The sequence below is a fragment of the Momordica charantia genome (genome assembly GCF_013281855.1).
Source record: "Momordica charantia cultivar OHB3-1 chromosome 5 unlocalized genomic scaffold, Mcharantia_2.0 BLBB01000005.1, whole genome shotgun sequence".
In the NCBI taxonomy this organism is placed as follows: domain Eukaryota; kingdom Viridiplantae; phylum Streptophyta; class Magnoliopsida; order Cucurbitales; family Cucurbitaceae; genus Momordica; species Momordica charantia.
The window spans coordinates 6,666,865-6,809,390 of NW_028275163.1; the positions used below are offsets into that span (position 1 = coordinate 6,666,865).

The 142,526-nt window shown below is 36.5% G+C and overlaps 15 protein-coding genes and 2 pseudogenes across 20 annotated transcripts; 8 read left to right on the forward strand and 9 right to left on the reverse strand.

Annotated features, from left to right (window-relative positions):
- Window positions 1-3,590: 3,590 nt before the first annotated feature.
- LOC148211203 (uncharacterized) lies at window positions 3,591-6,495 on the reverse strand (annotated as a pseudogene).
- A 5,235-nt stretch (window positions 6,496-11,730) lies between these two features.
- Window positions 11,731-15,226, forward strand: LOC111014619 (disease resistance protein RGA2-like). Its single transcript, XM_022289412.2, has one exon. It carries the CDS (start codon window positions 11,845-11,847, stop codon window positions 15,034-15,036), a length of 3,192 nt encoding a protein of 1,063 aa, XP_022145104.1. The 5' UTR covers window positions 11,731-11,844; the 3' UTR covers window positions 15,037-15,226.
- Window positions 15,227-23,073: 7,847 nt separating this feature from the next.
- Window positions 23,074-24,114, forward strand: LOC111014669 (putative disease resistance protein RGA3). The gene is made up of 2 exons (XM_022289463.2): window positions 23,074-23,252; window positions 23,545-24,114. The coding sequence occupies exons 1-2, from the start codon at window positions 23,244-23,246 to the stop codon at window positions 24,112-24,114; spliced, it is 579 nt and encodes a 192-aa protein (XP_022145155.2). The 5' UTR covers window positions 23,074-23,243.
- Window positions 24,115-28,704: 4,590 nt separating this feature from the next.
- On the forward strand, window positions 28,705-32,189 carry LOC111014685 (disease resistance protein RGA2-like). The gene has a single exon (XM_022289485.2). The coding sequence runs from the start codon at window positions 28,804-28,806 to the stop codon at window positions 31,840-31,842; it is 3,039 nt and encodes a 1,012-aa protein (XP_022145177.1). The 5' UTR covers window positions 28,705-28,803; the 3' UTR covers window positions 31,843-32,189.
- A 1,760-nt stretch (window positions 32,190-33,949) lies between these two features.
- Window positions 33,950-37,038, forward strand: LOC111014686 (uncharacterized). Of its 2 annotated transcripts, XM_088123764.1 has the most exons (5): window positions 34,063-34,201; window positions 34,285-34,361; window positions 34,902-34,965; window positions 35,594-35,738; window positions 35,848-37,038. In XM_088123764.1, exons 2-5 carry the CDS (start codon window positions 34,319-34,321, stop codon window positions 36,562-36,564), a joined length of 969 nt encoding a protein of 322 aa, XP_087979890.1. In that variant the 5' UTR covers window positions 34,063-34,201; window positions 34,285-34,318; the 3' UTR covers window positions 36,565-37,038. The 2 variants fall into 2 exon arrangements, with proteins under 2 accessions (XP_087979889.1, XP_087979890.1); XM_088123763.1 differs by lacking the exon at window positions 34,902-34,965 and having other exon boundaries at window positions 33,950-34,201.
- Window positions 37,039-38,511: 1,473 nt separating this feature from the next.
- LOC111014708 (vesicle transport protein GOT1) lies at window positions 38,512-42,510 on the reverse strand. Of its 2 annotated transcripts, none has more exons than XM_022289511.2 (7): window positions 42,414-42,510; window positions 41,939-42,005; window positions 41,327-41,418; window positions 41,137-41,217; window positions 40,948-41,045; window positions 40,773-40,854; window positions 38,512-38,867 (listed from the first exon to the last, which is right to left on the reverse strand). In XM_022289511.2, the coding sequence occupies exons 2-7, from the start codon at window positions 41,967-41,969 to the stop codon at window positions 38,829-38,831; spliced, it is 423 nt and encodes a 140-aa protein (XP_022145203.1). In that variant the 5' UTR covers window positions 41,970-42,005; window positions 42,414-42,510; the 3' UTR covers window positions 38,512-38,828. The 2 variants fall into 2 exon arrangements, with proteins under 2 accessions (XP_022145203.1, XP_022145204.1); XM_022289512.2 differs by lacking the exon at window positions 42,414-42,510 and adding an exon at window positions 42,251-42,407.
- Window positions 42,511-43,783: 1,273 nt separating this feature from the next.
- LOC111014731 (phosphoribosylformylglycinamidine synthase) lies at window positions 43,784-49,050 on the forward strand. The gene is made up of 7 exons (XM_088123762.1): window positions 43,784-44,706; window positions 44,882-44,937; window positions 46,454-46,563; window positions 46,714-46,873; window positions 47,429-47,521; window positions 47,619-47,750; window positions 48,843-49,050. The coding sequence occupies exons 1-7, from the start codon at window positions 43,899-43,901 to the stop codon at window positions 48,867-48,869; spliced, it is 1,386 nt and encodes a 461-aa protein (XP_087979888.1). The 5' UTR covers window positions 43,784-43,898; the 3' UTR covers window positions 48,870-49,050.
- Window positions 49,051-49,572: 522 nt separating this feature from the next.
- Window positions 49,573-53,701, reverse strand: LOC111014734 (putative disease resistance protein RGA3). The gene is made up of 2 exons (XM_022289537.2): window positions 50,453-53,701; window positions 49,573-49,882 (listed from the first exon to the last, which is right to left on the reverse strand). Exon 1 carries the CDS (start codon window positions 53,535-53,537, stop codon window positions 50,454-50,456), a length of 3,084 nt encoding a protein of 1,027 aa, XP_022145229.1. The 5' UTR covers window positions 53,538-53,701; the 3' UTR covers window positions 49,573-49,882; window position 50,453.
- Window positions 53,702-76,244: 22,543 nt separating this feature from the next.
- On the reverse strand, window positions 76,245-79,588 carry LOC111014668 (disease resistance protein RGA2-like; annotated as a pseudogene).
- Window positions 79,589-87,413: 7,825 nt separating this feature from the next.
- Window positions 87,414-92,962, reverse strand: LOC111014682 (putative disease resistance protein RGA3). Its single transcript, XM_022289480.2, is given in 4 exon segments — window positions 87,414-88,382; window positions 88,487-89,768; window positions 89,770-91,647; window positions 92,686-92,962. Coding segments are annotated over 2 exon segments (2,751 nt in total). The 5' UTR covers window positions 91,477-91,647; window positions 92,686-92,962; the 3' UTR covers window positions 87,414-88,382; window positions 88,487-88,724.
- Window positions 92,963-101,800: 8,838 nt separating this feature from the next.
- LOC111014730 (putative disease resistance protein RGA3) lies at window positions 101,801-103,608 on the reverse strand. The gene has a single exon (XM_022289534.2). It carries the CDS (start codon window positions 103,294-103,296, stop codon window positions 101,971-101,973), a length of 1,326 nt encoding a protein of 441 aa, XP_022145226.1. The 5' UTR covers window positions 103,297-103,608; the 3' UTR covers window positions 101,801-101,970.
- Window positions 103,609-104,309: 701 nt separating this feature from the next.
- On the reverse strand, window positions 104,310-114,527 carry LOC111014729 (putative disease resistance protein RGA3). The gene is made up of 2 exons (XM_022289533.2): window positions 114,298-114,527; window positions 104,310-109,491 (listed from the first exon to the last, which is right to left on the reverse strand). Exon 2 carries the CDS (start codon window positions 108,236-108,238, stop codon window positions 104,858-104,860), a length of 3,381 nt encoding a protein of 1,126 aa, XP_022145225.1. The 5' UTR covers window positions 108,239-109,491; window positions 114,298-114,527; the 3' UTR covers window positions 104,310-104,857.
- Window positions 109,986-119,344, forward strand: LOC111014667 (uncharacterized). Its single transcript, XM_022289462.2, is given in 5 exon segments — window positions 109,986-110,545; window positions 110,548-111,159; window positions 111,162-111,958; window positions 111,960-113,492; window positions 116,642-119,344. Coding segments are annotated over 5 exon segments (6,003 nt in total). The 5' UTR covers window positions 109,986-110,187.
- A 2,592-nt stretch (window positions 119,345-121,936) lies between these two features.
- On the reverse strand, window positions 121,937-124,247 carry LOC148211204 (protein FAR1-RELATED SEQUENCE 4-like). The gene is made up of 3 exons (XM_088123917.1): window positions 124,157-124,247; window positions 123,322-123,650; window positions 121,937-123,166 (listed from the first exon to the last, which is right to left on the reverse strand). The coding sequence occupies exons 1-3, from the start codon at window positions 124,245-124,247 to the stop codon at window positions 121,937-121,939; spliced, it is 1,650 nt and encodes a 549-aa protein (XP_087980043.1).
- An 818-nt stretch (window positions 124,248-125,065) lies between these two features.
- On the forward strand, window positions 125,066-128,594 carry LOC111014632 (putative disease resistance protein RGA3). The gene is made up of 2 exons (XM_088123765.1): window positions 125,066-126,065; window positions 126,097-128,594. Exons 1-2 carry the CDS (start codon window positions 125,141-125,143, stop codon window positions 128,397-128,399), a joined length of 3,228 nt encoding a protein of 1,075 aa, XP_087979891.1. The 5' UTR covers window positions 125,066-125,140; the 3' UTR covers window positions 128,400-128,594.
- Window positions 128,595-129,420: 826 nt separating this feature from the next.
- On the reverse strand, window positions 129,421-132,900 carry LOC111014727 (disease resistance protein RGA2). Its single transcript, XM_022289532.2, has one exon. It carries the CDS (start codon window positions 132,782-132,784, stop codon window positions 129,524-129,526), a length of 3,261 nt encoding a protein of 1,086 aa, XP_022145224.1. The 5' UTR covers window positions 132,785-132,900; the 3' UTR covers window positions 129,421-129,523.
- A 2,081-nt stretch (window positions 132,901-134,981) lies between these two features.
- On the forward strand, window positions 134,982-140,840 carry EMB1692 (Ubiquitin carboxyl-terminal hydrolase family protein). Of its 4 annotated transcripts, XR_002601932.2 has the most exons (4): window positions 134,982-135,157; window positions 136,766-136,818; window positions 140,306-140,450; window positions 140,521-140,840. XR_002601932.2 is itself a non-coding variant. In XM_022289496.2 (2 exons), the coding sequence occupies exon 2, from the start codon at window positions 136,907-136,909 to the stop codon at window positions 138,359-138,361; it is 1,455 nt and encodes a 484-aa protein (XP_022145188.1). In that variant the 5' UTR covers window positions 134,993-135,157; window positions 136,772-136,906; the 3' UTR covers window positions 138,362-140,840. The 4 variants fall into 4 exon arrangements, 1 of the variants encoding a protein (XP_022145188.1); XR_015791013.1 differs by lacking the exon at window positions 136,766-136,818 and having other exon boundaries at window positions 134,986-135,157; XR_015791012.1 differs by having other exon boundaries at window positions 134,993-135,157; window positions 136,766-140,450.
- The last annotated feature ends 1,686 nt before the right edge of the window (window positions 140,841-142,526 follow it).

Sequence of the window (142,526 nt, forward strand, 5' to 3'; positions counted from 1 at the left end):
AAACGCTTTTGCAGGAAGTTCAAAGAAGATTTTGAAAAGGGGAACAATACTGTAAATTTTGTAACAGAAGAAGATCGGGTTGAAGAGTTTCTGGCTTGTGTTCAGAGGAACATATCTGTAGACCAGTGGGTAATAGACACTGCAGCATCAGCGCACGTTGCTTTAGACAGACGTTAGTTCTCATTTCTTACTGTAGGTGATTATGGCTCAATGAAGATGGGGAATGAGAGTATCTCTAAGGTGAGAGGAATTGAAGATGTTTGTTTGAAGACAGGTGAAGGGGTTGAGTTGGTGCTATGAGGTGTCAGGTATATTCCTAGCTTCAGATTTAATTTGTTATCCGCAGGAAAGCTAGATGACGATGGCTACAACAGTGAGTTTAGTGGGGGTTGCTAAAAGCTCAAAAGGGAATCTAGGGTGGTGGCAACAGGCCACAAGAGATCTTCTGTTTATGTGTCTGAGTTTAAGGTTGTCAGGGGATCTGAGAGACAAAAAATGCACAGTGTAGCTGCAAATGGTTTAGGGCGAGACTTGAAAGAATCAGCAGCATTAACAGTCAGGACAGATCAGAAGAATCTGCCATCAGTTCAAGTACATCAGCTGGGAAGTAGAAGAAAGGGAAAGGAGAACAGCTCAGTGAGGTGTTCAGTAGACTGTTGGAACAATACCCAGTTGTCAGACGGATGAACGAGCTGATGAAGTCGCATAGGCGAGATAATGCATTGAGGGATAAGACTACAGTTGGTGCTAAAGTCAAGGGTAATGTCTCCAAAAAGGCAACAGACTTGGGTGGGAGCGCCAAGTCATCAGGGGAATCTTCCTTCAGAGGTCATTGGGTTCGATTGAGAAAGGAAGCGACGGGGACCACTTAGATCAAGTGGGAGGAAGTGGTGTCTCTAACGTTTGGGAGACAAGACCACGTAAGATTGCTCAGTCTCGGGGCAATCACAGATAGAGCTTGGGTAGGGCCGAGCAGTGTGGATCAGTTCGTTGATATAGTAGTCAGAACTGTGCCTTGATAAAGGGTGTCAAGAAGTTGATGGGACCTATTGATAGAGTGGGAGGCAAAGAATTGTTGCTTTGTCTCCAAGTGGGAGATTGTTGGGATTATGGAGCCAAAACAGGAAACCTATGTCCTATGAAGAAAATGATTTTTCAACACTATTACTAATTTCTACCATAGGATATTGTTGTCTTATAAGGATTACAATATTGTTTTCCTATAAGAATTAGCATATTTGGCCTCTTATAAGTAGATCTCTTATGTTAAGGTTTCATTTGTACAGAATCCAAATAAAAGGGATTTGAGTGGTTGTGGACAGTGTTGAAAAAGATTCTGTATCCCGTGTGTTTAGTGAGTGTTTTTCATTTATGTTTCTAAGTATTATTGTATTCAAATACTTAGAAGCTAGAGGGCTTTTGTTGGACCTCTAGGGGATATTTTTGGGGAGAGTTTTGTATTCCAATCCTGAACAATTATTCGTGAATTACCCACATATGAGTGGAAGACTGGACGTAGTCCTTAGTGGTGAACCAGTATAATTTTGCTGTGTTGTTTTCTTGTTCTATATTGCTTTTTTTTTTTCCTATTTCCATATTCTTGGTTGTGTTGGATATTTTCTGTGGAAGGGGAAATTATACAAGATCGTTAATTTCACAACAAAAGGGTCATCGAATTTGCACCGCTGGAATTCAGATTGTCGCACAGAGGGAAAGGTCGTCTCCATCTCTTGAGCCATCACCCTCATCGTCCCAGCCTCAGTTACCTGTCATGGACACTTCTTCACGACTTGACGAGGGGATTGGTGAGGAACATGTCGATGAAGGGGTTGGTGAGGAGCAACTACGTCGTGGACGTTGAAAGAAAGTACCACTTGTTAAGTTACAAGATTACGTGATACATACAGGTACTATGAAAAGTCCATCTCTTCCCCCATCTGGTCAACGCCATCATCCTTCCTCAGGGACTCCTTTTCCTATAGCACATTATGTTAGTTGTGATAAATTTACTGCACCACACCGAAATTTTCTTGTAACTATAACTAGAGGTGTTGGGCCACAATCTCTTAAAGAAGCTATCACAAATGCTGGATGTCATGTTGCTATGCAAAGATAAATTAGCGCTTTGGAAGACAATGGCACTTGGTCTATGGAAAAATTGCCTATCTGGAAGAAAGCTATTGGTAGTAAATGGGTGTACAAAATTAAATACAATTCTGATGGCAATATTGAGCGCTTAAAAGCCCGACTCGTTCTCCTTGGCAATCATCAAGTTGAAGGAATTGACTACAATGAGACTTTTGCTCAAATAGCAAAAATGATGATAGTTCGAATCTTTCTTGCGGTTGCAGGTTCGAAAAATTGGGAGTTGCATCAGATGGATGTACATAATGCCTTTCTTTATGGTGATTTGGATAAAGAGGTCTACATGAAACTTCCTCCAGGCTTTACATCTAGTGACTCCACCTTGGTTTGTCGACTACGAAAGTCACTGTATGGTTTACGTCAGGCTCCTAGATGTTGGTTTCCCAAGCTTGCGACAACTTTAAAGGGGTATGGTTTTCTTCAGTTTTATTCTGATTATTCTTTATTCACTTACACTAAAGGGTTAGTTCAACTCAATATTTTAGTGTATGTCGATGATTTGATCATCTCTAGCAATGATTATGTTGTGGTGAAGCGGTTTAAGGCATATTTGAGCCAATGTTTTCATATGAAGGATATTCTTGGTGTACTTAAATATTTCCTCGGTATTGAGGTGGCCAGAGATAATTCAGGTCTATATTTGTGCCAACGAACGTATGCTCTTGATATTATCTAGGAGGTTGGCTTATTGGGCTCCAAACCGATTTCATTTCCTCTCGAACAGAATCATCAGTTGGCACGTGCCACGAGTCATTCTCTCTCAGATCAGGAGTCATATCGACGCTTAGTTGGCTGCTATCTATTTGGCTGTCACTCGTCCTGACTTAGTTTACAGCCTCCACAACATAATCACTAGCATCACACATTAACTCAAAAGGACGATCCCAATCTGGAGTTACAACTATAGGAGCTGACACAAGCTTTTCTTTCAATAAATTAAAAGCTTTCAAGCATACATCATCAAATTGGAACTGTGTACCTTGCACCAACAGATTCGAAAGAGGTTTAGTAATTTTGGAAAAGTCTTTTATGAACTTCCTGTAAAACTCGGCATGGCCTAAAAAGCTCCTCACTCTCTTGACTGAAACAGGCGGTGGCAATTTCTCGATTATCTCTATCTTTGCTCTATCCACCTCGATTCCTCTGGAAGAAATTTTATGTCCTAGCACAATACCTTCTCGAACCATGAAATGACATTTCTCCTAATTCAAGACAAGGTTAGATTGCTCACATCTTTTCAACACCATTTCTAAATTAATGAGGCAATTATCAAATGAAACACCAAATACAGAAAAATCATCCATAAATACCTCATTACATTTCTCAACCATGTCTAAAAAGATGGCAATCATGCACTTTTGAAAAGTGGCGGGTGCATTGCATAAACCAAAGGGCATCCTCCTAAATGTGAAGGTACCATACGGGCACGTGAAGGTTGTCTTCTCTTAATCCTCTGGTGCAATTGCTATCTTATGATACTCGAAATACCTACCAAGGAAACAATAGTAATCATGCCCTGCTAACCGGTCCAACATCTGGTCAATAAAAGGCAAAGGAAAATGATCTTTCCTTTTTGCGTTATTTAACTTTCTGTAATCTATGCAAATTCTCCAACCAGTCACCAGTCTTGTAGGGATCAACTCATTATTCTCATTCTCAATTACTGTCATTCCTCCTTTCTTTTGGAACTAGATGCATTGGACTCACCCAGACACTGAAATAGGGTAAATTATTCCTGCATCGAGCCATTTTAGAATTTCACTTCTTACCACTTCTTTCATTTTCGGATTAAGTCTCCCCTGCACTTCAATTGATGGTAGAGTTGATGGTAGAGTACCATCTTCTAACAAAATCCTATGCATGCACAATGAAGGGTTGATATCCTTGATATATGCCAACGACCATCCTATTGCTAGTTTGTGTTTTCTTAGCACGCGTAGCAATTTGTCTTCCTCTTCACTAGACAACCCAGCTGAAACAATTACAGGGAGAGTAGACTCTTCACCCAAATATGTATATCTAAAGTGCGATGGTAGCAACTTCAACTCTAAAGTGGGGGCCTTTTCTATTAAAGGTGGATGCCTAGATGGAGATTGTCCTAGAGATTCATATCGCTCTCTCTCAAATGGGCTTAACGAATCCAACCACTTTATACATTTCATCACTTTTACATTTTCTAGTCCCTCAGGGACAGAGTGGATAAGTCTTACCTCAAGCGGTGTTGTCCATGTATCTGGCTGTTTTGAAACCAAAGAATCCAATAGATCAATGCGGAAACAACTATCACTCACTCTCGGATACTTGATGGCATTAAACATATTGAATGTGACTTCTTCACCTTGCACCCTCAAACACAGTTCACCCTTATAAACATCAATCAGGGCTTGTCCTGTTGCTAAAAATGGTCTTCCCAATATGATTGGGACTTCTCTATCTTCATCCATGTCAAGAACAACGAAATCAGCAGGAAAAATGAACTTGTCTACCATTACCAAGATGTCGTTAATGCTTCCTTTTGGGTGTTTAATGGATCGATCTGCCAATTGCAGAGTCACCGTCGTTGGGCTTGCTTCTCCCAATCCAAGCCTCTTGAAAATAGACAAAGGCATCAAATTTAAACTTGCCCCAAAATCACATAATGCTTTCTCAAAAGTGAAATTGCCAATAGAACATGGAATTGTAAAACTACCTAGATCTTTTAGCTTTTGAGGCAATTTTTATTGCAGGATGACACTGCAGTTTTCGGTGAGTGCCACTGTCTCATATTCTTCAAGTTTCCTCTTGTTCGACAAAATTTCTTTCATAAACTTGACATAGCTCGGCATCTGTTCAAGGGCATATGCAAAAGGAATATTAATATGAAGTTTCTTGAAAACATCTACAAATTTAGAGAACTGCTTATCTAGTTTACCCTTTCTAAGACGTTCAGGATAAAGCACGCTATGTTTTTCCTCTTCTTGTGGATGGATCACTTTATTAGGTTGTTCCTCAGGTGCCACTGGAACTTCAGATGGTGAGGCTTTGGCAAATGTGCTCTTTTCCTTTCCAATTTGTGCCTCAACTGTTTTGCCACTTCGCAAAGGTAATGGCCTTGCACTGCTCTTTAGGATTCAGTTTCGTTGTGCTTGGTAAGTTTCCTTGTTGACGATTGGTGTTCATATTTACCAATTGACCAACTTGTATCTCCAAATTTCGAATGGATGCTGCTTGATTTTGAAAGTTGGTCTTTTCGTTTCCACCATGAACTGATTTGTGTTATTTGCCATTTGCAACATCACTTCTTCAAGGTTATTCTTCTTTTCTGGCTGTTGGAACCCCGGTGGAGGAAGAGTAGTGTTTTGGTTCTGATTCTGATTCTGTCGCCATGAGAAATTTGGGTGGTTGTGCCAACGTGGATTATATGTGTTAGAATATGGATTGTTTGGCCGGCGATTAAAATTCCCAACAAAGTGAGCTTGCTCATGTTGGCCTTGCATAAATGGATTTCCCACTTGACAATCTTCGCTCTATGGTTACCATGGTAGTACTGACACAATGTAGATGGTGTTTGAATAGCATTTACTCCTAAATGGCTTGCTTGGAAAGTGAAGCAACCTACGCGGTTAATGCAGTGATAGCATCTACCTCATTTACTCCCATCGACCTTTTCTGAGTTGATCTCTCACTATGTCACTGGTAATTGTTCAATGTCATTTCCTCTAACAAGTCATATGCTCCGCTTTCAGTTTTACCCATGAAAGCTCCTTCTGATGCTGCGTCAATCGTAGTTCTTGTTCTATTATCTAATCCATTATAAACATTTTGCACTTGCATCCATTTAGGTAATCCATGGTGTGGGCACTTTTTTAGGAGCTCCTTGTATTTTTCCTATGCTTCATACAGTGTCTCTCCCTCAAAATGAGCAAAGTTATTAATCTCAACTCGAATCTTAGTAGACTTTGCAGGTGGAAAGAACTTGGCAAGGAATTTCTGAGCCAAATAATTCCATGTCTGAATTGAATCTACCGGCAAAGACTTCAACCATTGCTTAGCTCGGTCCTTTAGAGAGAACGGAAAAAGCCTTAGTTTGATAGCCTCATCTGTCACTCCATTATATTTGAATGTGTTGCAGATCTCTAAAAAATTTGCTATATGAGCATTTGAATCTTCACTTGGTAATCCACAAAATTGTACTGAAGTCTGGTCATCTGAAGCGTAGCCGGCTTGATCTCAAAATTTTTTGCTTAAATTGCACTAAAATCCCCAATTTTTTCCCACCAATCTCAATTTTTCTATCTTAAAGCTTGTTTCCCTTACTGATTTTTGTTGATTTCAGGCCCCTCTCCCCCACCAATGTGGATTCTTGCACATTTTCTCATGGGTTTTGTTCTCAATGCTTCATGGGTCTCTCTTCCAAGTTTGCTTTCGATCTAGACGTGGTTTCAACGGAAATCTTCTGGATTTTTCAAGTATCTTATAGGTATCTACTCCAAGTAAATGTATTTTAAGCATTTGAGTTTTGAATGTTGGTTTGCCATAGTTTCTTGTTGGTGGAAGGTTTCTCTCTTGTTGTTAAGAAACTCATTGTGTTGTGAGGTGGTTTCAAGGAGTCTTAGGAGTTGGTTGGGATAAATTTTGTAGCCAAAAATTTGAGGGAGTTTCTGTCATAGGTCCTAAATGATTAAAACTTGGAAGTTCCTCTGAATCATTTTTCAAAAACCGTTTTGTTGACATTGAGGCAGCCCGCTCTTATTTAGATTTAGTGGTTAAGCAAAGTATAGTGTCAGAAACGGGTTTACAACCTTGTTGTGTTGATCAGTCAAATATTTTTAGAAACATTGAGCAGCGAAGGTGGGGAGAGTTTGTAAAATCGCCCCAGTCTGCTGTGGTTCCCCATTGTGAGAGAATTTTATACAAATTTGAAAGAGGGGAGCACTAAGAGCTTTGTTCAAAAGAAGATGGTTGCTTTTGATTTTTCCGCCATCAATAAAATTTACAACTTACCAGACATTGATCGGGATGGGTACAACGCTTATGCAGCAGATGATTTAGATTATGATGAGGTTATTGCGACGTTGTGTAAGCCCGATACCCAGTGGAAAACCCGCCGAGAGGAGAAGTTGAGTTTCAAAACGTCTGAGTTAAGTGTGATTAATAAAGTGTGGCTAATTTCATTTGCGCCCGATTCCTTCCCACGACCCATGTGAGCGATGTCAAAAAGGATAGAGCAATCATTCTTTATGCCATTGTAACAGGAAAGTCCATTGATGTGGGGAGAATCATTCAGCAATCCATAAAGCATGGCAAGCGGGCATTGACCACGGGTGGCTTGGGTCACCCTTCGTTGATCACAACTTTATGGAAGGCGGCTAGAGTGGTGTGGGGACCAGATGATGAACTACAGCACCCTGGGCAATTATGGACAGGAACTATATATTTGGCCTAAAAGGATGGGATTCTGATGACAATGCTCCCACTGAGCAAGATAATATAGAGGCTACTTATTTAAGGGATGTCAGGGTGTCGTTGTCTTTGCAGGAGAGATTTGAACGAATGGATAGGCGTTAGCAAAGATAGTATGTCTATCGAAATCAATTTAATGCCCGCCTTATTCAGATGATGATGCAACAAGGATTTAATCAAGGGCCCGAGCCGGTTCAGTTTCCTGATCCGCCGCAGGCCTCTGACGACGATGTTGACGCATGAGGCGACGCGCCACTCAGGGAAGTCTCAATATCCCCTACCCTATTTTTTTTTTCTTTGCTTGTCTTTATGCATTTTCATACATTGGGGACAGTGCATGTTTTAGGTTTGGGGGTGGTGTGATTCCTTGTTGACCTCTAGTAGACAATGATAGCTGGTGATAACAATTGTAGTTTTTGTTCTTGCAAAATAAATTTAAATTATTTTCAAGCATGTTGAAGTTGTGGACTACGGAGTTGGTTTGGCTTTATTTTTTGCCCTTTTACAATCTTATTGAGCACACAATTCTGAGTACTTGTTGTTTAAAAGTTGCGCTTAGCTGGTTTTATCCTTCATGAAAAGCATGCTAAATTTTTGTTAATTCACCATTCGGGTGTGTCTTGTTAGTACCTCATGTCTATGATGATAATTAAGAATTGAGGAAATTTAGCATTTGTTGTTTGCATAAGCCGTGAGCCATTTGTCAATGTATTTGTTTAATAAGGTTTTTCTGCTGGTCTTTCCTAAACTTAAACTTTTAAAACACTACATGAGAAGTCCTTGTCCTAAATGTTTAACAGTTTTTTTGCGCTTCAAATATCTTTTCCCAGTGAGGACCTGCCTCTCATTGTATTTTGCTACTTTATTTTTCAGAAAGACATGTTTATTTTTCTTTTCAGAAGGAAAATGTTATTATAAAAAAATCATAAAAAAAATCACATTCGTATTAAGTTGTTGAAACAGAAAGGAAGTGTTCAGATTCTTTAGTGTTTGTAAAATTTTTGAGTTAGGAAAATATTGGATTTAGAAAACACTTTATCATTTAAACATTCTTGGGCTCATGGTAGCTTGGCTTATAAGAATGAGAGATGCTAAATTTCTGATTTCTTTCCTGAGACGACATATGAGTGAATTCTTGCCTATCCTAGAATTGTGATGCTATTCAATATTTTGCATCTAGTTGTGGATGTGAAATGATTAAGTTTGCTTGTGCGTAAAATTTGTTTTTGGAATGAGAGATGACATTTTATGAAGAATTGTGCACACACATGTATAGGGTTTAAATTAGAAACAAATTAGCTTGTCGGTTAAACATTCTTTGCATTGCTTGACCTTAGTTTAATTTTCTTTTGTAAGTAAGAAAACTTTGTTTTGAAGCTTTGAGTCTATCTATATCCAATGATAGGTTGGCGGTGGGTTTAAATCTCTATTGTATGTCTTTGTTCGAGGACGAGCAAATTGATAAGTTTTGGGGCATTTTGATGAGTAATTTTTTGATTAGTAAATTGGGATTTTTTTTGGTTGTTTGATAGCTTTTGTTGGTTTTTTGTTGGCTAGTTTATTTGTTTTTATGTTGTTATTTGTTTTGTAGGAGTTGAATTAAAGAGGCGGATAAAAAGAAACAAAAGAGATAAAGTTTAGAAGAAGGAAAAAAAGCCGAACATTCTGTCTTTCTTTTCTGCCAACTTTGGCGCCTAGGTGCCCAACGCTTGCAAAATTGGTTGAAAAGGAAATTTTACATCATTTGACTAGAGTTCAGATTTTGAAGGAAAGGACAATAAATACAATGAGTTGGAAGTATTGGAAGGACTTCAACCACACAAAGATAACTTCTCAGAAAATTGCACACAACTTCCTCAACATTTTGAACACCTCACTGCCTTGAAAGATTTGACCATTATAAATTTTGGGGGCATTGAAGTTGTACCAGAATGGTTGAGGAAGCTACGTCTTTGGAAATGTTGAATTTTGAAGATTGCAAAAATTTGAGAGGTCTGCCTTCAAGAGAATGTTGGGTTTGTAAGGTGATTGATTGCAAACAAAGTCTCACATTGACTAGGGAAAGGAATGATCATGGGTATATAAGAGAGGACAATTATCTCTATTGGTATGAGGCCTTTTGGGTGAAACCAAAAGCAAAGCCGTGAGAGCTATGTCCAAAGCGGACAATATCATACCATTGTGGAGATACGTGGGGTACTCTGGGGCTCAGAAGCCATACGAGGCCTCACCAAATTGGAGCATCTGAAAGCTATTACATTGGCTACTTGGCGGACACCACTTGGTACTGGGTGTTCAACTTTTGTCCTTTGCCGTACTCAACCCTCTGCAAGGAAGCTAGCTCAACTCCCAAAAGAAGGCGAAAACCGATGGATCACTAGTCGATTTGTGATACAATTACAAAACTAAATTGACCAGCACAAGAGTAATCTGTGTAGAATTTCTTCTATTACATGAATAAATTTTGTACGTTTCTCGAAAAATATCAATTTTAATCTTCAGTTGGTGTACTATATATGTATCACAATTTCAAATAAATTTGGATAAGTATGGTAATATTCACCTCAAACTTTAAGAACTGTCTTTCAATTGTTTTTATTTGAAGAATTATTGAAAAGAATATTCTCGTGTGTATAAAGTAAACTATAAAACATATATTTCGTATGAAATTGATAGAATTACAGCTAGAAGAATGTTAGAACAAGTTTATATACGAGATTGATACAATTTGCAAAGTTTATATATAGGTGTAAAATTTGATTTTCCCCCCAAATTTTTATCTCTTTTGTTCCTTCATTCCATTTCTAATTTCATTGCCTCAGAATTCTCACCTTTGATTCGATAATTTATTTAGTAAATCTGATTCTTCATTAGATCGTCAATTTAAAACTTTACCCAAAAGTGTGTTCAACCTGTAGGGAGCTTTTGGAGTTATTTATTTTGTTATTACTACAACATAATAATATTCTAATACTGTAGAAGTAATAATAAAAATTTTAGCCACATAACTTACTTGATTAAGGTTATCTAAAGACCTTGTCGTAAATTTGAATCTTTATTTCTGAATATGAAACTTTTTGGAGCCCGATTGACAATATAATTTAAATCTTATCTATTTTCTTTGTGAAAAAATCAAAGTTTGTTAATTGTTCTATTATATTTTTTGTGGATTATATCATCAATTTATATTTGATGATTAAGAGGAAAGCTTAGCTGGTCAATTAAGGGACTTTTTGGGTTGAAATTTTACTGTTTGGCTCATTAATTTTTAAAATCCTATGATTGTTCAAAAAATGTGTTTAAATGGTTTTTTTTTATTAAAAAAATGTTTTTAGTTTTCTTTTAATGTGTAATAAGTAACTAAAATATTTGTCATACTTGTAAATATAAATAATTTTTTGATGGGACAAATGTGACCAAATATTTGAAAATTTATTTTTTGACTTGTTTAATCATTTTAATTTTATCATTCCATATTTTTAGATATATATCGATGGTAGATCAAATTAGGTATATCAAGTATATATATATTAGGTATATCAAATTAAGCGTATATATATATCATATCATATCAGTGTTATTAATTTCTTCAGTAATCCAACAAATTAGATAGGTAAATGCTATATCAACATTCATATTATATATATAGGCATTTAATAAAAATCTATAAATAACATACCACAATTTTCTAATAGAAAAAAATTGAACACAATAAAAATAAGTAATACATCAAACTAGTTCATATAAAGTATATAAAGTTGGTATATCGAATCAAATATATCGATGACATATCAAATCATGTGTATATATCAAATATATTGTTGTTTGAATTTTGTGTTCATTAAATGTATATTGGATCTTTACTTTGCACTGGTTGGACCTCCCAATTTTGCTATTTTATGCAACTTTTTGCTACTTTTTGCAAATTCGTATTATTTTTTTACTAGTACCTTTTTTGTCTCTCTTTTTCTAAGAGTAATGGCAATCTAATGAGATTTTTTGATTTAATAAATCATATTATATTTTGGTGAAAGTAAAGAACAAAAGCTTTGTAGGCCCTACCATGTGGAGTTTGAAAGTGGTCAATTGCGTCTGCCGATGTCAAATAAAAAAAGAGGAAGCAATTTGGCTTCTTCTATGCACTTCTCTCTCACTCTACAATTTATGTAACAAATCCTCTTCACTTTTTTATCCCTCTTTCTGATAATTTCGAATTCGATTGCAATTCTTCGGGAAAGTTAGAGCAAAGAAATAGAGATGGCTGAATTCCTATGGACTTTCGCTGTGCAGGAAGTGTTGAGGAAGATTGTGAAAGTTGCAGCTCAGCAAATTGGTTTGGCACGGGGCTTGGAGAAGGAGCTTTCCAACTTGACCAAGTGGCTACAAAAGGCCGAAACCATTTTACGCGATATTAATAGAAAAAAATCACACTCTGATTCGGTGAGGCTGTGGGTGGAAGATCTCCAAGATGTTGTTCATGAAGCTGACGATTTGCTGGACGAGCTTGTTTATGAACATCTTCGACGAAAAGTGGAAATCGGAAAAATTAACAAGGTACGTGATTCTTTTTCAACATCTCATAATGTCTTTCTGTTTCGTCTCAAGATGGCTAAGAAAATAAAAGACATTACTCAAATTTTGCATAAACATTACTGTGAGGCAAGTCCTTTGGGACTAGTTGGTCAAGAATCGACAGAAGCAAATCAGATCGTTCTAAGCCAAATTCGAGACACAACCTCGAATCTAAATTTTGAAGTTGTTGGGAGGGAAGATGAAGTTTCAAACATAGTGAAACTTGTTATTGACTCTAGCAATGAACATCATATGTCCATTCTACCCATTGTGGGTATGGGTGGACTCGGAAAAACAACTTTTGCGCAAAAGATCTTCAATCATGACACAATCAAAGGACATTTTGATAACATTATTTGGGTATGCGTATCTGAACCATTTATAATCATAAATATTTTGGAAGGGATCTTTCAAAGTCTCACCAAGACTTCTAGTGGCTTGAACCATAAAGGAGTTTTACTCGAGAAGATCCAAAAAGAGATGCATGGTAAAATGTATTTTCTTGTGCTTGATGATGTTTGGAATGAAGAAAGTGGTTTGTGGGATGACTTAGGTGATTGTTTAAAACAGATTGCTGGAAAATCTGGAAATTGTATTATTGTCACCACAAGGAGTTTAGAGGTTGCAAACATCGTAGGGACAGTTCCCAGTCATCGTTTAAAAAAATTATCAGATGATCAATGTTGGTTTTTGTTTAAGGAAAGTGCAAATGCGAATCGGCTATCAATGAATCCAAAGTTAGAGATTATTCGAGACATGTTAGTTAAAAAAATTGGTGGCGTACCTCTAGTTGCAAAAGTTTTAGGAGGGGCGACAAAGTTTGAAGGAGACTATGAGAGATGGGTGACAAAAGTTGAAAGTGTTGTAAGAAATATTTCAAATGATGACAAAGATTTTGTTTCATCTATTCTGAAATTAAGTGTGGATTGTCTACCGCTACTCTCATTAAAGCAATGTTTTGCTTACTGTTCAAATTTTGCTAAAGATTGTTTGTATGACAAAGAAAACTTAATTCGAATTTGGATAGCACAAGGGTTTATTCAACCACAGGATCAAGAGGGAGATAATGAAATGACGGAGGAGGATATAGGAGAATGGCACTTTAACTTCTTGTTATCTCGCTCCTTATTTCAAGATGTTACAATGGATAAGAGTGAGAGAGGTATTTACTTTATAATGCATGATTTGATACATGATATCGCGTGCGCTATTTCAAATCATCAAAAGTTGTTGCACGAATTAAGTTCTAGTAACCGGAGTAGAAAAAGTGCAAGAAAGTTGCGCACGTTGATTTGCAATAATCAAGTCATTTATAATGAGTTGGTGGATTGTGTTTCTTTGCGTGTTTTAGTACTTCATTGTGAGAAGACTGGTAACTTACTAGAATCAATAGGTAAGTTGAAACATTTGAGATATCTCAGTATTGCAAATGGTAATTACGTGGATGTATTGCCAGAATCTATTGTTATGCTTTACAATCTGCAGACACTAAAGCTTAGACATATGAAAAGTCTTCCAAAGAACTCGAGAAAAATGGTTAGTCTAAGGCATTTAGAATTTGAACTCAAAAGCGATTTCAGGCAAATGCCCTCACACATGAGCGAGTTGATTCATCTTCAAACACTATCACGTTTTGTAGCAGGGTTTGAAAATGGTTGTAAAATCGAAGAACTTGGACCACTGAAAAATCTCAAAGGTAAATTACAACTTTCATGTCTCGAACGAGTGGAAAGTAAAGAGGAATCAATAGTTGCAAAATTGGTTGAAAAGAAGAATTTACAGGAGCTGATCTTTGAGTGGAGTTCACGTTTTGAAGGAAAGAACAGTAGATACAGTGAGTTGGAAGTATTGGAAGGGCTTCAACCACACAAAAATCTTCAATCATTGACTGTTATAGGTTTTGGAGGCCAAGTTTTGGGTGATGCTATCTTTGTTGAAAATTTGACTGTTATACGTCTTTCTAATTGTAAAAATTGTGAGAGGCTTCCAATGCTTGGACGATTACCAAATTTGGTGGAACTTAACATTAATTCTATGGACAGTTTGAGATGCATAGGAAGTGAGTTTTATGGAAATGGCTCCAACAACCAAGGACATTCATTTTCCAAGTTGAGGAAACTTACTTTCATTTGGTGTCGCAATTTAGAACAGTGGAAAGACGCAGCCGTGGTATCAAATAGCTTTGGATCTCTTCAAACTCTCAGTATTTATGGATGTGGAAATTTGGAAAAACTGCCCAATGGGCTAGAAGGTTGCAGTTCCCTTCGTGATTTGACAGTAGCATACTGTCCCAAATTGAGCTTAAATGTACAAAATTGTCAGAACTTGTCAAATTTGAGGATAGATGGATTGAAGAAGTTGCCATTGGGGTTAGGCCACCTCACTAACTTGAAAGAAATGAAATTTGTTGGATGCATGCAAGATTACGACTTTACTCCTTTCGTAAGCCTACAGTCTCTGATCATAAAGCTTGAGTTGAGAGATGAGTGCTCAGGAAATTGCACACAACTTCCTCCACATTTGCAACACCTCACTGCCTTGAAACAATTATCCATTGGAAATTTTGGGGGCATTGAAGTTCCACCAGAATGGCTGAACAACCTTACGTCTTTGGAAATGTTGAGTTTTGAAGGTTGCGAGAATTTGAGACGTCTGCCTTCAACAGAAGCCATACGACGCCTCACAAAATTGGAGCTTCTGAGTGCTATTAAATGTCCACTTCTATATGGCGGATGCAATCTGATACTGGGTGTTCAACTTTTATCTCTTTGCCGTACTCAACCCTCTCCAACGGTGGTCGCTCAACTCCCTTGGGCGGATCAGGACGACGGATTGACCAGAGAAGGCGAAAAGGATGGATCAACTACCCATCTGTGATCAAACAAGAGATACAAATTTGTGTCCATGAATATTTGGCACTTTTCTGAAAAATAATATATCAATTTTAATCTTCAACTTGGATAGTGTAGGTATAAAATTTGGATATCGATTGTAATATTCATTTTAAACTTTGAATTTGTATGGTAATTTTTACCTTCTAATAAGTTTTCATTTGATAATTCTCATATACCTATAATAAATATAAAACATATATATACTTGATATGAAATTGATAATATTCGGACAAGAAAAATGATATTAGAACTAGTTACTGCATGTTTCTTTTTAATTTGAATGTTTTAGTGGACTTATTCGATTTTGCTAGCTTTTCATTATATTAATGAGATTTTTACATTATTTTATTGTAAAATTAATGGAGTAATTAGTAAAAATTGAATAGAGGATAAAAATTGAAACACAACCTATTTAAATTTCTGACCAGTTTAATGAAATTGAAACCTTGAGTATACTTTGATGAAATGGAAAGTTTTTTGGCGAGATTGATACAATTTGCAAAGTTTAAGCTTGAAATTTGATTTTCCCCCTAATTTTTATCTTCTGTACCTTTATTCAATTTCTAATTTTGTTGCCTCAGAATTCCAAAGTTTGATCTGATTTGATTGTATGTATAGTATATCTTATTCTTGAGTAGATCGTCAATTTAAACTTACCAAAAAGTGGGTTCAAACAGTAGGGAGCTTTTTGAGTATTTATTTGTTTTTATTAATGTTCAACTTCGATAGCTCGCAAACTCCCCCACATAGAGATCATTTTGATTAAGCTTCATTTCTATTAATCAGGAAGTATGCAAGGAAATGATTCAATTCCAAAGCTAACGATCGTAGTTCTCGAACGAACAATCAAAAAGATTTTGGAAGTATTCTCACGTTTAGGTATTGCTCCTCCAATGATCGTAGTATCAAGTATTTTTTGTCGAGCTTTAATATGATCAGATTTATAAAGTAAGGCAAAATATGAGCAACATCAAATTCTTCTAGAGCCCAAACCTCTATTTCTCTCACCCGTTGTCCACCTTGCTTGACCCTTCCTCTAAGGGGTGTTGTGTGTAACAAAGTGCATAATTCCACCACGGGAATGTCCGTGTATTTTGTCATCAACTTGATGAATTAGTTTAAAGATATAAGACTTTCTATCCTAGCAGGTTGTTGAAAAGGATTTCTCATTCTTCCATCAAATATTATGTTTTTTCTTGAATACTCCGGGTTCAAATACCCATGCACTTGTTGTTTGGTTACTGGTTTCATATAATTTAGAAAAGACTAGTTTTCTAGGGGCTCCTATTCATATCTCTCATCAAAAGATACTATTCGATAATGTCCTATCTAGCAAACTCCCGTTAACTCGGGTGAGCACTCAAATATCTGTCGTGCATTCATTTGTGAGGGGACTCTAATGGACTGAAAACCATATCAGCATGTCTTCCATTTTGCAAATAAGGCATATATTCTATAGACAAAATTCTGGAAACAATTCTTGAATTTCCATGTCTTCCAGCTACATTGCATACTTTGATTTCACGTTTCTGTAAACTATATATACGAATCATATTTTTGGATTATAACTCGATTTTTCTTTTTGTTGAATTTTGTTCATTAATTTTTATGTTGTGTGATTGTTAAAAATTGTGTTTAAATGGTTTTTCTTTTAATTTGTAATGGATTGCTAAAGTATTTTACATATATTGGTAAATATAGCAACAATTTTTGGGTTTGACTGTCTGGAATTGTTAGAACATAAGTGTACATCCGTTACACATAATAAAATGGAATCAGTATTTCGAGTATCGATTCACGAGACTAATGAAACATTTTTTTTTAATAAAAATAATGTTGATCGGTGATTTGCAATTGATTTTGAGGTAACAAATATCAAGAATGAGGTTGGTTATGGTATTTAAAAACCCAACGAAATAAAGCATCGTAGTTACTTTCGAATTAGCTAAAAATTGAATACTGGAAAATTTTTTTATTTTTCTTGAAAATTATAAAATTTTATAAAATATGGAAATTTTCGTAGACGATCACCATTTTTTCCCGTCAAAATCGCGCCTCCACCATTTCGTGACAGTTTTTCACTGTCATTGAAAATTCGGTTTTCGTGACAGTTTTTCATAAAACTAACAAAATCCGAAAAGTTTAGTTTTTTCCTGTAAAAAAGGCGCCCTTTGATTTGTGACAATTTTTTTCCCTCCAGACTGTTTTACTGTTCACAATTGTCATGAAAGACCATTTTTCTAGTAGTGGACGTATTTAAGTTTTAGAGTCTAGTTTCACGAAATTGAAAGTTTATTGAGAAGATTGATATTGTCGCAACGTCATTGCGACGCGAAGCGACCAACGTCGTCTCCTGAAGGCTCTCTTTCAAGATAAGGGTTTAGAGTCGCCACCAATCATCTACGATGTGTGATTGCTCACCTAGCTAATTAAAAAAAAAACTTGATCTGCGAAAAATAGATTTTTTGTTCGAGAGTCGATTGAGCGTAGGGGAGGTGCACCCTACGACACCCGTTTTAAAAATAGGACATATTTTTGTCTAAAATTATCCTGTAATTTTATTTGGTTCAAAATAAAAATATTTCTGAGTTTTTATTTAAATGTGTCCCACAATCTATTAATTCACACTTCGTAATAAGATATGAATTGATAGGCGTGGGTGACACAAAAACCATTAGAAAAATTTATCACCTCGACAGTATTGGAAAGACTCCAATCTCTATCATTGGAGTTTTCTAAATAATTATTTAAAACTAAATAATAAATAATGATAAGTAAAATAAAGGGCTTTGTTTATACGCACAAGAAGTTAACCAAAATCATAAATTTCAACACTCAAGCCTCTTGTCATTGTAACATCAATAGCATAAAAAAAATATTAATAAAAATAATTAGTTCGAAAATCCAAGACTTGAATACTCCACAATATTTAAAGATTACAACTAGTAATAGACCATTCAAAGATCAAAACTTCAAACATCCATGATCACAACTTAGATCTAAACATTATAATCTTAAGTATCAGACAACCACATGATTTCTAAACAACGATCATAAAACTCAAATCGAATTCCCAACATAAATATCCAGATACCAACATAATTTCAAGGTATAAACCAAATACCTAAATTATTAGAAAGCTTAAACTAGTTTTTTTTAGAGGAGGAAAAAAAAAGAAAAAAAAATCTACAAAATCTAATCCTTGAAATGATGCATTAACTCTGAAATATTTAAAAAAAATGCAGAATTCGACAAAATATTTTATCACAGAGGAGTACGATTTTAATAAATAATTGTGTCACCAACCTAACTATTTGGTACCAGGAGCGGATGCACATTGGGACAGGGGCACGTGCCCCCAGATTTAAAATATATATCTTTTGAAGTACACTATGTACTAATGAATTGACGATAAAGGAGGATCTCATCTTGTTTAGATGGAATATTGTCACTCTTCACAAATCACAAGGGGGTCTTGCATTACAAGCATTGGCATCACAAACGAGGCTCTAGTTATAAAGTGGTTGTGGCACTTTTTCAATAAAAATAACAGTCCATGGGTTTCTTTGATGTACAACATCTTCGAGAGATTCTTCCCACCACATGCAAATTCAGTAGCTCAAAAGCTCCTTGGTTTCATATTATTAAAATGACGAACATCTTTCACAGAACGACAACGTGGGAAATTGGCAATGGCAGAGATATGTATTTCTGGTATCATAATTAGACCGGTAACGGACCCCTGTACCTAGCTAAACCCAGATTTTATGCTCTCACAGACAAAAAAAAAAAAAAAAAACAAAAAACAAAAAAAAACAACTCTGTTTTTGAAGCTTGGCAATTTGGCTGTTCGAATTTCCTCCCTTGCCGTCCTATGCTTGACAGGGAGCTAAACAATTGGGCCATTTTTACATCCTCTTTCAAACAGCCCTCTGATTCTAAAGGCCTTGATAAAATCATTTAGGGAGCTATTTCTAATGGAGCATTTTCGGTACAGGATATGAAATCCCTCCTATCAGGACCGTCACAAACTGATCAATCATTTTTCTTTGACAATTTTTGGAGCCTTCTCATTTCGAAAAAATACAAATTCTTTCTTTGGTGCCTTCTCCACAGAAGTCTCAATACAACAGATAAGATACAAGCTCAGTTTCCATCAATGGTAAGCTTTCCAAATTGGTGTGTTTCATGCTATCAAAATGGCGAATCCTTAGATCACTTATTTCTTCATTGTTCATTCACAACTGCTCTTTGGCCGCACATCCTAAATATTTTTCAGATACAAATTACTTTCCCAGAACTATTGAGACAATTTTATTATCGAGCTTTTGTCAAAGCCTCTCAAAAGCCAGCGCAAGATCCTTTGGAGTAACGCCATTGGATCTCTTATGTGAAACATATGGTTGGAACGAAACAACCGCATTTTATCGGAGATTATTAAATCTAAGGCTTCGCTTTGGGAGGACATCAATATAAATGCCTCATCTTGGTCCTCCGAATCAAAAACTATGTACTAATGAATCATGTATGTTGGGTGGTTTTCTACCACACCAGGAGTAATATAAACAATTTACTATTAAATAACTATGTGAAAACTTACGAATAAGTTAAAAAAAAAAACCTTCGTTGCTATTTTTGTCTGAATCTATCAATTTTTCATTAATTTTTTTTAATTTATTTGACAAATGAAAATATTATTTTCAATAATTTTTCAAGTGAAAATCTATCGAATGATAAATGTTGCTGTAAGGTGAAAATTGATACATATTGCTAAGTTAAAGTTGAATAATTTTTCATTATATTTATTTGCATTTGTGAACCTAACCTGAAATTCTGGATACGCAACTGTTTGGCACCATAATCAAAATATTTATCACAATAATAACTAATTGCAGTTAAAATAATTTAAAAAAAAAAAAGATCTACAAAGTCTAAATGTATATCAACTTCACGGAATATTAATTCTACAACTTAAAATAATAAGACTATAAACGTATAATCCTACAAATTCGTTAATATTTTATAATTGGAAAAATCCTAAAATATCCCATCATGACATTTTGTTAAATACTTGTTAAATCTTCCCAAAATCTTCCCATGCAGAATTATAAAATATTAATTCAAATCTGTGTATCATAAAAACTTAAAATGGAGAACTTTTAAATACCTACAAAATTAAGATAAAAAAACTAACCAACACTATTGAAAATCATGAATTGTATGCACATTCACGAAATAACAACATACCAAATAAATATAAATAAATATTAAAGATCACGTTTTCTTCACATTTGCTCACCTGAGCGTTTACTGGTCAGAGTGTTGTTTAGCTGTAAAGTTTGAAATTGGATTGAAGCTGGTTTGTCAAAGGATCTGCACCGCCGGAATTCAGATCGTCGCGTAGAAGGAAAGGTCGTCGCAGGTTATCTCGAGTTGAATCCTATCATCGTTGGTATGGTGAGTCGTCGTCGTCAGAGTGGGTATCGTCGGAGTTTGAGAGAATGCTGTTAGATTATTCTACTCTTCTCTTCTCCTCTCTTATGTCTCTCTCTGTGTTGTTTATCTCCCCTATGTGTCTCCTCTCTTAAATAGTCAGATTTGCAACGATAACAAAACTTAAAAAGTGGGGAAAGATGAAGGATAAAAGGCCACGTAACAAGGAGAAAACTAAAAAAAATCAAATATTAGTTTTAGTAAAAAAAAAATATTCTTTTTAAATTAAAACAAATACTTTTATTTAACAAAATTGATCCTTATTTTAAGACCAAATCCTTTTTAATTTTTAAATCAAATTCTTTTAAAACAGAAATCTGTTTTTAAAATTTAATTTAATTAAAATCTTACTTTCTTTAACAAAAACAATTACATTAAAACTTTATGTTATTTTAACCAAACAATTAAATAACACCTACTAAAATAAATAATAATAATTTTTTTTAATAAAAGAAACCCAACCAAATATGATGTCTACACATACAATTTGCAAAATTTATAGGTGTAAAGTTTGACTTCCCCCCAAATTTTTATCTTTTGTTCCTTCATTCCATTTCTAATTTCATTGCCTCAGAATTCTCAACTTTGATTCGATATGATTTGTTTAGTAAATCTGACCCTTTCTTCAATTTAAAACTTTACCAAAGAGTGGGTTCAACCTTAGAAGTTTTGGAGTTATTTATTTTGCTATTAATATACAACTCAGTAATGCTCTAATATTATAGAAGTAATAATTAAAATTTTAGCAACCCAACTTACTTGATTAAAGTACCTATCTAAAGACCTTGCGGTAAGTTTGAATCTTAACTTCTACATGATGTTCAGTTCTGAATATGAAACTTTTTGGAGGCTGATTGACAATATAATTGAAATCTTATCTATTTTGTTTTGTGAAAAATTAAAGTCGGTAAAATTATTTTGTTATATTTTTTTGTGGATTATATTGATGATTAAGAGGAAAGCTTAGCTGGTCAATTAAGGGACTTTTTGGGTTGAAATTTTACTGTTTGGCTCATTAATTTTTAAAATCCTATGATTGTTCAAAAAATGTGTTTAAATGGTTTTTAGTGTATTAAAAACAAATGTTTTTACCTTCCAAAAAAAAAAGAAACAAATGTTTTTAGTTTTTTTTTTATTTTGTAATAAGTAACAAAAATATGTGCCAAATATAAAATAATTTTTTTTTATTGGAAAAATGTGACCAAATATATTAAAATTTTGAACAATTAATACAAAAATATAAAAATAAGGAGAGAGTAACAAATACAGTAAACAATATCAACTAAATAAATACAAATAGTGTGAACAAATAAGGTATATATTTTGTGAACAATTAAGACAACAATATAAATCACTCTACCTGAAATAAAAAAAGTACATAAACTATAGAAATTCAATATATAAGCCTCCCTCTCATTTCCAGTTGCAACCCACTGCGTTGCTCACTGTTGTTCCCTCGATCCTCTCCCGTCAACTCGACTCTGATAGATTCCCTCTCTGATCGTCTCCCTCAATGTGATGTCTCCTTATAATTGGCGAATTCTATATCCATATATATCTAAATTTATAATAATAGTGGTTAGGAAAAAAAAAGCTAAAATCAAGGGGAGGTAAAATATAGGCGACATAATGAAAGTTAGGATATTTTGATTTTTAAACTAATAACTAAAAATAGAAGAGTAAAAGTGTCAAATATGAAACTTGAACAGGTAGAATAATACAAATGGACATTTTTTATTATTGTACCATTTTTTAATATGCTTTCATAGATAGGACACCTACCTAAATCCTCAAAACAAAAGGTTTGTTAGGCCCCACCATGTGGAGTTTGAAAGTGGTCAATTGCGTCTGCCGATGTCAAATAAAAAAATAATTAAAAAAAAAAAGAAGAGAAAGCAATTTGGCTTCTTCTATGCACCTTCCCTCACTCCACAATTTAGCTTACAAATCCTCTTCACTTTTTGATCCCTCTCTCTGATAATTTCGATGGCAATTCTTTAGGAAAGTTAGAGCAAAGAAATAGAGATGGCTTATTTCCTATGGACTTTTGGCTTAATTCCTATAGACTTTTGGTGTGCATGAAGTGTTTGAGGAAGATTGTGAAAGTTGCAGTTCATGTTAGAAAATTAAACATGTATTATTCTAGATACATAATGCATATACATTTCTCAGTACATGATATATTTACATGAACTAGTATATTCATGTATTTATATAAGTTAATTGTGTGTTCATGTATGTATAGATTCAAATGATGGAGTTTATGGATCTAAATCTTTTCGTGGAGTCCTATAAATAGGATGGTCATTTGTTGTATTTCAAACAAGTGTGTGGAGAAGAAAAACAAGAGAGTTTGAGAGAGTTTGTGAACCAAGTGTGTATTTTGTGAGAAATTTTCAATACAAGTAAAATTGTTTATTCTCAAACGAGTCTTGTTGATTCTAAATTAGCAAGTGTCCATCACACGCTTCCAACAGTTCAGCAAATTGGTTTGGCATGGAGCTTGGAGAAAGAGCTTTCCAAGTTGACCAAGTGGCTACAAAAGGCCGAAACCATTTTACGCGATATTAGTAGAAAAAAATCGCACTCTGATTCCAGCTGTGGGTGGAAGATCCCCAAGATGTTGTTCATGAAGCTGATGATTTGCTGGACGAGCTTGTTTATGAAAATCTTCGATGCAAGGTGGAAATCGGAAAAATGAACAAGGTACGCGATTCTATTTCAAGATCCTATAATCTCATTTCGTTTCGCCTCAAGATGCCTAAGAAAATGAAAGACATTACTCAAACTTTGCATAAACATTACTGTGAGGCAAGTCCTTTGGGACTAGTTGGTCAAGAATCGACAGAAGCAAATCAGATCGTTCTAAGCCAAATTTGAGAGACAACCTCGAATCTTAATTTTGAAGTTGTGGGGAGGGAAATTGAAGTTTCAAACATAGTGAAACTTGTTATTAACTCTAGCAATGAACATCATATGTCCATTCTACCCATTGTAGGTATTGGGTGGACTTGGAAAAACAACTTTGACGCAGATGATCTTCAATCATGAGGCAATTAAAGGACATTTTGATAACACTATTTGGGTATGCGTATCTAAACCATTTATAATCATAAATATTTTGGAAGGGATCTTTCAAAGTCTCACCAAGACTTCTAGTGGCTTGAACCATAAAGGAGTTTTACTCGAGAAGATCCAAAAAGAGATGCATGGTAAAATGTATTTTCTTGTGCTTGATGATGTTTGGAATGAAGAAAGTGGTTTGTGGGATGACTTAGGTGATTGTTTAAAACAGATTGCTGGAAAATCTGGAAATTGTATTATTGTCACCACAAGGAGTTTAGAGGTTGCAAACATCGTAGGGACAGTTCCCAGTCATCGTTTAAAAAAATTATCAGATGATCAATGTTGGTTTTTGTTTAAGGAAAGTGCAAATGCGAATCGGCTATCAATGAATCCAAAGTTAGAGATTATTCGAGACATGTTAGTTAAAAAAATTGGTGGCGTACCTCTAGTTGCAAAAGTTTTAGGAGGGGCGACAAAGTTAAAAAAATTAGTGGTTAAATAGGGTTTTTACCCCTAGTTTTTTTTAGCACAATAATTTAGGGATATGAGGATCGAACTTCCAACCTCGAGAGAAAAAGTACATGCCAATTGCACTTGATAGCATTCGATTCGAACTATATTTTATAATAAATATAATGAAATTAATTTTTATTTTCCATTTCTTTATCATAAATTTACACGCATAAATGTTATTTTGTAGAAATAAGGTACCAAGAAGAATCAGGACATCAAATTGATCAAATAGAATGAAAAGTTGTAGCATGAGCAAGTTGAGAAAGCCCCACAACATAAGTTACGGCTAGAAAACCCGAGGGGGTAGCATAGCGTCTCAAAGCTCAAATGATGAAGCCCAGCAGATGGCCGGCAACGTTAGCATTGAGACGCTACATCAGAGCGTCTCAACGCTACGATGAAAGGCGAAACAATTGATGCTTCACGTCGTAGTATCTCAACGCTCCCTATAGTGTCTCGATGCTACGACCCAGATTCGGTTTCTGCCAGTATTTAGGGCACAGTGTTGAGACACGGTCGTGCAAATTTCTATAAATTTGAACCCTCGTGATCAATTGAAGGGAGGATCCAACAAAGGAAAATTGGAGCATATTTTGAGGAAGAAGTTGGGTTTTGAAGATCAATCGTGGAGATTGAGTCGCGGCCGATCAATCAACACGACAGATTCACTTTCTATCTCTTTTCTTTTATTTTTCTAGTTTAATCACGAACACGAGTAGCTAAATTTGCTTGTCTTAGGGATTGATATAGCCATTGACGTTTATGGATTTATTGTTTGATTTTCTTAATTAAATCCATTTGATTATTCTATTTATGTTTCTCTTTGCTTCATGTCTTTAATCTACTGTTTATAGATTAATTGATCTTAGACTTGCAATCTTACGCTCGGGAGAGTTGGTTGAGAGTTAATAACTAAGATTCATAATTAGTTTTAAGATCGGGAGATTTAAAATTCTTTTAGAGGTGGTTAAGAGACTTGTTTGTTAAAGTCTTTACTTGTTACAAAACTAAATAGGGATATTGGTTTAGTAATTTAGTAAAGGAGACTTGACTTGCGCTTGGGAGAGACAGTTGAGGTTTGAGAGTTTTTGGCCTATAGAATTGATAATTGGTTCAATCTTGTAATTAGTTCATAGATTCAATTGGTGAAATTTATTCCCTAATATCGTTTTCCTATTCACCTTACATTCTTTAATTATAATAGTTTGTGTTATTTGCTTTAATTATCATATCACAATATTCTAGTTTTTAAATAAAATTGGAAAAAAGTATTTGCGGTAATTGAAGTGATCTAGAAACCCAATCCTGATAATAATATCGGTATTTACTTACCAACTATATTAAAACTTGACTCATACACTTGTGGTTAACAATTTTTGGTACAACATCACTAGTTTTTTCTTTGTAACGGAGATGTAATGAGATTAAATTAATTAATTAATTATGTTATAATTAACTACTAAGTACTAACTTGGTACGATAATGTATATAAATATTCAAAATTCTGTCATCTATTTATTAATTAAATTAATGATTTTATAAAAGAAATGAAAAAATATACCATTACATGTCTATTTGGTTCATGAAGTTTCAAAATGGATGCTTTTAGTCTTAAGAAATAGTTCTAAATAGTCTATAAATTATTATGACCATTAGTTGACTAATACTAAAATGATGATGCAGTTAAATTGATGACTGTATTTTTCTAATTCGGTAAAATATATTAATTTAATAATTTATTTAGATGACTGGACTTTTTTTTTTCAAATTATTTCCATCCTTCCATCTTCTTCCTCTCTTTTCAGGTGAATTTTACCACCGGCCACCGGGCGCCGTCTTTCTCGTCGCAAGGCTTCGAAAAGATCTCTGATTTTATTTTGTGGTTTTTGTTCAGAAATAATTGTTTTGTCGTCCATCGCAAGAATAGATCAACGAAAAAGGGGAAATGAAACTGTATTGATGGGATGACAGTTGTTTAACCCTGAACCTTGAAGACACGTAATTCCATCAATTTAGTCAAAGGCGGAGTTATCTGAGCACGAAGTCCAGTCATGATCGCACTGGACACTCGATCGGGCTGGTTAGATAAACGGTTTACTCCACTACACCGTAACCATTGCTCCCCACTCAACACGCAGGTTTTCTATTTTCATGAGAGGGGACCATTTAATTTAAAATAGGAGCCAAACTACTCAAAGGTCATTTTTCCTTTTTCATCTATAAATACCACCTGGGAAAATGAAGACGGTATGTGAAAAAGACTAACTAATACACTTTCATATTTTTTACTTGGCACACTCGATAAGAACAACAGGATTTGTTTTGGTTTCAGTGTTCATCGTATAATTGAAATTCCCAAACCCAAACCATTTGTAAATCTGGATTGAAATTTTAATTTCAGTTTCTAAGGTTAGATTCAAATTTGTGTGTGGTTCTTCCAAAATCTCTGTATTCACTCTCTCTTCCTTTCACACCTAAAAATTACAAAAAGACAAAAACGAAAAAGGCAAACTTCGTGGATTGAGGAAGAGATAGGGAGCTCTTCCTCTCTCCTTTGTTCCACATCTGGAACGTGGAGAGAGCTCCCCTCTCTCCTTCAGAAAGGGGAAATTCAGAAAGCTCCCCTCTTTCCTGCATTCCCCCTTCGTTGAAGAGGTCGGCTAAGTTCGTCGGAGGTTGGTGGTGGTGGTAGCAGCGGTTCCAACTGACGATGAGGGAGACAGCGGGCGGCGGCCGGTGGTGAGATTCACCGGAGGAGAAGAGGAATTAGAAGATGAAAGAATAGAAATAATTTAGGAAAAAAAAAAGTCTTAGTCATCAAAATAAATGGTTATATTTTGTTAAAGTCATCCATTTAACTACGACATCATTTTAATATTAGTCGATCAAAGTAGGTAAATGATCCTTTATAACTATTACTCAAACTCAAAGACACCGTTTTGAAACTTGAGCAACCAACTAGAGGTTACTCGAGCAACCAACTAGAGGTTACTCTAAATCTCATGGACCAAATATCTATTTTTGGATTTTTTTTTTAAATTAATTTAAATTATGGTTTACCTCACTCAATCAATATCTACATTGATTATGCAGATCAACACAAATCTACCACGATAACTTTGATTCATCTTAATCAGTTATGTGTGTGTATATATATATATATATATATATATATATATATATATTTTAAAGAAAATAAGTGAAAAACACATTTTTGGAAAATGTGGAGGCTCCCTGGTTCGATCTCTTGTATCAGAGTCATGTCCCTAACTTAGTTATGTTAGTATAATACTCAAGTGCCAAACAAAAAAGTGATAATTCTCGAAAGATATAGTCATGGTATATATAATCTATGGTTGAGCCCTATTAGATACGCCGTCTCTTATTTGACTTAGATAAGAGTTGGAAAGATGAATGACTATTTGAGAGATGCTTGCTGGTGAGTTTTGAAAGATGTACTGATCATGACGTGATATGTGGTTAATTTCTATCAGGTGATGTCTTTAGCGGGATAAGAATTGAACAATTGAATAACTATTTGAAGGGAGATTCGAAAGTACTTTGTCATAAGGGAGTATTGTTGGGAATACGACAAGTCCCAAATCGGTTAAATAAAGAGAAGTTCGTAGGTATATATTATCTGAAACAACATCTTAAATAAAGGTTAGTGGTCAGGTGAAAGGGAGGTCGAGAGAAAAATCGAAAGGAGACACACTCGCATGCTCACGTACACAAACCGACGGGCCACCATGGGCAGAATAATGTGTGAAATTTGTGTAAATAGAAATTAAAATAGCCAATATAGGTCAACATAATTCACCTCTGCTCTTATGGTTGTTGTCAAGTATATGTCATGGTTTATTAAATTAAAAAAGTTGGGTTGGCCGTTAGTTCTTGTTTAAACCCAATTATGTGCCTATTTTATTACATTGTGTGCAATCCTAATTTGGAACCATTCTCCGGGAGATTGAGAAATGAGGCAGAATTTTGTTACACTCTTTTTTTCTACGGCAATCGAGGGTGGAAAAATCTACATAAGAGTTTGTTTCTTTCTTCTTGTATTTTGTCCATTGTTTTCATCTTCTTTGTGGGTTGTTCAACTTAGGGCTTGAGTTTGTTATTCTCCCTCATTCCATTTGTATTGTTCTTAGATATTGAAGCTAATATAAGTTTGCTTTCTCACCTTGCACACTAATTTCTCATCTTGCACATTGGACCACATTGGTCGAACCACTACGTCGTCTTCTCTTTCTTTACTTGATTTAGTTTTAATATTTTTTGGTGGATTATTTGGATGTTGAATAATATTTTGATAAATTTTAATATTGTTTAGTGGATTATTTGGATGTTGGATAATATTGTTTGACGAAAGGAGCAGTAAATATTGACGTGTTTTACACCACAGTTCTCATAACGTCCGAGTTTTGTATTAAAAAAAGACTTTGGATCTTTGAAAGTCGTCCAATTGCGCGTGCCGTGTTAAAGTCAAACAAAAAGAAAGGGCGACGCGTGAAGGCCTGCTGCTGCTGTGTCCATCTTGTCAAAGCAATATGGATTTTTCTACGCGCCATAATTCCCTCTAAATTTACAATTGTACAAATTCTCTTTGACTTTTTGATCCTTCTTTCTGACTATTTCGATTGCAATTCTTCGGGAAAGTTAGAGCAAAGAAACAGAGATGGCTGAATTCCTATGGACTTTTGCAGTGCAGGAAGTGTTGAGGAAGATTGTGAAAGTTGCAGCTCAGCAAATTGGTCTTGCATGGGGCTTGGAGAAGGAGCTTTCCAAGTTGACCAAGTGGCTACTCAAGGCCGAAACCATTTTAGGGGATATTAATAGGAGAAAACTACACCATGATTCCGTGAGGCTGTGGATGGAAGATCTCCAAGATGTTGTTCATGAAGCTCACGATCTATTGGATGAGCTTGTTTATGAAGATCTTCGACGAAAGGTGGAAATCGGAAAAATGAACAAGGTACGCGGTTCTATTTCAAGATCCTATAATCTCTTTTCGTTTCGTCGCAAGATGGCCAAGAAAATGAAAGACGTTACTGAAACTTTGTATAAACATTACTGTGAGGCAAGTCCTTTAGGACTAGTTGGTGATGAATCGATAGAAACAAATCAGATTGTCCTAAAGCAAATTCGAGAGACAACCTCAAATCTTAATTTTGAAGTTGTGGGGAGGGAAATTGAAGTTTCAAACATAGTGAAACTTGTTATTGACTCTAGCAATGAACATCATACGTCGATCATACCTATTGTGGGTATGGGTGGGCTCGGAAAAACAACTTTGGCACAAATGATCTTCAATCACGAGGTGATCAAAGGACATTTTGATAAAACTATATGGATATGTGTGTCTGAACCATTTATTATCATAAATATTTTAGAAGGGATCTTTCAAGGTCTCACTAAGACTTCCAGTGGCCTGAACTCTAAAGAGACTTTAGTTCAAAAGCTCCAAGAAGAGATGCATGGCAAAAAGTATTTTCTCGTGCTTGATGATGTTTGGAATGAAGAAAGTGGTTTGTGGGATGACTTAGGTGATTGTTTAAAACAGATTACTGAAAAATCTGGAAATTGTATTATTGTGACCACACGAAGTTTAGAAGTTGCAACCACCATAGAGACTGTTTCGAGTCATCATTTGAAAAAATTATCAGATGATCAAAGTTGGTTCTTGTTTAAGGGAAGTGCAAATGCGAATGGACTATCAATGAATCCAAAGTTAGATATTATTCGAGAAATTTTGGTTAAAAAAATTGGTGGCGTACCACTAGTTGCAAAAGTTTTAGGAGGGGCAATAAAGTTTGAAGGAGACTACGAGACATGGGTGAAAAAAGTCAAAAGTGTAGTAAGAAATATTTCAAAGGATGACAAAGATTTTGTTTTATCTATTTTAAAATTAAGTGTGGATTGTCTCCCACTACTCTCATTAAAGCAATGTTTTGCTTACTGCTCAAATTTTTCCAAAGATTGTGTATTCGACAAAGAAAACTTAATTCAAATGTGGATAGCACAAGGGTTCATTCAGCTACACGAAGGACATAATGAAACGACGGAGGAGGATATAGGAGAGTGGCACCTCAACTTCTTGTTGTCTCGCTCCTTATTTCAAGATGTTGTTAAGGATATGAATGAGAGAGTTACTCACTTTAAAATGCACGATCTAATACATGATATAGCTTGTGCTATTTCAAATCATCCCAAGTTATTGGAATTAGGTTCCAGTAATTGGAGTAGAAAAAGTGCAAGAAAGTTGCGCACGCTGATTTGCAATAATCAAGTCATTTATAATGAGCTGATGGATTGTGTTTCCTTACGTGTTTTAGTCCTGAACTCTGCGAAGACCGATAACTTACTAGATTCAATTGGTAAGTTGAAACATTTGAGATACCTCGATATTTCACACTATTCAATAAGAGTACTTCCAGAATCTATTGCAAAGCTTTACAACCTGCAAACACTAAAGATTGGACGTATGGAAAGCCTTCCAAAGAACTTGAGAAAAATGGTAAGTCTAAGACACTTAAAATTTTACCACGGTTACCATACCATGCAAATGCCTTCACACATGAGCCACTTGATTCATCTCCAAACACTATACGAGTTTGCAGCAGGGTTTGAGAATGGTTGTAAAATCGAAGAACTTGGGCCATTGAAAAATCTCAAAGGTAGATTGCGACTTTCAAATCTCGAGCGAGTGAAAAGTAAAGAGGAAGCCATAGCTGCAAAATTGGTCGAAAAGAAGAATTTACACGAGCTAACCTTCGACTGGAGTTTAGATTTCGAAAGAAACGACGACGACTCTGAAGTATTGGAAGGACTTCAACCACACAAAAATCTTCAATCATTGAATATTATGAACTTTGGAGGCCAAGTTCTGCCTGAAGCTATCTTTGTTGAAAATTTAGCTGTGATACGTTTGTGTGGTGGTAAAAAATGTGAGATGCTCCCAATGCTTGGACAATTACCCAACTTGGTGGAACTTGAAATTTCTTTTATGGACAGTGTGAGATGCATAGGAAGTGAGTTCTATGGAAATGGTTCATTTTCCAAGCTGCGGAAGTTTGATTTCATTGGGCTGCACAATTTAGAGCAATGGACAGAAGCAGCATCCATATCAAACAGCTTTGGATCTCTTCAAACTCTAAATGTTATTGGATGTGGAAATTTGAAAAAACTGCCAAATGGGTTAGAATTTTGCAGTTCCCTTCATGATTTGACAGTACGAGACTGCCCCAAATTGGCCTTAAATGTACAGAATATGCATAACCTGTCCAATTTGTTCATTCATGGATTCAAAGAGTTGCCTTTGGGGTTATCCCATCTCACAAACTTGAAAGAAATGGAAGTTGTTGGATGCATGCAAGATTACGACTTTAGTCCTTTTTTAAGCCTACAGTCTCTCATAAAGCTTCACTTGAATGATGTCTCAAGAATCTGCACAGAACTTCCTCAGCATTTTGAGAACCTCACTGCATTGGAAACTTTAACGATTGTGAATTTTGACGCCATTGAAGCTCTACCAGAATGGTTGGAGAACCTTGCATCTTTGGAAACGTTGAATCTTGAAGATTGCAAAAATTTGAAACGTTTGCCTTCGAGAGAAGCCATGCTACGCCTCACCAAATTAGAGCATCTGAAAGTTTTTAGATGTCCACAGCTACCGGGAAGAGGCGACCTGCTGCAGAGAGCTAAACTTTCTCGGTAGACCTTCTTTCGTCTTAGCCATGGAATCAAAGAGCTTGTGATTGTGAGTTACCTTCGTTGGGTTCTTTTACTTCTTCAACGAAGTTAGTTCAAGATTCTCGGCAAATCGATTAAAGACAGACTGACTGATCAAAGGGAAGCAAAGGATGAATCACCGGTTGATCTATGATCAAACAAAACTATACGTGAAGAATGTGATGTTGATTGACCGGTACGAAAGCAATCTCTAATTTGATCTATGCTTAGTGTGTATATATTTTTATTCTAAACTCTCCGTATCAAATTTCATTGTAAATTTGGATAAATGTTGTAATTTTCACCTTAAAGCTTTATTAAGTATGGCTTTTACTTTTTAATAAGTTTTCATTTCAACAATCATTAAAAGTAATATTCTCATGAGCATCCGCAACGAACTATCAAACATATATTTGAGATTAATAGGATTTAGAGACAAAAATGTTATTAGAGCTTTTTTCCTTTAATTTGTAAGTTTTAGTGAACTTATTTAATAGTCGATTTTTGTGCATTAAAAAAAATTAATTTTGTGCAAAGTTCTTTTTTCGGGTTCAAATTCACAATCTCTTAGTTAGAGATATATGTCAATTACTACTAAGCTAGGCTCGCTTTAGCTATAAAGCTTTATTTTCATTATATTAATGAGCGTTTTCTTACATTATTTTTTGTTGTTGAAATTAATGGGTTAATTAGAATAAATTAAATAGTGGATAAAAATTGTACCACTGGTCTAAGTTTAGGGTGTAGGATGATAAATTAAAAGTTTATCATGAAAATTTATACACTTTTATAAATTTAGAGAGAAAAATTGATTTGTTCCCTAATTTTGTTTTATCTTCTTTATCTTTATTCTTTCTATTTCCATTGCCTCACAAGTTTGATCTAATAGTTAGTTTGTATAGTTAATCTTATCCTCAGTAGATTTAGGATGTGTTTGGGAGTCACGCTAAAATTAGTGCTTAAAAAAAAAGAGATTTAAGTATAATTTATTATTTTCCAAAATCGGTGATACCTTAAAAATCAATTTTAAGTGATTTTAAGTTTTCTTAAAATAAATTTTTTAATTTGTCATGATCAATAGAAAGAGAAGTGATTTTGACAATAAGAAAAATGATTTGGCCAAAATCACTCCCAAACACACCCTTAAACTTACGTCTATAATACCTGATTTGATATACTATTGATATAATTGATTATAAGTGTTAATATACCATCAATATCTCTAATATGAATATTGATATACTATTGATATTGATATATAGTTGATGTACTTGATTTAGTATACCATTAATTTACCTAATCACAAGTTAAAATAGTCTCCATTAGGAGGATGATGATCTTCACTTTTGAATATTAATCTCCTTTAGCAGACTGGTTGACCACACAATTTGTAAATTATTTACTTCTTTGTGAAGAATCAAAGTGTGTAATTGATCTTTTTCTTTCTTTTTTCTTTTGAATTATGTCATCGATTTAAGTTTGATAATTAAGTTTATGTGTTGAAATGAATTTTACCAGTATGTTTTTCATAATGAATTAATTATGTTGTATATGTATATGTTTGTATGTATATATATAGCTTGATTGAAGACGTCCAACCTACCTTTTTTTTTCATGAGGCGGGCATTAAAAAGCTATATATATATAGTTTAACTGAAGATATTCGATTGACCTGACTTTTTCAGATGTCCCATCAAGTTCAGACAAGAACATATAAATATTTAAAGGAAAATTTGATGTGTAACATACTCAAAATTTGGTAAAACTCTAGACTTAACTTTCCTTTCTTGGAGCTAAATTTTTTATTTAAATTTCTAATAATTCACTAAATATTATAATTTTAATATTTATGGAAAAAAAATATATAGATGAAAAATGTCAAAATACAAAAGAATAAATTAAATTTTTTTAAACACAAAACAATTCGGTTAGTGTATTTAGTATTTGTAATGGACATAATAGCGATTTATTCTAGAGATAATTTTGGTAAGCAATTCCGTTTTTTATTTTCATTCCATAAGTTTTCTAAAGGAGAAAAATACCAAAATATTAGGATTAAAAGATTTATTTAGCATTTTATTTAATAATCCAAACCTGTTACTTCACGAAGACCGAAGAGTTGATTTGAAGACGAAAATAAAACGAGGCGAAAAAATGGGAGTTTTTCGTCTTCCCGCCCGTCGGTCACCATGGTCAGAACTCGAAGCAAGTCCGCCTCCGTGACTCCCGATCGGAAACCGCTCAAAACCGAACGGCAGTCGGCCGCCACCGCCACCTCCACCGCCACGACGCCGAAAACACCGCTTACCAGTTCCACATCCATCATTCCTTCCTCACTCAAATCTGTATGTTTTCATCGATTTCCCCCGGAGTAGAACGCTTTCTCATGTTTGAGTGATTTATTCTCTTTGTATTCTCACTCGATTAGGTTTTTCTGTACGATTGGTGGCTCGTAAAGGCTGATGATGGTGAGGGATTGGCTGTCGGAGGGTTTGCTTCCAGAGAGTAAGGCATTGCTTCCCCTAACTCTTTCGATTTTTCTGCTTAATTCGTTTTCATTGGTTGTTTTGTGTTCTATGGAGAAACATATAAAATAAAAGATAGAGACGAGACTATGCCATGATTGTGTGACTCAATGTTGCTGCTAAAGATAAATTATTCACAGTATCTATATTCACCGGTTTATCTGTATTCTAATATTTGATAGTGATGTTAATTTGAAAGGAACTTCTCTGTGAATTGGTGAGACTTTGAAATTTATTGAAAAACTGATCGATAGCTAATAAATTGAAGACACTAATTCAACTAAGATGAATAGTCTGATGTAATGCAGTTGTCTTAATTTTAACACAGAAAGTGATCCATGAATTGAAAAGTCTGGCATTGTGAAAATGGATGGTGAAATCTAACTTTTGAAGATTGCTCAGGACAGTCTGGTGCTATAATGATTCCTTCCTCTCCTGTATCCAAAAGGATCGCATAATCTTGAAGTATTAGCCTCCTGGAATTTGTCGTTTGTAAATTTTTGTTCAATATTCTTGTCAGCACAATGGAGGCTATTTCTAAGGTGGTTTCCACGAGAATCTAGATATTCAAACTTCCTAAGAAGGTTAAAATTTTCATTTGGTTGCTTATACATTTTGAAGTTAAAATGTTTGACGTCATCCTGAAAAAAAATTGATATATCATGTTGATCATAAGCTATGAGTTATCCACAAAATAGTGGTGGAATGTCTTTGGTGTTTTCAATTTCAAAGTAGCATAAAAACGGGGATGAGTAATCATCAATGGGTGCTGACAAAAAAAAAGAAATTCAACTGGTGTCAGCTCTCAAATACCAGAGAACTCATTGATCAACTGCTTTCAGGTTACCTGTGAAGGTAGACCCAGATTTTGTTCTTGAAAAGGGAAAGGTTGAAAGAAATTAATAGAACCGCAGAGTATGAAGGCGATAAATGATGAAATCTTCCGAAGGAGAAAAAGTGAAGCCGTTCATTCTTTATGCATGCATTTTTTTTCAAGACTGAGGAATTAAGTTCTTGATTATTGACCTTCCTTCTATTGGTCTGATTGTGTAAAAAGGCAAACTGTTTCCGTTGGCTCATAGATTCAGATCTTATCTGTGCTATTTCTTCTTCATTGTGCTGTGGACCTAGTTGGTTGCACTTATTTCCCTTCTTTTGGGCATGGGGATTAATGCTTTGTGTTCAAAGATTTTTTCTCATTCATTATTGCAGAAGAGCTGGGTTTAGAGTATTTTATTCTGCAGCGATTTCTAAGAGACATGAATCCACCACTCTTGAGGCAACAGATGGCATTATCATTACAGTCAGTGGCTTCATAAATAGATCAAGAACACGTGAAAATGGCTTTCCACCGAAGGTATGTTTGGAAACCATTGTTCTTATTTCTCCTTTCTGTTACTACCCTCCTTAATATTATTGGAAATATCTTGAAACTGAGGAAAATTAATGACATACAACTTGAGCAGGTGTACAATCATTTCCTTCTTGGTTTTCCCTTCAATTGGAAAGACTATATGTGTTCTAGTTCGGATAAAAAATCTCCTTTCCAGTGTATTCAAGCAAGTACCTCTCATTCTGGCCGTCAAGGTACAAGCCATAGTTTAGAACCTGACTTGGATGATCTTGCGGTAACTAGGTTGCAAGATATCTTCTTGTCCACTTATGGGGAATCTAGTCATTACCTCTTTGCGAAGAGCCCAAATTCAGTTAGTACTCCAATGGAAATTTTTAAGTCCGGACTAAATAAGACCCCCAAAGTTTCTCAAAGAGTAAATTCCTATCAAGATCTGAAGGAACAAGGTTTCCAGGATGAGGGGAAAAATGATGTCGTAAAGGATCCATTGCACGCCAGTCAAGAACCTAAATCTAAAACCGACATGGAATTCCCGATTTCAGGAAGCAGAGGTGTTTGCACAAGAAGCATGTCAAAGTTGAAAAATTCTAGGAACAGAAGTAAAGAGAGTCTCATGTCAGACTCTCGGAAGAGGCAAAAGCATCGGGAGAATAACTCTTCATGTGAAAACTTAGGCAAGGGAACTGGACAGAAAGTTAAAAGTAGTTCAAATGTTACATCAAGACACGACTTTTCTATTAGATCTGATAAGGATGTTGACGCAAGCACAGATAAATCTAAGAGTAGAAGATCAAGTCTTAGGCTGATGAACAGAAAGCAGAATCAATAAGTGATATGCTCTGAGTTTTATGAAATGGTGAAGGTATGAGATTAGTATAATTCACTCCGAGTTCATCCCATAAAGATGGATATGTAAATCAAGCATCTGCTGACTTTTGAGTTCAGCCTAAGGATCACTGTCAGACATTTGAGTTCAGCCCCCGGATGCGATCCATCTTGGCTGACTTTTGCAGTATGACCTCAGTGGTTTTTCGGTTATTAAATATTGTCTTTGAAGAGATTCTTTTGCCTCAATTCTACTGGCAGGGTCTAGGAAAGGTAGAAATTATCCCACAATTGTAGATGTCTACTTTTTTTTCTTATTACTGTGTATGCATATGAATTGCTTCTGAGAGGATGTGTATTTCTAAGGATTTAGAAAAATGGTAATCTCCTTTTGGGATCCAATTGATTCTTTTGGCTTATGAACAGACTTCTATATTCCTATGAGATTCGGTGGAAGAGTTTCTTTCTTTGCTTTGAATTTCTCTGCCCTTTTACTTTTACTTTTCCTTTATTTGATCTGTGTGGATGTGAATGGTATAATCTTGATGATTGATAGTTGTGAGTTGTGACCACATTGGACCTTGTAGCCGTATTAAATATTTCGAGTTTGTCCATCTTTATTCTTTGCAATAGTCTTGTTACTTTTTTACATTACAGGGGATATGTGTTACATATTTACATACTAATATAATAGATATATCATATATACTAACAGTACATATGAGTTACATACAATGGATTGAAAACTGAAATCATGCACCACCCCACCCTAGAATCTTTTTTTCTTCTTTTTTTTTTGTTGTTTTTTGTTTTTCTTTTTACAGTTTGAACCCTGAAATGTAGAGAGAAACAAAGATGAGCACTTTACCACTTTTACACGTTGCTCACATCCACAACAGAGAATAGTTGTGTGCAAACATCCACCTTAACATGAATATAGTTCGGTGGTAATTGACACGTACTCTTTTCATTGAAGTCGGAAGTTCGAACCCATACCTCCAATTTGATTTTGTTGTACTATAAAAAGTTATTATTATTTATATATTTTTTTAAAGATTAGTTACGGGATGAACTTGTCTCTTGAGAAAAAATAAATAAAAAAAAATCTATTAAAAACTAGAAGATTTCAAGACCTCTTTTTTTAATATTTAGTATATGTGGAGATGAATATTTGAATTCACAACTTCTTTTGGTCGTAGATAGGTGTCAATTACTGTTGAACTATACTCATGTAAGGTTAAAAAAGAATGTCGTCTACCTCCACAATGTCGTCTACCTCCAACTGTGTAATTAAAGCTACAATACTTTTAAAAATAATTTGTAAGTATTTATATTTGAATAATTAATTATTACTTTTTAAAATATCAGAAAAAACTCGGTAAGCATGAAGCCATTGGACAAAAATGAAAAATTTTTACCCATTATTATAATATAGATTTATCAAGAGGCTCATTTGTGTTGTTATACCTTGTAAATATGTCCTTAAATGAGTTCATCCTAAAATAAACTTTAATCTAAACAATTGACAGACCTCAAAACCATCAATGCAGTACCTATATCTAAAGGTAGATGCGAAGGAAAATTACTACTGAGATTCAGCTATTCATCGCTCCAATACGTCCCTTTTCACTAATATATATATATATATATATATATATGTAGTAGCAACATAAGAACAAATAGTAACATTAAAACAAGAATTGGACGTCACAAATATTCACTTTATCAGATGAAGTCAAAAGTCAAGGCAATACTTTATTCGGATCCCAAATCTTGAAAAGGAAATCGGAAGCAAATTGATCTCCACTCCCCGTCCAAGACAGGGCATAGGGTCTGGGGATCCTTTTTTCTTCTCTTTTTCCATCTCACCAAACAAAAAGTTGGGGGAAAAAATGTAAATCAGTCACCCAAAAAAATCTGACACATTGTTTTCCATCCTTGTTACAAAGAATGACAGCAAGAATTTTGAAAATTTGCAACTATAGAATGTTCAAATACACGTGACAATTACTTTTTACACAAATGAAATATCAAAAACCAAAAGGGGGAAGAAAAAAAAAAGAGAAACTAAAGTTTGTGTCTGTTTCTTTGTTTTTTTTTCCTATCTTTTTTTTCTTCTTTTTTCTGGATAACAGATAAGCTCATTATCATCATTATCAACTGCCAAAGTATTTTCTACTCTCGCGATCTGAACAAAAACTGGGCCTCCAAGCAAGAGTGGTTTACAACTTACAAGTTCACCTACCAACAGATTTATAACTTCTGTGCTCAAACAGGTACACGTCTACCCCGATATTTGTCAACGAACTGCAACAGCAGAAAACACAGTCCAGAAAAATTAACAACGCATACTCGGAATTCAAACAAAAACTCAATGCTGACTGATTTGGACTACTGCAGATTAACTAGTCCATGAAAGTAAATGCAGAAGGAAACCAAGAATTTAGTACAGCATGATGTAAACTAATACGTTAACCAGGATGATATTAGAGCATTTGGTATAGTTTCAGACACCAGGGAAAATATTGGCCATATTGAAACTCGTAGAACTTCGATAGAACTCCATTAGAAAGGAAAAGGATAAACCTTAACCTTAACCCTACATCATGACCTATAACCTACCCCCACAGGGAAAATTAAATATAATAAAACTCTCTTCTAACTACTTTTATTCATCACTCTTCTCTTCTCATCCTCTTCCCATTAGTTAATACCACTCTACATTGTTCACAGTTAGGTTGGCTATCTCAGAGAAGTTTGCACCTCCTGCATCTCTGTAAGGACTAAGGTGGCTACGCTCAGTAACATTGGGTATTTGTTATATGCATTCACTACCTTACTCTCCCACCTAGGTTTTTACCGTATATATAAGTCATAATCTACGAGCTTGGCAATTCACGAAGATAATGACACCCTACCAACCTATGCTCTGAATGAAATATGGGACTTTGTTGGTCCATTGGAAAAGCAAATCTTCATCCATATGGTCTCCATTTCCTTATAGTCATCCCTATGGCTAATAATGCACTCTCCTCGTGAATTGCCTTATGCATATATGTCAGAGAAGAACAAATCAGAGACTGAAGAAAGCCACTGGCCTTGGATCCAATGTCGACATCTAGGGCATCTGTTTCAATGATAATAGGTTTTGAAAAGTTTGGAAGTGCCAAAATAGGAATAATAATCATGGCTGTCTTCAGCTTCTCAAAAGCATCTTGGCTAGCCTTATTCCATGAGAAGCTGTTCTTAAGTTGTTGTGTCAAGGACATGGCAATTATGCCATGATTGTCTACGAATTTACAATAGTAGCTACAGATGTTCAATAATAGCCCGTTTCCTAGTTATCAATAAGTCTCATATTTTATTTTCCACCATTGATGTTGTACCAAATTGTTTCTCACTCTTCTTTGTGTAATCTATTGACAATGAACTATTTAATATTGTACTACTTGATGCAACAATCTGGATCCTCACATTCAATTTCCAAATATCAACATCCCCAGCATCCAAACTTTTGTGTCAAAGGTGACTCCATTACAACCTCCACTACTACCTTCCATCTTGTCAGCCGCACTTTGGAATAGCACTTGCATTTCTAAAGAAGACATCTGGCATCCTTACATTTATTTCCAGGAATTGAAGCTTCTAATTATCACCACATTATCTTTAGTTGCTTCACTCAAGTTTCCATTACCTTATCCATTGATTTATTTAACTCCTTCCCAACATTAGAAAGTTTATGCTTAACGTTGGTCTGTATGACCACAATCTTCTCTTGACTTGTACTACTTCTAGTCTTGTCTCCATCTTTTTTGGTCAGACCATTCCTAGTACTTCACTGCTCTGATGCCATGTGATATAAACCAAGCAAGAATTCCATAATGAAAGGCCAAAGATACAAGATTGAGGTATTTTGGGAGACCCCAATGCTATCCTTATACTAGATTCCACGAACCTAATACCCGCACCTTACATCATCACCTATATAATCCCCGCCTCCAAGATTTTTATCTTTTAACCACCTTTACTCCCTTTCTCTTCCTCACTCATCCTCCACCAATTAGCTAAAACCGCTTGTGGCCTATATATCTATATTGAAAATAATGTAACTCAATATGTAACTATTAATTCAAAGAGAAAACTCCATGGAATAAAATAATTATAACTAGATCAAAATTGATCCAAACAACTGATAAAAAAGTATGAACTAACCGATCTGACATATGGTTGCTGGAATAACCATCCAAGAATAGGAATTTTCTGAAGAAAGACTGCCAATGTTGGCCAGAAGCCACTGCACATCAAAATTTATTAGCATACAGCACAACCAAATATTAAAAAAGTATATAATGCAAATTGAACTTGTGGCCGCATATATCCAACAAACCTGAAAAGGACAACAAAACCATATGCTTCCAACATCATGCCAAACATCGGCCATCCTATGATAACAAAGAAGAACCCTACACCAAAAGAAATTGTTCCCTGCACAATTGAAGAAAAGTACATCGTCAAAAAAAATGCATGCATGATAAAAGGCAGGCAAGAGGGGAAGAGTCTCTCAAGCACGTCTAACCTTATAATTTTGACGTTTCATAAAGAATTGCATGGTTGACTTGAATCCAATGGTGAGAGTTACTCCTGAGATAAACAGGATCTGATTCAGTGAATCAGAAAAGAGAGGTGGTGTTAAGAGCTGAATTTGGAATTGAATGAATTATAAACCTTTTTACTTTGGTTGAAAAAAATATAAAGTTAACACTTACATTTCCCATGGCAAGTAATCCCTTGTCAAAGAAGAAGACAATTCCCAGGAATGAGAAAAATATCCCAAATCCAGTAAGTCCTAGTCCAATCTCTGCTCATTTGCAATCCTCGTTAATTTCATTACAAATTAACAATTCCATATAAGAATCAAAATAACTAATAAAAATCACATAGCCTGCACTCCTTTATAAATGAATTGTTCCAAACTAGACACAAAAATCAATAAAATATGCAGAGCATTGAATATGTGTCAAAGAAACCTAGGACTGAATAAGATACAAATTTATATCAATAGTAACTGGGCACTAAACTTAGTGAATGACCGTAATTTTATTCCAGCACATTTCGATTCCTAGAACGCAAGCACAGACGAGAAACAAAACAAAAGTACTAGATTAACGTCATTATATTACCATTACCTAAGTCTGATTAACAATACTCAACCCTAAGACCAACAGAACACTCATTTCAAACTTTAAAATTACCAAATAACAAACGCAATAAAATGATAACATAACAGTGAAGAAGCCTAATCCTAAACCAACAACTAATAACCTCATATGAGAAACAGATCCAACAAAGATAAAACGTCGAAAAAAAATTGAACTCACTCTTGCGGTCATTCATTTCGAAGGAAACCATATCTGCTGAAACTAGAAATTCACCTCCCTGCCTTCACTGCAGAAATTGCAAAACGAAAAAAAGAAAAAAGAAAAGAAGAATAAAACTAGTTAATCAAATAAGCAACACAACTTCAATCGGCAAAATCCTAGGGTTAGCACGGCAAATAGAGAAAAGTCGTACAAGAACTAGATGAAGTTCAATCTCAATCAATCAGGAGAACAAAGAACTAGGATTCGTCAACGAATCTAAGAAAACTTACAACACACACATATATAGCAGATAGGGAGAGAGATTTTTACATGAATCGAATCAGTACGAGCAGAAGAGAGAGCGCCAAATCACAGTACGATTATTCAACAAAAACGAAACGGAAAATTCAAGGAATATGAATCTTCCGCGCAGAATTTTTTGACGATGATCTTGAGAGTGAAAAAGAGAAGAGGGAAAGAGAGCGAGAGGAACCTGAAGTGCAGACAGAAATGGATGAACTCTACACGAAGAGGAGAGCTGTGCAGGCACGTGCGAGTGGGCAGATGGCAGATGCGATGCGATATCCCACAAATATATATATATTTTTACAAAATATATAAAAAAATAAAGTAAAATTGGAAACTTGGAGTGGAAGGGAACTGATGACTCTTAACCAATCAGAAAGCGAGGAATGGTAATTTAATTTTGATTTTTCCATGCTCTTGTCTTAAATAAATCTCATTCAATTTCTTACATAGTTTTTTTTTTTAATTTAAATACTACAACGTAGATGAGATATCGGTGTCCAATACTTCAAGTTATGTTTCCATCGTGATTTGTAAATCTTTATATTAAGCTCATTTTATTATGAGATAATTAGATAAATGATAAGATAAAAATACGTATTTATCGAACATGAATTTAGTTCAACGATAATTGACACGACTAAAAACTTATGAGTTCGAATATCCTAATTTACTTGTTGTACTAAAAATAAATAATAAAATACATATTTTTACCTAAATAATATGCTTTTTTTTTTAATTGAAAGAAAAAAGAAGGAGAAACTATTACATGAGAAGAAAAACAACGGTAATATTTTGGAAATTAAAGTACTGACATTCCTTAGAATAAATATAAAATATTTGTCTGCCCTATATAGTTTTCTATTTTTATTAGTTTAAATGAAAATTTTAATTTTGTTAAATTTAAGTCTAAATTTAAATGGGCGATGAAAATTGAAACCAAATATTTCTCGGTAACTAAATTATAAATTATTAAAGAATCTGGATGAATAAGTAAAAGTCAAGTAATCAAATGGTGAAAATTAAGTCATAGAAATGTCCAAAATCAATCGTAAAAATATGCTAAATCCTAACTATAAAGATGAAACTCGACAATAAAATGTCCAAAATCCAAGCAAAAGGTATCAAATATAATCGAAATAATTTTTAGTTTGTCTGACTACAATAGTGTTTCACATTTAGCTACCATTAAAAAAAGGAAATATAATCTTTTTTTTGGGATAATTGACATATATTTCCAACCAGAGCGAGCTCAATCGTAATTGACATATATCTCTCAAAATTTGTGAGTTGAAATTCTCTGATATTGTACTAATAAAAGAAAAATATATATCTCTTAACAAATATACTATTTTTCATTTTCTTAAGCAAAATGAAGGTACCTTAATCTAAACCATCCACCCAGTGAAAGAGTCAAATTCCATTAAACTATGGACACGTTTTCTAACCTATCTACTGCTAAAAATTTGGAAATTATAATTTTTTTAATTATGCCATTTTGTTTGCTCTAGTAAAAGAACATATATATATTATATGTTCTTTCCACCATTTTTGGTGTGGCCAAGCTTGGGAATCAACCGCGGAGCCTCTTTTTGTCTTTGCCTGAGTTGAGTTGAGACCACCGTTCTCTCTCTCTCTCTCAACCTTCAATTCCTTAGCTCTTCATGGACTAATGGAAACCACCACAACTACACTCTGCCATTTTCCATTTACTCCCCATCTCCATAACCACCACATCCTCCGCGGCCTCTACTCTCCGGAGCCCAGGTTCTTCACCACTCTCTCCTGCTTCAAGCCACGCCGTCGAACTCGCCGGAAAAACAAGCTCAACAAGCTCCACACCACTCACTTCCCCACCCACTCCACCGTCGACTCCTCCTCCTCCGACTCCAACCTCCAAACTGTCATTGAACTCGACCACTTCGCCGCTGAAGCCTCCTCTCTCTTCTACTCCGTCTACTACTCCTCCCGCTCCCAATTTCGGCAGTTTCTGTCATCTGGATTCGACGCTTTCGACGATTTGCGGACATTGATTGCCTTCGATGACCAGAATCGCACGCTGACCGTCTCGTGTCGGCGTTCCACTGTGGAATTCGTGGGCCAGTTGGTGCTATTGAGCTTCGTCGTTGTCTTTGTTGTTAGGGTTGTACTTGGAATCGGATCTCGTTTGCGTAACAGATTTAATTCCGGGTATGCTGCTCCCGTGGTTCGGAGGGACCGGAGCCTTGGGGGACGAGAGGTTGTTGTTGCGAGGAATGTTGTTCCGCGAGATAAAGCTACGGCGGCAAAGAAGAACAATCTTCTTGGGTTATTGGATACTCCGCTGGCTTCAATGGCTATGGCTGATGTTTCGGATGAAGTTTCGAATGGGGTTTGGGTAGGAGAAACGCTGCCAAAATGGTGGCCTCCGGCAGTTCCCAGACGGATTTCCACCGTGAATAGGCAGGAGTACCAAATAGAAGCTAACAGATTAGTCCGAGGTTAGTGCAATTTGTTGCTTGAATTTTAAATAATCATGTAATTTTAGGACTTCATTAAGCATATTTCTCGCAGTGTTTCTGTGTCTGCTGATAAAATTTGTATGACTTTCATATTGTCATTATATTATGCTCTTGGTTGCAATTTAAAGCCCGAACTTAAGTACTTGATTTCCAGCCCTCGTGGACAATAGAATGACCGGACGGGATTTCATGGAGGATGATATTGTTCAAGTAAGTGCTGTTCTTTATTGTACAGTAATTTTCTTGTATACTGAATATACGCAATTTTCACCTATAGTTTATTATCATGTCTCCTACGATAAATTCATGGATTTTTTTTTTGTCAAAACACAAAGATAAGTAATAAAATATGGGATAAAAACGGAATCACTGGAATGGGAACATTGAGGAGTTTCAAGGACAATACTTGCAGATTAAAATTTCACTTTTTCAATCTGTTTCTCACTTGGTCTATCGTTTTCCACTTATGTGTAGATGTATTTTCAATTTTGTAAATGACGTGTATGGATGAATAGAAGAGTAATCTTATCCATATCATGATGTTATAGGCAACATACTAGTGTTCAGCATATGTGCAATCTGTATGTGTCTGGATATACAGATAGATATGGCAAGGGTAATTACTTTTATCTTGTATTCTTGTGTGCAATTATTTGAGAGATTATGTCTGGAATTATTATGTGTGGCATTTTTCCTTGCCTGGTGATATATATTATGCATTCAATGATTTTAGTACTTAGTATCTCTTGACAATTCAAAATAAGATTTGAGGTGTGGTGTAATTTTCTTAATAAAACATGAACGGAAACCTTGCCAATTCAAGTTTGCACGGTGTGAAAGTTAAATTTAGATTTGTTACAACCAGTTATATCCATTAAAAGTTAATCAGATTTTTGGCTGAATTTTTAATCCCACATGTTCTTATTTTGCTTGGCATACGGATGAGCTTTTCAGATTTCATGGTTTCATTCCTGAAATTCATTGCAACTCTGCTGAGTTGATTTTACTAATATCAACTAATACTGACGTAGTAAATTGTTAAGGAAAGGAAAACCTGAAGCTATTCACTCAGCCCAACGCAAATGCATAACCTAAAATAACAGAATGTCATACAATACTGAAGTACTACGACCTCAAGGGTAAGGACCAAATAACATAAAGGAGCCATAAACTGGTCCCACGTGTACTATAACATTTCTAACACTAAATTAGAAAAAAGATGCATACTTAAATAACAAACTGTAGGGGTGAACTAAACAATCAACTTATCCGTCATGACAAGCCTGGAATTTGTAAAGGATATAGATCAACCATGTCATTACAACTTAAATAAATTGGGCTAGATTATAGTGTTGATCAACAAATGACTTTTCTATTATGTGATGGCTATGGTTAAGATCTTACGTCTTACAGTTATCCCACGATACATCTTGTCAACTTTAACCAAAAGGATATGTGTTGTGCCAAGATTTCCAAATTGGCATATCTATTGCATATAGAAAATTTCTTTCTATTCGTGAAAAGCAATGTTTATAACCAATATTCCATTTAAGAAACCGTCTCTTTACTTTTTCCTCCGTTAATTTTGATGGGAACTTTTCATTTATGCATGACCTTGTCGAGTTTGGCTGAAATTTCCATCATTAATAGCACTTGACTTTCCTTATTGCCATAGCTGATCTCTTTATTATTGCCTGCACTTCTCTTTGCCTGAATGGATGAGCAGTTGCGTCAAATATGCAGGATATCTGGAGTAAAAGTATCGTTCAACACAGAAAATATGCGTGATTCGTTCTATAGAAGATCTGTGGACTTTGTTTTGAATATCTATAGCAGGTAAACTTTATACTACTGCTCCTATAAGTACATGCTGTATAAGAGAATGAATCATGGTAAATCTCATATTCTAGTTCTGGATTTTATTAAGGTGATTTTACTGAGATCTGTAATGTTCATGTGAACTGTAACTTATTTAGGAATTTACAGGATTCCATTTTACTCTGACTCAATTCTCATTAATGGTGAGGATGGTCGAAATTTTGTTGCTGGGCTTGCTGAGGACATTGGCATTGAGAATGTTCGTGCTGCCAGGATTGTTTCTGCTGCTGTTGCTGCTAGAATGCGTTCATGCTTTTTGCAGGCCTGGGTAAATATTTTTATAATATCCAATGATCTCATGCTGTCATATGCTCGTATCTTGTAATGAGTATTGGTAACCCTCAAATTATAAATACGGGAATCTTCTTATGAGAAACTTAGTAACAACAATGGAATTGTGAGCAAGAATCTAACATTACTGGATAAGAACTTCAGGGTATATATATATATTGACCAAATAACTTGGGTAAAGTTCCCATATACACATCACCCGCCCTTCCCCATTTGAAGAAAAAGAACTACTCTGTATAAAGAAACTGAAACAGAGGAAAGCTTCTTTTTACTTTTATTTCTCCAAGTGTGGAGGAACTTCAGTTATGTCTATATACGAAATCTAAAGTTTTACAATTTGTTACCGTAGTGTGTGAAACACACATTGTATTTGGAAGTTGGAGCTGGACAGAAACTTTTTAGAAAGCATCTCACTTAGCCTTGGACATGGAGGAACTTATCTTTCCATCTTTTTGTGTATTTTCCCCCTGTGATTTATATGATTTACTATACACCGAAGAACATCTAATGAGTCAATTGTATCACACCGTAGGCTCTGGTTATGCAAGATAGGCATTCTGAAGCAAATGCAGAGTTGTTGAAGATCTGTCACATTGTCCAGATATTTCCTCCTGAGGAATCCTCTGTATGTGTTCAGTGTTCTGAACCTTCTTTAAACTGCTAGCTATCACGTGCAGTAAACTATAATTATTTTTCTGATGTTATCTTTGCTGTTTATTCAGCCTGAGATGGAGATGTTGACGCTCGGCTTGAAGAAACACTTGAAGGTAGAACAGAGGGAATCTTTAATGAAAATGTTTACTGGTGTCTGTGGTAAAGATAGTCATAGGACCGCTGCAGAAGCTCTCGGTTTGGTATGCCCTTAATACTCCCTCTCTCTCTCTAGCTCTCTTTAATTTAAAGGTCTATTATTGCTTGTTGTATATCTTAGGCATCTTTCTTATCCACTTCAAAAGAATTTGTCAGAGGAAAATCATCTACCCAGGACATTTGATTTGATACATGAATGAGTATACATTATACAAATGGGTTCATTAGTTTCTTTGGGTATGAATAATTCATTCATTTCCCATTTATTTGTATTTTCAAGTACAGACATGATGTTTGATTCTTGGGATTTGATATTTCGTTAAAATTTGGTAGCTTATGGAAAAATGAATACGAATGACTGGTAACTGGTAACTGGTTGCAAAATACAAATTAGGCCTTAAGAATTACAAATAGTTGATGAAGTTGGCTTGACTTGTGCTCAGGCAATGTAAGGCACTAGTAATCTACCCCATAGAGTTGTGGGTTAGGAAAACTTCTTCTTTTTCTTCCCTCCTTTCCCTTTGACGTTTGTACTTTAGTTGAGTGACTCAAGGTTTAGACTTTTTAGTGAGTGTAGCTTTCTATGGCTGTGGGGCTGTTTTAAAAAATAGTTTTGGAAATTTCGATGGCGGCTTTGAGCCCCATTTTGTTACTTAATTTTGTGGTAAAATTTTAAGTGTTTTATGGTTTGAAATTTGGGCGATTCATTAAATAGTTTTTGCCATTTGTAGAACTTCATTACTTTATTCTAATTTTAAGACTCATTTTAGGGTGATAATTTTTTTTTAAAATATTAAAATCGACTTGCCCAACTTAGCAGAAGTATAGAAAATAAATTTCTCCTCATTCTCTTGGCTAAAGAGAGGGAGAATGATGGTGAAGGTCGCGAATAGAAGCATAACTCCTATGGTTAAAGTAAAAGGTCAATGATCGAATCTTTACCACTACATTGTTGAACTAAAAAAAGCGGGAATGTTGCGTTTTCGTGTTCTTTTGTTTAAAAGAATGGAAGATCAGTCTGTATCTTAAAAGTCTTACTGATCCTAGTTACCGTCTGCATTTATTGTTTGATTATAGTAGGTATGAGTTTTTTTTTTTTTTTTTTTTTTTTTTTTTTTTTTTTTTTTTGCATACAGGTGCTTCCTCCAAGTACTGGAAATTGATATCTGAACAAAGCATTTGCACCTGAAGATATTCTTAAAGTAGGCTTCTAGCTCACGTTTTCTTCGAAGAGCCATGTCTTACCATTAAATTATTACTCTGTAGAAATTATTGTGATCAAATTTGGCATTATTCATTAATCGAGGCACCCTTCCAATAATTAATTAATGTATGTTACTTGAATCCTGAATCATAAAATTATGGATGCATAGCGAACTGAAGATAGGTACTCATTTCCTTAATCCCCATCCCCACGTATGTGTACTAAAAAAGTATGAATATATGTGCTAAAAAATTTATTGTAAATGTTTAATAACATGAGAAAGAAACACGATGTCTAAGTGCTAAAGTAATTTCGATGAACAATATGCCAATGTGACTTATATGAGCATAGTTTAGCAATAAATGACATCTATCTCTTACCTAAAATATGAGTATAGTTTAACAGTAAAATATGAGCATTAGCAGTAAATGATATTTATAGTGGTTTATTAATCGAGGTGGGTTTAGTTAATAAATAGAGAGTGGTAGTTTTTTAGTTCAAAGTTAAATTTATAAAATATGATCTTTTTCTTTTTGGAGAAAAATGAAAGAATTACATAATTTATTGGATATTAGTAATCAACTTGTACATTAAAAAACCAAACATGTTAAATATCTACTTATTAGCCTTTAGATTAGTTGGAAGGAATAAACACTTATCCATCAATATCAAAGTTGAGTGAACGTCAATTAAAAAAAAATCAACGTAGTCAAAGCGAGCATAGCTTAACAGAAATTGACTTATATCTCCAACCATGAGATTATGAACAGATAACAGGAATTCTTTTCCAACAACTGTAATCTACGGTTGCAATAAAATAGACTCAGAGAAAATAGATTCTTCAATGTCTGAATTTTGCAATAGAAAATTCAGCATTTCATTTTGTTGGAAAGGAATCCTTTTCTGTTGCAGATCTGTCATCTTTGGCACACCACTTTAGCATTTCCTGGCGCATCTGCATCTTCTTGAATTCTACAAACAAAAACCTCAATAACAAACAATGAGCTAAACAAATGAATAAATAACTCTTTTCAAGGTTTTCAGTTTAGATAACTATTTTATTGTTCTTTTTCTATTTTTGAAAATAAAGTTTGTAAACACTATTTTTATTCACGTGTTTCTTTGATTTGTATCCACCTTTCGAAAACGTTTTCAAAATCTAAACCAAATTAAAAAAAAAAATAGTTTTCAAGAACTTGTCATTATTTTAAAACTTTGGTTAAGAGTCCAAATATGTTTTCTAACCAATGAATTTTACGTTTTCAAAATCTAAACCAAATTAAAAAAAAAATAGTTTTCAAGAACTTGTCATTATTTTAAAACTTTGGTTAAGAGTCCAAATATGTTTTCTAACCAATGAATTTTGAGCAAACCAGCCAAATTTTCTAAAACAAAAAAATAGAATGGTTACCAATTAACAGGGATGCCAACCAACCTAACAAACTCTCGTTTCCACTTCAGAGGGCCTAAAATTTTAACTAATTAGTCTAATTTACTTATCCAAAAAGAAAAACATAATGACAATCAAGCCTAAAAACGAACCTCAATTGTCAACTGTGATGGGAAGATGGGAAAGTTTGGCCCGCTCTAGATCGCCTTGGCCGAGTGGTAGCAGTGGACATCCACGAACACGCAGATGCTTCAATTTGGTGAGACGTAGCATGGCTTGTTGCGAAGGCAATCGTTTCAAATTCTTGCACTCAAAAACGCCCATTGTTTCTAAATTTGCAAGCTTTTCCAACCATTCCGGTAGAGCTTCAACACCATTAAAGTATTCTATAGCTAAAGATTTCAAGGTTGTGAGATGCTGAAGTTGTTGAGGAAGTTGGGTTGCATTTCTCAAGCTATCAGTCAGGAAAATATTTGTAACTGAAGATTGGTGCATGAGGAAACTGAAGTCGTACTCTTCCATTGGTCCATTAATCTCTAATTCATTCAAATTGCACATATTATGCATATTCAGCCTCAATTTGGGACAACCAGAAATCTTCATGAAGTTGCAACATTCTAGTTTACTTGGCAATTTCGACAGTTCTTCACATCCCACAATTCTTAGAGTTCGAAGTGATACAAATTCATGATCTGGAACACTCGTTAATTTGGAGCAATAGAACATAGATAAGGTTTCAAGATGAGGAAAATTAATACCATTTGATAACTCTTCCCACTGCTCTAGCTTTTCCATGTGACTGAAGGAAAGTTGCCTCAACTTGGGAAAGAATATTTGTTCCCTTGAGTTGGAGTTATTTCCATAGAACTCACTCCCTATAATTCTCACACTCCCCATAAAAGAAACTCTGAGTTCTTCCAGGTTTGGTAATTGGCCAAGCATTGGAAGCATTTCACATTTGTTACATTCTTGTAGAACTATTGCAACCAAATTTTCAACAAAAACAACATTAGGCAAAGCGTGTCCGCCAAAGTGAAAAATAGATAATGATTGAAGATTTCTGTGTGGTTGAAGTCCTTCCAATACTTCCGAGTCATTGCGGTTGTTATAACCTTCTTCTCCACAAGAGGAAGAATTCCAATGAAGGGTTAGTTCACATAAGTTATTTTTCTCGATCAACTTTGCAGCTATGGCTTCCTCTTTACTTTTCACTCGCTCGAGATTTAAGAGTCGCAATGATCCTTTAAGGTGGTTTAGAGGTCCAAGTTCTTCAATTTTACGACCCTTCTCAAAACCTACTATGTATAGAGGTAATGTTTGAAGATGAATCAATTGACTCACATGTAAAGGCATTTTCTCCATGTGAATGTAGAAGAATGGCAAATGTCTCAGGCTGACCAATTTTCTCAAATTCTTTGGAAGATCTATCCTTGTTCTAAGTTTTAGTATCTGCAAATTATAAAGCATAGTAATAGATTCTGGAAGCCTCCGTATGCGGGAACCTATAATGTCAAGATACCTCAAATGCTTTAACATACCAATTGAATCTGGTAAGTTTTTAATAAAGTCTGAATTTAATACTAAAACTCGCAAATAAACAGAATCCTCCAACTTATTATGAATTATCGCCCCGTTATTGATAACTAATGTGCGTAATGCTCTTACACCTTTTTCACTCCAATTACGAGGATCTAATTCCAACTTTTGATTTGAAACAATACAAGCAACATCATGTATTAGATCATGCATCTTAAAGTGAGTAATTGTCCCATCGATATCCTTAGATACATCTTGGAATAAGGAGCGAGACAACAAGAAGTTGAAGTAACCTTCTCCTATATTCTCCTCCAATACTACATTGTCTCCTTCTTCTAGTTGAATAAATCCTTGTGCTATCCACATTTGAATTAAGTTTTCTTTAACAAATTCACAGTCTTTTGGAAAATTTGAACAAAATGCAAAACATTGCTTCAATGAGAGCAATGGTAGAGAATCCACACTTAATTTTAATGTGGATAAAACAAAGTCTTTCTCATCATTTAAAATATTTCTTACTATACTTTCAACTGTAGTCACCCATCTCTCATAATTACCTTCAAATTTCGCTGTCCCTCCTAAAACTTTTGCAACTAGTGGTATTCCACCAATTCTTTTGACAACCACTTCTCGAATGTTCTCCAACTCTGGATTCATTAATAGTCCATTTGCATTTGCACTCTCTTTGAACAAGGACCAACATTCATCATCTGATAATTTTCTTAGACGATGACTGGGAACTGTCTGCATGATAGTTGCAACTACTGTACTTCTAGTAGTTACAATTATACTATTTCCAGATTTTTCAGCAATCTCATTTAGACAATCCCTTAACTCATCCCATAGAGCAACTTCTTCATTCCAAACATCATCCAGAACAAGAAAGTATTTTTTACCTTGCATCTCCTTTTGAAGCCTGTGAAATAAGGTCTCCTTGTAGTTCAAGCCACTAGAAGTATTTGTGAGACTCTGAAAGATCCCTTCCAAAATATTTACAATAATAAAAGGTTTAGAAACACATACCCATATAGTTTTATCAAAATGTTCTTTAATCAACTCATGATTGAAGACCATCTTTGCCAAAGTTGTTTTTCCAAGCCCACCCATACCCACGATGGGTATGATCGACATACGATGTTCATGGCTTGAGTCAATCACAAGTTTCATTATCTTCAGAACTTCAATTTCCCTTCCTATAACTTTAAAATTAAGAATTGAAGTTGTCTCTCGAATCTGCCTGAGAATATTCTTATATGTTGTTTCTGTGGATTCCTCACCAACGAATCCTAAAACACTAGCCTCGCAGTAATGTTCATACAAAGTTTCACTAATGGCCTTCATTCTTTTGGCCATCTTGAAACGGAACAGAAAAGGATTATTGGAAGGTGACAAGAAATTGCGCACCTTATTTATCTTTTCCATCTCAACTTTTTGTCTAAGATCTTCATAAACAAGATCGTCCAACAGATCGTCGGCTTGATAAACAAGATGTTGAAGATCCTCCACCCACAGCCTGACAGATTCATGGCATAATTTTCTTCTGTTAATATCACCTAAAATGGTTTCAGCCTTGAGTAACCGCTTCCTCAATTTGGAAAGCTCCTTATCCAAGGCCCATGCCACACCAATTTGCTCAGCTGCAAGCTTCAGTACCTTCTTCAGCACTTCTTGCACAGCAAAAGTCCACAGGAATTCAGCCATCTCTGCTCCTCAATCACTTTCCCAAAAGAACGCCAATATTGAAGAAGAATCAAACTCCCACAGGATATTTTTCAAGAAGAGATCAATAATTGAACGTGTCTTATTTGTCACAGCAGCCACAGCGAAAAAGGTTCTTAGAAAAAAGAAAAACAAGCATGTGGCTGCCTTTTTCCACAGACTGTCATTTTTATAATGCTCAGACACGCAAGTGGGTGGTTTCGCTTGGTTATATTCAAACTTCAAAGTATGTAATTTCCATTTAAAACTATATAAATATTAAACGAGGAGTTGAATTATTGTAAGTTTGATATTTAGACCGGCTAAAATAAAATTGATAAAAATAATGTCGAACCAATAATAAAATTCTGAATTGATCAACCATGAGGTAATATGAAATATGAAATATGAGACGTGAGATGTGATAGAGTATAATTCAAAGATAAAAAAATCTACATAAAATTAAAGTGATACAAAATTAGATTTAATTTAAGTCATTAAATCTTTAATGATAATAATTAAAGATCAAAGTAGAGATTGAATCGCAACCATTAGATGCGATTTGGGAGAAATCACATTTATTGAATCGCTTTAAACGAGACTGCTATTTCACTGTTCTATTCTTTAGTCTAAGCTACATTATTTTTGTCATTATTTTTTTAAAAATCATTATTTTTTTTTAGAAATCTCACAGGTTGTACTTAAAAAAAGAAGAGATTGAATTTGAAAAACAAATAATACACTCTAATATATATATATACACACATATACATATATATAAAACTCCAACAGACTACACCTTCAAACTCTGCTTCTTTTTTATTTTAATAATCTATTAATGCGCTAGCTTTTTATTTTTTATTTTTTATCTTTTATATTTCTTTTCTTTTAAGCTAAATCTGTTTAGCTACGATCCATGCTACTATATGATACTGAACTAATGTCCCGTTTACTTACCCGCAATCGTAATTGATGAATCCTAATGAAAACTTTAATTCCCTTTGATGGTGTTTACCAAATTGTAGGAATGTAATCAAATGGTGAGATCCACCTCAAACTTTAATGAAAAAGTGTAATCCCATTACACTCCTACAACCCCTCAATCTCATTCTCATTCCTTATTCTGTCGACCTCACATATATATTATAATTAATGTACCACTTTTATCTTTTCTCTCTCATCTATGGATTAAATCCATATAATTTTTAATTAGTTTTTTTATACTTTTATAATTTCTTCTCCATTAATACTCCAATTTTTATTAGTTGATGTGATTTTATTATATAATATTAATTATTAATTAATATCAATAAATTTTTTAAATAGATATTATTACTTTTAAATATTAGAATAATAAAACTTAATAATATGTTTTATTAAAGTTTTGTTGTTCTAATAAAAATATTTTATTTGATGTAATTCTATTTTATTATTCATTACGTATTAATATTAGATAAATTTTTATAATAAGAAATATTTACTATCAATAATATAGTAATAAATTAAATTAAAATTTATTATTATTGTAATTTAAAAAAGATCAGCACAATAATATAAAAATGAGAAAGAGTATATTAGTAATTGTCATATATCTGATTCCGATTCTAATTCCAGACAGTTTTAGTAAACAACATCAAAAGAATTCTGATTACGATTCCAGAAAATTATTTCTAAATTTAAGCTTGGAGTTATGGAAGTCTAGCTTAGGGGATGTAAGAATTTAAGCTGGTAAATTAATTCTTCATACACATACATGAATTCCTACTTCCTAGATACATGAATTGTTAGATACATGTAAGCTAATGTATTGAGATACATGAACGGTGTGTATACATGTATCCATTTTTATTTTGTGTCTTTTAGAGGTGTCTCTTGAATGTTATATAAAGAGATCACTTCCTTCATTTGCAACCAAAAAAAGAATAAGCAAATTGTAGCATTTCAATCAAGAAAGAAAAGAGAACAATATTGATCTTCTCTTGTGTGTTCTTGAGTTTCATAAGAGAACAAATTTCTTCTCTTCAAAGTTGGTGAGATTTAGATTGAATTTTAGTGAGGGCTTACCAACGTTTCCAACAATGTTGCAGGCCTAGGAAGGCCAAGGAGGCAGCACCACAATGCTATGGACGGCGTCGCGGCGCTGCCTTAATGTGCATGTGCGGACGGTCCCCATGCTATGGACCCATGACGCTGTATCGATTTATAAATATGCGGGTTTTAGGGTTAGCCAGTCGAAATTAGAGCCATTTGGAGTCGATTTCAAAGCAGTTTTGTGGCAGTTTCGATGCAGAGGATTGAGGTATTGGCAAAGGCATTAGGGTCGATTAAGAACGACATATTTAATTAGATCTTGATCATTCTTGTGAGTCTTTCATTTCTGTACCTAAATATAGTGTGTTATAACACTTAAAAGCTAGAAGACTTTTGTTGGGACCTCTAGATGGTGAATATCAGGGTGAGATATTTGAGTGCTTTTATTCAATCTCTAATTATAGTGGAACCCGCATCTGAGCAGAAGTAGTCCATAAACTGTTGGGGTGAACCAATATAAATCATTGTGTTGTTATTGTTATTCCCTTAATCTCTTATTGTGTGGTGTGATTGTGATTTTTCTAGATATAACTATGGAAGGGGAAATTGTTTGGAGCGCGTTAATTTCTCACAATGACATACAAAACAAGAAGGATGTTAATGGAAGTACTCAAGTAATCTCTAGACAATATGCCAACATGGTTAATTATATGAGCATAACTTTCATAAAATTTAATTAGCAGTAAATGACATCTATGTATCATTTGAGCTTGGAGATTCATTAATTGATGGTTTAGTTAATGAATAAAAAGAGTATGCTAGTTTTTTAGTTCATAAATAAAAAAAAATTGAAAAAACAAAATTTATGAAATATAATCTTATTTTTGTTTGAAAATAGTATACTTAGTATGCTAAGTTTTAGAGAATTAGGGATAAAATTATTAATTAATTAGACAGTGTGAGAGGGAGAGAAAACTTTAAGAATATAATTGATTAGATATTAGTAATAATTAACCCTCTCCCTATCGGCTTTTAGACTAATCAGTGGTTTATTTGATGAGCCAGAAGAAATCATTTATAAATCGAACAAATTGAGTGAACATCAAATATGATTAATTAAAGAGCATACTCAACAAAGTTACAACATAATGGAAAGGTTTACCGTTTAGTTAAACCATTGTGAGGCTTAGCTACAATCCATGCTACTTGTAAGATACAAAAATTACTGAACTGAAATAGAACATTATGAAAACAAATGAAGATAACAGGAGTTCTTCCCACAACAATTTTAATTCAAGACTGCTTCTCAGCAACTTACAGTTGCAATAAAAAAACTCTCTAAAATAGATTCTTCAATGTCTGAATTTTGCGATGATAGATATATTTGTGAGCTGTGAGATGAACAACTTCTCCGTCGTTCGAAGTTTCTCAGTCGCCTTCATTGTTTCGTTAGTTTTTTACCGCTCTCTTTTCTAAGTTCTGCTCTCCTCTACGTTTTTTGTTATTTCCTTTCTATCCTAATTACATGATCATCGTGTTCTATTCACAAAAGGAAAAAATCTTTTCCATTTTTTTTGAAGTACAACATGTGGGTGTGGGAGATCGAACCTACAGCCTCTAGGTTGGAAATATATATTAATTATTGCTGAGCTATGCTCGACATCTTTTCCTTTGTTTGTTGCAAAGCTGTTTCCAGATCGGTAAGATTTGCTAGATTCTGTATCTTGGATGCTGCAGCATCGTTGATGTGTATTGATCTTTGGCACACTGCTTTCCCACAGCATGATGGATTTATCTACTGCCTCTATGCATCTATATCTTCCTGAATTCTACAAACAAAAACCTCAAAATACCTTATATTTCAACAAATTGTTCATGAAGGCATGATTATGACTCCAAACCTTGTTTTTCCTCGACAAACAATGAGCTAAACAAATGAATGAATAACTATTTTCAACAGTTTTCAAAGAGAACCCATTTGATAACATTTTTTTCTTTTTACAAGAAACGAACTTTTCATTGATAGATGAAAAGGAACATAAAATGTTCAAAAATACAAACTCCCAAGAAAGTGAAAAAACATAAAGTAAAAAGATATAATCTAAAATAGCAAAAATAAAAAGACAGAATATGAGTTAATTAAATAGGGAAAATGAAAGCCCCCAATTAACATATATCATGTTTGGAGAATAATGAGCAAAAAGATTGAATAGAGCACATCATTGAGACGCTTTAAACATAGCCAAGTTGAAGCACTCTACCGAAGGCCTTCTTTTTTCCTAACAAATCCTTTGGTTTCTCTCAAACCAAATCTCCGAGATGATAGCTTTGACACCATTTATCCAAAGAAGGCTCGCTTTAGGAGGTAAAAAAGGACCGAACATGAACTGGGTAACAATCTTTGAAACATCCGCATCCATTACCTAAGAAATATTGAACATATGCAGCAAGTAGAGCCAACAATCTGCTACATATGGACAAGAAAAGAAGGTGTGCACTTGAAACTCATAATCTGCCATACACAGCACACAAATGGATGGTTGCAAAGGCATATGTGGTGATTTTTTTTGAACTTTTGTTGTGTTGACTTTTTTGTTAATAAGAATCCAATAAAGGATATTAACCTTTTGGGCATCCTGTCCGCCATAGCCTATAGCATTCATCATTGGTCATTAAGAAAGAAACCTTTCTAGGCTTGCATAAAGAAGCAACCGAAAAAGACCCCGAAGGTTCCAAACTCCACGTCAACTGATCTTCCTCCTCTTGCAAGGTAATTGAATTTAAACTTGATAAGAGTATTAAATAATCATCAAATTCTTCATCTTTAAGATTTCTTCTTGTTTCAATTCTCCAAGAAGAAGAGTATGAATCCCAAACCTCACGAACTGAGATAAAAGGGGCAGAAGAAATTCGAAATAAAGCAGGAAACCATTCTTTTCGTATTGAGTCCCCCAACCATCGATGGTGCCAAAGAAGAATACGTTCACCATTTCTAACTTTGAAGATAGAATGTTTCTCCACTAGGCGCCACTATTTTTGAATTGTAAATCAAGGGCTACGATTGCTTCCAATCTTGTTCCCAAAAGCGAACCAACCAAAATTGTCGGTTCCATATATACTAGCCACTACTCGTCTCCATAAAGTAGAGGGCTCCACATTGAATCTCCAACCTCATTTAGCTGACAAAGCATGATTCCTTGCAGTAAGGTTGTCAATACCCAATCCACCATCTTTTTAATTTAAAGATGCAATATTCAATCTCACAAGATGATTCACCAAACCTTTTTCATTACCCCAGAAGAAATTCCTCATGCATTTCTCCAATTTCTTACATTCATTTTCAACATTTGGAACAATGAAAAGTAATACAAAGGGATACTTCCAAGGACTGATGTACAAAGAGTTAGTTTACTTGATAATCATTTTATTTTTAATTTTTCTATATTTTTGAAAATTCAGTTTGTAAACATTATTTTTATCAATATATTTCTTAGGGGTGAAAGAAGTTGGACCGACCCTAAAAACCGAACCGATCCGAACTGGTTCGGATCGGTTCGATTAGATATTTACATAAATTGACCAAAACCGAACCGAACACTTTCTATTAGGTTCGATTCGGTTTGTCTTTAACCGACTAGGGTTCCTCATATTCAACATGCGCCGCTCACAACCTCACCATGCTCTCGCGACCAACGACCCACGACACCCCCCTCCCTTTCCAGTCTCCAGTGGCCATCTCCAGCGGCGGCGACAACTAGTAGCGGTGGCGGCCATCTCCAGCGGCGGCGACAACTAGTAGCGGTGGCGACCATCTCCAGCGGCGACATTTAGCGGCAGTGGCGGCCATCTCCAACGGCGACATCTGGCGACAGTGACCATCTCCATGACCCATCCCCCCTCTCTCCGTCCCGCTCTCTCCGTGAAATTTGAACAACCCACCTCCATATTTTCAGCGATGACCCATATGCCAAATCAAATGAGAAGTAAGAAGCCAGCAAAAAGGTCAGATGATTTCGAATCCAAAGTGAAGAGGATGAAAATGGAAGATTTTGAAAAATGGGGCAAAATTTCCACACATTTGGGTTTTGAAACTTGAAACCCATATGCCGAAATCTGGGTTTTAAAAATTGGGGCAAAGATTTCCTCATATTGTCCATATGAAGGAAACAGTGGTCTGTGTGTAAGGTGTAGAAGAAGTTGCAGAAAGAAAGAAGACAGAAATCAAAGGATTGAAAGCGTGAGGTTTTCTCTCTCTAAAAGAAAGTGCAGAAAGAAAGAAGAGAGAAGAATGGTTGGAAGTTGTAAGAATCGAATATTTTATTTTTTTATTTTTTTATGAGATAGGAAGAATCGAAGATTTGAAAGGGGATATAGTGAAGATTTTTTAGTTTCTTAGTTTTTTTCTCATTTATTTTTTGGAGCAATCTTATAAACCAAAATCTTTTATTTTTTTATTTTTTATCAAATCAGGAGATTTGAAAGGGGAGGACGAATTTAAAAATAAGTTTTAAAAAACCGAACCGAACCGAACCGAACCGGTTCGGTTTTAAATCGAATTAGTTCGGTTCGATTTTCGGTTAGAGAATAAGAACCGAAAAATCGATTTCGATTTTTCTTCCCTACCCGAAAACCGAACCGAACTGTAAATTTTCCTGTTTTGGTCGTCCCAAAACCTACGGCCCATCTCAGCTCTGCCATAACCAAGAAAATAACACTTCTTGGATTTAGCATCCAGTTTACTCCTGTCTGCAGCATCAATGTGAAGGTAAGATACACAGCCAAAAACATTTAAATGAGAAAGGTTTACCTGTTCAGCGCTCCAGACTTCTTCAGGCAATTTGAAGTCTAGTAATGTGGTCGGACTCCTATTGATCAGATAGGTCGCAGTGTTGATTGTCTCTGCCCAGAACATCTTAGGCAATCCCGCATGTAATCTCATGCTCCTGGCACGCTCATTCAGCGTCCTGTTCATTCTCTCTGTCACACCATTCTGTTGTTGTGTCCCTGAAATAGTCTTTACTATCACAATTCCACTGTCTGCACAATACTTTTTAAATTCCCCATCAACATACTCACCACCATTATTTGGCCTCAAGCTTTTAATTTTCGGACCGGTCTCATTCTCAACCATAGCCTTCCAAGTTTTGAAAACAGAAAATACATCAAACTTATGTTTGAGAAAATAAATCCGTACCTTCTTGCTTGAGTCATCTATAAAAGTCACATAGTATCTGGAACCTCCAAGAGAAGAGACTTCAGAAGATGCTTCGTTCTATCTATAAAAGTTCATACCTTTGCTCTGTCTCGAAAATGCTTCGCTCACTATTCTCTGGGCTTAGCACTTCTCTACATGTTTAATCTTCTACTTCCAACCATGTGCAATTAAGCCAGAAATTAGAACATTTAGCACAATATTTAGCGAAAGCATTCAAGACCTGAGATAGCTTTTAGCTTGGATTCTATTTTCTAGTCCTATCTAGGCTAGTTAAGAGCTAAAACCGATACACTTTGACAATTATTTGCATAAAAACACCCAAATATACACTAGAATAACTCTCTTTTGGAGAGTTATCATGACTTAATCTACTGCTGAAGCTGAATATATTTTAGCCACATCAGCTGCAAATCAAGCAATATGGCTTTGTAAATTTCTTGATGATTTGAGATTTAAACCAGAGGAACCTACCACATTATTTTGTGATAAGAAGTCTGCTTTTGCTATTGCCTCAAATCCTGTACAACATGGTAGAACGAAACACATAAAAGTCAAATTTCATTTATTGAGAGCAGCAGAGAAAGAAGGCGACATCAAGCTCATTTTTTTATAGTTCAGAAGAACAACTTGCCGACATTCTCACAAAAGCATTACCTCATAGACAATTTGTGTTTCTATGCCAAAAGTTGGGTGTGACAGAAAAATCTCAAGAGGATTGTTGAGTTATGACTTATGAATTTTTTTCTTTTAACATAAGTTTAATTTTCAGTTTTTATTTTTTTAAGTTTCTTTCCTGAATTGTTAGAATTAATTTTTCAGTTTTTTATCTTTTAAGTTTCATTTTTATGAATCGTAAGGTTGATCTCCATTTTAATGTTGGTTTAAGTTATGTGTTTTGTACACCAATTAAGGGTGAACTTTCATGAGAGGTTTGTATCACCAACATTTGTTTATTTACAATTTTGTATAATTTCAATTAAAAGTTGAGTTTTCCTTCTATTGAATTCTACTCTCTCACGTTTCATATTTACTTATTGTTCATCAAACATTGAGAATTTTACCATTGCTTCCACATTATTTTTATCACTTTCATTTTCTCAATACTATCGAATGTGCTTAAGAATATTCTTATTATCTGTTTCTGTCGATTCCTCACCAACCAGTCCTAAAACACTCGACTCTCGCAGTAATGTTGATACAAAGTTTCACCAAGGGCCTTCATTCTTTTGGCCATCTTTAAACGAAACAGAAAAGGATTATGGGAGGGTGACAAGAAATTGCGCACCTTGTAATTTCTTTTTTCCATTTCAACTTTTTGTCTAAGATCTTCATAAACAAGATCGTCCAACAAATCGGCTTGATAAACAAGATGTTGAAGATCCTGCACCCACAACCTCACAAATTCATGGCATAATCTTTTACTGTTAATGTCACCTAAAATGGCTTCAGCCTTGAGTAACCGCTTCCTCAATTTGGAAAGTTCCTTGTCCAAGCCCCATGCCACACCAATTTGCTCAGCTGCAAGTTTCAGTAACTTCTTCAACAGTTCGTGCACAGCAAAAGTCCGCAGGAATTCAGCCGTCTCTGCTCCTCAATCACTTTCCCAAAAGAAGTGCAATAATAGTTTGAAGAAGATCCATACTCCACAGGATTTATATAATTGAACGTGTATCTGTCACAGCTGGGAAGGTTCATGAATAAAAAAAGACCAGATGAGTTTGAGAGTTTACTTGGAAGCTGGTGCGAGAGAAAAAATAAAAACAAGCATGCAAGTGGCTGTCTTTCCACATAATAATCTATTTTATAAGACTTCAAACATGCAGGTCGGTGGACTTTGCTTACCAAATTTGTTCTTAAAACTTGTTAAAATTCTCAATATGTTCTTTTTTTTTTTAATAATATCAATTATACATCTTTCAACTTTTTTGCTTCAAACAAAAATTTCAACTTCAATAGATACTTATTCATCATTTCTACCATTTTTTGGATATTCGGAGAACCCGAATCTTTTCACGACTTAGAGTCAATCGGTACAATCTTCTTTTTTCGAGAGCAAGAACGAACTTAATCTTTTTCATAGTTTAGGATCAAACCGTTACCAAAAGCATTTTTGCGGGCTCAAGAGCAACCCTTTTTTCAAAGAGTGGTTATACAAAGTTTTGTTCCCAATTTTTTAAGAAAAATTCTTACAAATAAAAACCTTCAATTGGACTAAGAAAATAAAAACGAGAAGCTCAACAATCTCTTAAAATAAAATTTTCCATCACGAGAAATTCGAATAACACTGAAGTTTTGGAGAAAAGAAATATTGAGGAATTGGAGAGAAAATTTGGAGAGAAAATTATGTAATTTTAGAAGAAATGTTATTAAAAAATAAGGGAGAATGAATTTGAAATAGGTTGAAATGAGACTTAATTTGGACCATTTGATCCTCAATGATTAAACATCAAAAGTGGAGATTGAATTTGAAAAACAACTAGACAATATAATATAGTATAATATAGGTTAAATTACTATTTTGGTCCCAGTACTTTGAGTTTTGATTCATTTTGGTCCCTGTACTTTTAAAATGTACATTTTAGTTCCTAAACTTTCAACCTTGATTCATTTTAGTCCCCGTAATTTCAAAATGTTAGCTTTTGGTCCTTGTACTTTTAAAAAATGATTTTTTTGGTCCATATTTGCAAAACTCTAAAACAAATTTTACACAATGCGAGAACTCTTTAATAAAATCATGGTTACATTTCAATAAATAAATCAAGTGGGGTGTCCTATTGAAATTGTGTGGTAGAAAAAAAAAAGAGATTAAAAATAAAATTAAGAGACCAAAATGACCGTTTTTTAAAGTACATGGATCAAAACAAACATTTCAAAAGTTTAGAGATTAAGATGAACCACGGTTAAAAATACAGGGATCAAAATGAACATTTTGAAATTACATGGACTAAAATAAACCAAAGCTCATAGTATAGGGACCAAAAGCATGTCAGCATTTAGACTAATGGAAGTTTAACTCCAATGATCTTTTAGAACCATTTTCTAAAGATTAATGACCAAACTGTCACTATTTAAAATTTAGAGAACAAATAGAAACATATCTTCAAACGTAGGAACTAAAAGTATATTTTGTCCAAAAATAAATAAAGATATAAGAGCTCCTCGTTTATAAAGCAATTTAACACTCAATAACTGTTGGATATCTATAAATGAATTATATTTACCCTAATCTATCAACTTAAGTTTTTGGGTTCACTAGTGATTTATTCAGTTTTTTTTTATTTTTTTTGAGTACTTGTTTTAGTGAGGAGTGTTGGATATAAATAAATTGATTAAATTTACTCTAACTTATCCGTAAGCTTTTGTGTTCATTGATGATTTATTTATGTTTAATAATAAGGGACAAAAATACATTTAGCACATGATTTATGGAAAAAGGTCGGTAGCTTTTGCAATTTTATACTTTAATGGAAGGCTGCTTCTCAGCAACTTACAGTCGCAATAAAGTAGGGACTCTCAAAAATATATTCTTCAATGTCTTTATTTTGCAGTGGAAAATTCAGGAACCCGTTTGATAACCATTTTAGTTTTTGCTTTTTGGTTTTTATTGTTTTTTAGTTTTCTGTTTTTAAAAAATAAAAACCATATATGTTTGATAACCATTTCTAGTTTTTTGTTTTTCAGAACATGTTTGGTAACCATTTTTAGTTTTTAGTTTTTAAAAAGTAAGAAAATTGAAAATACATATTAGAGAAAAGAATTTTTATGGAGAGTAGAAATGACAATGGTATATGGGTGCGAGTGAGGATGCTCTCCCTCATTCTCGTGCTCGAGAAAATTTTTAGTTTCCGTCTCCACCTCGTTCTTGGGTCCGAGATATGTTGTCGAGAAAAATTATCGATTTTATAATTGTTTGTAATTATTTTTAGAATTTAAGTATAAAAAGTGTAATAAATATATATTAATTATTTAAAAAATGCAATCGGGGTCGGGATATGCATTTCCTATTTTTGGGACCCGACCCTGTGGAAATTTTTGTCTTTCCCCTAATGTAGAGACACGAAATAGAGAGATGTAAATAAACAGTTGGAAGGTAAATTTTAGACAGATAAATAAAAGGATTTTAAAAAAATAGTGAAAGAAAAGTAAAAGATAAAAAGAGAAAAATTGTAGAGAAAAAAAATAAATTCGACATGGAAAGATACGTTAAAGGAAAAAAATTATAAAAAAAGATAAAAATTATAGTGGAAAGAAATTTAGAAATAAGAACAAGATTCAAAATATAATTTTTAGAGAAAATAAGAAAATACGAAGATAAATAAAATTTACAATGGAATAAAATTGAACGAGAGAATAAAATATAATTTTCAAAGGAAAAATAGATTACGAACACAATGAAAAGTTATAAAACATGAAATTTTAGAGACAAAAAAGTTAGGAAAATATTAAATTTTTAGAGAGAGAAATGAAACTGATCTGTCAAAAAAAGAATAAAAATACAGAAAAATTTGAAGAGAGACGAATAATAATAAATATTCAAAATATGAAAATTTTAGAGAGAGAAAAATAAAGTTTGTAGAGAAATTTAGAAATAAAAAAGTTTTAGAATGAGAAATAAATTTTTTAAAGATAAATATAAGGAAAAAAAAAAGTTGAATATTAAAAGAAAAAATCACATTTTGAGAAATAAAAACCTATTTTTGAAAACTTTTTTTTTTTTGAAATTTACCTAGAATTTTAAAATGATTTTTGAAAAACAAAAACACAAAATTTAATTGGTTATAAACAACCCAGATTTTTAAAAACTGAAAACTAAAAATAAAGCCTTCAAAAACTTCTCTTTGTTCTTAAAAATTTTAAAAAGAGTCCATATCTGTTTTTTAAGAAATTTTTAAATGTACTAAAAAAACTTGAGCAAACAAGCAAATTTTTTTATCACTGTAATTTTTTCTCTCTTTCTAATTTCCTTTTTTTTCCTTTAACATATATTTTCATCTAAACTTTACTCTTTTTTCTCTAAAATATTTCTCTTTCTATTTTGAACTTTCCTTTCACTAATATTTTTCCTTTCTCTCTCTAAAAAGTTCTCTTTTAGAAGTTTATTTTCATTTCGTTGAACTTGTATTTTCATGTCTCTACATCAGAGATGATAAAAATTTCCGCAAGGTCGGATCTCTGCTCTAAGAAGGAAATGCATGTTCCGATCCCGTCTCTAATTCAATTTTTTAAATAATTAATATTTTATCAAAATATTTACTAGATTGTGAATAAAATATTAAATATTTTTTAAAACTAATTATTTATACTAGTAAATAATAATTCTAAAAATAATTAATATATATTTATTACATTTTTTATTTTTTAATTTATATAAAAATTAAAATTAATTATAAAATCGATAATTTTTCCCACGAATACCCCCCTTCGCAAATAAGGGTTCTTTAACTTGGATCTCAAATTCTCGAACTGAAAATAAGGTGGAGACGATGGACTAAAAATTTTCACGAGCACGAGAATGGAAGGTCATCCTGACCCACGCCCCACACCATTGTCATCACTACCTACATTGAATTTTCTCTCTCTAATATATATTTTGAATTTTTGAATTTTTTAAAAACAAAAAACTAAAAATGGTTTCCGGTTTTCTATTCTCTAAAACAAAAAACAAAAAAGGTTACCAAAAGAGAGGGGGTAAAGATTCAACCCAATATTCTCAAGTACATGGCATTCCAGAAAGGAGGTAGCTGAAATTTATACAACCAAATATCAACCAACCAAACAAACTCTTGTTTAGATTTTTGTGTTATGAGAATTACCTTGTATAACCGAATGTAAAACCTTCTCGAAAAGGGTAATCCTCTTGACTGTCTCTCTTGTACCAATTCTTCAATGATTTTTCTTCTTGCTTCACTCTTGTCTTCTGTCATTTCTTCATTTAATTTGCCAGCGGATTGCCCCACTTCACAACAGGCCATAAAAATTTAACTAATAAGTTGAATTTACTTATCAAAAAGAAAAATATAAGGACAATGAAGCCTAAAAACGTACCTGGTCAATTGTGATGGGAAGATGGGAAAGTTTGGCCCCCTCTGCATCGCCTTGGCCGAGTAGTAGCAGTGGACATCTACAAACACTTAAATGCTTCAATTTGGTGAGACGTAGTGTTTATGCAAGAATATGCACAACAGTGTTCTTCTGATCCTAGCTCGAACCCGGTCTTCGGACCGACCTGAACACTTGGGCGGACCTGCACAAAAAGGTGAACACTCCGACGCTCAAGTCAGTATAGGTTGGATTCCCAGTTTAGTTCGAGGTTGAAAATCTCACCTGAGTGTGGAGTGAGGTCCTCTACTTATGGGTGGTAGTCCCGTTGATCTCGCGATGGTTATACCCGGTAATCTCGGGACCGACGGTTACACCCGATAATCACGCCGCTAACAGCTGCTCACCTCGGACCCGCCGAGCTTCTTGGTAGATCGGACATTGACCAGGTCGCACCTCAGCCCTTATACTTGGCACCTGTCAACGCTGGTGGTGGCAATCTTGGCGGTTCGAGTTGGGCATGACTCATGAGTCATCCTAAGCACTAATAGCTGTCCTCCACGTGTCTAGGGTATTTAATCCCCCAAACATTGGCCCCCTCTCTGTCTGGTTCGATCTCGACCTGGCAGAGAAGTTCATTCGATTCGCTTTGGACACGTGGCGACTTCCTATTCGTGGAAAAATACGACTGTTGCGGTAGATTTATCGTCGAAATATTCAAATATTCCGACGCTTCGGATTTTGGGACGATCCTAGCCGCTCGTTGATTACACGTGCACGGTGGGGAAATTTTTCCGATGAGCTATAAATACCCCCAATCCTTCAGGTCATACCTTACGCTTCCTGAATTCTTGGAGTTCGATCTGAAGGCAGCTCGAACCTTTGGTAGGTCGATCTCTTCCCTCTCACTTTCTCTTTCGAGCATAGTTTCCATGTAGTCCTCCTTTAGTAGCGACTTAAGATCCGATGAGGATTTAGCTCGTAGGTTAGAGTCCGAGCTCGAGGAGATAGAAAACTTTAGGTTCTCCGACGATGGGGAGGATAGTGATGCTTCCACCTCGAGTTAGGGTTTGGAATACCCTTCTAGGATACCCGAGCACTACCTCGGACCTCTTCGTAGGGGGTTCGTTATTCCGGAGGAGAGGGAGAGAGCTGACAATCCTCCAGAAGGATGGGTCACTCTCTACTTCAAAATGTTTGAGTACGGTCTCAGACTTCCCCTTCACCCTTTCGTCCAAGAGTTTCTTTTCTGAACTAAGCTGGCTCCGGCTCAAGTGGCCCCAATGAGTGGGGTGTCATTTTTGCTTTGGCCATTCTTTTTTGGTTACGAGCTCGGGACAATGAAGAGGCAGAGCTATTGGATGTTGACCAGCTCCTCGCGTGCTTCGAAGCGAAAAGGATAGCCAAGAAGCCTGGTCGGTACTATATGTGCGCAAGGAAGGGCGCAGGAGGCATAGTTAAGGGGCCGACCTCCATCAAAGGATGGGTGAGGAAATGGTTCTATGCTTCTGGGGAGTGGCTGGCAAAGGACGAGTCAGGTCGTTCCTTCTTTGACGTTTCCACTAGGTTTGGGAACCTAGGTACGGAGTAGCTCTTGCTCTTTATGATAAACTTTCTTTCTTGTTATTTAGGTCTAACTCAGATTTTGCCTTGTGCAGTATCAATCAGGCCGGTTCCTGAGCTCACTCAAGCCTCCTTAGACACGCTGAAATATTACAAGGAGCACTTTTCGAGGGGCAGGAAGGTCGGAACCTTGGTGACCGACAAGCTGCTGCTCCAGTCCGGGCTGTTAGATTACAACCCTGCAGTTTGTCCCATTGAAACTTTAAGGCCGAACTCCGAACTAGGTATGTCGAGCTTGCTACCCCCCCCCCTTTCCTCTAACTTTGTGCTGACTCTCTGTTCTTTGTTTCGCAGCCATGGTTTGCGGATTTGCGAGTAACGTAAAGCGCAAGTCCAAGGGCCGAGCCCATGTTCTCGAGGCTGCCCAGAGTTCGGAACCTGCAACTCCCGCTGTGGCAGGGCCAACCTTAGAAGATCCAACCCCAGTGATCGAGCTGGAGTCTTCTGGAGGTCCTTCGCGGGAGAAGCGCCCAAGGGGTCAGACCGAGGCGGTGGACGTCTCGCCTTTGGGCGAGGAGGTGGGGGAGGGGGCCCCTCTGAAGCGGAGGAAGAAGAAGAAGAAAACCACCTCCCCCTTGGAGGTCGGAGCCTGTGGGGTCCTGCCCGCGAGCTTCGCAGACCGGGTGGACGATCCTGAAGCCAGGATGGGCGGGACGTCCGACGTGACAGCACGGTTCAGAATTGAACCGTCAAGTTCTGGGGTGAGGGACCAGGTGTCCCGCATCTCAGCTGCAAGTTTGGACCGCTACCTTAGAAGAGCGTCCAAATTTGTAAGTGACCTGGGGTTCGTTCTGCAGAGGACCATTGACTACGCCGCTGAGGTGAGATTGGTTTCTTCATTTTGCTCAATTTACCTAATAGGTAGCTCGATCTAATTTTCTTCTTGGTGTTTTTCTCAGGCGTTTGTTGCTTCCATTCAATCGGTCCTAGCTGTAAAGGTCGAGCTGGATGGGAGGGAAGTTCTGGCAGCGAGGGAGAAAGAGGAATTCTCTGCTGCCTTGGAGGCTGCTTCCTCCACCATGAAGGATGAGCTGCTAAGGGCTCAGTCTAAGGTGGACACTCTGAAGGCCGAGGTGGAGGCCAAGGCCGAGCTGTTGAAGAAGGAAGAGGACAGACGCAAGGTCCAGCTCCGAGCTGCCCATGCTATCACCAAGGGCCTGGAGAAGAAGAAGTTCCAACTCCTCAAGGAGAAGGACGACATGCTTCAGGCGCTTGAAGCGAAGGACGAGGAGTTGAAGCGTGCGACTACCGAGCTAGAGACGGCGAAAGAACGTCTCAGCAACGGAGCCCTGTTGGAGGAGTCTTTCAGGCAGCATCCTGACTTCGACGGATTTGCCAAAGACTTTTCTGACGCGGGCTTCAAGTTCCTCATGAAGGGCATTACCTCCGACATGTCTGACCTTCAGACCGATCTCAGTGGTCTGAAGAAGAGGTATGCCGAGCAGTGGGCTTCTGGGCCTAACGGCACCCCTGGCCCCCAAGCGTTGGTGAGTAAGTATGTCAGAGATCTGGACTCTGACTACTCCAATCTCGAAGAGGACCAGGTCGGCACTACTCAGGAGGGAGCTCCTCAAACAGGCTCTTAGGAGATCACCCTCTTGGGGTCGCAAGGCGAGCAGTCTCCTCACCTCGGGAGCAGCTGAGGCCTTTCTCTGTCCTTCTCTTCTCTTTTTGTTTGTAAGCTTTAGGGCAGAGCTGCAAGGTCTATAAGCCTTGGCTCTGCTCTCCATTCAATGAAGAAGCTCTTATTCGTTTTTACTTTGGTGTTGGCAACATCGCTCCTTTCTTTGCTTTTTCTTTAAACTTTGTAGCCAACGTCACCTCGCACCTCTTACCTTTGAGATCGCGCCTTCCATTAAAATTTTGAATTTGAATCTCTGTCTAGTATTCAATGCATTGCACCAACTCTGGACTTTTAACATCGCACCCTCAGCTTAAAAACGTTCAAAGTCCGTAGCTGTCCTTCACATCGCACCTCGTACCCTTAGGTTCAGAGGCTTGAACATTCTGAACTTTTCACATCGCCCCTTTACTCTGAGGGTTTGAATTTTAAGTTCATCAATGGTTTTGGCATCGCACCTCGTACCCTTAGGTTTTGGAGGATTGAATTTTAACCGATTGCTGGAATTTGATCGTGTGGGAGTCCGTGGCCCCCATTTAATTTCTGGTCGAACTCGGAGTCATGAAATTAAATCATCTTATCTATTCCGACCATAATCCCATTGAAAAAGTTTTTACAGGTCCATTGAGAACCATTTTGGCATTTCAAGGGTAATAACGCTTCAGGTGCTCCGCGTTCCATGGGTGCGCGAAGACGTCTCCTTTCAGATCGGCCAATATGTATGTCCCAGGTCGGACTATTCTCTTAACTTCAAACGGCTCCTCCCAGTTCGGGTCAAGGGTACCCACATGGGTTTGGACCTTCCTTAAGACCAGATGTCCGACTTGGAAGGTTCGAAGTCGAACGCGGGCGTTGTAATGTCTGACCATTCTGCCTTGATATTCCGCCAGGCGTAGCTGGGCCATTTCTCTTCTTTCCTCCAATAAGTCGAGGTTGAGGAGCAACTCTTCCCCATTTGCTGTGGGCTCGTAATGCTCTACTCTGTCAAATGGCATGCCGATCTCAACTGGGACTACAGCTTCGGAGCCGAAGGCCAGGGAGAACGGGGTCTCACCCGTCGACTCTCTTTGGGTAGTCCGGTATGACCATAGAACCTCTGGTAGCTCTTCGGCCCACCTGCCTTTCTTTGAGTCCAATCTAAGTTTGATGCCTCGCTTGATGATCTTATTGACTGCCTCCACCTGCCCATTTACTTGCAGATGTGCAGGGGACGAGCTAAGGTGACTTATGCCAAGCTTGCTGCAAAAATCTTTGAACTTTGCGTTGTCAAACTGCTTCCCATTGTCTGGCACAATGGCCTTCGGTATACCAAAGCGACATATGATATTTGTCCATACGAAGGACGTGACTCTGGATTCCGTTATGTGGGAGAGCGCCTCGGCCTCGACCCACTTTGTGAAGTAGTCCACAGTAACCACAGCGAACTTGGTCTGGCCTTTGCCCAAAGGGAAATAACCAATAATGTCTACCCCCCATGACGCGAATGGCCACGGGGCCGAGATGGGGGTGAGCAGCTTGGGAGGTTGGTGGATTACGTTTCCGTAGCGTTGGCAATTGTCGCAAGTTCTAACGAACTTCTTGGCGTCCTGGCTGAGAGTCGGCCAATAGTATCCTTGTCGGACCACCTTGGCCGACAGCAACCGGGCACCTGAGTGATTGTCGCATACTCCCTCGTGGATTTCTCTGAGGACGTATAGGCCCTCTTCAGGGGTTAGGCATTTCAGTAGAGGCAGGGAAAAACCGTGTCGGTACAACGCTCCACCTCGAACTACGAACCGAGCTGCCTTCCTCGCTAACTTTCTGTGCTCCTTGGGGTCTTGTGGTGAATTGCCCCGAATGAAGTCCATAATCGGGTCCATCCATGAGGGCTCTGGAACGCCAATCTCCATCAGATCTGGCTCCAAGATCGAGGGATTATCCAAGATCTCAACAGGGACCGACCTGGCCAGGTCGGTCTCGTACGCTGATGCTAACTTGGCCAAGGCGTCAGCATTAGAATTTTCTGCTCGGGGAACCCGGCTTACTTCATAAGTTCGAAACTGGGCGAGGTACGATCTGACCTTGCCCAAATACTTCTCCATTCGGGAGTCTTTGGCTTGGTACTCTTCCTTGATCTGGCTCACAACCAGCTGGGAGTCGCTGAAGACCTTAACACAAGAGGCCCCCAATGCTCTAGCGATTCGCAGACCGGCAATAAGTGCTTCGTACTCAGCCGCGTTATTAGAAGTCCGGAAGCCGAACCGCAAGGCATATTCAAATCGCTCGCCTCCTGGTCCGAGCAAGAGGACCCCGGCCCTGCACCCCCTCTCATTGGAGGATCCGTCGACATAGATTGTCCACGGTAGGTCGGACTCGCTCAGCTCGGAAGGTGGTGTGAGCTCGGCTATGAAATCTGCCACTGCTTGTCCTTTCAACGTAGTTCTAGGTTCGAACTGGATGTCATACTCACTCAGCTCCATTGCCCATTTCATCAGGCGTCCAGAAGCTTCTGGCTTATGGAAGATGTTTTTTAGGGGCAAGTTAGTGAGCACCATCACAGTATGGGCTTGGAAGTATGGTCTAAGCCGTCGGGCCGAGGTGACTAAAGCGAGAGCCAACTTTTCCATTTGAGGGTATCTGGTCTCGGCCTCGGTCATAGCCTTGCTTGTGTAGTAGACTGGGCTTTGCTGCGTTTCTTCTTGCCTGATTAGAGCCGAGCTGATGGCGCTGTCAGACACTGCTAAGTACAACTGGAGCTTGTCCCCTGGTAGGGGCTTGGCGAGCAAAGGTGCCGAGCAGAGGTAACTCTTCAACTGTTGAAATGCTTGTTCGCACTCCGCTGTCCATTCAAACGGCCCTTTCTTTCGTAGGATTTTGAAGAAAGGAAGGCACTTATCTGTCGACCTTGAAACAAACCGGTTCAGGGCTGCAATCCTGCCATTGAGGCATTGAAGCTGCTTCAGCGTCTTGGGTGCTCCCATCTCGAGCACGGCTTTAATCTTTTCTGGGTTGGGCTCGATCCCCCGGTTGTTCACCATGAAGCCAAGGAATTTTCCCGAAGAGACTCTAAAGGCACACTTAGCTGGGTTGAGCTTCATTTGATATGTCCTCAGAACCTCGAAGGCTTTGGTTAGATCGGAAAGATGCGACTTAGACTGCTTGCTCTTGACAAGCATGTCGTCCACATACACTTCCATATTCCGGCCGATCTGCTTGGCGAACATTTTGTTCACCATTCTCTGGTAGGTCGCTCCTGCGTTCTTTAAACCGAAGGGCATGACCTTGTAACAATACAGACCTTGGTCTGTTATGAATGCAGTATGATCTTGATCTGGGACATGCATCTTTATTTGGTTGTACCTAGAGTAGGCATCCATGAAGGTGAGCAGTTCGTGCCCGGCTGTGGCGTCCACGAGCTGATCGATCCTCGGCAGTGGGAAACAGTCTTTCAGGCATGCCTTGTTTAAGTTCGTAAAGTCTATGCACATTCTCCACTTCCCGTTAGATTTTTTAAGTAATACAACATTAGAGAGCCACTCGGGATACAAAATTTCTCTTATGTATTCAGCTTTCAATAGTTTGTTTACTTCCTCAACAATTACATCACTCCTCTCCTTGTTTATAGGTCTTCTTTTTTGTTTTACAAGTCGGAATGACGGGTCTATGCTGAGGCGATGCGTCATAATCTTCGGGTCAATGCCAAGCATGTCCTCATGAGACCATGCAAAGACGTCCGAGTTGGACCTAAGGAAGTGGATTAGCTCTTCTCTGTCGGTGGCCCCCAGCTTAGTTCCTATGCTTACCTGTTTCTCGGGACTAAGCAGAGGAACAAGCTCGAGCTCCTCAGTGGGCGCGGAAAACTCCCTTCTCGGCAGGTCGGCCTCGAAATCGAGCGGCCCATCCCCACTGGCTTGATCTTCGAGGGCGCATACCGATGACCCTTTGAGTACGGAGGCATAGCATTCCCTCGAAGCGGTCTGCTCTCCTCGGACTGTGCCCACGCCATTGGGGGTGGAATACTTCAAAACTTGATGAAGTGTTGAGGGAACGGCCCGAAATGAGTGGATGATGGGTCTCCCAAAGATGGCGTTATAGGCCGATCTACCGTCAATCACCACGAACTCGGCCATTTGGGTGACCTGTGTTTTGTCTTGCCCAAATGTGATCGGCAAGTCGATACAACCCTCTGGGGTGACCGACTTTCCAGAGAACCCAACTAGCGGTGTCGGGCTTTTCTTCAATTGCGACCTTGTCTATCCCAGGGCGAGGTATGTTGGTAGGGACAGGATGTTAGCAGACGCGCCCCCGTCTACTAGTACCCTTCTGACCACCACATGATCAATCAAGGGAGCGATCACAAGTGCATCATTGTGGGGCAGGTGGACCTCCTCCAAGTCTGCACTGTCGAAGGTGATTGGGCATCGATGACTTTCTCTCTGGTCGGCCGGTTTTGGTTCGGAGGAGCTCCTGCCCATCGATGACTTTCTTCACCTTCTGTAGCACTTTGGCGAAGGTGGCCGGGGCCTCCTCTCCAAGCTTCACCGTGAGGGCTTCGTCGGCTAGACCGGTGAGAAAGTAGCACATGGCCGAGTCATCGGAGCAGTGTGCGACCTTCAATTGCTCCTCCTAGAACCTGGTGACATACTCCCGTAGCGTCTCACCTTCCTTCTGTCTGATGGTGGCGAGATGGGTCGCTGTCTTTTTGTCATAGTGCCGAGAAGAGAACTGGGCGATAAACTCCCTTCTCAGCTGAGGGTAGGTCGAGATCGACCTAGCTGGCAGCCTCCGATACCACAAACGCGCGCTGCCAGTAAGCACGATCTGAAAGGCGCGGCATTTGATTGCGTCTGATGCCGCTTGAAAATCCATGAGGCCCTCAAAGACCTCAACATAATCCTTAGGGTCCTTCGACCCATCATAAGGTTTCACTGTAGGAGCTTTGAACTTCGGAGGGATCGGTGCTTCCAAAACGGCCGAGGTAAATGGCGATTCTCCCAGGTCACCATCGTTCAGTGGACTTTCTTTCTGCTCACATTTGGCCTTTAAGGCCTCAACCTGAGCATCGAGCTTGCTCCTCAACTGGTCGAACTCCTCCTGCATGACCATCCCATTGGGAGTTGCTGGGTTGTGAGAGGATTCAGCTTGCTGGTTGGAGCTCCTGTGCGAGCGGGATGGTGACTGTTCTTTTCGAAGGGATGAGCCTCTCTTTCTGTTAAGATGCTCACGGAGGTCTCCCCTCTGGTGAGTGTATCCCTCATCCTCATTTTCTTCGGGATGCTCCTCCTCGACTGGGCCAAGGTGGGAGCCCCTTTGTTCACGTACGTCAACGCGCGTCACCCGGTTTTCAGATCGGGATCCTGCGCCTGCAGCTCGTACCATTTCGTTATACATTTCTTCCATGGATCTCATTTGCGTGCGCATTGTCTCCATTTCTCTCTGGAGTGCGTCAAAATTCTCACTCGTTGGAGCCGGGGCCGGGCCCCGGGCGCCCTTCTTAGAAGTCCCACCTCGGCCACGGTTGGCCCTGGATGTCCTTGGGTGCGCCGGTGGCAGAACAGACGTGGTGATTCGTGCCGACCTGCGGAGGGGTTCCGTTATTAGGCCGTCGTGACCTTGCCCCTCTACCACCGCTGCTCCGACCTCCCTCTGGTGGGCATCGCTGGCAGCTAGAGTTCTTCGATCTGCCGTATTGGTCGAGTTTGCTGGTTAAACCATTTTCGCTCGCGTTTTTTTTTAAAAGAATTGGGATGACTTAGACTGTCACGTATCCCCACAGACGGCGCCAAATGTTTATGCAAGAATATGCACAACAGTGTTCTTCTGATCCTAGCTCGAACCCGGTCTCCGGACCGACCTGAACACTTAGGCGGACCTACACAAAAAGGTGAACACTCCGACGCTCAAGTCAGTATAGGTTGGATTCCCAGTTTAGTTCGAGGTCGAAAATCTCACCTGAGTGTGGATTGAGGTCCTCTACTTATAGGTGGTAGTCCCGTTGATCTCGCGACGGTTACACCCGATAATCTCGGGACCGACGGTTACACCCGGTAATCACGTCGCTAACAGCTGCTCACCTCGGACCCGCCGAGCTTCTTGGTAGATCGGACATTGACCAGGTCGCACCTCGGCCCTTATACTTAGCACCTGTCAACGCTGGTGGTGGCAATCTTGGCGGTTCGAGTTGGGCATGACTCATGAGTCATCCTAAGCACTAATAGCTGTCCTCCACGTGTCTAGGGTATTTCATCCCCCAAACACGTAGCATGGCTTGTCGCGAAGGCAATCGTTTCAAATTCTCGCAACAAGAAACCTCCAATGTTTCTAAATTTGTAAGCTTTTCCAACCATTCAGGCAGAGCTTCAACACCATTAAAGTGTTTTATAGTTAAAGCTTTCAAAGTTGTCAGATGCTGAAGCTGTCGAGGAACTTGGATTGCTTTTCTTGAGGTATCAGTTAAGCAAAGATTTGTAACTGAAGATTGGTGCATGAGAGAACTGAAGTCGTACTCTTCCATACATCCACCAATTTCTATTTCTTTCAAATTCCACATATTATGCACATTCAGCCTCAAATTGGGACAGTCAAAAATCTTCACAGACGCAATGGAAATGCAACATTCTAATTTACTTGGAAATTTCTTCAATCCTTCGCATCCATCAATTGTTAGAGTCCGAAGAGATACAAAGTGATCAGGAACACTCCTTAATTTGGAACAAGTGTCCATAGATAAGCTTTCAAGATGAGGAAAAGCAATACCATTTGATACCTCTACCCACTGCACTAGTTTTTCCATGAAACTGAAGGAAAGTTTCCTCAACTTGGGAAAACAAACACTTTGTTTTGAGCCATAATTTCCATAGAACTCTCTGTCTATACTTCTCACACTACTCATATGAGAAATTTTGAGATCTTCCAGGTTAGGTAATTGCCCTAGCATTGGAAGCATTTCACATTTGCTACACTTTTGTAGAACTATTGCAACCAAATTTTCAACAAACACACCATTAGGCAAAACTTGTCCGGCAAAGTGAAGAATAGATAATGATTGAAGATTGTTGTGTGGTTGAAGTCCTTCCAGCACTTCCATGTCATTGTGGTTGCTATCTTTTTCAAAGAAATTAGTACTCCAATTAAGGGTTAGTTTACGTAAGTTCTTTTTTCCCATCAACTTTGCAGCTATGGCTTCCTCTTTACTTCTCACTCGCTTGAGGCTGAATAGTCGCAATGACCCTTTGAGATCGTTTAAAGGTCCAAGCTCTTCAATTTTGCGACCCTTCCCATAACCTACTATGTATTCAGGTAATGTTTGAAGATGAATCAACCGGCTCATATGTAAAGGCATTTGGCTTGGGAAGTTGGGTAGGAAGGAGAAGTTCAAATGTCTTAGCCTAACCAATTTTCTCAGATTCTTTGGAAGATGAAATCTTCTTCCAAGCTTTAGTGTTTGCAAATTATAAAGCATAGTAATAGATTTTTGGAAGCTGCAACCATATTCTATTCTCTCCAATGTCAAGATACCTCAAATGCTTTAACATACCGATTGAATATGATAATTTTTCAATCAAAATTGAGTTTATTTGCATGTTAAAATTTGAATTTATTGCTAAAACACGCAAATAAACACAGTCCTCCAACTTCTTTTGGATTTATGTCTCATTATAGATAACTAACGTGCGTAACTTTCTTACACCTTTTTCACTCCAATTATGAGGATCTAATTCCAACTTTTGACTTGAAATAACACAAGCAACATCATGTATTAGATCATGTATCTTAAAGTGAGTAATTCTCCCATACTTATCTTTAATGACGTCTTGAAATAGAGATCGAGACAACAAGAAGTTGAAGTAATCTTCTCCCATATTCTCCTCCAACATTACGTTATCTCCTTCATGTAGTTGAATAAACCCTTGTGCTATCCACATTTGAATTAAGGCTTCTTTAACAAATAGATAATCTTTCAGAAAATTTGAACAAAATGCAAAACATTGCTTTAACGAGAGAAGTGGTAAACAATCTACACTTAGTTTTAATGTGGATAAAACAAAGTCTTTCTCATCATTCGAAATTTTTCGTACTATACTTTCAACTGTAGTCACCCATCTCTCACAGTTTCCTTCAAACTTCGCTGCCCCTCCTAAAACTTTTGCAACTAGTGGTATTCCACCAATTTTTTTGACAACCATATCTTGAACGTTCTCCAACTCTGGATTCATTAATAATCCATTTGCATTTGCGCTCTCTTTGAATAAGGACCAACATTCATCATCTAATAATTTTCTTAGATGATGACTGGGAACTGTCTTCATGATAGTTGCAACTTCTGTACTTCTCGTGGTTGCAATTATACTATTTCCAGATTTTTCAGCAATCTCATTTAAACAATCCCTTAACTCGCCCCATAAACCAGCTTCTTCATTCCAAACATCATCGAGAACGAGAAAATATTTTTTATCTTGCATTTCCTTTTGAAGCCTCTGAAGTAAGGTCTCTTTATAGTTCAAGCCACTTGATGGATTTGTTAGACTCTGAAAAATCCCTTCTAAAATATCAATAATAATAAATTGTTCAGACACGCATGCTCAAATAGTTTTATCAAAATGTTCCTTAATCAACTCATGATTGAAGACCATCTTTGCCAAAGTTGTTTTCCCAATTCCACCCATACCCACAATGGGTATGATCGACATACCATGTTCATTGCTCGAGTCAATCACTAGTTTCACTACGTTCGAAACTTCAATTTCTCTCCCTGTAACTTTAAAGTTAAGAATCGAAGTTGTCTCTGGAATCTGCTTAAGAATATTCTTATTGTCTGGTTCTGTGGATTCCTTAAAAACGAGTCCAAACGCACTACGTTCATATAAAGTTTCACTAATGGCCATCATTTTTTTGGCCATCTTCCTACGGAACAGAAAAGGATTATTGGAGGGTGAAAAGAAATTTCGCACCTTGTTTATTTTTTCCATTTCCACTTTGTGTTGAAGATCTTCATAAACAAGTTCGTCCAATAGATCATCGGCTTGATAAACAAGTTGTTGAAGATCCTCCACCCACAGCCTGACAGATTCATGGCATAGTTTTTTACTGTTAATATCCCCTAAAATGGCTTCAGCCTTGAGTAACCGCTTCCTCAATTTGGAAAGCTCCTTTTCCAAGCCCCATGCCACACCAATTTGCTCAGCTGCAAGCTTCACTACCTTCTTCAGCACTTCTTGCACAGCAAAAGTCCACAGGAATTCAGCCATCTCTGCTCCTCAGTCACTTTCGCAAAAGAACTGCAATGTTTAAGAAGATCAAAACTCTGATCCACCGGTTATTTTTCAAGAAGAGATCCAACTTGTATTTGTCACAGGGAAGGCTCGAGGCAAAAAAACCTGAGTTTGAGAGTTGACTTGGAAAGCTGGTGTGAGAGACAACAATAAAAACAAAAAGTACTGAGTGCCTTTCCACATCACAAACAATTTTATAAGGCCTCAGACGCGCAAGTGTGTGGACTCTTCTTGGATTTATTCAAAGTATGCAGTTTCCATTTAAAACAATATAAATATTGAACGAGTTAAACAATTATTGTAAGTTTGATATTTAGACTTCGTGACTATTAAGTTACTTCAGGGGATTTGTAATGGGTGGCGTATAAGTTTTCTATATTTAACAAAATAGCATGTCTTTTTGATATTTTCAGATATAGTATTTTTTTGAAAATTCTGATTTTAAAATTTTCATTATTCCCAAATTACCCTTTTCAGTTATCGCTTCGTTATTATATATCAAACATATATCACATATATATCAGGAGTACATCTGACAACATTAGTATATCAGAAGTAAATCAATAGTATCAAAAGTCAATCAGTTTTATATCAGTTGTATAATAGTAAATCACTATTTTACCTGCTTTAACTCTTTGTCTTGTATTTTTTTGATCAATTAGAAATTAGTAGGTATTGGCATGCATGGAAAATGAGAAAAAAAATTTGATACTTACTGAAAATGAGAAAGAAAACTTGAAAGGAACGTGAATGTGAACGTCAATGGTGATTTTCGAAATTACTGTGAATGAGAAATCAATTAGAAATTAGAGGTAAATAGAAATTTAGGGTTTTTCTGTATATCAATAATATATCAGTGATATATCAAGTATACATTGTACATATATCAATAGTACAATTAAGTTTTATTTAAAGTTTTAAAGATCAAAATGAAAGCAGCAACAATGTCATTCTTAAAAGGTTTAAATATCATTCTTGGGTATTAACATCAACATCAAATCAGCAGCAAAGTCCTTCAACCAAAAACTTAAAGGTTTAAACATCAAAACAAACCAGTAGCATAAACCAAAAGTAGACTAACAATGTCATTCTTAAAATTCTATGAAAGAAGAAGCATAAGTTCCAGAAGCATAAGTTCCAACAGTCTAGAAAAGTGTAAGTTTCATTCTTGTATAATCTTTAGGTAAAAGCTTGAGACATCAATCTTCGTTCTTGGTGATTGTCTTGTTTTCGGAGATACTATCTTTGAAGCTTTCCGTTTTTCCAAAGACAACACTTTTGGCATTGGTTTATGTTGTCTTTTGGGACGAACGACATCAACATTTTTTACGATGTTTTTTTATTTCATTTTTCGTGTTTGTACCATTACTTTTGTCTGAAAAAAAAAATTTATTTCATATATTAGTATATCATAAAATATATATTAGAGGTAATATGTTCGAAATAATTGGTAGATATCATAGTTATATCAGAAGTAAATCAATAATATATAAGAAGTCAATCAGTTCTATATCACCTATAGTAGTAGATATCATAGTTATATCAGAAGTAAATCAATTTCATATCATATGTATATCAAACATATATCACATATATATGAGGAGTATATTTGTCAATCAAAGTTATATCATAAGTAAATCAATAGTATATCAAAAGTCAATCAGTTCTATATCACCTATAGTAGTATATATCATAATTATATCAGAAGTAAATCAATTTCATATCAAATATATATGAAATATATATCACATATATATCAGGAGTATATCTGTCAATCATAGTTATATCATAAGTAAATCAATAGTATATCAGAAGTCAATCAATTCTATGTCACCTATAGTAGTAGATATCATAGTTATATCACAAGTAAATCAATTTCATACCATATGTATATCAAACATATATCACATATATATCAAGAGTATATCTGTCAATCATTAGTATATCAGAAGTCAATCAGAAGTAATTTATTGTTGGTTCGGGCGTGCAAGGTATATTTGTAATTTATAACGTGGGCCTTCGTTTTTTTGCCAAAAAAATGCTATATTTAAAAAACTCAAACCTTATTGCTATTTTGCTTATTTTCCTCACTTTTTTTGTCATATCTCAAGTTGCCCCTTACTTTTAAAAGTTTTTAATAACGCTCAATAAATTTTCAAAACAATACCTAACTAGTCTTCTATACTCCCTTCTCAATGGATCCTTATGTTAATTTTGTTAGATATCCAATGAATTAATTATATTTACCCGACCCATTAACTTAAGTTTTTTGATTGAATGGTGGCTTATTTGTGCCTTTAAATATGTGAACTTTCTTGAAATAAGTTCATATCCTCAAATAATAATACACAATGTGACATGTTAAAATTTTTTGGTGAGTAAAATTTGACATACCACGTGGACAAATTATGATAGATGGAAGATTTGTCCCAATAAGTTGAGACAAGGGACCGACTTACCGTATGGGCCAACCTGTAGAGCTCGGGACAAGCTAATCTCTAAGTTGTCTCCTAACTCATGAAGTAACTACGTTAGGTCCGATAGCCTATAACCACATAACTACAGGCATGTTGGAATGTAGCAGAAATTGCTTATCGCAAGTGTATGGGTCAAGCTTTAATAAAGTGATAAGTCAAATACCGATATCGTCCTCTGGATTGGATTTCTAGATCACTCAAGTACCACAGATACAATCGCTCAATTTTATTGAGAGAATCAAAATTAAATTGGAGAATATAATCAAAGGAAATAAACATGCAATAACAAAGATAAAAACAATGGGAAGAAAAGTCATAGGGAATTGGTGTCACCTATTTAATCTATGAACCAACTACTTAATTAATCAAGATTGAACGACTTATTAATTGTATAGGCCATGAACTCTCAAATCTCAACTGCCTCTCCCAAGCGCAAGCTAATTCTCCTTGCCAATTATGAAACCAACATCTCTATCTAATTTTTATAACAAATAAAAGCTTTATTGAACAAGTCTTTTAACGACCTCTAAAGAACTTCTAAATCTCCCGATCTTAAAACCTCTTTAGTTATGCATCCCAGTTCAACTCTAAACCACCTCTCCCGAGCATAAGATTTCAAGTCTAAAATCAATCAATCTATGGTCAGTAGATTCAAGGCATTAAGCATAGAGAAGCATAAATAGAACATTCATACACATTCAACCAAGAAAACTAAACAATCAATGCATAAAGTTCAATGGCTACATCAATCCCTAAGATGAGAGGTTTAGCTTCTCATATTCAATGGAAAACAATAAAATCACAATGAGAAGTCTATAACAAATCTAGAAAAATCAAGAGAAAGGAGAAGAAACTATGTTCGGTGTGTCAATCGTTTGTCCCCGAAGCGACCTCCACGATCCCGAGCCTTGAAAATCACTTTCCTAAGCTCTCCAATGGTCTCTTCGCCCTCCAAATTGGCCAAAAAGGCAAACTGCCAAAAAACCTCTCCCAAACTCCTCCTTCTTGGCGGCTGCACAACCCTATTTTTATAAAAAGTTGTTGCGGCAGCACCATGGCGCTACACACAGGGCCATGGTGCTACACTATTCACAAAACGCGAAATTTAAACTTCGGAGCGCCGCAGCGCTCTAGGCTAGCGTCGTGGCGCTATCTTCTCGGGTTTTTGGCTTCAAATCTTGTTATTATTCCATCTTGGTCACTTTCATTCCGATTTTTCTCTCATTTTGACCCAAATAAGTCTTGTTTCCTCCTTATCTTTATTCCTGCAAAATATATTTGATGTGCTTAAATTTGTCATGAAGAAAAGAAAACTAACAAATAATTTCAATATAAATCTCATGAAATGTAGCTCACAAAGTGTGTTATCATGGAACGACCATAACAGCCTTGTCTCTCACCAGTTGCCTATAAAAGAACAATGTGAAGTTCAATAAGTTTTGCTGCAAGCTTAGAATCAAGCATTTTAGCTCGTCGCCCGCACATCCACAAGCCAATGGCTAGGTCGAAGCCATCTAGAAGATCATCAAACGAGGGTTAATTTAAAGCTTGAATGTCAGAAAGATAGATGGGCAAAAGAGCTACAAGAAGTACTTTAGTCTTACGAAACAACTGTGTGCGGATCAATCGACTAAACACCCTTCGCTCTAGCCTTTGGATCAGAAGCAGTTGTACCCGTAGAAGTCGGAATGCCTACAGCTTGAGTGGAGGAATTTGGGTCTGGCATAAACGAGAAAGGCCCCATTCTAAACCTTGACCTTTTGGATGAAAAGAGAGAAGCTTACCAACTTCAGTTGGCCGAATAAATCTTGTAGCTCAGTATCACAACTCCAGAGTTAAGGCACAAAACTTCAAGGTGGACGACATAGTCCTTTAAAAGGTCTTGCAACATGTCAGAGCTTTGGAATAACCTACTTCAGGAAGGTCTTTTTACCAAGTGAAGGACATAATACGCTCAGATACCAACATGGTTGGCTGATCTTGATGGCAAACGGCTACCACACTTCTAGAATGCAGAGCATCTGGTCTAAGGGTGTACTACCAATCGATGTGAAATCACTGCAATAAAAAGGGAGTGTCAATGTATTCCCAAGTTATAGTAATAAAACCTACGACCTATTTGAGTAAGCAAATGCCACACAGACTAGCTAATGACCAAGCTATGCTTATTGGGGGTAAGTGCACGTTGTACCCCCTAGCCTTATTAAAAACATATTAAATCCGACTCGAACAAACGTGAGGTAGTATTAAATGTTAAGAGCGCACACATGCTTGATTGTCCTATTAAATTTTATAGTGTTTCATCTCAAAACTAATTGGCAATGAGAAGAGTAGCTCAGGTCTATTATAAACCTATGTAAGGTCTCTTCTTTTATCAATGTGAAATCCTTAACATGCCCCCTCAAGATCGTGGCTCTTTTGGCTCATCAATCTTGACTGAATCCCATTTTGGACCAGATGCTCGTTTGTGCTTTTTGGGCTTTGATACCATATTAAATATTCATGGGGTTTCATCTCAAAACCAATTTGTTAAGGATCCCATATTGAAAAGATAAGGGATCTTACAAAGGTTTATAATATACATGGGCTACTCTTCTCATAATCAATTGGTTTTGAGATGGAACCCCATGAATATTAATATGGTATCAGCGCTCAAAAGCTCTAACGAACATCCAGTCAAAAAAATCGGCCAAGATCGATGAGCCAAAATATAATAGACATGAGCTACTCTTCTTATAATCAATTAGTTTTGATATGGAATGCCCCATAAAATTTAATAGGGCAATCAAGCATGTGCGTGCTCTTAACATTAATTAATAATAACTAAAGATCATATATTTAATTAAAACTTTATTTCAATCATATTCAAGTGTGTAACTTATAGTTTTAATGTGAATCTCATTTACATTAATTTTAAACTATAGTTTTAATATGAATCCAATTCATATTAATTAATTATTTGAATCTTATTCAAATATAACTCTCATAATATATAAACTAATTATTAATGTTATTCATAATTAACTTTATATTATAATGTATCTATATACATTATATTGATTGTATCTTATACAATTAACTTACATTCCCTTAAATAAGTTGAATCCCTTCAAATTCTTTCACAAGTTTTGATCTTTGTTTTACCCGTTGTGAGCTAGCAAGGTGACCTAATGGACTTACCGATCAGAAGATCTAACGATACGAGATTAAATGATTAAACTCGTTAACCAAAATAACCAACATTCGTAAACTGTGAGTCATTCTACTAAAGACCCACAGCTACACTCTTTGCACTACAAAATATTTTATGTCTATAAATATTGAGCATTAATAGTAAGTCAATCATTCACGAGTGTTTGTAACTTCAGCTGGGTCAAATTACTATTTTACCCTTGAGTTACCTTTTTTCTTCTTAGTACCACTGATCTTCTAATGAACAACCTGGTTAGAACCTAACCATTAAACAAAAATCTCTTTCGAGCCAGTGAGAAGGTGAGGGTAGGGCCTCTTATTCAAGTCCCGAAGTCAGCATTTAAGAGAACATTCATCTACTTAGCCTAAAGTCGGGATGGAATAAATTTAATCTTGTATAGTTATGTTCCCAACTCCCCACTTGGTCTCATCCCGAAAATGGTAGGAATATTGAATCGACGACCCGAGCCACTCTCACCAATACAAATCAAATGACGATCCCTTACAACCAAGAGTTCATAACTCACTCAAGATTGAGTTACCTAGTCTTCCTATTAAATAATAATCTATTAGTTAACGATGTTATAGTTAAAGATTAGTTATTTCACAGTCCGATCTTATACAAACTGATTTCCCTTGTTCATAAGGGTAAAAAGAAACTAAATGTGTGCTGTTTTCTAACGTTTTAAACTCGGAAACCGTGATTTAAGCTTGGTATAGTATCCAAAACCTTTCATTTTAAGTTATCTTGGGTTATACATGCACATAAGACGTTTTTACATCATTTAGAGTTGATTTCTAACGAAAATTACACTTTTGTGCAGAAAAATATCGAGCTAGGCGCCTAGCGCCTTCCCCAATCCCGAGATTGCCCTTAATGTAAAACGCACGTTTTGGTGTGATTTGAAGCCTTCCAAAGCTCTGCCACGTGTCTTCCATACATTAAAGGTTGCCAATTCAACAACTACCCAACCAAAAGGTGTTTGAAATGGATGGCTCTCCACAAAGCTCTCAACCTCCTAACCACCTTGAAGTCCCTATAAATTCAACAATTCATTCTCTTCATTCATCATCCCGGAGTGATCATTTCAGCTTTAGGCATTTACTTCTCAGCTTGTTTTCTTTTTCCCTTTAAGTTTTTGAGTTGTTATTGTTTTAACCTTACTTATTTCAAGTTTTTCCTTATTTTCCAGCTTATTATTCTTCAATTGTAAGTTTTAGTCTTGTTTAATTAAAATTCCAGCAAGTTCTTTGTTACTTTTATCTCTCTCATTTTCATTACGAAGTTGTAATCACTCAACCTTGAAGAATCGACCGAGTACTGCTCCCCAATCTTGAAAGAGAACGGGTTAGGGTCATTCGGGTTGCAACTCCACAATTTCCAGCTTGTTAAATTCTACTCATCTTTTAATTATGTCGTCTACTTCCATGAACATTAAATTCTGCTTTTCCTTTATCATCATGAGCTAAATTATTTTTCCCAAGCCCGGTTATGGATAGTTAGTTAAAGTTTTTAAAATCCAACGAGGCAAAAGACATTTTTCTCCTCTTTTATCACCTAAAGTTGTTTCCATAAGTTGAAACTTGTTTTGGCCAATTAATGTTTTAACCAAACATCAATACTGAAAAGGTTGATACGTTTTCACAACTTTACTGATTTAACTTTAGAGAGGAATACTTTAGACATAAAGATTTCGCTCGGGTAGCCTAGATATAGGACCTCGACCTAAGGTTACGGTTGGTTTTTACTAAATCAAGTTCTTTTTTCTAATAGACATATTAGGAATTGACTTAAACCTTCAAAATCACTTAGACATAAGAAGATGACAAAGTAAACCGAAGAAAATTTATGAGAGGCGCCTGGCGCCTAGTTGGAAAAAGTCTGTGTATTTTTAGCTAATTTGAAGTAACTGGGCTGGGTTTATTGCATTGAGTTTTTTAAATATCAAAACCAACATTATCCTTATTATTTGTCACTCCAAATTCAATTACAAAATCACCGATCATTAACATTTCCTATAAAAAGACTTCATTTGTCCCTGAGGATCGATACTCGGAATACTCGTTCTGTTTTTACTACTTGTGACGGGTGTACACTTGCACTCTCATTTATTTTGAATCCAAAATACCCAAACACAAACTCATTGCATATGATACTCCCACTCACATTTCTCCACATAAACGATTTGAATTAAATCGTTTGTAACTCTTACAAAGTGGGTTGTATCCATAATATTACCAGCATAAAGTACCCAACCTTACCTATATAATATAGACCCTTTAAATTATTACTTGAACATTATCCACTTGTATATCAAATATATACCGTATATTAAATATATATCTCATATATCAATTATATACTGTATATCAATTATATACTATTCTAGTTACATAACATAACCTAGGAGGTTAGTTTATTGATTTAGCTAAAAGAACTTCAATACCATCTTTATTGAATAAATATTTGTTTTACATTTACAAACCGTGAGTTTAGCATAAAACCTACAAAAGCATCCATTCACTTGTCCAAAAAGCAAAACATAACAAAAATTTTAATTTGGTTCTTTCTTCTTATGTCATTTTTGTGATTGTCACTTTTTTTCGTTTGACATAATAGCAAAAAGAACAAAAACAAAAAAACACAGGATCAAAATAAATGAACCCCTCGATCCGATATGTGCCCTAGATCCTCTTGGAGAACATGATGCAATGTAGATGGGGCCTCTTCCAGCCAAACAGCAGTGAGATCTTCATCCACCGCCGCCTTTGCCGCTTCATGAACTACTATGTTACCTTCTCTGCGACAATGAGTCGAACTAATTTCCTTGAGATGCGTAGAAAATTGAACAACTTTTGTCACCGGCAGGCCTTACTGAGAGCGATGTTCATGAGCCACGCCGCCTTTGTGATTGTCACTTAGAGAATGGGTTAGTATTATTAAGTAAATTTGAAGAAAGAATGGTGAATTGATCGTTCCTTTTGAGGGAAACAAAAAAAAAGACACTTACAACATGAACATATATGTTATATTGTTATATAAAAACTACTCAATAATACTAACCCTTTCTCCAAGTGACAATCACAAAAAAAGAAAAAACATACACATAATCTTTAAATGGGAAAATTACAAACCATTATACATAGTTAGATGTTCAAATCCACAACTCAAAACACTGTTAAACTAAAAAAAGAAAAAAAGTTGTATGAAAAAATTTAACTAAAGCTGATCAATTCACTCATCCGGAAAGCAAAACATAACAATAAAAGGTTAAGAATGGTACCTCAACACAATTTATCCAAAGATGGAAAAGTTTGACCTGCCTTCTCTAGAAGGCATTTGTTCCAAATATTCGAATGGACAATATCCAAAGTTTCCACAGATGAAAAGTCTTTCCACTAGATAAAGAAAGTTAAATGTCAAAAACTCTTCCAAACTAAACATATTATATTAATTTGAATGAGACCGAAAAATATTTGACAGGTAAAGGCTACAAACTTACATCAATTGTGTCGATGGGAAGATGTGAAAGTTTGGCCCCCTCTGCATCGCCTTGGCCGAGTAGTAGCGTGGCTTGTTGCGAAGGTAATCGTTTCAAATTATCGCAATAAAAACACCCAATGTTCCCAAAGATGCAAGCTTTTCCAACCATTCCGAGCTTCAATACCATTAAAGATTTCTTTTGTTAAGGCTTTCAAGGTTACGAGATGCTGAAGCTGTATAGGAAGTGGGGTTGCAGTTCAACAATCGTACTCTTGCACGCGTCCAACAATCTCTACTTCCTTCAAATTGCACATATTATCCACATTCAGCCTCAAATTTGGACAACCAGAAATAATCAGAGACTCGATGGAATTGCAACATTCTAATTTACTTGGCAATTTCCTCAATTCTTCACATCCCACAATTCTCAGAAATCGAAGAGATACAAACTGATCTGGAATTCTCATTAGTTTGGAACAAGTGACCATAGATAAGGCTTCAAGATGAGGAAAAGCAATGCCATCTGATGATACCTCTTCCCACTGCTCAAGCTTTTGCATGCGACTGAAGGAAAGTTCCCTCAACATGGGAAAGAATATTTGTTCCCTTGGGTTCGAGTTATTGCCATAGAACTCACTTCCTATACTTCTCACACTATTCAAAGACCAAATGTTGAGTTCTTCCAGGTTTGGTAATTGGCCTAGCATTGGAAGCACTTCACATTTGTGACATTCGTGTAGAACTATTGCAACCAAATTTTCAACAAAAACACCAGTAGGCAAAACTTGTCCGCCAAAGTTAAAAATAGATAATGATCGAAGATTTTTGTGTGGTTGAAGTCCTTCCAGCACTTCCAAGTCATTGCGACTGTTATCTTCTTTTTCAGAGGAAATATTCCAACCAAGGGTTAGTTCACATAAGTTCCTTTTTTCCGTCAACTTTGCAGCTACCGCTTCTTCTTTACTTTTCACTCGCTCGAGATTTAAAAGTTGCAATGACCCTTTAAGGTCATTTAAACGTCAAAGTTCTTCAATTATACAACCTTTCTCAAAACCTACCAAGTATGCAGGAAATGTTTGAAGATGAATCAATTGACTCATATATAAAGGCATTTGGATGCTGTAAATGTAGAAATCCAAATGTCTTAGCCGGACCAATTTTCTCAAATTCTTTGGAAGATCTAATCTTATTCCAAGTTTTAGTGTTTGCAAATTATAAAGCATAGTAATAGATTCTGGAAGCAGCCTCCCTATTCTATACTCTCTAATGTCAAGATACCTCAAATGCTTTAACATACCAATTCATACCAATTGAATAATCTGATAAAAGGCTTCGGGTACCATCTAAATGCATTACTAAAACACGCAAATAAACAAAATCCTCCAACTTCTTATGAATTGTCGCCTCGTCATTGATAACTAACGTGCGTAACTTTCTTACACCTTTTTCACTCCTATTACAAGGATCGAATTCCAACCTTTGATTTGAAATAATACAAGCAACATCATGTATTAGATCATGCATTTTAAAGTGAGTAATTGTCCCGTTCATATCCTTAGAGATGTCTTGAAATAAGGAGCGAGACCACAAGAAATTAAAGTACTCTTCTCCTATATTCTCCAACGTTACGTCGTCTCCTTCTTGTAGTTGAATAAATCCTTGTGCAATCCACATTTGAATTAAGGCTTCTTTAACAAATTCCCAATCTTTTGGAAAATTTGAACAAAATGTAAAACATTGCTTTAATGAAAGAAGTGGTAGAAAATCCACACTTAGTTTTAATGTGGACATAACAAAGTCTTTGTCATCATTTGAAATATTTCTTACTATACTTTCAACTGCAGTTACCCATCTCTCATAGTTTCCTTCAAACTTCGCTGCCCCTCCTAAAACTTTTGCAACTTGTGGTATTCCACCAATTTTTTTGACAACCACTTCTCGAATGATCTCCAACTCTGGATTCATTAATAATCTATTTACATTTGCACTCTCCTTGAACAAGGTCCAACATTCATCATCTGATAATTTTCTTATATGATGACTAGGAACTGTCATCATGATAGTTGCAACTTCTATACTCCTCGTGGTTACAATTATACTATTTCCAGATTTTCCAGCAATCTCATTTAAACAATCCCTTAACTCACCCCATAAACTAACTTCTTCGTTCCAAACATCGTCAAGAACAAGAAAATATTTTTTACCTTGCATTTCCTTTTGAAGCCTCTGAAGTAAGGTCTCCTTATAGTTCAAGCCACTTGAAGTATTCGTTAGACTTTGAAAGATCCCTTCCAAAATATTTATAATAATAAATGATTCAGAAACACATACCCATATAGATTTATCAAAATGTTCTTTAATCAACTCGTGATTGAAGACCATCTTTGCCAAAGTTGTTTTCCCAAGTCCACCCATACCCACAATGGGTATGATCGACATACGATGTTCATAGCTCGAGTCAATCACAAGTTTCACTATGTTCAGAACTTCAATTTCTCTTCCTATAACTTCAAAATTAAGAATTGAAGTTGTCTCTCGAATCTGCTTAAGAATATTCTTATTATCTGTTTCTGTGGTTTCCTCACCAACCAGTCCTAAAGCACTAGCCTCGTAGTAATGTTGATACAAAGTTTCACTAATGGCTTTCATACTGTTGGCCATCTTGCTACGGAACAGAAAGGGATTATTGGTGAGTGAAAAGAAATTGCGCACCTTGTTTATCTTTTCTATTTCCACTTTTCGTCGAAGATCTTCATAAACAAGCTCGTCCAACAGATCGTCGGCTTGGTAAACAAGATGTTGAAGATCCTCTACCCACAGCCTTACAGATTCATGGCGTAATTTTTTTCTGTTAATATCACCTAAAATGGTTTCTGCCTTGAGCAACCGCTTCCTCAATTTGGAAAGCTCCTTGTCTAAGCCCCATGCCACACCAATTTGCTCAGCTGCAAGTTTCAGTACTTTCTTCAACACTTCTTGCACAGCAAAAGTCCACAGGAATTCAGCCATATCTGCTCCTCAATCACTTTCCCAAAAGAACTCCAATACTGAAGAAGATCCAAACTCTCCACAGGATATTTTTCAAGAAGAGATCAATAATTGAACGTGTATATCATGTCAGAGGGTAGGTTTGTAGAAAAAGCTATATGAGTTTGACGGTTGACTTGGTAGTGGAAGCAGCTTGTGTGGGAGAAAAAAGAAAGGAAAATACTTAGACCCTTTACTGAGGAGAACTAATTTTGTCGTAACTATCATTAAATGTTTGATAAATAATAAAAAGAAATGTAAAAAGAGATTTTTTTAAAAATAATAAATTGTCAATTTTTCAACAGCACTGGAAATAAAATTTCGTCGGAGTCTTAAGTATTTTCCAAAAAAGAAAAGCAAACAAGTGGGTGACTTTTCACATCACAATCAATTAAGGCTTCAACACGCAAGTGAGTGGCTTTGCTTGCATATTTTCAAAGTGTTCCCATTTAAAACAAGATAAATAATATTAAACGAGTTAAATTTTTAAAGCTATACGTATTTAGTCACTGTATTCTGAAAAATTTTTAATATTAGATCTTTTATGTTAATTTCATAATTTAATTTAGTATTTATGCCGCTAAATATTTGAACCTTTTTCGAAATAAGTTCATCTGTGATCCTCAAATAATACCCCCAATGTGATTAATAGGGGTGAGAAACGGGTCGGGTCAGGTTGGTTTTCTGATAAAATGAGGTAAATCGAATCAGTTCGATTTAATAGTAAAAGAACTCGACTCGATTTGAGTCTGAACCAATTTGGGTCGGGTTGGTTTATTGGCGTTTTTTAAAGAGGAAAACTTGAATAATAGTTGTCTTCTCTTCTCTTCTCTCCACAATTCTCTCAACTTCTAAAATGCCAAACAACAGTTCGTAGATGATCCCAAAACTCTCCCAAACTTCAAACTCGTAATTCAACTTGGAATCTATCGATCAAAAACCAAAGCTAGATTTGTTTTTTTTCACAACAAACCTCATCTTCTTGCAACAAATTGACAGGATACGAGGATATCTAACAACAAGCAACATAATCAGAGTGTGTTTTCTTAAAATAAATTCCACTATTTCACCAAAACTGAAGCCAAATGGGCAAGCTAGAAAAATCACTTCGAACGACCAACCGAACATGACCCAGATAAAATTGAAAATCGATTCATAAAATTAGAACCCAACAGAAGAAATTGGACATACCGGCGACGTTGAAATTGGGGATTTATGGCAACGAAATGTCTGGTTCGCTCTCTGGCTCCATCTTCTTTGGCGCGGGTTCGATACTGCTCGTGGCCGTCGCCGTCCGCTACAGAGGGAGAGAGCGCAAGCGACCGTCGCTGACCGCTGGTTTCCTTTCTACGCTGACCTAAAGGCGTGGCGCGGCGTGTTTTCTCGGTTCGGGTCGGTTTTTGTTAATGCTAAACCCGGCGGTTCTGTTTCCGGATCGGATCGGTTTCTTTCACCTTTGTGACACCTCAGCATTGAACCGATGAATTTAACAATCTATTTGACAAAAAACAAAAAAAATTAAAAATTCAGATTTATTAAAAGAATTTCCAAATTTCACTTATCGCTCGCGAATTCTCTTCTATGTTCACGCAAGGTTTGAGAAATTCATTGTATAAGGCGAAATTTTCCTTCATGACAACCCATTCTTTCAATCATTCAAGCAACATTTTTCATCCCATCTTCAATCGGCGACTTTATTTTACTATTTTGACCGCTCTTCCTTTTTCCGACGGCCTATTAATTTTTCTAGCTTTTTAGCTTTCCAACAATAATTATAGAATATATACTTTTTTAACCTAATGATAACATACCTATTTAGGTTATATAATATATACCTTTTATTATAAAATATATGTAACATATACAAAAAAGTACTTTCTGCGACAACGGATTTTACTATAATTTTGGGATAATACAATAGACATTACAATAATCTCTCAAACATACTGTTGATGCAATTTTTGGGAATTCGGGTCGGGTCAAACGTCGAGTCGAGCAAACCAAGTAACCCGTGGAATCGACTGTCGAATTTTTGGATAAAGATTTGATTTGGAAATTTGGAGAAGCTTGGATCTGCAATAAGAAAGAAAATAAGAGAATAAACACTGATGTGGTGTCGGTCGACCACACTCCGATGCTTAACTCAGTTGATGAGCTTTAAGTGGGGAAGAGAGGAAATGAGCAAATCTCGAGTGAATTGTTCGAGAGAGAATGACATACCTCTCTTCTATTTATAGTTTTTTGTGGCAATGTGAACAGGCGTTGGAAAAGTTAAAGGAAGTTTGTCAAAGTCAATTGCCGCTCTATAATTGGCTCTATAATGAGACCAATAAATGCACAAAAGCGTCGATGGGTCCCTTGCGTCCAATATCTGCACTATGGTCATGGCTTCATTGGCGGCGGTCAAAGAAAGTGGTTGAAAAGGGGGGTGCGACCCAATGAGCCACACAAAATCAGGGCCCACCACCACGAGGCGGCAGGCCCGCCCAACTTTCCCCCTCCCAGCCTTTCAGGTTGGGAGGGAGGTGTCGCACAATGTGTGGCATAATACCACGCATTGTGCAACTAAGCACACTTTATGTGCATTGGTTTCTTCTTCAATGAGTTGGGCCCTTTTGGGCGCAACTCCTTTCCAATTCATGAGCTGTCAAGCCCCTTTCTATAATTCCTCCAACATTAAGCCCTCACTTCAAAGTTAGGGTTTCCTAGCTTTGAAGTATGTTGTGTTCCCTCTCTTTTTTCCTTTGGTAGCCACCGCCCACCTCCATGTCTTTGCATTTTTACTTTGACTTCGATTTGCCCACTTTAGTTCCTTCATCTACCAAAATCTCCGCACTATTTGCTATTGAATTCTTCTCTTATCTTCGATAAGTGAAATTTTTTTTTAGCCTTCTGTTTTTGTTAATACATATACCTTATTTTTTTGTTTGAAACAGAAAGCCGCACAACAAGTTGCACAACCGACCGCACAACAGACCGCCCAAAGGATTACCGAACTTGCTCTCTTCTTCCACGTTGGTCGTCGGCGAGGTACTTATACATTTCCAAGCTTGCCGTTTAATGTGTTGCCTATAGTGTCGCCGTGTTGTTCATAGTGTTTTTCATATCGCCGCTCGTCTTTTGTGAGCACTTGTTTCTGTTTTGCACATATATAAAAAATAAAATTTGCGTGTTGATAGCGTAATAAACTTCCAAATATAGTGGACATGTATTCTTTTGGGCATAGCCACCTTAAAATGTCTTTGTTGCTTAAAACAGGACCCATTTTCACACTATTCTTCTTCTGGCCGCCGAATATTATGCACAATAGTGTTCCTTAGAGCCGCATCTTGCTGCTTCCTATTGGGTGCGTGGTGTCACGGTCGTACATTTTTCAACCGTGCGGCGCCATGATTTAAGCTCGACCATGGCCAGCCTTACGGGGAACTCTAGCCCCAATATACTTTACGCGCCCTTTTGTGGCTACATTGGACTTTAGACGAGGTTCTTTCTTCCTCGACTAAGCTTTAATTCACTTTTCCAACTATCTTGGTTCTCGACCACTCGGTCGTCCCGCTCCTACGATGAGCCATGACCTTACCGGGATGAGTTATGACCTATAACGGGGTCAGAACGAGCTTAAAACGCCAACAGGGTACAACCGGGAGATTCCTGCTACTTAACTATGTCAAAACTAGCTTATCGGGCCCAACGAACGACTCTAAGACCATTCCTGCCGAGAAACTAGTCAATAACGGGCTAAACGGCCTTACCGGGTACTACCGGGATGATTCCTGCCGAGATCCGGACAAGGAATGACTAAACTTGGAAACCGGGATGAATCTTGCCGCTTACTGGGCCAAGACTAGCTTTTTCTCACTTACCAGGTGCCAACCGGTACTGTAGCATGCCACCCCGAGCATCGGGATGTCATCGGACTTCGCTGATCATTTGGGCATGCATACTGAGAATCGACCCATGGACTTATATTTATGATCAGGATCTTTCGGACATCCATCTATCCGGACATAATCGAGGCACGACGACTCCCGCGACCGTGCCTTGTCTTTCGAGCATACCGTACCACATAACAGCCCCTATGTGCAACCTCCAGCCCATGGAACGAGGCGCAATGCCGGCACACCCGTGCCGTCCGACACTGTCCTTGAGATTCTCATTCTCGAAGGAAGACGCCCAAGACTTTGGTCTTGCAATGCTCGCCCACGCCATGACACACGCATGTGTCATGGGGTAGCTCACTTAGGCCACAGGGCCCAGGGGTGGTGAAGAGCTGACAACATACCTTCCCCTAAGGTACATTCTAAGGCATTCTTGGTCTGGCATGCGTGTACGTGCAAAGTGGCAGGGAGTCAATCGTCAACGTTGAGCGCACGTCTGAACTCCGATTGACACGAAACTTGTTGTGCTTGCATATCTCACTTATATGCATCTAACTCTAAAGCCGCTCGTCCAAACTCTCGACGGAACCCTTACTTCTAGGGTTATGGCTCGAGGCCCCAACTGGCCCTCGTTGAGCTTGTCACCAACACCACTAACATCGTCTTCAGCTTCCATTCTGCATATGCCTTCTCTAGGCATCTTGAGTACATCCATGGGGTGTGATAGGTGATGCACCATCCTCATTGGTCGCATCACGACACTTCTCTCTCGGCCCTCAACATGGCCCAACGGGCGACATATGCATGTCGCCACCACTTGTCCACTACGTGGGTGTCACAACCTACTCTCTACTAGTATGGTTGTGACACGTGGTCTTCACGTAGGTATATAAAAAGGTATCATGTCATCCTTTTCGTACATATCTTGCTTGAAAGTTTGTTTTTTCCTCTAAACAACAGTGCGGTTTATTAAGCATCTTTGAGGCTTTAGAGAATTTATTGCGCGGTTTGTACGTTTTTTGAAGGATTTTTTAGCGGACTATTAGGATTGGCTGTAGTCAGGGAACCTGGTTGGGCAGTTTTTTGGGCGGTTCTAAGAGCATAGTGTAGTTTATTGGGCAACCAGAGATTTTACGCATCTAATTAGGCATCCTTGAAGTCACTTGGTTGGGCATTCCTAAGGTTCTATCTAGTAGTCTCTTTTCCTTTGAGAAGCTCATTTGGAGGAAACTTTTGCATACTTTCAAAGTAACTCTTCGATCTTTTACTCTTTTTCTAATGCAATATGAAGGATTTTGGCTTAGGAAGTTCGGTAGCCGTTAGCTCCTTAGATCCTTGTTATGAAGAATTTACATTTGATTCTTTAGAACTCTTTGACCCAGCTAGGCATTCCTCTCCTATACCTTCCTTAGACGTAGGGACCTCGAGGGTTGGGGGAGATACCGATGAATGTTCTTTTGCTAAGGCGATGGTTGAAAGAACGACTACTAGGGTAGCGAGCAATGAGTTTTTAGGTAGGACTTCGGACGAACCTGATAGTGTATATATGAGATGTGCTGGTATTACCGCTATATTAGAGCTAGTGAATACAGTTGAAGTAAGACCAGATGGGGTTGATGTACATTGTTCGAGCATAGACGCTATTACTGTAGCTCCTGAGGTATCACAACTGTCAATGTCATCTCCAGACCGATACTTATCTGTTAGGCCCGCCAGCATTCGCTCCACTATTACTTAGAGTACTCTGGATTTTTATCGTTTCACTTATGAAATTCCAGATAACATTATTATGCGCGTGTCGGGTCCTGATGAGCGGATGTGTAGCCCACCTCTAGGTGAAACGGCCTTATACACTACCATGTTTAGTCATGCCCTATGGCTTCCTCTTCACCCATGTGTGCAATACTTTTTGAGTGACGTTTGCTTAACTCCCGCCAGCTGGTCCCCAATGGGTGGGATCTATTGTTTGCATGTTTTATAGCCTGACAATACGGCGATAGGGGAGTCTTGACCGTGGAGACTTCTGTTATTCTTCACACCTTTGCTCTGAATGTTGTTCCTCATCGGGAAAACCTGTACTTTTGTTTATCGAAGAGGAAAGAGAAGAAACTCTTAGTGGTATAAGAGAGTGTTGGAAAGCGGAAGGCCTCCAACAAGGCTTCCCGTCGTCGTGACAAACAGAAAGTTACCATATCTAGTTCTAATAAAAACTAGAAAAGTGAGTGGTTTTTTATTAGTGGGGATTGACTTTCCACTGGGGGAGATATTTTTTATATCCCCACTGAATTCAGGGCGGGCTCTTTTCTTTTGGTCTGGCTAGTGTCTTTTTATTGCTAACTTGTATTTTTTTTGTGGATGTCTAGCCTTAGCTCATACTTGTGGTCGACGTACTTATGCTGCTGCATGCTTAGAAAGAGGCTTAACTGACATGGGAAAAAACGAGAACTTACTTACGAAGGGCAGTTTGCGTCATTACGGCCTATCGGATATGACCAGTCCTCTCTTAGAGGTTCAGGGTCGACTTGTTAGTGAGCCCCCACTCCTTGGTCATATTAGTGATTCCACTTCAGGTAAGCTCTTACCTTGACTTTTATTTGCTTCGAGCTAAGAAACAAAGCTTTTAAAAGTAAGCTCTTACCTCTTGTTAGCTTGAAGTCGATCGTCAAGGTAAAAGTCAAGGTAAGAGCTTACCTTAAGTGAAATCACTAATATGACCAAGGAGTGGGGGCTCACTAACAAGTCGACCTTGAACCTCTGAGAGAGAACGAGTCAGATCTGATAGGCCGTAATGACTCAAACTGCACTCCGTAAGTAAGTTCTCATTTTTTTCCCACGTCAGTTAAGCCTCTTTCTAAGCGTGCAGCAGCATAAGTACGTCGACCACGGGTACGAGTTAAGGCTAGACATCCACAAAAAAAAATACAAGTTAGCAATAAAAAGACACCAGCCAGACCAAAATAAAAGAGCCAATAAAATAGTAAATGCCTACCCGGAGCCCTGAATTTAATGGGGATATCAAAAATACCTCCTCTAGTGGAAAGTCAATCCCCACTAATAAAAAACCACTCACTTTTCCAGTTTTTATTAGAACTAGATATGGTAACTTTCTGTCTGTCACGACGACGGGAAGCCTTGTTGGAGGCCTTCCGCTTTCCAACACTTTCTTATACCACTAAGAGTTTCTTCTCTTTCCTCTTCGATAAACAAAAGTACAGGTTTTCCCGATGAGGAACAACATTCAGAGCAAAGGTGTGAAGAATAGCAGAAGTCTCCACGGTCAAGACTCCCCTATCGCCGTATTGCCAGGCTATAAAACATGCAAACAATAGATCCCACCCATTGGGGACCAGCTGGCGGGAGTTAAGCAAACGTCACTCAAAAACTGTTGCACACATGGGTGAAGAGGAAGCCATAGGGCATGACTAAACATGGCAGTGTATAAGGCCGTTTCACCTAGAGGTGGGCTACACATCTGCTCATTAGGACCCGACACGCGCATAATAATGTTATCTGGAATTTCATAAGTGAAACGATAAAAATCCAGAGTACTCTAAGTAATAGTGGAGCGAATGCTGGCGGGCCCAACAGATAAGTATCGGTCTGGAGATGCATTGACAGTTGTGATACCTCAGGAGCTACAGTAATAGCGTCTATGCTCGAACAATGTACATCAACCCCATCTGGTCTTACTTCAGCTGTATTCACTCGCTCTAATATAGCGGTAATACCAGCACATCTCATATATACACTATCAGGTTCGTCCGAAGTCCTACCTGAAAACTCATTGCTCGCTACCCTAGTAGTCGCTCTCTCAACCATCGCCTTAGCAAAAGAACATTCCTCGGTATCTCCCCCAACCCTCGAGGTCCCTACGTCTAAGGAAGGTATAAGAAAGGAAAGCCTAGCTGGGTCAAAGAGTTCTAAAGAATCAAATGTAAATTCTTCATAACAAGGGTCTAAGGGGCTAACGGCTACCGAACTTCCTAAGCCAAAATCCTTCATATTGCATTAGAAAAAGAGTAAAAGATCGAATAGTTACTTTGAAAGTATGCAAAAATTTCCTCCAAATGAGTTTCTCAAAGGAAAATAGACTACTAGATAGAACTTCAGGAATGCCCAACCAAGTGACTTCAAGGATGCCTAACTAGATGCGTAAAAGGTGGACAACGTCTCTGGTTGCCCAATAAACTACACTATGCTCTTAGAACAGCCCAAAAAACTGCCCAACCAGGTGCCCTGACTACGGCCAATCCTATAGTCCGCTAAAAAATCCTTCAAAAAACGTACAAACCGCACAATAAATTCTCTAAAGCCTCAAAGATGCTTAATAAACCGCACTGTTCTTTAGAGGAAAAAACAAATTTTCAAGCAAGATATGTACGAAAAGGATGACGTGATACCTTTTTATATACCTATGTGTAGACCACGTGTCACAACCATACTAGTAGAGAGTAGATTGTGACACCCACGTAGTGGACAAGTGGTGGCACATAGAGGTGGGTGGTGGCTACCAAAGAGAAAAATAGAGGGAACACAACATACTTCAAAGCTAGGAAACCCTAACTTTGAGGTGGGGGCTTAATGTTGGAGGAATTAAATAAATGGGCTTGGCAGCTCATGAAGTTAGAAAGGAGTTGTGCCCAAAAGGTCCTAACTCATTGAAGAAGAAACCAACACACATAAAGTGTGCTGGTTGCACAATGCGTGGCATGTGCGGCACCTCCCCCCCAGCCGCACAATGAAAGGCTGGGAGGGTGAAAGTTTGGCGTGCCCGCCGCCTCGTGGTGGTGGGCCCTGATTTTGTGCGGCTCATTGGTCGCACTCCCTTTTCAACCACTTTCTTTGACCGCCGCCAATGAAGCCGTCACCATAGTGCAGATATTGGACGCAAGGGACCCACCGACGCTTTTGTGCATCTATTGGTCTCATTATAGAGCTAATTATAGAGCAGCAATTGGTTTGACAAACTTCCTTGAAGGAAGGTATGTCATTCTCTCTCAAGCAATTCACTCGAGATTTGCTCATTTCCTCTCTTCCCCGCTTAAAGCTCATCAACTGACTTAAGCATCGAATTGTTGTCGGGCGACACCACACCGGTGTTTATTTTCTTATTTTTGTCTTATTGCAGATCGAAGGTTTTCCAAATTTCCAAATCAAATCTTTATCAAAAAATTCGACGATCAATTCCCTGGGTTACTTGGTTCGCTCGACCCGAGTTCCCAAAAATTGCATCAACTGTTGGTGCCGTCTGTGGAGATTGGCTTTCCACTAGGGGAGGTATTTTTGATATCCCGATTGAATTCAGGATTCCAGGTAGGCATTTACTATTTTATTGACTCTTTTCTTTTGGTCTGACTAGTGTCTTTTTGTAGGCATTCAGCTACCTACCTTCTAGAAACTACAACAACATAATCTTTAGGAGATAGGAATATATGAAAACCTCACCAAATACCTACGAGAAATAGGTTGCCAACTTCGCTCTACAACCTCGAGATCTCACCTCTGAAACTCGGTCAAACATTGCTGCCATGCCTCTGACATAAAGCACCAACTACTGTTCATAACTGCCCTCAATGTATGCAACAACATACATTAAAAAACCTAAAGAAAACGAACTTATTTAAAGAAAAGTTGTCGTGGCGTTGAGATGCTACCCTTGGCGTCTCAATGTTACGAGTTTTGTAGCGAAGACTAACATCTGCACGCCTCGTTCTTTTTGCTTTTAATTTTCGTAGTGTCGAGACGCTTATGTACAGTGTCTCGGCACTGCCCATTTGCCAAATGGTCCTGAAGTAGAACACCTTTTTCATCCCTCTCTTCATCCTGACTTGTTCCAATGTCGATTTGGTTCCATAATCCCAATATATGCGAGTTTATTCAACCGCTAGAAAGAGATGATTTGTACTAATGGAAGAAGACAAAAGCTCCTTTTTCTACAACACTACATCTATTTGAGAAGCCCTATCCATTGCCGAAAGATGGTTATTAGTTCAAGGACGCAAGGTGCCCTTACTTTTTCAGGGTAAGAAGGGGCAGAGAAAATACCTCGAGCCAATGATGATAGGAGAGGATAAAAGAGTATGAATACTTCTCTTTTCTTTCTTGATGATAAATACTTCTATTTTCTTTCTTGATGTTTTTGCAAACTTATAATTTCAAGATAGTCTCCAAAATAAGAGTAACTGGATACTTCAAATACTTCAACTTAGCAACTAAATCTGGTGGGTCACATATCAACAATGAATGTGCATCTTTTAATTGTGCATAAGTAAACAAAGTTCGTGATCTTAGTGTGAAACAAACAAAGTTTACGATCTTAGTGAGAAACATATATTGACTATTAAATGTTAACATGTTAGAACTTTTCTAGGACCATTTTTAATGCAATCATTCAGCGTTGATCTTATTAATTTTACGGCCTACCAAAATTGAATATGTATTGTTAGATACAAAATTGTGCACCTTACAATATATAAGTATTCCTCTCTTTATCTTTTGACAACATCTTGAAACAAGGGGTGGGACAACAAAATGTTGAAGTATTTGTGTCTAATGTCGCATTTCTTCTCTCTGATGGTTGGTTAAAGTATTCTTGTCGTTATTCTCTTTTGAATTTGAAGTCTTGGGAAAATTTTGAGCTATTATATTGTTTTAACGAGAATGATAATGGTAGGCGATCCACACCTAATTTTATCGTAGATATATAATTTTCATCTTGCAACAAAATTCTTATCAGATTTTCCAACGTGCACTGCAATCCATCACGATTCTTGTCTATCTTCACCATTCCTCCTAATGCTTTCACAACCAATGGTATGCCACTAAATTTTTCAACAAGTTCTTCCCGAACCTCATCCAACTTCAAAGTGGTTGGCCATTCATTTATAAATGCACATTTCTCAAACAAGGACCAGCAATGGTCATCTGATAATCTTCTCAAGTAATGCCTAGAATAATACTGCGTCTCCGTGATTTCCGCAACTTCGTCACTCCTAGTAGTCACAACCACAACACATCCAGATTTCTTTGTAATCTTTAACAAACATGCCTTCAACTCGTTCCATAGATTAAGATTCTCATTCCAAACATCATCGAGCACGAGAAAATATCTTTTGTCATTCAGCCATTTTTTGAGCTCTTGAAGTAAGGCTTCCTTACTATCGAAGCCACAAGAATTAGCATTAAGAGTTTCCAAAATTGCTCTTAAGATCTTCTTGATGACAAAAGATTTAGACACATAAACCCATAGAGTTGTATCAAAATTCTCCCTTATCACTTCATGATTGAAGATTACCTTTGCCACAGCTGTTTTTCCCAATCCACCCAAGCCAACAATTGGTAGAACAAACAGAGCTTCATGATGGCTCGGATCAATCAATTTGTTCACTATCTCACATACTTCAATCTCCCTCCCAATAACTCCAATCTCATCTAGAAATGAATCTGTCTCTAGAATTTGAGTAATATCATCATCAGATTCAGTTTCTTTAGATGTTATAGCAACGAGTCCCACAGCACTTGCAGCGCGATAGTGCTCGTGCAAGGCCTTAGCGATGCCCTTAATCTTACTCGCCATCTTGAGGCGAAAAACAAGAGGATTTTTGGAGGATGAAACGAAATAACTTACCATCACCTCTTTCCCAGTTTCCACCTTTCGTCGAAGATCTTCGAAAGCAATCTTGTCGAGTAGAACATCGGCTTCGAAGACGACATCTTCAAGCTTCTCCACCCATAGCTTCACGGCCTTATGCTCGGCCTTGATTCTGTCAAGGTCGTGTAGGATGGTTTCCATCATGAGTAGAGAGTCCTTCAGCTTTGCGAGCTCCTTCTTGAAACCCCATGCCAGACTCATTTGCTCTGCTGCCAGCTTCACTATCTTCTTCAACACTTCCTGCACAGCAAAACTCCACACCAATTCCGCCATAATTTACTTTTTGTGGAAAGAATTAAGATCCAAACTCACAGAGGATTTTTGTGGAAGAGATAAGTCAATGCCTTTGTCTGCTTCCATAAACCGTGATGCGTACAAAGGCCCAGTTTTCTTTGATATGGGTCCATGGGGGTTACGAAACAAAGATTGGACCTTTTCTTTATGAATGGGTAATGTTCTCACTTCTACATGGATTTTTCAAAATCCCGAGAATTATGTATGGTTTGTTGGAAAAAGAATATAGACCAATTAACCCAATATGACTAAGGAAAAATATGATTTCCAAAGAAAATTGATTTTTTCAAGACTACGTTTATTATTATTTAATGACCGTTATTTTATAATTAAATATTTTTTTCGTGACATTAAATTTTTTTTTTGATAACCTAGGGGTCGGGCTGCCCTTTGGCCTTTATGCCCTTATATCTCGGGGTATGTGCAATGTTCCCATACTGGTTACATACGGGTCATTTGCTTAGTGGAGTTGCGTTCCATGAAGACCTCAAGAATATTTCTTGAGGCCCCAAGCCACCCAAGCTATCCCTTGGAGACGTTTTCGTGACATTAATTTATAACTGTTGTAATGGTTATAAATTAATTTAGTCAATCGATGACATTTAATTTATATTATAACAGTTTGCTTCTCACCCTGTGACTTTTTGTTTGGAAGGAACGTGAGATAGAATTACAAAAGGTCATGTCTACATGTTTTCTAATATTTTTTTTCCTCCTCTCTCGGTTCTTTACAAAATTTTGAGCTAGTTTTTTTTTATTTCAATCCGTTCTGACGAGTGCACATCCGAGTTGGATGTTGTGTTAACCTTGAGACCAACCGACGTACATACGATTTAGCATCGTTGTCGTGTTAAATTTGCCTTCAAAGTAGTGGTTCTTCGGCACAATAAATTTATTTTCATCCAAATCTCTTGTTCTAACAAGTTCTTTTAAGAAGACTCTTTAATTGTCTCCTCCAACGGGACATAATAAAAATGAAAAAAATATAGGTGTAGAAAAACTTAAACCCCATAGGATTTTGTTTCAATATTGGGACTATGTAGGATTACACAATCAAAACCGTCACTAAACTCACAAGACAAGACTGTTTACAACAGCCTCTACTCACACACTGTCAAACGCTACTCAATTCACTTGTTTACAACAATTTATAGTCTCTACTCACGCACTGCCAACCCCCACTCAATTCTCCTAGAATGCTTGTCACTCAAATTCTTGCCTGAAACCACCTATTTATAGAAAGCCTTAATTCCAAACCGAAAAAGGTTTCGAAATCAAAATTTCGAGAAGATTTGGATTCGGAGCGCCTCGAAGTCAAGGGACACCACCGATGCGCTGCAGCTTCTTTCTGCAGTTAAAATTTTGCAGCGCTTTTGGGTTCGTAGTGCCGGAATGCCCAAGTGCTGTAGCCTCAGCCTCTTAACCCAACTCATATATATAGAAACTACATGTTTTTTCAAACAGTATTTATGTCATCCATAATTATTCATTCATATCTTATTTCTACACTGTTTTCAACAAATGAATAAAATTAAAAACGTTAAATACTGATGTGAGGTACAAAATCGATGTGAGGGACATGGGAAACTTTGGCCCGCTCAAAGCCCCCTTCCCCAAGTTCAATCTGCGAACATCCATGAACTTCCAAACGATTTAATCTGGTGAGATTTGACATGGCTTCTTTGGAAGGCAAGTTTTTCAAATTTCTGCAACCGAAAAGATTCAACTTTTCCAACGATGTAAGGTTTCCCAACCATTCTGGCAAAGTTTCAATACTATCACAACGTCCAATATACAATGATCTTAAAGTAGTGAGGTGCTGAAGTTGCTGAGGAATTTGCGTGCAACTTCCCATTTCAAGCAACTCAAGATTTTCAAGTGAACTGAGCTGTATCATCGGACTCCAATCATACTCTTGCCATTTCCCCTGAATTCTCAATGTTTTCAAGTTACAGATGCAGGGCAGCCCTTCTAGCAACTTTGGAATGCAATTTCTTATGGTCAAAGAAGATAATTTAGGCATATTTTGTAAATTTGGAGGGGAATTAAGATTAGGACACTTGCTTATGCATATGTTTTCGAGGGAGCTGCAGAATTCTATTCCATTTGGTAGTTTTGTCAAATTTTCACATTCATGAATGGTTAGAGATAGAAGCTTTGCAGGACCTTCTTCACTGTCAGATGCAAAAAAGTTTGGAACATTCCTTAATTTCAAACAACAGACAATCTTCAAGCTTTCGAGATAAGGAAAAATTGTGCCATTTGGTACAGTTTCTATTTCTTCCCAATGCTCTAGATTGTTCATTTGAAAAATATGAAATGTCTTCAGTTTGGGGAATAAAGTCATCTCATGGCGGTAATTCCCATAAAATTCATGTCCAATACTTTTTACGCTGTGTAGGCAACGAATGCGAAGTACCTCGAGCTTGGATAACTGCCCGAGCATTGGTAATGTTTCACATCTTTTGCAATCGTGTAGATATATCTCAACAAGCTTTTCCACGAAAATACAATTGGGCAGAAGTTCACCTGCAAAGTTCTGAATTTTCAAGACTTGAAGATTTCTGTGTGGTTGAAGCCCTTCCAACACATTCATATCATTGTAATGGCAGTCTTCTCTTTCACATGATCTCAACCCCCATTGTAAATACAGATCAGAAATATTTTCCTTCTCAGCCAAATTTGCAGCCATGGCCTCCTCTCTACTTTTTACTCGTTCAAGACAAAAGAGGCTTAATTCACCTCTAAGGTTTTTCAAAGGTCCAAGCTCCTCTATCTTACATCCTTCATCAAACCCAACTACAAAACTAGAAAGCGTTTGAAGTTGAATCAATCGACTCAAATGTCGAGGCATTTGCTTGGTTTGATTTGAAGGGTTAATGGGAAATTCTAAATGCCTTAAATTCACCAATTTTCTTAAATTTTTAGGAAGGTCTACAGTATCACTTCCAAGCTTCAATGTCTGCAAATTATAAAGCAAAACAATAGATTTTGGGAGCTCCCTTATTAAAGAGTGTGAAATATCAAGATACCTCAAATGCTTCAATTTCACGATTGAATCTGATAGTTTACGTATAAACCATGAATGAACAATTAAAACACGCAAGTAGATGAAGCTGGTGATCCTATTGTGAAACACATGACTATGAAACTTTCCAACACCATTTTCACTACAATAAAGTGTTCTTATTCTATGACCGATTGAAAGAACAGCTTTGTCCCTCTGACGTTTTCCATCAATTAAAAGATCCAATTGCAATGATTGAGCATTTGAAATAGCACATGCGACATCATGTATAAGATCGTGCATCTTACAATGGATAATTCTCCCTCTATTATCCTTGACAACATCTTGAAACAAGGAGCGAGACAACAAAATATTGAAGTACTTCTCTCCAATATCCTCCATCATTAAATTGCTTCCATTGGAAAGTTGAATAAACCCTCGTGCTATCCACATTTGGATAAGTGTTTCTTTTACGAATAGAAAGTCTGGTGGAAATTTTGAACAATAGGCAAAACATTGTTTCAATGAAGGTGATGGTAGGCGATCCACACTTAATTTTATTGTGGATAAAACATGACTTTTATCTTGTAACGGAATTCTCATTATATTTTCCAAAGTCGACTGCAATCCCTCAGGATTCTTCTCTAGTTTCACAATTCCTCCCAACACTTTTACAACTAATGGTATGCCACCAAATTTTTTAATAAGCTCTTCTTTAACTACATCCATTTTTGGAATTATTGGCAATTCATTTCCAAATGCACATTTTTCAAATAAAGACCAACATTGGTTGTTCGATAACTTTCTCAAATGATGTCTGTGGTGTGTCTCCATTATTTTTGCAACTTCTTCACTCCTTGTCGTCACAACAAGAACATTCCCTGATTCTTGAGTGATCTTTAGCAAACAAGCCCTTAGCTCACTCCATAGGTCAGGATTCTCGTTCCAAACATCATCAAACACGAGAAAATACTTTTTGGCGTTCAACAATTTTTGGAGCTCTTGAAGTATGGCTTCCTTACTCTCCAAGCCACCAGAATTGGGATTAAGGGTTTCCAAGACTGATCTTAAAATTTTGTTGATAACGAAAGGTTCAGACACACACACCCATATAATTTCATCAAAATTTGCCTTTATCAATCCATGGTTGAAGATTACCTTGGCCAAAGATGTTTTCCCCAGTCCAGGCATACCAACAATCGGTAAAATAGATAAAGCTTCCTGATTGCTAAGTTCAATCAACTTATTCACTATCTCAGATACTTCACTTTCCCTCCCAATAACTCCAATCTCATCCAAAAACGAGTCAGTCTCTTGAATTTGGCTAAGATCAGGTTCAGTTTCTTTAGATGTTCTAGCAACAAGTCCCACAGCACTGGCCCTATAATAATGCCGGTCTAACATTTTAGCAATAACCTTGATTTTTCTTGCCATCTTGAGACGAAAAATAATAGGGTTTTTGGAGGATGAAGCGAAACAGTTACTTACCATCACCTGCACTTTTCCAGTTTCCACCTTTCGCCGAAGATCTTCATAAGCGATGTCGTCGAGTAAAACGTCGGCTTCGAAAACAATATCTTGAAGCTTCTCCACCCATAGCTTCAGGGCATGATGCTCTGGTTCTGCTTTTATTCTGTCGACATCTCGTAGAATGGCTTCCACCATCACTAAAGAGTCCCTCAGCTTTGAGAGCTCCTTGTTGAAACCCCATGCCATGCCTATTTGCTCTGCTGCCAGCCTCACAGTCTTCTTCAAAACTTCCTGTACAGCAAAAGTCCACAGGAATTCCGCCATGTTTCTGTTTTGAGATTCTCCAAGATGTTCACAGTCGTTGAGGTGAAGGAGGTCCATTTTTTTAGGATTTCTGTGTCCAGTCCACAGAAAAATGGCGCATACAAAAATCATATCCAACATCCTTTATTGTCTGGGGTCATATCTTCTTGACTATAGAGACTAAAATGTGGACTTTTGTGAAAGATTTAGCACAAGAATTGAAGTTTGAAAAGTATGCAACACGTCCTTTGTTTTCTATTTTTATAATAATTCATGTTTATTTTACTTGCATTTTTTTTTTTCGAAATCTAATCTAATTTCAAACATCTTTTTTATATCCATTCTTATTAGAAAATTTTCAAATTTTAGTTCAAAAATTAAAAAAATAATCATAACTTCTGTTTTACTTCTTTAACTTTAAAAAAATTAGTAACCATTTTGATTCTTACTTCTATTTCGATTTTAAAAAATTAATCACATGGCTTCGAAGGTGTAGTGTTAATGTGAGTATGCTGGTTTTTCTTAAAAAAAAAAATAATAAAAAAGAGAAAGGTTTAAGATTAAAATTAATATTTTAAAAATTTAGAAACCAAAATGAAACAGAACTGAATGTTAATGTGACAGAATTTGAAAATACATGATAATTAATGTAGAAGCTTGCATAAATTAAGTTCGAAAAGAGAGAAGATGTGAAAGGAGCTATCATTTTTAAAATGACACGAGGGTAAAATTGAGTAACTAATGTTAGGGTAAAATTAAGTTTTACAAGAGAAGAAATGTGGAGGAAGTTTCCTTGTTAATTTACGTGTCGTTTTAGATTCTGCCACGTCAATTTTTCAATCAAAATACTAATGGATATTTGTATTTTTTTTTTATAATTTAGCCTAAAAAATAATAGTTCTAAAAAATATGTTAACAAATAAATAAACGTCTTATAGGTTTAATTTAAAAGTAAGAAATTAAAAAAAATCATTTAGAGTTTTTTTTTTCAACAAATGTGGAACTGGTAATCAAACATAAAAATTAGAAAATGTAATATGTGCAACTAGAGCCCTCACATACGCACGAAAGTGTAGCTGTGTGGGTGCCTGAAAGTCCAACAAAGATTAATTGGTGATGTAGAAAGGCACCAACTTGCTCTTCTTCTTAGACCCACAATTAATGCTGCTTTTTTCTACCCACCTAATTTCTTGTGGGGTTTTGGATCCTCTTCATTTTATCCATTGAAATTCTTTGGTGAAGTAAGAGCACAAACATGGCTGAATTCCTAGACTTTTGCTGTGGAACAACTATTGAAGAAGGGAGAACGGGCCTTACCTTTAGCAAGATCTCGGATTAGCAATGGCGAGTCCTCGAGCTCAGTGATAGGTGTCAAATCCAACAAATAATAATTCCTAAAAAAAAAAAAATGATTTCAGATTGTAGTAGTAGGAAGTGGGGTTGAACCCGCAAAGATTGATTATTGATTTATTTATCAAACTAAAGAATTGAGCATTATATGTAAAAGATTGTAACAATTACCTACATTATACATTAGTATAAATATAAGCTTTCATTTATTTCGAGTTTCTCCTGTTTGAACACTTACCTACATTAATATTTATACAAATATAAGTTTATTTATTTTGTATTTCCATTCTCTGCAATTCTTTGTAAACAAGAGGTTCTCTCCCAATTTTGTGTCAACTCCTTATTAGACCATGGATGGAAACAAATTTGCTAGTAAAATCGATTGTAGCAGGTGAGTAAGGAGCGAACAATTGGTACTTTTTCACATAAAAATATAAAGACCTATGAAAATAAACTGTTTATTTTTGTCAACCAATTGGAAAAGATAGAGACATAGGGCCGGAGATAGAGATGGCAAATACAAACAGTGAACAAATTGTAGAGGATAAATTACTCATTTCCACAGTTTGTCAGATTTGAAAAACAAGAGTAGTAATGAATACAATATTCCAATATGGACGAAAACGTCAGAGGACATTGGAATTTTATATGCACCCACGGCACACTCTGTACGAACACGTTGATAAATCTGTTGCAGAAAAAAGCTCTGAAATTCAGACCTTCTGATCAGAAGAAAAACAATGGCGGAATTCCTGTGGACTTTCGCTGTACAGGAAACCTTGAAGAAGACAGTGAAGCTGGCAGCAGAGCAAATAGGCGTGGCATGGGGTTTCAACAAGGATCTCTCAAAGCCGAAGGACTCTTTAGTGATGGTGGAAGCCATTCTACGAGATGTCGACAGAATAAAAGCAGAAGCAGAGCATCATGCCTTGAAGCTGTGGGTGGAGAGGCTTGAAGATATCGTTTTCGAAGCCGATGTTCTACTCGACGACCTCGTTTATGAACATCTTCGACGAAAGGTGGAGACTGGAAAACATGTGATGGTAAGTAATTTTTTTGCTTCATCCTCCAAAAATCCTCTTGTTTTTCGTCTCAAGATGGAAAAAAAATCAAGGCCATCGCTGAAATGTTGCAAGAGCATTATTGTGCGGCGAGTGCTGTGGGACTTGTTGCTGTAACATTATCATCCAAAGAAACTGAGTCTGATCTCACCCAGATTCAAGAAACAGACTCTTTTTTGGATGAGATTGGAGTTATTGGAAGGGAACGGGAAGTTGCAGAGATGGTGAACAAGTTGATTGACCTTAGCAATGAAGAAACTTTGTCTGTTCTACCCATTGTTGGTATGGGTGGGTTAGGGAAAACAGCTTTGGCTTGGGTAATCTTCAATCATAAAGTGATAACCGCAAATTTCGATAAAACTATATGGGTGTGTGTGTCTGAACCTTTTGTTATCAACAACATTTTAAGAGCAATCTTGGAGACTCTTAATCCCAATTCTGGTGGCTTGAAAAGTAAGGAAGCTTTACTTCAAGAGATCCAAAAATTGTTGCATGACAACAAATATTTTCTCGTGTTGGATGATGTTTGGAATGAGAGTATTAGTCTATGGAATGAGTTAAAGGCTTGTTTGTTGAAGGTTACTAAAAGATTTGGAAACGTTATTTTCGTGACTACTAGGAGTGATGAGGTTGCAAGAATTATGGAGACACACCTAGGCATTATTTGAGAAAATTATCAAATGATGATTGTTGGTCCTTATTTGAGAGATGTGCATTTGGAAATGAATTGATGATAATTCCAGAGTTGGATATTGTTCGGAGAGAGCTTGTTAAAAGATTTGGTGGCATACCATTGGTTGTAAAAGTGTTAGGAGGAACGATGAAGTTAGACAAGAATCGTGAGAGATTAAAGTCGACTTTGGAAAATCTCATAAAAAGTCCATTGCAAAATGAAAATCTTGTTTTATCCACAATAAAATTAAGTGTGGATCGTCTACCATCATCATCGTTGAAACAATGTTTTGCCTATTATTCAAATTTTCCCCAAGACTTTGAGTTCAGGAAAGAAACACTTATTCAAATGTGGATAGCACAAGGGTTTATTCAACCACTAAAAGGAAACAACCTAACAATGGAGGATATTAGAGACAAATACTTCAACATTTTGTTGTCTCGCTCTTTGTTTCAAGATGTTGTCAAAAGAGGAACAATTATTTGTTGTAAGATGCACGATCTTATACATGATGTTGCGTGTGCTATTTCAAATTCTCAAAAATTGAAATGGGATGTTTTTGATTTACTGGATAAAAAACCTTGGAGAAGTGAAGATTTTCCTATTGGCCATACAATAAGAACACTTGACTCTAGTGAGAATGATGTTAAAATGCTGCACATCTTGACATCTAACAGTCATGTGTTTCACAATAAGATCAAAGACTTCATTTACTTGCGTGTTTTAATTGCACATTCATGGTTTATACATACGTTACCAGATTCAATTGCTAAGTTAAAAGCATTTGAGGTATCTTGACATTTCATATTCTTTGATAACTGAGCTCCCAGAATCTGTTGTTTTACTTTACAATTTGCAAACGTTGAAGCTTGGAAAATTTTGTATAGACCTTCCAAAAAGTTTGGGAAAGTTGATTAGTTTAAGACACTTAGAATTTTTCACCTATCCTTATGATTCTAAGCAAATGCCTCGACATCTTGGACAATTGATTCAACTTCAAACGTTGTCCAATTTTATCGTCGGGTTTGACAAGGGATGTAAGATAGAGGAACTTGGACCTTTGAAAAACCTTAAAAGTAAACTGCATCTTTCATGTCTTGAGCGAGTCAGAAGTAAAAAGGAAGCCATTGCTGCAAATTTGGTGGAAAAGGATAATATATCTGAACTCTATCTTCAATGGAGTTTGAGATGTGAAAGATCAGAAGGATACAATTTCGCTGATTTGGAGGTGTTGGAGGGACTTCAACCACATGAAAATCTTCAAGTGTTGAGAATTCATAACTTTGGAGGAGATGTTTTGCCAAGTAGTATTTTTGTCGAAAACTTGGTCGAGATGTATCTTCACGACTGCGAAAGATGTGTAACATTGCCAATGCTTGGGCAGTTACCAAATCTCGAGGTACTTGAAATTCGTTACTTACATAGTGTAACAAGTATTGGGGATGAATTCTATGGGAATTACCGCAACAACAGGACTTTATTCCCCAAACTGAAAACATTTCATGTTTCTGAAATGAATAGGTTAGAGCTTTGGGAAGAAATAACAGCAATACCAAATGGTGCAATTTTTCCTCAACTTGAAAGCCTGAGCATTGTTTGTTGTCTGAAGTTAATGAATATTCCAAACTTTTTTGCATCTTGCTGCAAGAGCTCATTTCCAAGCTTTCAAAGAAATGCGAAACTTCGATCTTTAAAGATTTTGGGGTGTGAAAATTTGACGAAACTCACTGATGGGTTACAACTCTGCAGCAGCTCCCTTGAAAACCTGTGGATGAGCAATTGTTATCATCTGAATTCTCCTCCAAATTTGCAACATATGGATAGATTGTCCTGTTTAAGCATAGGAGATTTTAAACAGTTTCCAGATGGGGTTGCCAGCCTCTTTAACTTGAAAGAATTGAGTGTTCATGGGGAATTGCAAGTTTATGATTGGAGCCCTCTCGTCCATCTCAAATCACTTGAAAATCTTGTATTGGCTAACTCGAGAAGTAGTGGTGCAGCAGCAGCACAGCTTCCTCAGCAACTTGAGCACCTCACTACTTTAAGATCATTGCATATTTCACATTTTGATGATGTTGAAACTCTACCAGAATGGTTTGAGAACTTTACATCGTTGGAAACGTTGAAGCTTTACAATTGCAGAAATTTAAAGTACTTGCCTTCCCAAGAAGCCATGTCAAATCTCCTCAGATTGAATAGTCTGCGAGTTTATGGATGTTCACAGCTTGGACTTGGCAATGGTGGTTTTGTGCCGGTGAAAACTTCCAATGGGAGCATCCAGTTTCTACGCGAAATCCTTACCCATTTTTACTGATAGCTTTTATTTGAAAAAAAAAAAAAGAAAGAGAGAAAATAAATTGTAACTTTTCCATGCTTGCAAGTATAAGAAGATGGGTCTTGTGGAGTCCAAATCATAAAACAGACTTGTAAGGCGACAGATTAAAGGAAATGGAGAAAGAGCAAAGGAGTGCTGCAGTACATGACCAAGCCAAGAATTCGAGAAGACAGCGCCTAGGCACTATACTTCGGTGCCGCAATGCTTTCCTAGGGCATCGTGGCACTACGATTTGAGGTGCCTTCTGATTTTGAGTGCTATTGTGTGAGTTGCCAACAGAACCTAAGGAGAAATGAGAGAGAAGAGCGCACCAATAATTCTTCTTTAGGGCGTAAAAGAGGTATACAGCAAAGAGATTCCAGACAACCATTATTGTAGTTCTCTCAAGTAGCCATTAGATTATTGTAGTACCTAGAGAGCTTTGTAGAGAGATCTCGTTGTAATCTTTTCATTATTAGTCCTAAGTTTGGGACGAACCAGTATAAACTTTGGTGTTAATTCTCTATCTTTGCCATTGTAAATTTAGATCGATTTATCCTAATTAATCTTGCAGGACAGAATCAAAAAGTAGAGAAACAAACAGCATGCCCGATGAATTTATAGTGGTTGAGTCTTAAAATCTACCCTACTTGTATGTAGATGAAATATGTCATTAAGAGAAAAGGAACTCAAACAAATTACAAACAACATACCAAGAACACAAGAAACATAAAGAGATCTGTTTCTATCCAGCAAGAACAGCAATCTTAAACAGAGATAAAAGAAGTATAAGCAACCCAACCTTTGCTGAAATTCCCAAACGTAAATCGCCTCGTCGATACCAATTGCCAAATGCCCTTTTCTGGAACACCAAACTTATGCGGCAACTTCTCTCTCTCCCTCACGGCAGCAACTCAGAACGAAGATTGGGATGAGTTTTCGGAAACGGGGCTCTCGTCTCCCACCTCCATTTAATAATTCCTTTTTACATTTTATACTCATCATTCTTGGCATTTACGAAACGTTGACTATTCAGAGTCAAAAGGTTTCCTTAACCTCCGTATTCTTTTTCATATTTTTCTTGACATTTCAAATGTAGTTGTTTTTCGAGGGAGGTAGTTACAAATTCTTGATCTGAATGTCGATTATTGATAAAATATGTTTACGTTGGCGTCTAAACATCATCTTCTTTCACGATTTTTATTAATAATATCCAACTTAAAAATGTACCAATATCAAGTATTAAAAAAAAACCTACATTAATTTATGAGATTTGTAAGGGGTAAGATATAAGTTTTCTATATTTAACAAAATAGCATGTTTTTTTATATTTTCAGATATAGCATTTTTTTTAAAATCTTGAATTTAAAATTTTCAGTATTCCCAAATTACCTTTTTCAGTTATCGCGCGTAAACTTTTCCAATTTCTTTTCGTTATTATATATCAAACATATATCACATATATATCAGGAGTATATCTGACAACATTAGTATATCATAAGGAAATCAATAGTATATCAGAAGTCAATCAGTTTTATATCAGTTGTATAATAGAAAATAATTATTTTACCTGCTTTAACCATTTATCTTGTATTTTTTTATCAATTAGAAATCAGTAGGTATTGGCATGCATGGAAAATGAAAAAAAAATTTGATACTTACTGAAAATGAGAAAGAAAACTTGAAAGGAATGTGAATTACTGTGAATGAGAAATCGAAGGGAATGAGATGAATGAGCAATCAATTAGAAATCAGGGGTAAATAGAAACTTAGGGTTTTTCTGTATATCAATAATATAACACTAATATATCAAGTATACATCATATATATATCAGTAGTACAATTAAGTTTTATTTAAAGTTTTAAATATCAAAACGAAAACAACAACAATGTCATTCTTAAAAGGTTTAAACATCGTTCTTGGGTATTAATATCAACATCAAATCAACAGCAAAGTCCTTCAACCAAAAATTTAAAGGTTTAAACATCAAAACGAACCAGTAGCATAAACAAAAAGTAGACTAACAATGTCATTCTTAAAATTCTATAAAAGAAGAAGGATAAATTCCAGAAGCATAAATTCCAACAGTCTAGAAAAGCGTAAGTTTCATTCTTGTATAATCTTTAGGTAAAAGCTTGGGACATCAATCTTCGTTATTGGTGATTGTCGTGTCTTCAGAGATAATATCTTTGAAGCTTTTCGTTTTTCCATAGACTAACACTTTTGGCATTGACTTATGTTGTCTTTTGGGACGAACGACATCAACATTTTCGACGATGTTTTTTTATTTCATCTTTTCGTATTTGTACCATTCCTTTTATCTGAAAAAAAAAATTTATTTCATATATTAGTAGTATATCAGAAAACATATTAGAGGTAATTAATATGTTCAAAATAATTGGTAGATATCATAGTTATATCAAAAGTAAATCAATTTTATACGTATATCAAACGTATATCACATATATATCAAGAGTATATATGTCAATTATAGTTATATCAGAAGTAAATCAATAGTATATCAGAAGTCAATCAATTCTATATCACCTATAGTAGTAGATATCATAATTATATCAGAAGTAAATCAATTTCATATCATATGTATATCAAACATATATCATATATATATCAGGAGTATATCTGTCAATCATAGTTATATCATAAGTAAATCAATAGTATATCAGAAGTCAATCAATTATATGTCACCTATAGTAGTAGATATCATAGTTATATCATAAGTAAATCAATTTCATACCATATGTATATCAAACATATATCACATATATATCAAGAGTATATCTGTCAATCATCAGTATATCAAAAGTCAATCAGAAGTAATTTATTGTTGGTTCGGGCATGCAGGGTATACTTGTAATTTAGAACGTGGGCCTCCGTTTTTTTCCAAAAAAAAATGTTATATTTGAAAAACTCAAACCTTGTTGCTATTTTGCTTATTTTCCTAACTTTTTTTGCCATATCTCAAGTTGCCCCATAATTTTTCATAGTATAATAAATAAGAAGTGCACTTAGCATGTTAGTGTTAGTAATAATTGATATGTATTTCTTCCCTCAAAGTTAAAGGTTTAATCTCACACATTTCAAGTCAAAGCGAGCATAGCTCAGCAGTAATTGACATATACTTAAGAGCCAGATTCAAGAGACGGACTCGTTTCTTGATGAGTTTGGAGTTATTGGGAGGGAAATTGAAGTTTCGGAGATAGTGAATAGGTTGATTGATTTTAGCCATCGGGATGCTCTGTCTGTTTTGCCTATTGTTGGTATGGGTGGATTAGGGAAAACGGCTCTGATGAAGGTGGTATTCAATCATGAACTCATAAAGGGGAATTTCGATAGAACTATATGGGTGTGTGTGTCTGAACCTTTTGTTATCAAGAAGATCTTAAGAGTAATTTTGGAAACTCTAAATCCCAATTTTGGTGGTCTAGATAGTAAAGAAGCCTTACTTCAAGAGCTCCAAAAACTTTTGAATGATAAAATATGTTTTCTAGTGCTCGATGATGTTTGGAATGAGAATCTTAGCTTGTGGAATGAGTTGAAGGCGTGTTTGTTAAAGATTTCTCAGAGATCTGGAAATGCTGTTGTTGTCACTACTAGGAGTGATAAAGTTGCAGAAATCATGGAGACAGATCCTAGACATCATTTGAAAAAATTATCTAATGATCATTGTTGGTCCTTGTTCAAGAGTTATGTATTTGGAAATGAATCACTAGATATTCAAGAGTTGGATATTGTTAAGGGAGAGCTCGTTAAAAGATTTGGTGGCATACCATTGGTTGTAAAAGTGTTTGGAGGAACAGTGAAATTTGACAAGAATCGTGAGCGATTGCAGTCAACTTTGGAACATCTAACGAGAGTTACATTGGAAGGTGAAAATCATGTTTTGTCCACAATAAAGTTAAGTGTGGATCGCCTACCATCGTCCTTGTTGAAACAATGTTTTGCCTATTGTTCAAATTTTCCTCGAGACTTTGAGTTTAGAAAACAAGCACTTATTCAAATGTGGATAACACAAGGGTTTATTCAATCACCAGAGGAACGTAATGTAACGATGGAGGATGTTGGAGACAAGTACTTCAATGTTTTGTTGTCTCGCTCCTTGTTTCAAGATGTTGTCAAGAATAGTAGAGGGAGGGTTATAAGTTGTAAGATGCACGATCTTATATATGATGTTGCATGTGTTATTTCAAATGCTCAAAAATTGAAATCGAATCTTTTAGATTCATTGGATGGAAAACCTTGGAGAGGCGAAGATTATTCAATTGGTCATAGAGTAAGAACACTTGATTGTAGTGAAAATGGTGCTAGAAAGTTACACGTGTTGGCATTAGATAGTCATGTGTTACACGATAAGGTCCCGAACTTTGTCTACTTGCGCGTTTTAATTGCACATTCATGGTTTATATGTAAATTACCGGATTCAATTGCAAAATTGAAGCATTTGAGATATCTTGACATTTCCCATACTACAATAAGGGAGCTCCCAGAATCTATTGTTTTGCTTTATAATTTGCAAACCTTGAAGCTTGGAAGATTTTTTAATGACCTTCCAAAAAATGTGAGAAAGTTGGTTAGTTTAAGACATTTAGAATTTGCCATTGATCCTTTTGATGCTAAGCAAATGCCGCAACATTTGAGACAGTTGATTCAACTTCAAATGCTGTCCAGTTTTGTAGTCGGGTTTGACGAGAGATGTAAGATAGAAGAGCTTGGACCTTTTAAAAATCTTAAAGGTGGATTAAACCTTTTTTGTCTTGAGCGAGTTAGAAGTAAAAAGGAAGCCATGGCTGCTAATTTGGTGGAGAAAGAGAATATTTCGTATCTACGTTTTCAATGGAGTTTGATAGGTGAACGAGAAGGAAGTAATTATAATGATTTTGATGTGTTAGAAGGACTTCAACCACACAAAAATCTTCAAGTTTTGAGAATTCGCAACTTTTCTGGAGAACTTCTGCCTAATGGTATTTTTGTTGAAAATTTAGTCGAGATATATTTACACGATTGTGAAAGATGTGAAACTTTACCAATGCTCGGACAGTTATCCAAGCTTGAAGTACTTGAAATCCATTGCTTACATAGTGTAAGAAGTATCGGAGAAGAATTTTATGGGAATTACCGCAATGCGAGGACTTTATTCCCAAAATTGAAAACATTTCATATTTCTGAAATGAGCAGTCTAGAGCATTGGGAAGAGATAAAATCGGTATCAAATGGCACAATATTTCCACATCTTGAAAGCTTGAGCATTGTTTGTTGTCTGAGATTAAAGAGTATTCCAAACTTTTTTGCATCTCATGACAAGGAGAGGCTGGGTTCAGCAAAGCTTCGATCTCTAAAGATTTTGGGATGCGAAAACTTGATAGAACTACCGAATGGATTAGAATTCTGCAGCTCCCTAAAAAACATGTGGTTAAGCAACTGTTCTAATTTGAATTCTGTCCCAAGCCTGCAAAACATGCATAACTTGTCTTCTTTAAGCATAACAGAGTTCCAAAAGTTGCCAGAGGGGCTAGCCCAGGTCCCTAACTTGAAAAGCTTGAATGTTCATGGGTACTTGCAAGGCTATGATTGGAGTCCACTCGCACACCTGGGTTCACTTGAAAAACTTGTGTTAGCTGACTTAGGAGGAACTGCTGCAATGCAACTTCCTCAGCAACTTGAGCACCTTACTAATCTAAGGTCACTGCAGATTTCGCATTTCGATGGCGTTGAAGCTCTGCCTGAATGGTTCAGAAACTTTACGTCTTTGGAAATATTGAAGGTTTATAATTGCAGAAAGTTGAAAAACTTTGTCTCTATACTTTGTCTGATAACATTTTGGTTTTCTTAGTCTTTGTATATAATTAAGTCTTAAAAATTATTATTATTATTATTATTATTTTGGTTAAAAGCTTGATCATACTCCAACCTATACATAAAGTCAACATAAAAGAGGAATTTTGATAGTAAAAATCCATTTATGTTTTTTTTTTAATTGATGGTCATTAAATTTACCTATTGATTTTTTCTAAATTGGCTATTTTTGCCATATATGATCAAAATTATGCTTTTTTTTTTTTTGCTACTCCATAAAATTTTCAATAAAAATGCAACTCAAACTTAGATTGTCATATTCATGAATGTATAAGAACTAAATCATGGTATAAAAACAAAATACAAGAAATAATGGTACGATTTTGCTCGACGATTTGTTTTTGACCAAATGTTCATATTGGATATGTGTCAAACACTGACATGCCGCGGTGTGTCCGTGCTCCAAATGTTCATATTGGATATGTGTCAAACACTGACATGCCGTGGTGTGTCTGTGCTTCTTAGTTATTACCCACAGATACAAGATATATGGAAAACTTCAACGTGCTTGAAGTCACACCTGCTTGCTAGTCAAGTTCATGTCGAATTCTCGAACAATAAGAAATGATTAGAGATCGAAGCTTTGACGAAGCTTCAATAATGTTTGAAGTGTTCATCAATCTCGAACAATGAATAATGCTCAAGCTTTGATCCTTTAAATCGTGATATTTCAATTCTTGAGAATTTGAAATAGCACATGCAACGTCATGTATAAGATCGTGCATCTTATAACCTATTGCTCTTCCTTTAACATCCTTGACAACATCTTGAAACACGGAACGAGATAACATAATGTTGAAATACTTACTCCAATATCCTCCATTGTTATGTTGCTTTCCTTGGATGCTTGTGTTACGTTGCTTTCCTTGGATGCTTGAATAAACTCCTGTGTGCTATCCACATTTGAATAAGTTCTTTTTTTAAATAGAAGTCTCGAGGAAAATTTGAACATCAGATAAAACATTGCTTTAATGAGGATGAGCTCCACTTATTTTTGCTGTCGATAAAACCATTTTTTCATCTTGGAATGAAATTCTTATCAGATTTTTCAAAGTGGATTCTAATCTCTCATGATTATTCTTGTCTAATTTCACCATATCTCCAAAAACTTTTACAACCAATTGTATACCACCAAATTTCTTAATGAGCTCTCTCATTGTGGAACCATTGGCAACTCATTTCCAAATGCACATTTTTCAGACAAAGACCGACAACGGTCAATTTTTTCAAATAATGTATGCCACCTGTTTCCATAATTTTTGCAACTTCATCAGTACTCCTGATAGTCACGACAACAACATTAATTTTTAGTGATCTTTAGCAAGCAAGCCTTAACTCATTCCATATATTAGGATTCTCATATTCCAAACATCAGCCAACACTAGAATATATTTGTTGTCATGCAGCAAATTTTGGATCTCTTGAAGTAAGCCTTCCTTACTTTCCAAGCTACTGGAAATTGGGATCAAGAGTTTACAAGATTGCTCTTAAAATCTTCTTGACAACGAAAGGTTCAGTTTTATCAAAATTCGTCTTTACTAATTCATGGTTGAAGATTACCTTGGCCAAAGTTGTTTTTCCTAGGTCCAGACATACCAACAATGGGTAAAATAGATAGAGCTTCAGGTCAATCAACTTGGTTCACTATTTCCAATACTTCAATTTTCTTCCCAATAACACTCCAATCTCATCCAAAAATGAGTCAATTTCTTGAATTTGGGTAACATCATCAAGATCAGTTTCTTTGGATGTTATAGCAGCAAGTCCCACAACACTCGCCCTAGAATAATGCTCCATATTCTAACATTTCAGCCATGGCCTTGATTTTATTGGCCATTTTGAGACGAAAAACAAGAGAGTTTTTAGAGTATGTAGCGAAAAAGATTTTACCATCACCTATTTTGCAATTTCCTCGTTTCGTTGAAGATCTTCATAACCAAGGTCGTCGAGTAAAACGTTGGCTTTGAAGCTTCTCCAGCCCATGGCTTCACGCCAAGATAATATTGGTCATTTCGAGTACGATGCCACCGGGTCAAATATGGACACTTTGACCCAAGATAATATTGTATATTTTAGGCATCAGTACGCTGTACAGATGTGGGTGCATCGTCCCATTTTTTGAATAGTGTATGCATTTTCAATACTGTTTCTATGTCATGGTTCATTATTCTAGCATCATACATGAAACACATTCAAATACAATCTCCCCATTAATAATAATAATAATAATAATATAACACATAGGGTTACCAATGCATGCATGCATGGTTGGTTGCTTGAGGTACAAGTTACCATACAAATTTCTGAAAAAACAAGTTATCAATACATCATACATTCACACTGTGTTAAGGGGTTCATTACATGTTTTGCGATTGTGTCTCGATGTACCACACTGACCGCACTTACGTGTTTGGCTCACCTCGCCCGTGGAAGGAATCCTAACTGTCCGCCTCCTGCCAACTCTAGGAACCATATCTGGTGCTTCCACCGGTGTATCGACAAAATCTGGCGAACTGTTCCACGTTGAGACATGACCGATTGGAAATATTGTTTCTGCATAAGCCATTACCTAGGAGTTCGTCGTGTATGCCTCGTCACACAGAGTGTACAGATTTATGTTTCGCATCATCGCCCCGGCAATAGCATGAGAGCATGGAATTTTAAAATAATCAAACTCCCGACAACTACATGTCCTAGAGATGAAATCAACAATCCCGTCAAGGTTGTCATCACGTACCTGGACATGAAATTGGTCGATGTTCACTACAACGTGTCTCCTGGCACTGTCCGAGTATTCAGCAAACTTATTTTCTGCGTAGTCGGACAATGTGGTTGATCGGGAAGAGGCAAGAGTCCGTCGATCGTAGAACCAAGTCTGTAACAGACCTCTGATATGGTCCAATAAAGCAGTTACTGGCAACCTACGTGCGTGTCTAAAGAGGGCATTCACGGACTCCGCAATATTACTGGTCATCTGTGTGTACCTCAATTCTGTTTGGAAACAACGAGCCCAACGCTCCTTCCCAATGTAATCCAGATACTCCCTTACACCAGGGTACGCACCAAGTTGAGCCCAGATTGAGTTGAAATAAGACTCTCGATATGCTTTCGCAGCTTTTAGAAATAGTTCCTCGAGTGCCTTCGCATCGACTTTAAATTTTGCTAACAAGTTCGTCTTAATATGTTGTATACAAAAGCAATGAAATGCAGTTGGAAATACCTTGTCAATTGCCTTACAAATGGTTTGATGTCTATCGGAAACGAAAACCAAATTGTTCACTACGCCGAGCGCACCTTTTAATTGAGTCATAAACCATACCCATGATGTTACGGTCTCACCGTCAACAATAGCAAATGCAACCGGGTAAATCTGGTTATTCGCATCCGCACCAGAAGTTGTTAACAATACCCTTCTGAACTTCTCTTTTAGGTGGGCCCCGTCGACAACCAACACTGGTCGAATACAACCCAGAAACTCTCTAATCGATTGACCCAAAGCCATAAAGACATATTTGAAATATTTTCCATCTTTGAGTTCCAATTCGAAAATAGTATTTGGGTTCATGATTTTTAATGCTTCACCATAAGCTGGTAGTAGACCATATGACGATGCTGGATCCCCTCTAATAAGTCGAAGTGCTTCTTCACTCGACCGCCAAGCTTTGTCATAACTTAAATTCACATCATACTCCTTCCTCATGTCTTGTATTATGTCCTTCGGTCTATACGTGCGGGAGACGTCTGTAAACTTCGCTTGGACAAGATGTCCGACCACCCAACTCTTGGCTTGCCTATGATCCTGTTTCAAAACTCCACCGTTGCATGTATGGATGATATAGTATTTTTTTTTATCTTGAACAGATTGCAGTCCCTCAGCTTTGTAGCTCGAAGTCTCCAGGTGCAACTAGTATCAACGCAGCGTAGTATATATAGTTCCGGTGTCGACTTTTTTACTTTAAACTGAAAATTCAACCGCATTGCAACTAAATGCATTCTCAAACTCAACTCCTTCTTCGTATTAAATACTTCGCCCTCCTTAACATCATTTGTTCCAGAAGACTGTACTATGAGTTGCAACTTCCCATCATTAGGCTCTCCAGTGAGACCATCACACCTCATTTGTCGGACCGTTGCTTCATCCCTACGAATCTCAGCTTGTACCTGTTCCACATCGGGCTCAGACTCTTTATCAAGTGCATCGTCATAGTCATCATTCACAAATTCTGCTTCATAGTCTCTTTCTTCTGACTTTCCCAACGGGTCATATGATTCATCACTTTCATCTTGATTATCATTCCATAATCCCGGACATTCCAATCACATACCCTGTCATCTCCTAGGTTACATGGAACAACATCTGATTCCAATGGTGTTAAACCCACTATATCATGACCTAAATGCCCGTAATAGGGATGTGGTTGTTGGGAAGAAGAGGGGTTCGATGATGAGGAAGGAAATGAATGTATCGAATATGTGAGTCTCTGGAATGGGGGAATACATGTTGTGGGCATACAACTCGAGGACACGTTTTGGCCTACATGATATGGGAAAGAAGGCATGTACGTTTCATTCTCATGTACTTGCTTTGGCGTAGTAGATATGTATATAAGCAATTCAGATACATCATCGCCAGTTAAAAAAAAATTCAGGTCATCGTCATCAGTTATCTCAATTACACAAACTTTAGTTTTAAAATGATATACACGTCTAATTATAATATCGAACTGGAGGGGGTTTATATTACTCAATCTATACACGTGACCTAGAAATTCTCTGTACGTGGTTGTACTATCCACTGTCAATCCTCTCGTGCGACCACCAACGTAATCTTTTTCACTATCGTTCCATTCTCCACCAAATGTTATGAAAACACGAGGCATCCTACAAATAGATAAAATCAAGTGAGATAAGAATATCGTCCAAAAAAAAGTGGTAAAAAAATAACAAAATACATGTCATCCCGGACCATCTCGGACCAGTCTTGGTCCGAGACATATCCCGGACCACAGTGCTTCGAGATTGGTCTGGGATGTATCTCAGTTCACTCCCGAACCATCTTTCGATCCGGGATTGAACCTGGATTTGTCTAGGATTGAACATTCAATCCCGGATCTCGAAGCTTCAATCTCGGAACAATACTTGGTCCGGGATATCGACTGCATTTTTTTTCTTTTTTCAAGAGCCAAGTGAAAATGTATGAATGGAAAATATTTCAAATCATTTCAGAAATTTTAATGTAACGTACCTCTAACTCTTCAAATGTGAAAATGTGGGACAACGATTTTAGATAGTGTGGGAACAATGATCAAACACGTGGCAACGTTTCTTTCCCGGATTTTAAAAAACGTGATATGTGAGGAGTTTGGATAGTGTGAAAATTTTGGATTGTTTCAAATTCAAAACATAAGTAAAATATGAGGTTAAAAGTTTGGTGAAATAGTTTGGTGGAAGTTAATGGAGAAGTTAATGCATTATATTCGTCTTTTCACTAAATGTGGGTTCAAAATTAAGTAGAGGTGAAATCAAAAATTTGGTTTCTTTAGAAGAGGTTCATTTATCCAATTTAAACTATTGGTAACCCCAATTTCCCATTAATTAGCACGTCATGGATTATAAAGTCAAATATGATCCCACAATGGATGTAGCAGATGAGCTGGAAGGAGCGCAAGTGGATGCGCAAGTGGATGCTTTTCCACATTAACAAAATAAGAATAAAACAAAACATAGCATCTTGAAAACTGCAAATTTGAGAAGCTAAGAAGAGAAAAAAAGAATGGCGGAATTCCTGTGGACTTTTGGTGTGCAGGAAGTGTTGAAGAAGACGGTGAAATTTGCAGCAGAGCAAATTGGGCTGGCATGGGGCTTCAACGAAGAGCTAATAAAGCTGAGGGACTCTCTACTCATGGTGGAAGCTATTGTACACGATGTTGACAGAATCAAATCACAGTATCCTGGCGTGAAGCCATGGCTGGAGAAGCTTCAAGATATCGTTTTCGAAGCCGATGTTCTACTCGAGGATCTCGCTTATGAACATCTTCGACGCAACGTGGAAACCAGCAAAAAGGCGATGGTAAGTAGTTTCGCTTCATCTTCCAAAAATCCTCTTGTTTTTCGTCTCAAAATGGCCAATAAAACTAAGGCCATCGCCAAAAAATTACACGACCATTATTGTTTGGGGAGCGTCGTGGGGCTTGTTGCTATTACATCTAAACAAACTGAAACTGAATCTGAACCATCTGATCATCTAAGCCAGATGCTAGAGACAGACTCCTTTCTTGATGATATTGGAGTTATTGGAAGGGAAACAGAAGTTTCTGAGATAGTGAATGAGTTGATTGAGCTGAGCAATCGGGAAGAAGCTATGTCTGTTCTACCCATTGTTGGAATGGGTGGATTGGGGAAAACGTTTCTCGCCAAGGCAATCATGAATCATGAAAAGATAATGGAGAATTTCGATACAACGATATGGGTATCTGTATCTGAACCTTTTGTTGTCAAGAAGATCTTAAAAGTAATCTTGGAAACCCTTGATGCTAATTTTAGTGGTGTGGACAGTAAGGAAGTCTTGCTTAAAGAGCTCCAAAAGTTGTTGCATGACAAGAAATATATTCTAGTGCTAGACGATGTTTGGAATGAGAATCCTAACTTATGGAACGAGTTGAAGACTTGTTTGCTCAAGATCACTCCAAAATTTGGATGTGCAGTTGTAGTGACTACAAGGATGTGCAGTTGTAGTGACTACAAGGAGTGATGAAGTTGCAGAAATTATGGAAACGTGTGGCAGGCATCATCTGAAAAAATTATCAAATGATCATTGTCGGTCTTTGTTTAAAAAATGTGCGTTTGGAAATGAGTTGCTGATATTTCCCCAATTGGATGTTATTTGGGAAGAACTCGCTAAGAAATTTGGTGGTATACCATTGGTTGTAAAAGTTTTTGGAGGGATGGTGAAATTGGACAAGAATAATAATCACAAGGGACTAAAGTCGACTTTGGAAAATTTGATGAGAATTCCATTGCCGGATGAAAAAATGGTTTTGTCCACCATAAAATTAAGTGTAGATCGCCTACCATCATCTTCATTAAAACAATGTTTTACCTACTGTTCAAATTTTCCACGAGACTTCTACTTTAAAAAAGAAGAACTTATTCAAATGTGGATAGCACAGAGGTTTATTCCACTGCCCGAGGAAAGCCATGTAACAATGGAGAATATTGGAGACAAGTACTTCAACATGTTGTTATCTCGTTCCCTGTTTCAAGATGTTATCAAGGATGATAGAGGAAGAGTTATAGGTTGTAAGATGCACGACCTTGTACATGACGTTGCATGTTCCATTTCAAATTATCAAGAATTTAAATGGGATGATTTAAAGGATAAAAAACCTCAGAGTGACAAAGTTCTTGAAATTGATCATGGAACTAGAAAGTTGCGAGTGTTAACAATTGATTGTCATTATAAGTTTGCCTACAATATCAAATCCTTCATTTACTTGCGTGTTCTAATTGCAAGTTCCTATTACATGACTAAAGTACCCGATTCAATTGCTAAATTGAAGCATTTGAGGTATTTTGACATTTCAGAAACTTCAATATGTGAGCTCCCAGAATCCATTAGCTTACTTTATAATTTGCAAACATTGAAGCTGGGAAAGGTTAAAGATCTTCCAAAAGAATTGGGCAAATTGACTAGTTTAAGACATTTAGAATTTTCTTTCCATTCTTATAATCCTTTTCAATTCCCTCCAAATTTTGGTCAATTGATTCAGCTTCAAACATTGACTAGATTTATTGTTGGGTTTGACAAGGGACATAAGATAGAAGAGCTCGGACCTTTGAAAAACCTGAAAGGTAAAATAAGTCTTTTACACCTTGAGCGAGTCGAAAGTAAAAAAGAAGCGATGGCTGCAAACTTAGTGGAAAAGGATAACATATCTGATCTATATTTTGAATGGAATTGGGGAGAAGAAAGAGAAGCTGGTAAGAATTACAATGATGATTTGGATGTGTTAGAAGGGCTGCAACCACACAAAAATCTTCAAACCTTAGGAATTCGTAAGTTTCCTGGCAAAATTATGCCGAATGCTATTTTTATTGAAAATTTGGTTGAGATATATCTGCATGGCTGCAAAAGATGTGAAACCTTACCAATGTTGGGGCAGTTATCAAAGCTCGAGGTTCTTGAAATTTGTGGGTTAATTAGCATAACAAGTATCGGAGATGAATTCTATGGCGACTACAGGACGACATGTTTCTTCCCCAAACTAAGAACATTTGAAATCCAAGAAATGGACACTCTACGGCATTGGGAAGAAATAGGAGGTGGTAATGGGATATCAAAGTCAAACAATTTTACAAGTTTTCCTGTGCTTGAAAGCTTGTGCATTCTTTGTTGTCCAGAAATGAAGAACACTCCCAACATTATTCAAGCTTCACCAAAGCTTCGATCTCTAGTGATTTGGGAATGTGGAGAATTAACAAATCTGCCAAAGGGGATAGAGTTTTGCAGCTCCCTGGAGAACATGTGCATATACCGCTGTGGCAATGTAAAATTCCCATTAAATGATCTGCAAAATATGCACAGGTTGTGTTTCTTGGGGATGTCAGAGTTTTCTGAGTTGCCAAAGGGGCTGGCCACCATCCCCAACTTGAAAATCTTGAGCGTTCATAAGGAGCTGCAGAGTTATGATTGGAGTCCTGTGGTGCAGCTGGATTCGCTCCAACATCTGTTCTTCGATCTTGATACACAGCTTGGTTGGCAAGTTGAGCAGTTCCTAATATGGTCTTCCACTACTACTTGGAATTCTGATACTAATGGAAGTACTGTTCGAACTCGAAAATTTGCTGCCTTGTTGTTTAAAGAAACAGTGTTCAGATATTTGATGCCAGTTTCAAATCTCGCCACCTTGAAGAGTTTGCCAGTTTGTGAGTGTTCGCAGATTCAACTCGACCACAGAGGTCACTTCGAGCGCGTCAAAGTTTCCCATCTACCTTGCAGTAACTGTTCCACTCCTCTACTCCATATATCTTAATTTATTGGGTAAGCGAAGAAGCACGAACATGGACACAACATGTATCTGTGTCCGACACATGTCCAGAACGTGTTCAACATTAATACTTGTAAAAACAAAGTGCCTGATAAAAATGTACCCTTGGTTTTTTTATTTTGTTTTTAGACCACGATTTAGTTCTTATAAATGTTACACTGAAATCAAGTTTGAGTTGCATTTTTTTCCCGAATATCGAAAAAAACATATTTTTAATCGTGGATTACAAAAATAGCAAACTTAGAAGGAAAAAAAAATCTATATGTTAATTTTTAATGTCCGTGAGTTTCCAGGTCAGATTATGCACACCTCGACTAATTAATCACTTAAAAGAGCATGTATGAATTTTTACTATTAAAATTAATCAGAATGTCTGCAAATAGTTTTGAAAATTAAAGTCCGTTTTTATTTTGATTTTTTGTTTTTCAAGGAAGATTATTTACGATATTCTTCAAGGAAGATTGAATTTGATTGGTGGATTTGTATGGCGGATTTGATTTGAAATTTCTTCTAAGACATTGGAACTAGATTGGGTAGTGATTGGCATTGGAACTAGATTGGGTAGTGATTGGCATTGGTGGTGGTTGGTTGGCATTGACATTGGCATTCATATTGGTTGGCATTGGACATTGACATTGGTTGTTTGTTGACATTGACATTGGCGTGGTTATTCTATAGCATTGGTTTTGGCTTTCGTTTGATTTGGTTTTAGTTTTGGCATTTGGGTTTGGTTTTCTATTTTGTTTTAGACATTAGTTTTGGCTTATTTAACAAAAGGAGGATATTAGATAATATTATTTGAATTATAATTAGATTTAGTTTAAATTATATTATTTGAATTAGATTTACTATTCCCATCCCTTAGGATTTATAGTAATATAAATAGTTATATAAATAGTTGATTAAGTTTGTATCAAGCAACTCAATCCAATGTAATCCCCTATTTGTTATTACCTCTATTTTCTCCCCTCCCTAAAAGTTAAACATTTAACCCAACAAAAAAAAACAATTCAAAGACTAAATCAATACAAATAACAAGAGGAGGACCAAATTGTTACAAGAAACGAGTAATTAAAGAGACTAATAACATAATTTGACCCAAAAAAAGCTTACTGTGAAAAATGGATTTCAATTGATGCATGGGTAACTTTCACCCGCTCAAAGTCACATTGGCCAACTTCAAGCTTTGAACATCCATAAACTCGTAGACTCTTTAATCTTGTGAGCTTTGACATGGCTTCCTTGGATGGCATGTTTTTCAACTTTCTGCAATTATAGACCTTCAATATTTCCAAAGACGTAAAGTTTCTGAACCATTCCGGCAGAGCTTCAACACCATCGAAATGTGAAATATGCAGTGACCTTAGATTAGTAAGGTGCTCGAGTTGCTGAGGAAGTTGTATTGCAGCAGTTCCTCCGAAGTCAGCCAACACAAGATTTTCAAGTGAACCCAAGTGTACGAGTGGACTCCAATCATAGCCTTGCAAGTAACCATGAACACTCAAGCTTTTCAAGTTACGGACCTGGGCCAGCCCCTCTGGCAACTTTTGGAACTCTGTTATGCTTAAAGAAGACAAGTTATGCATGTTTTGCAAGCTTGGGACAGAATTCAAATTAGAACAGTTGCCTATCCACATAGTTTTTAGGGAGCTGCAGAATTCTAATCCATTCGGTAGTTCTGTCAAGTTTTCACATCCCAAAATCTTTAGAGATCGAAGCTTCGCTGAACCCAACCTCTCCTCCTCATGAGATGCAAAAAAGTTTGGAATACTCGTTAATCTCAGACAACAAACAATGCTCAAGCTTTCAAGATGTGGAAAAATTGTACCGTTTGGTACAGCTCGTATTTCTTCCCAATGCTCTAGACTACTCATTTCAGAAATGTGAAATGTTCTTAATTTGTGGAATAAAGTCCTTTTGTCTCGGTAATTCCCGTAAAATTCTTCCCCGATACTTCTTACACTATGTAAGTCACGAATTTCAAGTACCTCAAGCTTGGATAACTGCCCAAGCATTGGCAAAGTTTTGCATCTTTCACAACCGTGGAGATATATCTCGACCAATTTTTCAACGAAAGTACCATTAGGCAGAAGTTCTCCTGCAAAGTTATGAATTCTCAAGACTTGAAGATTCTTGTGTGGTTGAAGTCCTTCCAACACATTCAAATCATTATAATTACTCCCTTGTCTTTCACCTATCAAACACCACTGAAAATATAGATCAGAAATGTTATCCTTCTCCACCAATTTTGCAGTCATTGCTTCCTTTTTACTTTTGACTCGCTCAAGGCGTAAAAGGCTTAATTTCCCTTTAAGGTTTTTCAAAGTTCCAAGCTCCTCTATCCTACATCCCTCATCAAACCCGACTACAAAACTAGATAGAGTTTGAAGTTGACTTAATTGACCCAAACGTTGAGGCATTTGTGTAGAGTAGCAAGGATTGGTGAAAATTTCTAAATGTCTTAAACTAACCAACTTTCTCAAATTTTTTGGAAGGTCTTTAAGAAAACTTCCAAGCCTCAATGTTTGTAAATTATAAAGCAACACGATAGATTCTGGGAGCTCTCTTATGGTAGAATGTGAAATGTCAATATACCTCAAATGCTTCAACTTTGCAACTGAATCTGGTAATTTATTTATAAACCACGAATGTGCAATTAAAACGCGCAAGTAGACAAAGTCTAGGATCTTATTGTGAAACACATGACTATCGAATGCCAACACGTGCAACTTTCTAGCATCATTTTCACTACAATCAAGTGTTCTTATTCTATGACCAATTGAACGATCTTCGCCTCTCCGACGTATTCCATCCAGTGAATCTAAAAGATTCAATTTCAATTTTTGAGCATTTGAAATAACACATGCAACATCGTGTATAAGATCATGCATCTTACAATATATAATCCTCCCTCTACTATCCTTGACAACATCTTGAAACAAGGAGCGAGACAACAAAACATTGAAGTACTTGTCTCCAACATCCTCCATTGTCACATTACTTCCCCCTAGTGATTGAATAAACCCTTGTGCTATCCACATTTGGATAAGTGCTTGTTTTCTAAACTCAAAGTCTTGAGGAAAATTTGAACAGTAGGCAAAACATTGTTTTAATGAGGACGATGGTAGGCGATCCACACTTAACTTTATTGTGGACAAAACATGATTTTCACCTTCCAATGGAATTCTCATTAGATTTTCCAAAGTTGACTGCAATCCCTCACTATTCTCGTCAAATTTCACTGTTCCTCCTAACACTTTTACAACCAATGGTATGCCACCAAATCTTTTAACGAGCTCTCCCTTGACAATATCCAACTCTTGAATATCTAGTGATTCATTTCCAAATACATAACTCTTAAACAAGGACCAACAATGATCATCCGATAAGCTTTTCAAATGATGTCTAGGATGTGTCTCCATGACTTCTGCAACTTTATCGCTCCTAGTAGTGACAACAACAGTATTTCCAGATCTCTGAGAAATCTTTAACAAACACGCCTTCAACTCATTCCACAAGGTAAGATTCTCATTCCAAACATCATCAAGCACTAGAAAACATCTTTTATCATTCAAAAGTTTTTGGAGCTCTTGAAGTAAGGCTTCCTTGCTATCTAGACCACCAAAATTGGGATTAAGAGTTTCCAAAATTGCTCTTAAGATCTTCTTGATAACAAAAGGTTCAGACACACACACCCATATAGTTCTATCGAAATTCCCCTTTATGAATTCATGATTGAAAACCACCTTCATCAGAGCCGTTTTCCCTAATCCACCCATACCAACAATAGGCAAAACAGACAGAGCATCCCGATGGCTAAAATCAATCAACCTATTCACTATCTCCGAAACTTCAATTTCCCTCCCAATAACTCCAAACTCATCAAGAAACGAGTCCGTCTCTTGAATCTGGCTAAAATCGGGCTCAATTTCTTTGGGCGTTACAGCAACAAGCCCCACAGCAGCCGCAGAAGAGTAATGCTTATCCAACATCCTAGCTATTGCCCTAATTTTATTGGCCATTTTGAGACGAAAAGCAAGGGGATTTTTGGAGATCGAAACGAAATTACTCACCATGGCCTCGTTTCCGGCTTCTACCTTGCGCCGGAGATGTTCGTAGGCGAGATCGTCGAGTAAAACATCGGCTTCGAAAACGATCTCTTGAAGCTTCTCCACCCATAGCTTCACGGCTTGATGCTCTCCCTTAATTCTGTCGACATCGCGGAGGATGGCTTCCACCATCAGTAAAGAGTCCCTCAGCTTCAAGAGCTCCTTGTTGAAACCCCATGCCAGCGCTGTTTGCTCCGCCGCGAGTTTCACCGCCTGCTTCAACAGCTCCTGCGCGGCAAATGTCCAGAGGAATTCCGCCATGTTTCTCTTGCGAGATTCTCCGAGTTTGTGGTTGCCGAGGGATTTTTCGTTTTTGTGTGTGAAAGAGATGTCGGTGGAAGAAGTCCATTTTGCTGCCTCTGCGTTTGAAACTTTGACTTTGACTTTGACATGACTCTCTCTGGATTGTCAGTAGAGAAGTAGGTAGTTACACCGTTAATAATTGATACGCGAAATTAGGAATTTTGACCATATCATAATTTTATTTGAATCTTTGACCAAATCCTCTTTCCACTCATTTTTACTTTTTTAATTTGGAGAATCAATTTCGATTCCAAAAATAAGAACTTTTTTACCTACAATAATTTTCTATAAAAAAATAATAATAATAAATACGCAAGAAACTGAAAATTGAAAATTGAATTAATATTGCATGAATGTCCGATTTAATTATATAAGAAAATCAATATTCCATAAATTTCGGATGTTGAGTGTTTAATTTAAAAAGAGGCTCGAGATTTCTTAAATGCCCACGATGATGGTGTTTAAAAAAAATCCCTTGAAATTGCATTAATCTCGGACCCGAGTTTAATATTCATCTCCTCAAAATTGCATTAAATCCTTCGAAATAGAATAAATATTCCATCTCGATCTGGGATTATGTAATCACGGTCTGGGATTGTGCTATCCCGGACCAAGACTTGTGCAATTTCGTTCTTTTTTTAGTTGGAGATTCTATCTAAAACTTTCTTCTTCTTCCTATCTACCGAAAATTGTATATTATTATTCTACGCGATAACCTCCTCCAATTTCTTATTATTTTAGACCACCTTGTAATCTAAGAGTGGAATTCAAACTTTTCACATGATTGAAATATAATTGAAATCAACTCTTATGTTATATAATTTAACCTAATTTCTACCACTCTCATTCTAATTTTCTTTTCTTTTTTTTCTGACAAAAGAAAAGTTGTTTTGAAACCATTTTAAAAGATTAATAATTAAATTGAAACCTATGGCATAATTGAAAACTTATAAAATAGTTTTGATACGTTTATATAAATAGTATAAAAATAAATATGTATTTCAAAATATACCATAATTCAAATCAAACTCAAATATCATAGAAAATACACTAAGAAAATTAACGTTTATGATATTTCGAATAGCATATTCATATGTGTAAGTGTATTAATAGAACAACAATTCAATGATATCTCAATTTTTTTGTAATAATTTTTAGGTTAAATTACATAATTGGTCATATGGTTTAGTTTAGTTTTAGTTGGATTCTTATGATTTTAAAAGTTTTAATATGATGGCTATGATTAATACATTAAACTAATACAATTAGTCAAATAGAAAACATCAACTAATTTCCACGTAAAAAAAGTTGTCAATTTAGTGGAGGCAGAGACGATTTGTGACGTTTAGGTAAATCATAAGGCTCAAAGTGAAACTTTTAAATCCATAAAAACTAAAATAGTATTAAATCCAAACCATAAGAATCAAGTTGAATATTTTTTAAAATCATAGAGACCAAATTGAAATAAAGTCCAAACGATAACAACTAAATTTTTTAACAAAACCCTAATTAAGAATTCTTAATAGATTAAGCATATAATTAAGAATTTAAGAAAATCAAGAGCCAAATTGAGAATTGTCTTCTAGGTTGTCTCGTAGCTTAGGATTTTGAATGATTTCAAATTTGGCAAATTTGAAATGAATATGTTGCTTGTCATCACAAGAAAGTGAATGGATTTCAAATTGTGTTTTCACATAAAAAAAGTTTAACTAAAAAAATTGGATTTTACCGAATTTCATAAAATTTCTGATGTAAATTAATTCTTTAATCTCATCAAATTAAAAAATTATTGGAGTAATTTTTGTTTAATACAATATATGGGATGACGGATGAAACTTGAATCTCTTAATTGGAGATATATATGGGATGACGGATGAAACTTGAATCTCTTAATTGGAGATATATATTAATTACTATTGAGCTTATTGAGCTTGATTACTGCAGTAATTTTTTATTTCATTTCATTTTTAATAAATATTAAGTATATTTATTTCGTTTCATTTTCAATAAATATTAAGTTCATACTTAATTTAATTTTGGTTTAGTATATGGGTTAAAGCACATATCTACGAAGATATACTGTGTTCGAATTCCACCCAACTGTTATTGCATTAAAAAGAAAAAAGAAAAAAGACCTAAATTTATAATTTAACTAATTTTTTACAATTACCCTTTGACACGCTGCTCCGTGCTCCGCTCATCCAGTTCTATTGCCGCTGCAACTTGGACATGGGCCTCTACAACTATGGAGCTTGAGATCTTTCCTTCGGTCTCAGCTGCTCACTAGCTGCTACGGACTACGCCTCTCCAGTTCTTCGCAGCTTTCAACAGGTTTGTGGGTGTTGAACATCTTTGGCATTAATTCTCAGTTTGATACTGCCCAGAATAGCGTTTTAACACTCTCGCACCTCCATCTCTACTTTCCATTACAATCTTCTGCTTTTGTAATTTCGCGTGCTTTCGTTGCTCTGAATGTGTGAATGGATTTCATTTTAAATTTGTTTACGGTGTTTTCGTGGGAGGGATCATGTATGCCACTAAATCAGATCTAATCCTCCTTTAGCTTGCTGTATCAAGATGTCAGTGGTTTCACGATGTAGGATGATTGGTTTGTGTTAGGAGATGGATTCTAGATGGGTTTGTTTGACTTATTTCTTATGAGGAGGAATAATGGGTGAGAGTAGGAACCATGAGGTTGTTGCCTGAGAGGTGTTTGATGTTTGAATCGAGAATAATGATGTTAGTGCTTGAGGGAACTCGTGGTTCATTTTATCAACAGTGTGGAATGGAAGTGGGTTTTCGCTATATCTACGTTTATAGTGAAGGATATTGATTGTAATGGTTGTGGGATTTACTAATTTGCTGTTGGATTTTAGTCCCTCAAGGGGACAAAACCTCATATCAAAGTAATGATTTGAGCATTAACGCCCAATTTGATAACCATTTTGTTTTTGGTTTACTATTTTGAAAATTAAGCTTATAAATACTATTGATGTGAGACCTCTTCACAATCAACAAAGTTTTAAAAACTAAAAAAAGTTAGTTTTGAAAAATTTATTTTAGTTTTTTTTTTTCTTTTTTATAATTTGGTTAAGAATTTGGCCACAAGCGGAGACCGAACAAGCGCCAAGTTGTTGATGACACGTCTGAAGAGGAGGATGACGCCTTCTAAGTCTACATTATTTCCATTTTATTTATTATCCTTGATCCGAAAGTAATATTTTCCTTTCTAAAGAAATTGAGAAGGAGTAGGCATAATTTTTAAAAACAAAAAATAAAGAACGAAATTGTTATTGAATAGGACCTAAACTTTTGTCCAAGGACAACACTTTTACTTCTTTTTTGGATTTACTCTTACCCATGTAGATGTGGCAACAATTGAAAGGTTTCATGGTTGCAGTAAAAACTTTTCCATATATAAACAGCCAGCCACACACATGACGAGATTCTATGAAGAGAAGGAAATCTGAGACTTCCTCTTCATACATTTTAGAAACCTGAAAACTACAGTAGCAGCAAAAACAATAGGCAAAAAAGAAGTCTTGTTTCACACTATTTTCAGTTTACTCTCTCCCATGGCACAACAATTTTCTTGCAGAGGTTAAGAGTTGTTTGATTCTTAGAAGTTAGAACTAAACATTTGGCATGTAGTAGGTTTTTAACTTACGAAGATGAAAATATCTGGCATAATGTTGTAAATATCCTGCTTTTGTTTATTATATTTTACTAGTGAAATGATTTGCTAGACTCTGCCGCAAATTGCTATTTCTTACTTATTTCTGTTCACAAGTTGTAATTGTACAAGTTGAGAAAATAACGTGTTATTTTCAATGTCATTGGACCATAAACTGTACTGTACACAACCGTAGAAATGTAAATATGTACTGCAGGTAGTAAAGAACCTGAAGATACTTGCTTACAGTTTATCTGCTGATGCAGGAGCAGGACGGTAGCATCCCCCATCTGATGCTCTTGAGTCAGAGTCGGAAGAAGTATATCTGTCATATTCTTTAGATAAATCCTATGAATCTGTTTACCTATTGTAGGCTAAAAGTCCTTTCGTTGATGCAAAGCTGAAGAATGGCTTTATCTTCTCATTTCTCAACCTCAAGGGACTGGCACTTAACATCTCTTAGTTCAAACTTTCTCCGGGGCAATCCATTGTGGTTGCATTCCAACATCGGTTGTAAGTACCAGAGGAAACAAAATTTCAAGCCTCGTCATATCTCATCTCCTTGTTCCTCTCTTAAAATTGTCCGTAGTCATTCGTTAGATCGGCATGCTGTAAAACATAACAAAACTCGATTTGTGCAAAAGCTGATAATACTACTGCTATCTAAACCAAAGCATTATATTCCACTCCACATTCTTTCCAAGTGTCGTGGCTATCTTGCCCTTCATAAACCCCGCTCCCTCCTTTCAATGATTCATCGCTATCCTTCCATTTTTGAACTTTTTTCAATCCCTTATCCACCCACACCACTCAATGCAACAAAGCTATATCCCCAACTTTGTGTTCGTCTAACCCCAGCAGCAGCATCTCTTGCTAGACAGGACTCGGATCTCAAATTGGCTATCTCTAACACCTTGGCTGAAAAGCTCCAAAAATTACTTATGCTTTCTTCACACCACAGGATTCTATTATCAAAGTTGGTTCACCTTGCTCCAGATCTAAGCATGCCCCCTAATTTTAGGTCCCGTCTCTGCAATGATTTTCCAGACAAATTCAGGACTGTTGATACCTCATATGGTCGGGCACTAGAGCTTGTCTCTTGGGACTCAGAGTTGGCAAAGCCTTTACCTTGCCCTCAAGTTCCTTCACGTGAGCTAATAGTCGACAGGCCATTAAAATTCAACCTGTTGAAACTAAGAAAGGGGCTGAATTTGAAAAGAGCCCACCAGGAATTTCTAATTAAGTTCAGGGATCTGCCAGATGTTTGCCCTTACAAAACTCCTGCAACTGAGTTGGCTAAGGAGTCTATTGAGTCGGAAAAACGAGCTTGTGCTGTGGTACGAGAGATATTGGGGATGATGGTCGAGAAGAGGACTTTAATAGACCACTTAACACATTTCAGAAAAGATTTTGAGCTACCCAATAAACTGAGAGGCATGATTGTGAGGCATCCAGAGTTATTTTATGTGAGTCTGAAAGGTCAGAGAGACTCTGTATTCCTTGTTGAGGGGTTCGATGATAAGGGTGTTCTAGTGGACAAGGACGAGACTATGGTAATAAAAAATCAATGGATGAAGCTCGTAAGGGAAGGGAAAAGGATGAGACGGGAGAAGGGGAAAGCTCAAATTTATGACAGTAAATATGGAAATTATCATGAAGACAATAATCATGATTACGAGGTAGAAACTGACTATGATGATGATTATGATGATGGTTTTGAGAGTTTATTTGAGTTTGAGGATTCAGATTTTGAGAATGAAAGTGATGACCTGCTGAGCAGTAGGTCGAATGGAGATTTTTGGACTACAATTAATGCAGATATTATTGATGATGCAGATGGAGGACATATTGAACCTTGGTGATGGTTATTTTAATTTGTTTGGTGTATTCGGAAGATGCATAGAAATTTATCTATTTGTTAAAACAGTGCCTCTCCAGTTTGTATATCATATTAAATCCAGAAAAAGCACCTCGTGAAGATAAAGGTTGCCTTGGAAGCTAAAAGGATGTTTATATGTAGCCTGATCATCTATAGTAAAGGATGAAGCTACTGCCTCTAGGCACATCTATTTGTGCACAAGGAGTCCATGAATTTCTCCTATGGTGATATACCACACTATACCTCTCAAGCTGTATAATTCACTCTGTCATGTTCTTTTACCTCCTCAAAATTTTCGATAATTGGAAGAACTTTCCCTGGAGTGTGAATGAATCTTCTCCCTAATCAAGGGAGACGTATAAGAGATAAGTTCTAACTCCTATTCATGTATACCATTAGATAAATTAAGACAACAAATTCATGTTAGTGAATAATGTAAATATTCAGGTGTAGCATGGCACCTCATCCCTTCCCCTTGGTCATTGGCAGTGAATGTATTCAGAAATTTTTCTGCTTTTTTGGATTGTGTTAATAAGTGGTTGTTCGGTAATATTCCTATTTTTCGTTTACTGTTTCTTATTTTTGGTAACTATCACAATTTCTCGTTGACGTTTCTTATTTTTAAGAAACAAGAAACAATTACCAAATCATTATCAAGCGGGTTTTTTTTTTTGAAAAAAAATAAGAAACAGGATCGTCACTAAACACACCTTAAAATATTCTGTGAATAATGGTTAAAAAATTTCCCCATCAGTGAGCTAGCAAACGGTTGGGTTGGTCACAAGTAGCTGATTTTAGTGATATATATCATATTGTGTATTTGGTGGAGCATGATGGATGGATCCTTCTAGCTTTGGTTGTATCCTTAGTCTATGCTCCTAAATTGATGAATTGGCTTCTGATGACTACACAGTAACAGATATTCTGTGTGGACAGATACGGGTCAAACATTTTTATTCATACTATGTTGTATTACACGTTTTGCATGTATCCTAAAATTTCAAATTGCTGCTGACATATTAATAGTCTTCGTATTCGTCTTTTACTGCTTTTTTTCCCTATGTTTGTCTATAGCTTTTATACACAGAAGCATTGATTATGATATTTAATGTACTTTCCAGTTTCTATCCATACAGAAAATAGATAGATGTTACTAGACATCTTCAATGTCCAGACTTTGTTTCATCTTGATGCTTATTTGAGTAGAGTTGTTTGATGAACACACATCAATTATTACAATTCATAGGTTTTGTTGTCTAAAAAGACACACCCACGCCATCTTTCAATCAGCAGAAAAGCATACTTGAAATGTGCATCATGTTCGTCGTGCTCCGTGCAATGGATATGCATGCATTTGTGCTAATTATTTGTGTTTGAATGTTTACTTAGGATGAGTTTTGGATAACTTTTAGAAGGTTCAAAAGTGCTTTTAGCTAATTCAAAAGTACTGTTCAAAATGTTGATGGTGTTTAGTTATAGTCAAAAGTGATTTTAACACTTACGGAAAAAGTACTTCTCTTAAATGATTATCTAAAGTTATGTTTATCATGCAAACTAGACTTATACCAGAAATATGCATCATATGCTTTGTGCTCCGTGTAGTTGATAGCATGCATTTGTGTTCATTATGTGTGTTAGAATGTTTCATCTTCCAAGGGTGGGGAGTTGATGTTGTCTTAAAAACTCTCAAGGGAAGGTTTTTGAAACTTATGTGGAAGCACTTACTCTGTTATTAGCCATCTATTTTGGTCTCTACTAGAATCATCCTGCGTTATACTGGCGCTCGACTTCGTGTAATGTAGATGAAACCAAAAGACTCAATGAACTTTGAAGACACAAACCTTCTGTCTTTATATTGGTTGTACAAGTCTTCAAATGCTCTTATTAGTAGTTATTGCTTCTAATCTTTTCTCTAAACATGTATTAGGCTCGAAATCATCGCTCGAAACCATCTCTTGTGACCTTTGTTAAGCTTGAACCTAAGTTGGAGGAAGCAAAAGAAGTTTCCTGAATCAAACTGAACTTTTTGTTGGAAATGATAACCTTTTGGTGGATCTTCCAATAAAAAGGAGGTACATACATAGCAAACTATATAACTTGTTAGTGATATAATTTAAAGTATTCATTGTTTATTAATTGTAGGTATGTGTAAGGTGTAATGAAGCAGTTTTGACAGATAAAAGGTGAAAGAAAGGCTTGCAGTTTCTAAAGTTTTGGGATACTGTTTGAGGCTTTTCAGGGTTCATGCTTTGCCTCTTTGATGGCCAACAGAACTATTCAAGAGCAGCTAAGCCAAACCAACCAACCATTTACTTTCATTTTGTTGGCTTTTAAGGCATTGCAAGCTTCAATTCTCTTGAAAATCCCCCACCCAAATAGAATTTCTTGGGAATATTCTATTGGTTAACAAATATGGAAAAAGAGATCCAACTTTAATATTAAGATAAGTCATAGGTATTTTATCTAGCGGGTTAATGCTCGAATTAGGGAATATTTTTTCTTATGGTTGCCTCAGTTGCTTGAAAACATTAGGATGAGTTCTCCACTCATTTAGAAGTTAGAGTCCATTTGATAACTTTTATTTTATTTTTATTTTTGATATTTTAGATTCAATTTTTAAAACTTAACTGAGGCTAATAATTTATATAAAATAGGGAAAGAAAAGAATTCATTAAGAAATAAACTTTTTGATAAGGATAAATGTATCACACAGTGTTACAACTCGAATTTTGCTTCGTATCAAACAATGGTTATATGCATTCATCTTTCAAGTGTCATTCTCAATGGGATGGATTGGTGTGGTTCTTCTACGTCTAGGACACTAGAATATCAAACTTTGCAATTGAAGTGAGTTGAGGAGTCGAGTGACATGCCAATGCAACTAATTGAGTGCTAGACTTTGCAACGCCCTGAATCAATCAAAAAATTTATTGATTTAATTCATCCCATTTTATTTGAGCAGTCGTCTTTGCTAGGAAGTGGATCATAACGCTAATGAAGAGTCCATAACTACCTAAATCAAGATAAATTGAGTGCATTGATCGCAGGCCTTTCGGTTCCTATTCGAAACTTCCTTCCTCGAATTTTGACTCAAATCTTTTGTTTTTTACTCTATTCGAGTTTATACTATTTTCCAATTTATGTTTTGAAAGTTTCAATTACAATTCCTAGATGAGAAATTTTTTTAGTAAATTTCCTAACCAATAACACCATTGAAGTTGAACAAGGAAACAATATTATGACCTTTAAAGTTCTCATTCTCTATAAATTGACATCTTTTCGTTAAACTTCTATTTCATCCGACTCAATTTAAAAGTTCAATCAGTCCTAACAATCAAAAATTCCAATAGAATCTTTTTAACTTTTTTATTCAGTAAGGTAGGCATTTAACATTAAAAAGAAAAGTTTTAAAATTCCACATCACCATTTTTAATTTTTTTTTTTGACGCTATTGAATAGAGATTTGATTGAAATATCGCGAGACCATAAAATAAAATTGAAGCTTTTAGAGATTAAAAGTAAGAAAAATATTTAGGAGCTTACTTGTCAGCACTCATCTTTCATTGACCACCATTAAATTTTTAATAAATAAGGCAGAAAAATAGAAGTTTTGATTATAGTCACAATACTAATTCATAATTACATTATTGACAAAATTAAAATCAAATTAGATACCCAAAATGAACTTTCACCATTAAAAGTATTACAAAGTAAGTTTTGAGTTGCATGTAAAGTGGGAGATGACGATGATGAGGAGAGAGAGGGAGTCTTGGGAAGAGAGGAGCAAGAAAATGGCACTCTATACAAAAAGCATGCCTCCACTATACTTGAATCATGGCCATGCCCTTACCAATTTCAAAACCATTAAATTTCCCCCAAAATCAAATCATTTTCTCTACATATTAATTCAACCAACTCCTTTCTTTGTGCATGCTTTGATTTCCAACCCTATTACTCTAATCATGTGTGTTTCCCCTCCTTAAATCCATTCTCCCGAACACTCAAATGCTATCATGTATTTAACTTCTTCGGTTAATTTGTAACTTGAACGTAGCTTAACTGGTTAAAATGTATTTGATAAGTTATGTTCTCTTGTAGTTCAAAGATATGGTAGAAAGAAAATTATTGAGTCCATTTTAATTTTACAA

What these genes read in the sequence shown, in the direction of transcription:
- EMB1692 (XM_022289496.2), top strand. Translation starts at nt 136,907, where the DNA reads ATGGCTTTATCTTCTCATTTCTCAACCTCAAGGGACTGGCACTTAACA.
- LOC111014734 (XM_022289537.2), bottom strand. Translation starts at nt 53,537, where the DNA reads ATGGCTGAATTCCTGTGGACTTTTGCTGTGCAAGAAGTGCTGAAGAAG.
- LOC111014708 (XM_022289511.2), bottom strand. Translation starts at nt 41,969, where the DNA reads ATGGTTTCCTTCGAAATGAATGACCGCAAGA. An exon ending in CGAAATGAATGACCGCAAGA is followed by an intron (nt 41,419 to 41,938) that starts GTGAGTTCAATT and finishes GCAAATGAGCAG; the next exon opens with AGATTGGACTAGGACTTACT. An exon ending in GATTACTTGCCATGGGAAAT is followed by an intron (nt 41,218 to 41,326) that starts GTAAGTGTTAAC and finishes TCACTGAATCAG; the next exon opens with ATCCTGTTTATCTCAGGAGT.
- LOC111014730 (XM_022289534.2), bottom strand. Translation starts at nt 103,296, where the DNA reads ATGGCGGAATTGGTGTGGAGTTTTGCTGTGCAGGAAGTGTTGAAGAAG.
- LOC111014727 (XM_022289532.2), bottom strand. Translation starts at nt 132,784, where the DNA reads ATGGCGGAATTCCTCTGGACATTTGCCGCGCAGGAGCTGTTGAAGCAG.
- LOC111014619 (XM_022289412.2), top strand. Translation starts at nt 11,845, where the DNA reads ATGGCTGAATTCCTATGGACTTTCGCTGTGCAGGAAGTGTTGAGGAAG.
- LOC111014686 (XM_088123763.1), top strand. Translation starts at nt 34,046, where the DNA reads ATGGTCAGAACTCGAAGCAAGTCCGCCTCCGTGACTCCCGATCGGAAA. An exon ending in TTCCTTCCTCACTCAAATCT is followed by an intron (nt 34,202 to 34,284) that starts GTATGTTTTCAT and finishes TCACTCGATTAG; the next exon opens with GTTTTTCTGTACGATTGGTG. An exon ending in GGAGGGTTTGCTTCCAGAGA is followed by an intron (nt 34,362 to 35,593) that starts GTAAGGCATTGC and finishes TCATTATTGCAG; the next exon opens with AAGAGCTGGGTTTAGAGTAT.
- LOC111014731 (XM_088123762.1), top strand. Translation starts at nt 43,899, where the DNA reads ATGGAAACCACCACAACTACACTCTGCCATTTTCCATTTACTCCCCAT. An exon ending in AGCTAACAGATTAGTCCGAG is followed by an intron (nt 44,707 to 44,881) that starts GTTAGTGCAATT and finishes CTTGATTTCCAG; the next exon opens with CCCTCGTGGACAATAGAATG. An exon ending in CTGCAGAAGCTCTCGGTTTG is followed by an intron (nt 47,751 to 48,842) that starts GTATGCCCTTAA and finishes TTTTGCATACAG; the next exon opens with GTGCTTCCTCCAAGTACTGG.
- LOC111014729 (XM_022289533.2), bottom strand. Translation starts at nt 108,238, where the DNA reads ATGTTGGATATGATTTTTGTATGCGCCATTTTTCTGTGGACTGGACAC.
- LOC111014632 (XM_088123765.1), top strand. Translation starts at nt 125,141, where the DNA reads ATGGCGGAATTCCTGTGGACTTTTGGTGTGCAGGAAGTGTTGAAGAAG. An exon ending in GATCACTCCAAAATTTGGAT is followed by an intron (nt 126,066 to 126,096) that starts GTGCAGTTGTAG and finishes AAGGATGTGCAG; the next exon opens with TTGTAGTGACTACAAGGAGT.
- LOC111014685 (XM_022289485.2), top strand. Translation starts at nt 28,804, where the DNA reads ATGGCTGAATTCCTATGGACTTTTGCAGTGCAGGAAGTGTTGAGGAAG.
- LOC148211204 (XM_088123917.1), bottom strand. Translation starts at nt 124,247, where the DNA reads ATGCCTCGTGTTTTCATAACATTTGGTGGAGAATGGAACGATAGTGAA. An exon ending in GAGAGGATTGACAGTGGATA is followed by an intron (nt 123,651 to 124,156) that starts GTACAACCACGT and finishes ATGATAATCAAG; the next exon opens with ATGAAAGTGATGAATCATAT. An exon ending in GGTTGAATTTTCAGTTTAAA is followed by an intron (nt 123,167 to 123,321) that starts GTAAAAAAGTCG and finishes GTTTTGAAACAG; the next exon opens with GATCATAGGCAAGCCAAGAG.